The following is a 144179-nucleotide window of genomic DNA, read 5'->3' as shown; positions in this document are numbered from 1 at the left end:
GACTCGTATTTATGGCTTTATTCATGTCCATTGTGAAATGACGGCGAATTGTATTGCCAGTTCTTTAGTCTTGGTTGTAAACAATGAGCCAACGTCCAAAGAATTACCTGACACGAATGTTTGTAGTAACAACGATATGATGGGAGGCACAAAACTCGCAGTTGACGAAACATTTCGTATTTCCAAGCTTTCAGTAAATCAAACCATCTCTTGTGTACCAGTAATGAAAAATATCGAACTTGCTGCTAACCTGACATCTACAACTACTGTTCCTTTCTGTGAGGGGGATGGTATGTATTAGTTTTATAATATCAACATCAGCCCTTCAATTGTTTACAATCAATATTACTAATTAAAACACATTCTTCAGACACCACGTATTGTTCAGTTTGATTTTAATTCGTTATTCTCAATCGCACAGTTAAATTAGTAGTAACTTATCATACAAACTATCAATAAAAAACATATATAACATATCGAAGAATATTTTACACGGAACTATATAACCTATACCAAAAAGCTTTGGAATAATTTTAATTACTAGTAGTCACAGAGATCATTCGAATTAAAACGAGATTATTTTAAACCTCTATTAAAAATCTGATTTTAACAAAAACATATTTTTAGATTATTCTAATCATGTAGCCAATGGAAAAGAAACGAAGTCTTTAAATTAATTTTCTACATAGGAAATGCCTTTAACAAACCGGAATATGACAGACTTTTCCATTCGTTCGATGTGTTTGGGCTTTTTATTTTGCCATTCGATAAGCGACTTTTAAATAATCCTTGGAGTTAGATATTGTATATCTTTTTACATTTATTTTATTACAGATTGTGTATTTGGATGCAAGGAAGAATCTCAAAGTATATCATATTATTCAAATATAGATTTCTGTGATAGATTTTACCAATGTTCAAATGGAATATTGGTGTCTCATTCTTGCGGTAATGGCACATATTGGTCACCTAGCGAGTGCAATTGTGATCATTTCGATGGTGCAATTTGTGATCAGAAAACAAAACGATTTTCTAAACCTGTTACCTCTAAAAAGTGCTCACCCTAATCACATGACTGTGAAACTTATGATCAACATCATGTCAATGTTCGTATTGATAATTCATGAATTAGAAACAAAAGTAAACATGTAATTGAAGAAATATAAAACAAATTTAATATACTCAGAGAAATTGTTTAAAACACCAATAATAAATCAGTCTTGTTATAAACTCTATTGTTGTGTTCTTAATGAACGTTTAACACACAAACTCGATGACATCAAATTCTTGCATGATGGGTAAAACGACTTTATAAAAGGTAGAAATAAATTTGACCATAAAAGTATTTTTGATTAACAAACATTATTTAACACAATAACTCCAAACACTGTCAACTCATATTGCATTTATTGACCTTAAAAAGCCGTATGATTGGATTAATAAGGATTTATGGTTTGGATAACTATTCATTAGAAATTAGTTCGAAAATGATACAGGTAATACATTCATTGTGTCGAAATGTTTTGTGTTCAGATAAACGGTTATTTTCTTGATTTGTTTAACTTGAAACCTGAAAAGAAGAGTGTATTATTTCCATTATTCATCATACTATTTATTAATGATTAACTAAATTGTATCAACAGGTTAAATATTGGTAATAATATTGATAATGATGAAGTTTACATATCATTGTATGCAGATGGAGTTTTTATAAAGTTTGTATATTATAGAATGTAGATGGTGTTTATTTATCTGAAAATGAAAATGATTTACAAAAGCTGTACACTCAATACATGGTGAAATAAAAAGTATATGACAGTTAATTTAGATAAGTCAAACATTGTATATTTTTAAACACAGTCTGTTCCTAGAACTACTTTTCCATTTTAATCAAATGTTAACAAACTGGATACTGTATCTCATTATAATGACCTTGGTTTGCTTTTTACTGAATTTTGAGTTATTCTAATATTCCAAAAGCGGTGGTAAAATCTGCTAGCTGATCATTAGGGTTGTTAATATCCAAGTGTCAAACAAATGGAGGTTTCAAGTACTTAACATTTACAAACTTTTTGATTCATTAGTTTGGTCTGTAATTGGATATAGTGCTGTCATATGGGGTATAAGGGAGTAATCATGTATATATAGTGTGAGGTACAAAGAGCCATGCACTTTAGTAAGGGTGTCGGAAAATACACACATTATCTGTCATTATATGCTAATATGGACTGGATGCTGTGTAGAATTAAACAATGATCGTGTGTTTTAAGAAATTGGATGACGATTTACAAAAAATGTGTGAATAAAAAAGTGTTTTATTAATTCCGAACTAACAGAGAGTTTAATATATATATATGGTGTTGGGAACTATTTGATTAAAAATATGCTTAAGTAAATACAGAAGTACAATGTCTCGGTATGACATCGCACCTATTAGAATATAAATATGAAGATACGAGAAAATATGTTAAGAAAAAAGGTTGTGTTCTAATTGTAATGATATTGAAAATTAAAAAAAAACATGTTTTATTACAATGTCCAATATATGCAGATTTACGTGATAGCCTTTTTAATCGTGATAGCCTTTTTAATCGTGATAGTCACTTTGTATTTTTTGAATATGCTTGATGATGAAAAACATATATTTATGTTTAATAATGATATGCAATTTTACACTGTCAATATCTGTCATGATATACTATATCTGGTGGTAAGCCTCGCCCGGAAACCAAGCTTGAAACTTTGACAAGCATTTCTGGTCATTTGAATTCGTGACCAGCAAACATTAAACATCTTTTTTTTATAAAGCTTATTCTAATTTTAGGTGAGTCAAGTTAAATATTTTTTGGTATATTTCTTTAAGATTTTATAACAAAGTTTTAAGACAGAATAAGTAGCACTATTGTTTTTATTCATGTATTTTGCATTTATACTTTCCAGTTCATAAATTACATTATTTTATAGATATTGTTAAGGTCTTAAAAGTTTATTTAAATTTGGTTAGTTTGCGCACTCGAAAGGGAATTCTTTATACAAAATATATTCAATAATAGTTACAAGAGTACATTATTTTATTTCAAGTATTTTCTATAGTTTCAAGAGTTCAGAATAAGTATTCAATTCGTTTTTGTAAAAAATAAATTTGTTATTTTTAATATGCGTGTTTTAATTCGCTTTTTTAATGTGCGTGTTTCTATACGCTTTATTCAACTTCGTTCAATCCATTTTCCTTAGATAATTAATAACATTAACAGTACCAATTTTTCTGCACCAGATGCGCATTTCGACTATACATGTCTCTCCAGTGATGCTCGTGGCCAATAACGACGCGATATTTTCAGGCATTTAACTATTTGAGTGCGTTTAAGTATTTATAAATAATATTGTATATAGTTAGTTAAGGTTTCCCCTAAGTACTTTAAGTTCTTTTATTTTTGGGTCACTGCTCATATCACTGAGAGCCGTGGTGTATTGGTTAGTGCATCGGACTACTTATACAAAGGTTCCTGGTTCGATTCCCGTTTAGGATGAAAATTTCAGGAACTCAACTTTCGGCTCTCCTATGACATCATTTGCAAGTATAGTCTTGAGGAAACGATAATAGTCCGTCGGAAGGGGACAATAAATGGCTGACCCGTGTAAAGAGCCATATCTCTTGCACGTTAAAGACATCTTTGTAGATTACGAAAAAGAGTAGGCTAATACCGCTGCAAGGCAGCACGCGCACCCGCAAAGTGGAAAGGGATTAATATAAGTTACAAAACTTGTTTCCCAATTCACTATAAAGTAATATGTGTTTCAAATAAACATAACACTGCAGATTTACTCCCCTAATTGAAGTAGCGTTATTTCGACAAAACTAAAAATTACGTATTCTTCATTCCTTCGACTATTCAAAGTGTTTAATAATGTTAAAATTATTCATATTATTATGCGTAACGTTTAATTCTTCATGCACATACGTTATAAACATTTTCGCATGGCAATTATTCATTCAAACTTCCAATGCATAGAAAAGGGGGGTGCTCTTGCATTCATGTTTTATTCGTGTTTGTCAGTTATATTTATCTGGCAAATTGTACATAGATGTTTGTTAACTGTTTTATATTACTTAATTAGAATTACATTAATGTTTTATTCAGAAACAGGTTTAAATGAGATAAACTTACGTTTATCTCCCTTTATTTATATTTCATGTTCATATTCATATTTCAATTTCCGCAGTTTGAATTATATATGTTTCAATAATAAACATATCATAGATACCAGGACTAAATTTTGTATATACACCAGACGCGCGTTTCGTCTACAAAAGACTCATCAAGTGAGCTTATCTTACCCCTGTTCATTTAAAGTGAACCATACTTTCGGGTGGGTTAAATTATTCTTATTCGCATTATTCAAATACCATAGTTACTGATATATTTCATTGTTTCTATATATATATATATGTTTTTATTGTGTATGTTCATTTCAATGTATTATTATTATTACTTGCATTCGTGACCAGCAAACAATAAACATCCATTTTAATACAATCTTGTTATTATTCCAGTATTCTAAGTTCCAGTTCAGTGCAGTTCCAGCACCACTTCATGCAAGCTTAACACGGTCACCCACGTTACACATACAAACTTGAGCAAGTCAAGTAACTCTGTTCAACACAACCCAAACAAAGTGCACACCTATTCAAAATTTGGAAACGACCAATCACGTTCTGCTCTGTGGTAGAATTTTTACTCTCTTTTTTTTAAATTGCAAACACTCATATAGTTATCCCCATCAAGTTCCAATGGAGACTGATTTATGAAGAATAGCTGTTGAGAATTCCTTAAATTTTGTCCAATCTGGGACTAAATTTTTGATTTAACGTTTTTGTAAGTCGATAAGATTTGTCCCTAGGTCTAACTAAAAAAAGAAATCTTTGAGTATATGTTTCCATGATATGCAGAATTTTTTGGTTAATAAGACCATTTATATTATTAATATTTTTTCAAAATATTCATTTCAATTTTTTCTTTGTGACTACAGGTTTGCTTATGAATAATCGCCACTATAACAGTAATTAACTTCTTTTGTATAGCAGTGGACAAAATTTCTCAATAAGTGATGGACAGTGGTGGCCAGTAATGGATTCAAAGGAAGGGTATAAGGTGTACCCCCCATTATTTTAACTTGAATATTTTTAAAATGAGACCGTAAAATCATTAATCAGACTAGTTTACTTTGCGTTCCTGTAGCTTTTATGCGACTATTCGTTACTTATAAAGACATTATTTGCTCGTAATAACGTGTAATATTTTATTGATTATGTCAGAGTTACGTGATTCGTTACCGTGGAGTAGACCCGTTCGTTGAAAACAAATACCGACACAAAGTCATTTTGAAATTCAAATAACAATAACCTAGATTGCGTAGACTTAGGATGACAAGCATGGCGTCTTCAAAGCTACAAAGTGTCGAGCAGAGACGTATTGGCTCCTATTTCACAATTCCAACCAAAAGAAGGTTATATTTTAATTACTAAACATAATTAAAAAGATTTCTATGTATATAATATCTAGAAAACTATAATAACGAGGTCCAATTTGTTAGCCGTCATGGGGTAAAAACGACAAATCAAAGAATTCATATTTTATATATAGCTAATATAGGACAACGGTGTAGATTAAAAATTACATCACTCCAGACCCTTTTGCTTTCCACATAATTGATATTGTCAATAATCAACAAGTTCCAGGTCGAATCCGATACCTGTTACCTATTACCTTATCTGTACGTTCCGCATCTGACTGGCGCACTACCAATAATAAAAATCTGGACTTAAAATAAATCGAATATGTACAGTTTTCAATTTGTTAGCGGGCATGACGTAAAACAGCGAATAAAATAATTCATCATTATTTATAACTAATATAGGACAATACTCCATTCCAGGATCTTTTGTTTTCCAAATATTATTATTACCAATAATTAATAAGTTTCAGGTCGACGGGTTCAAATTGAAATAGATAGATTTGAAAGTAGAGAAAACTGTGTATCTTATAATGACATAACTTTATCAGATGACAGTACCAATACTAAAATAAGGCTTACGCATAATTATATACTTTAATTCAGTCATAGACCAGCGATATCACGGGTGTGTTCTAGTTTGGTATATTAAAACCTTCTCGTGCTGTACAATGGTAGAAAAATGCTCTGATTCCCCGTTACATTTGTATGTCCATAAAATACTGCATGCATGCAATTCACATTCGTTTTTCTCGACGAAATCCGAGGAAGATGCTTTTAGTAAACCATATGGCTTAGACGAAAAAGTTGTACAGTAGTCATCACTACAAATTCTCAAGAAATTGGAGTTTTTTTATTAACGAGTGAGTAATATAAAGACAATTACTGTTCAATGTGATTTTTTAACCAAGCCTGGAATGACTCAAACATTTTTTTATCCATTTTCTCATGGTAGTCCAAGGGCATTTAATATTTACACATTTACTCCATAAATTGCCTCAATTTTGAGTTTAACTGTTTGATGTACGAGGCTAAGAAACAGGTGTAACGCGAGATTTAGCGATCTGTTATTCTTGTTTCGAGCCGAGTACAAATACAGCTGATATTTAAAGACAGTTATTGTCTTTATCCAGGGACTAATTCTGTATATTGATTGTATTTTGAAAGAGACAAAAACTCACATTTTTGCTTAGCATCACAATGCGGAACTATTAGTTTCAGTCGAAATACATAGCATCTAGAATACATTACTTATCGCGTTATATCTGATTGGTTGCATTATAATGCAGCTGAGATACAGCAACAGGTATTTGTTTAAATGAGATAAAGAATTACAGACCTTTATCGTCCAGGATAAGACAACAAATGCCGGAAAATTAACTATATGTTTTTCAGTTCCGATCAACGGTCATGTTCATATATGTCGTGTACAAGTTGCGATTTTGTACAGGTTATAACATGTACAAAAATGTTGTACATGTTATAACTTGTATAATGCAAAAATACAAGTTATAACATGTACAAAAGTACCTCATACATGTTATAACCTGTACAAAATATTGCTTAAAAATGGTTTTAACTTGTACAAAATTTAAGATAAATCTAAATGAAGTAAAATATACATTTAAATTCACCAATGCATAAAGAACAACAATAAAAAGGCCAGAACGTGTCTTTTACCGTAGAGGAGAATAATCACAAAGTTTCAGGAATAATTGTTTCATGACTTATATTGGCAAAATGTGTTGTCATGTAATTGTATGTTTTATGCAGTCCATCATGGCTTAAATAAGTGTGACACTATTTACTATAAGCTTGCATTTCCTAAATGACAATTACATTAAATACTAGTTCTAGTAACTAAATTCTTCCAAAAAATTTAAGAACAATGCCTAATAATTTTGGGAAATATTCTTCCCTCTCGTTGTATAGCATGCAAAGACTTAAACAATGTCTTATATGCTTACCCTGTAAAAGCAAGAGAAAGCTGAAATAGTTTTCATTGGACCACGCTTCATTATCAATGTCTTTAAGATCTACTCTTCAACATTTTTGGCCTTCAGCATGTCACTTATGTAAATTTATAACTCATTTTGTTTTATAAACTATAAGATCATTGCATGAGCCGAATGTCATTTTGATGTTTTAAATATATATCCTCTACTTTGAAAACATGTTTTGTGGCCTTTGGATGTTGTCTGCTCCATGGGCGGGTTGTTATCTTTTAGACACATACCCCATTTCCATTCCCAATTTTATTTGTAGACATATCTGTCCTGGCTATCCTCTTATGTCTTTAAGTGTCAACTAGAATGAAAGTATTTTACTATTGCCCTCAAAGTGGACACTCATAATTATAATTCATCAAATAAAGATATGACCATAGATAGACATAACAGTGATCATAAGACATGTTCTAAGATATATCATAAGATATGTCCTAAGATATATTTTATGACAGGTCTTAGCCTGAATGCTTCGTAAGACCGACCCCTGGCCATTAACTATATCAAAAAAGGACAAAACACACGAACATGAAGGAATAATAAAAAAAGTTATGAAAATATTATTGAGGTTAATAACGTCTGTTACGATAATAGAAACATATCCTTATTTTTCGATTTTGTACAAGTTAAAACCATTTTTAAGCAATATTTTGTAGAGGTTATAACATGTACGAGGTACTTTTGTACATGTTATAACTTGTATTTTTGCATTATACAAGTTATAACATGTACAATATTTTTGTACACGTTATAACCTGTACAAAATCGCAACTTGTATACGACATATATTTAACAGATAAATTCAATATTGAAATCTCAATAATTACTACGTGTTTAATTGCTTTGTTACTCTTTAATTTGCACGATTTGCTTTGCTAAACAATGTTCCTAAATAATGTTTACAAAGATGCATTCTCTGTATATATAACTGCTGACAACATAGGCTGTTCTAATCGTAGAAAGAACTTCTGTCCGTGTGTGTATCTTATAAGAAAATTGGTGTAGTTTTTATTGCTCTGAAGAAATGTTTGAAAACAAACCTAATTTTATAAAAGTGGTCGTTAATTGTCAACGATACGTCATTGGTATGCGACTGCAACACATATTATGAGGTAGGTCACGCAGTTTCATAGACTACTCGGTTCGGCAGTGGACGGAGCTTTAAAGCGATATCTGTTTGGTATACAGATACAGCATACCGATATATGTAGGGCTTCATGTATCTGTAAAGCAGGACACCCAATTGCAGGATAAATTATAATGTGTATGATCAGATGCATCTGCGAATTTTTCATATGCTAGTTGTGACTGATTTGGCTAGGGAGAAATTTTCCATGACCATTTTTACTCACAAATCCCATTTCCAATATATTGGTATATAGCTTTGGATCTATAATAATTTTATAATCGACAATTATAATGGGGAGATTACTACATCAAAAATGTCCACCCTTTCACTGTAACTATAGAATATACATACCCTAGACAGGAATCGATAAATAAGTGCATTTTATACTTTTACTCGGCTTATCTCAGCTTGAGCCATTTTCAGGCAATTACATTGTTAACAGTTAAATTTGTGTTCCTCCCTACAAATGCTGAAAAATGTGCCATTGATATTAGCTGGCAGGATAATATGTTACTTGATCTTTTTTCATTCTTTTAATTCTGGATAACAGACAATGACCAGAATACATCCCAAATGGGAGTATTTGTGCATATCATGAAGAAATGAACTTTCAATCAGTTTAATTGATGTCTGGAGCTGACATGTCAGTAACTGCTAGAATTTCTCAGCAACTGCGGGAGTTTCTCGCTGCATTGAAAACTTATGTTGACCTTCTGTTGTTGTCTGTCCCGTGGTCGGGTTGTTGTCTCTTTAACACATTTCCCATTTCCATTCAATTTCATAGTAGTCCTTTGTTAATTATACCCCACGCAACGGGTTGCGGAGGGTATAATGTTTTTGACCCGTCCGTCCGTCCGTCCGTCCGTCAGTCCTGTTTCTTGTCATCGCAAGAGTTACGCCCCTTTGAACTTATTTACTTTTAATGTACTACTGCAACAGATTGTCATCGCAACTTCTCTCAAACCACATCACAGAATTCACGAAACCTTTTCAGATAATAAGGACATACTATGTAGTTGTGCATATCGACGGGAAATTGCGATTCAATTTTTTTTCTAGGAGTTACGCCCCTTTGAACTTATTTACTTCAATGTACTTCTGCAACAGTTTGTCATCGCAACTCCTCTCAAACCACACAACAGAATTTCATGAAACCTTTTCAGATAATAGGACATACTATGTAGTTGTGCATATCGACTGGAAATTGCGATTCAATTTTTTTTCTAGGAGTTACGCCCCTTTGAACTTATTTACTTTTAATGAACTACTGCAACAGTTTGTCATTGCAACTCCTCTCAAACCACATCACAGAATTTCACGAAATTTTTTCAGATAATAAGGACATACTATGTAGTTGTGCATATCGACGGGAAATTGCGATTCAATTTTTTTTCTAGGAGTTACGCTCCTTTGAACTTATTTACTTTAATGTACTACTGCAACAGTTTGTAATCGCAACTCCTCTCAAACCACACAACAGAATTTCACGAAACCTTTTCAGATAATAATTAACATGCTGCCATTCAAATTAGGATACATACGTGAAGGTAAGCATTTGATTGTGTTCATTTTACTTGCGATGTGAGATTTTGTTTCTCCAGTGACAATATGAAGACGTGGGATATATGAGCGTGCTCACAAAGGTTCTTTAATTTATGTATTATTATCATTTTGCTACGTTCTTTTAGTAACTTTATCTGACATCGGACTTCTTTTAAACTGAGTTTAACAGTGCGTATTATTGTGTGTTTCGTATTCTACATTGACTAGAGGTATAGGGAGAGGGTTGAAATCTCAAAAAAAACATCTTTAACCACGCTGTATTTTTTATCCTGTCCCAGGTCAGGAGCTTCTGACCTTTTTTTGTCTTTTGTGTTTTTCCCCCGTTATAGCTAATCTGGCTCAAAGGGCCAAGTGAGCTTTTCTCATCACTTGGCGTCCGGCGTCCGTCGTCGTCGTCGTCGTTCGCCGTCGTTAACATTTACAAAAATCTTCTCTGAAACTACTGGGCCAAATTTAACCAAACTTGGCCACAATCATCATTAGTTTAAAAATTGTGTTTGGTAATCCGCCAAACCAACCAAGATGGCCGCCATGGCTAAAAAAAGAGCATAGGGGTCGAACGATATGTTGGCTTATAACTCTGAAACCAAAGCTTTTAGATCAAATCTGATATGGAGAAAAATTGTTTATAAAATTAAGATCTATCTGCCCTGAAATTTTCAGATGAATCGGACAATGGGTTGTTGGGTTGCTGTCCCTGAATTAGTAATATCAAGGAAATTTTGTCCGTTTTTTGTTATTATCTTGAAAATTATTATAGATAGAGATAAACTGTAAAGAGCAGTGATGTTCAGCAAAGTAAGATCTACAAATAAGACAGCATGATCAAAATGGTCAGTTGATTCCTTAAGGAGTTATTGCCCTTAATAGTAATTTTTTACCAATTTGTCGTAAATTTTGGTAAATTTTTACAATAATCTTCTCCTCTGAAACTACTGGACTGAATTAAACCAAACTTACCTACAATTATAACTAGGGTATTCAGTTTAAAAAATGTGTGGGGTGACCTGGCCAACAAACCAAGATTGCTGCCATAGCTAAAAATAGAACATAGGGTTAAAATGTAGATTTTGGCTTATAACTCTGAAACCAAAGCATTTAAAGCAAATCTTACAAAAAAATAACTTGTGTATCTAGTAAATATCTATCTGCCCTGTAACTTTCAGATGAATTGTACATTTGGTTGTTAGGTTGACCTCTTAAGGAGTTATTGTCCTTTATAGTCGATTTTTAACAATTTGGTAAAATTTGGTTAGTTTTTAAAAAACATGTTTTCCTCTGTAACTAAAGGGCCAATCATTACAAATAGAGAAAATTGTAAGTAGCAAGAAAGATCAATAAAGTATGATCTACAAACACATTACCATCCCCAAAACACATTTTTGTCATGAATCCATCTATTTCCTTTGTTTAATATGCACATACACCAAGGTGAGCGACAAAGGCCCTTACAACGATGTACCTGACATGAATGTTTGTAGTAACAAATATGTGACGAGTGGAACAAAAGTCTCAGTTGAGGCAATAATTCCTATTTAAAAGTTTTCTGAGAGTCAAACCGTCTCTTCTGTTCGACTTATGGACAATATCGAACTTGCTGCTAGTCTGACATCTACGATCCGTATACCTTTCTGAGAGGGGGATGGTAAGTATTAGTTTTATGATTTCAACATCAGCCTTTTAATGTTTTATAATCAATATTACTAATTAAAACACATTCTTCGGAAACTCGTATTGTTTAGTTTGATTCAAATTCATTGTTCTCAATCGGACAATTAAATTAGTAGTAACTTATCATACAAACTATCAATAAAAAACATATATAACATACCGAAGAATATTTTACACCAAACTGTATAACCTATACCAAAAAGCTTTGGAATAATTTCAATTACTAGTAGTCACAGAGATCATTCGAATTAAAACGAGATTCTAAAAAAATCTAATTTTAACGAACAGATATTTTTAGATTATTCTAATCATGTAGCCAGTGGATAAGAAACGCAGTCTTTAAAACCATTTTCTACATAAGAAATGCCTTTAACAAATCGGAATATGAAAGACTTTTTCCATTCGTTCGATGTGTTTGGACTTTTAAATTTTAAATTTAGTTCGGTATTGTGTATCTTTTTACATTTATTATATTACAGATTGTGTATCTGGATGCAAAAAAAAAAAAAAAAAATAATTTCAATTAGACATATGCGCGTTTTACTCATCTATATATAATCTGATTTTAACGAACATATATTTTGCATTATTATGTAGCCAGCGGATACGAATCGGAGGCTTGAAATGCCTTTACTCAATCGGAGTATGACAGATTTTTTTCCAATTCGTTTGATGGGTTTGAGTTTTTGATTTTGACATTTGATACGCAACTTTCCAATTATCCGAAGGTTTGGTATTTATATATTTTTTTATATTTTTTTACAGAATGAATACCTTGATGCAGGAAGGATCCGCAAAGTATAGCATATATTTCTATAAAAGATTTTACCAATATTCGAATGGAAAAATGGTGTTTCATACTTGCCCTGATACTACATTTTGGTCACCTACCATTTGCAATTGTGATCATTTGATGGTACAATTTGTGATAAAAAAACAAAAATATATTCCAAACCAAGTATGTCTATTGAAAAGTGCTCATCTTAAACATATCTGTAACTAATGATCAACATAAATTTACACAAGAAAACCGAATGATCGTATTGTTAAATCATAAATTAGAGACAAAAGTAAACATGTAATTGAAGAAATATAAAACAAATTGAATAAACGCAGAAAAATTGTGTAAACCATCAATAATAAGTCAGTCTAAATTAGTTTAATGGTTGTTGTATTTTGCTGTGTATCATATTTCGTATTTCGTTTATTGTTTTTTTTTATTCTTCAAACAGGTCGTAAAACTCTCCCACAAATTGCACGAAAGTGAATCTGGACAAATACAACATCTGATTTGAGTCCATGTCAATTCAATTGAGTGCAATTTTTTTGGAATAATTATACAGTGGTAACAATTCAGAATATTTCAAAGGTGTTAGCTAAAATAAAAAAAAAAATTAAAACTAATGTAATGAATAGTCAACTATGAAAAATGTTAAAAACAAATATCACCAAAAACAAATCAAAGGGAAAATGCAAAAAAAAGCGATAACATGTATTATATGTTACTACAGTGACATATATACTATAGATATAAAATGACTGTATGAATATTCAATGATAAATCTTACGGGGCGATGGATCATTTATAATTATGATACAGTAGTACACTACAAAATATAATATATAACAAGTTTAAAAGGGTACAACATCACCAAAAATAACAATTAAACGAACAATATATTAGATATTTCGGATAACAGGTATCCTTCATTAGTTGATCACAATGTAAAATGAATCGTCTCAATCTATTATAATTATAAAACTATCAAAATCTTGAAATATATACAACAAAATCACCAGTTAAGGTGGTATGGGAGTCTAAAATAAAAATGATAGAATTTGTTTATAATTTGCCAAAACGTAGTTACTGTATCTATTGATATATGTTCAAAAATATAATAAAAATGATAGGTCACCTCGCATTATATCATTATTTTTTTCAAATTTTGAAAGGAAACGACTTGTGTCTTGTGACAATTATAGGAGTGAGTGAAACATGTGTAATTAGCTTTTTTTTTGTAAAACACAGAAGATTCAGATTTGTGATTGAATTTGATTTCCGTTTTGAATTTTCCGCGGAGTTTTTGTTTTTGTGATTTCACTGTTCATCATGTTATGTAGTAAAGAACAAAACAATATTATAGTTGAGTTCTTTGTATTTTGTTTACACGAGCAGTTTTTAACAGATTTTTATATTTTCTCATTTATAACAGATTCCAAGCTTGAACAACGTGTTACCCGCATCAATAATACTATTCATGTTTATTGTGGAAAAATGAAAAACTTGCATGGCCAGCTCCTCCTAAACGATGGGGGTCGTCACGTATGATACCTAACATACATGTATGTAGCAACAATGATGAGAAAAGTGGCACAACAGTCTCAGCTGACGCGAAAATTCCTGTATCGAGGTTTTCTGGAAATCAGACTATATCTTGTGTTCCACTAATGACGTCGACGGATCGCTATGTCGTCGAGCAAAAGTGTTTGTTAGGGAATGACTGTTATCAAGAAGGAGAGGGTTATTATCTCTCTAATTCAAAAGTCTTATTTTTTTAACCGATATTGTGTGCTCAATATTATGCCATTTGTTGAATGGATACATTTTTCTAAAATCCGTACTTTTATTGAAAAAATAGAAAGGTTAAGCTGAAATAAGTTTCTGTTGTTCCTATGACAACTATCAAATCAGTTCTTAGTGTTTTGTTTGTTCTTTCGTTTTATCGTATATATAATGTCATTATCAAAACTGAATGCTTATTTTTGTAACTTAATAGGTTAACGAGTGTACTACCATTTGTGATTCAGATAACATTTTCTGCCGTCAACACCTTTCATAAATTGGAGTTCTGTATTTTTGCAATTTCATGTTCACACCCTAATGAATTACCCCTTAAAAACAAATAATTCTTTGAATACTTAACGCTCGGGCATTCTACATTTTTTACTTCTCTTGATTGTAATCATTTGTTGTTTTGCTATATGATTCCCCAATATATTTTTCAAACTGGTTCTAATACATTTTTAGCTCACCTGGCCCAAATGGCCAAGTGAGCTTTTCTTATCACTTGTCGTCCGTCGTCCGTCGATCGTCGTCGTCGTCGTCGTCGTCGTTAACTTTTACAAAATCTTTATCTCTGAAACTACTGGGCTAAATTTAACTTAACGGCCACAATCATCATTAGGGTATCTAGATATAGGAAGATGTGGTGTGAGTGCCAATGAGACAACTCTCCATCCAAATAACAATTTAAAAATTAAACCATTATAGGTTAAAGTACGGCCTTCCACACGGAGCCTTGGCTCACACCGAACAACAAGCTATAAAGGGCCCCAAAATTACTAGTGTAAAACCATTCAAACGGGAAAACCAACGGTCTAATCTATATAAACAAAACGAGAAACGAGAAACACGTATATATTACATAAACAAACGACAACTACTGTACATCAGATTCCTAGTTTAAAAAAATGTGTGGCGTGACCCGCCAAACCAACTAAGATGGCCGCCATGGCTAAAAATAGAACATAGGGATAAAATCAGTTGTTGGCTTATAACTAAAAAAACAAAGCATTTAGAGCAAATCTGACATAGGGGTTAAGTTGTTAATCAGGTTAAGTTCTATCTGCCCTAAAATTTTCGGATGATTCAGACAACCCGTTGTTGGGTTGCTGCCCCTGAATAGGTAATTGTAGGGAAATTTTTCTGTTTTTGGTTATTATCTTGAATATTATCATAGATAGAAATAATCTATAAACAGCAATAATGTTCAGCAAAGTAAGATTTACAAATAAGTCAACATGACCAAAATGGTCAGTTGACCCCTTTAGGAGTTATCGCCCTTTAAATTAATCCAAACCTGGCAACAATCATCTTTGGGGTATTAAGTTTTAAAAATGTGTGGCGTGACCCGGCCAACCAACCAAGATGGCTGCCACAGCTGAAATAGAACATAGGGGTAAAATGTAGTAGTTGGCTTATAACTCAAAACCCAAAGCATTTGGAGCAAATCTGACTGATTTGTAACTTGTTTATAAGCTGAAGGTGTATCTGCCCTGAAATTTTCAGATGGATCAGCCAACCTGTTTTTAGGTTGCTGCCCCAGAATTGGTTATTTCAAGGAAATTTTGCCGGTTTTTGTTATCATCTTGAATATGATTATAGATAGAGATAAACTGTAAACAGCAATAATGTACAGCAAAGTAAGACCTAAAAAAAAGTCAACATGACCAAAATGGTCAATTGACCCCTAAGGAGTTATTGTCCTTTATAGTCAATTTTAAACAATTCTCATAAAATTTGTAAATTTTTACTAACATTTTCCACTCAAATTACTGGGCCAAGTTAATTATCGATAGAAATAATTGTAAGCAGCAAGAATGTTCAGTAAAGTAAGATGTACAAACACATCACCATCACCAAATTTTTTTTTGTCATGAATCCATCTGTGTCCATTGTTTGATATTCGCATAGACCAAGGTGAGCGACACAGGCTCTTTAGAGCCTCTAGTTTTTATCTCAACCTAAAATATTTTTGCTAATTTGATTTCTATTCGTATTATCTCTAAACTTTCTCAAACGTTCTTAGTATCGCTGCTATGTATCAAATTCCGTTTATACAGCACCACTGTTTTAACTACACCAAAACATTTATTGTCAGAAAAATGTAATGTGTATTTCATTATAAAAAAAGCGTAATTTGAATCATGCATTAAAATACAACCTTTATCAAAAACACCATATCTAACAAAATTGTCATGGAAAATATAAAAGTACACTCGAACGTGTTTGGTTTTTTTTTTCGTTGCAACAAAGCTGTATTTATGTTTTTTCTATAGTTTAAGTTAAGACAACAGAAGTTTTGCTTTGTCCGTATCGGATATAATACCCTAGAGGCATCGATTCTCGGTGCATCGCGACACGTTAAGTTGGCAATGGAAAATTTGAAATCATCGGGTTTCCCGTGGATTCTAGTTTTGTAGTCGTTCATTTGTATCAATGTGGAAGGACAAATCAACATAATTATGAAACAGACCGTCTAGTTTAGCGGTATTCTTGATTGTAAGTTCATTGGGATGTATGAAATTCAAGCACATGTGGGTTTTATAATGACTGGTTATTATCAATTTAACGTGATAATACAATTCCAGATCTTTACTAGATTATTTTCCCCTTTTACATTAAGATTGTCATGAATGAATTCTGATTCACATGAACACAAAACAAATTCGACCGGTATGACTCGATCACAAATACTGTAATTTAAAAAAAATTTCATGACCCAGCCACAAATTGGTCAGGTCATATAGTTTAAGCCTTGTCTGTTATTCTGTAATTCTTTCAACCTGCAACAAACAGTTATATGGACTTGATTCTACACGCCATCTCATATTGAGCTCTTTTAGTATGACCATTTGGGAGTCTACAATGATGAGTATAATATCGAGTTCACGCTTGGTTTCCCTCATCTTGCTTATATTGAAATTATGGGCGATAAGCTTTAAAAACTATGTGAAAATAACAATTAAACATAAAAAACAAGAATGTGTCCCCAGTACACGGATGCCCCACTCGCACTATCATATTCCATGTTCAGTAGACCGTGACATTGGGGTTAAAACTCTAATTTGGCATTAACATTAGAAAGATCATATCATAGGGAACATGTGTACCAAGTTTGAAGTCGATTGGACTTCAACTTCATCAAAAACTACCTTGACCAAAAACTTTAACCTGAAGCGGGACAGACGGACGGACGGACGGACGAACAGACGAACGGACGAACGGACGCACGGACGTACGGACGCACAGACCAGAAAACATAATGCCTCCCTACTATCGTAGGTGGGGCATAAAAATCTATACGCCTTCACATGTTGATAATGTTTTAAAGGGATTCCACGAAACTTCAGCTGGATCATTACTTTCATTATCTGATTTGTACAAACCAAATACATCATGTTTCATTCTTTGGACCTTTCTGTCTCTGTGAGTTGGTATATAATTTTTGGGGGCATTTATTTAGGATTTTTGCTTTTCGGAGTTTTCTTATGGACTTTCTAAACATTCAGCTAGATATGATGATATTTTACTGCTGTCCAGTATTTTCAGAGTTATTTTTAACCCTGCTATATTTTCCCTCTGTTTTTTTCTATCGATCTACACCTAATTTCTTGTCTCATAATTGGGACATTTAACATTGATGTTAAATGCAATTGTTGTCTTTCTGTTGATACTTTTAAATGTTTACTTGCTAGGTCACGAGCTTCCCTTAGTGTTTGTTCAAGTTCTTTAACATAATAATAGACATGCACATTTTGGCTCTTGCATGATTTTGACTATTGGTTTCGTACTTATATAAATTTGAAAACCCGTTTCTTGATTGTAAACCATTTTATACGGACTAATTCCTGTACTACCGTGCGAAGTCGAATGTAGGCCATCATTATACAATCTATACATTGATCCCAATCCTTTTGATGGGATTTTATATGTTTCAAAAACGTGTTCTTTATACTTATGTTCATATATCCGATGATATCATATGATCTAACATGGTACAAAAAGTACACATATTTTTTCTATTGCACTGTATATTCTTTACTTTGATTGGAATGGATTTCCATAGGGCACCGTTCCATTTCAATCATCCTTAAACATATTTGTCTTAGCTTGAATATTAGCGAGCTTTCAAAAATAGTCGTCTACCATCAATATATATAAATTTGTATCGGCAGCGGTAAAAGAAAAAGTAGGGGGAACTTCATTCATTTATTGGTTTTAATTTCCTTTAAACTCGATTAAATTGAAATAGCGTATCTTTGATCAGACCATTGTGTCTTGAAAGTCTTTCTGTTTCCATGTCTCTTTTTTTTTCTTTTTTTTTATGGAACTATAATGTAATACATCCGGTCTTTTTAACAGTTTAGTTAAAGTTTCTGCTGATCATGTGTATCTATATAGATACTAGGGAAAGGATTGGACGCCCGCAAACATTATACTATCGAACATGTATGTTAATTGTCCAATTAAATCCTCTCTAGCTTCCCGTTAGTAATTATTATCTACGTCATGTAGTATTTGAAAAATATTTGTCTCATAAGGAATCAGACCTCATCTTCTTACTAGTACATGCACTGTCATTCAGTGAATACGTACACAAAAATAATCTATCATATATTTTTATGTGTATTTCAACAACAAAAAAATGTCCGACTTTGGTATGCGTTTAAAATATCATTGCAAGATTAATATGAAACTCAAAATATACCTCTGGGTTTGTATTTATTGAAATGATAACTGTAAGCCTGTGATACATGGATGGATTATATGTTCAACAGATTTAATGGTTAGTAAACACTGTAGGAGTGAAATCAATCTTTTACCATTTGACATGGCTCTGCATCCCGTCATTGTGCTGTTTGTCTTATTTTAAATGTTATATAGCTGTGCTTTTTCCGTCAGAATTTTGTGTTTCTTTGCAATATTTGACGTGGCTTTGTATTTACTCATTCCGTTATTGCTCCATAATAATTTTTGTATTCCGGTCTTTCATATTTGCTATACGCCCTTTTGTGTTTCGTTGATACCTAATGACGGGGCTCTGTAAGTCACAATAAACACAAGACAAACGACAAAAAGTACAAGGTAAACTTGCAATTTACAGTTTGCAAAGGATATGCCTAAATGAGCTCTAGACTTTATTCTTTTCATGATTTGACCGACAAAATTATTTGATCTCTACCTATGAGACGTTTACAGCTTGAGCAACTGATGTACGTCAAGCGAGCAATTCTACGTCAGAGTTAAGGTAAATCTCTAATCATTCCAGTACTTAAAATATTTCAATACTTCATGGGTAGATTTCTCATACATTAATAAAATACAATCCTTGTCCTATGTGCCAAAAGGCATAACAAGGACTAAATAAATAAAAATAATAAAATACAATAATACAAAATCAATGAATGAAGTTGTTTAATTTGATATATGCCTTTTGATGCTACTTTGATAAATATTTGTTTGATTTTATTGTGATAAAGATTATAACACAATGTTGACTGCTGTATCCCCATTATTGTTTTTTTTCTGCTATTAAATCTGTTTTTTTTTGTTCTTGCATCATTGTCAATATAATGTAAATTGACATATAAACTGACCTTTCTAGAGGTGGCATGAATCAGATATGGATGCTAAAAAATTACAAAGATCGTTTAGAGTAGATACAATCGAAGACTCTTTTGTCTTTCAATAGTATTAATACATTTGACTTCTCTACACTTTACAAAAGTATTAACCATTCCAACATCAAAGACAAAATGAAAGAGTTGGTATTGTTTGTTTTCTAAAAAAAAATATAGAATCACTCAGATTCACACAAAAAAGTCTCTGAAACTGACATTATCAAGATGCTTCATTTCTTGATTGACAAAATATTTGTTTCGATTAGAGGACGTGTTTTTCAACAAACTTTTTTGCTGACTTGATTATTTATTATTATGAGATGACTTCATACAGGAAATCCTTAAGAAGAAAGTTCAGAAGTAAGCAATATTCTTTAACTTTTATTTCCGCTATATAGAGGGTGTTCTCTCACTAAATAATTTTAAAAATTTTAAACGCATTTATCCAATCGAACCAGAGATAAAAGATACAACAGATACAGTTAATTTGGCCTCGTATATTGACTTACATCTTAATATTAACAATTAAGGTCGGTTGAAAACAAACTTTTATTACAAAAGAGATGATTTCAGCTTCCCAATTGTCAACTTTTGTAGCGACATTCCAGCAGCATTTTGTTCTTTTGGTCCTCGATGCTGTTCAACTTTGTACTTTTTTCGGCTTTCAAACTTTTGTATATGGGCGTCACTAGTAGGAATTGTGTGGACAAAATGCACTTCTAGCGTAATAAAATTTTAACCGTGTTGCCTTTTGTAAGCAAATTTTCGTGTGTTTCCATGTCAATTGTGTTCTCCTATGTATTTACATTGTAGTCCTGTAATGTTGTGTTTTCGTCTGTTTTCATCTTAATGCTATATTTCACATGGTCATAAAAGAGGGAGGTGTGGCATGCCACAAAACCAGGTTCAACCCACCATTTTTTCCTTTAAAGATGTCCTGTACCAAGTCAGGAATATGGCCATTTTTATATTATAGGTCGTTTCTGTGTGTGTTACATTTTAACGTTGTTTCGTTTGTTTTCTCTGTTTTAGTGTGAATTCACATTACTATAAGACGTGTCACGGTACTTATCTATTCAAATTCATGTATTTTATTTTGATGTTATATTTGTTATTCTAATATGATTTTGGCGTAATGCTTAGTCCGTTTCTGTGTGTGTTACAGTTTTATGTTGCGTCGTTGTTCTCCTTTCATAGTTAATGCGTTTCCCTCGGTTTTGGTTAGTCGTCCCGATTTTGTTTTTTGTCTATGGATTTATTAGTATTGAACAGCGGTATGCTACTGTTGCCTTTAATTTTAAAGTGGTGCAGTTGAAGTCATTCCTTCGTAAATGTTACGGACACCATCACGAGTTTGTTGACCGTTTCATTTACGATATCGGATATGTTCCTTATTTCATTACTACAATCTCCTACCCGTTTCACAAATATGACGTACCGAATAAGAAGTCTTACTGGGTTTGTAATAACATGACCAACACGACGGGTGCCGAATATCTAGTAGGGTTAGCTTACCCTTTCCGGAGCACCTGAAATCATCATCAGTTTTTGGTGGGTTTCGTGTTGCTAAGTCTTTAGTTTTCTTTGTGTTCTATTATTTGTATGTTTGTGTTTTTCTTTTTTTAGCCATGGCGTTGTCAGTTTATTTTCAATCTATCTATGGTTCTCCCCTCTTTCATGCATGTGAGGGGTTAAGCGTGCAATAAATCCTCGGTCAATCCACCTTTTTCTACATTAGAAAATGCCAGTACCGAGTCAGGAATATGACAGTAGTTATGCATTCGTTTAATGTATTTGAGCTTATGATTTTGCCATTTGAATAGGGACTTTCCGTTTTAAATTATCCACGGAGTTTAGTATTTTTTGTGATTTTACTTTTTTGTGTTTTGAATTACAAAACGTAACCCGTACGTAAATAAGTGTGTGGGTTTTGTTTAGTTATATGATTTTCATCAAACACCAAGTCTTCCTGGTTTGACATCATTATAACGTTTTGATTAGTCGAAAACGCTATTCAATATGAAAACATAATAATATATATTACAAAAATACAACTTATTCCGATTACATAACATTTAGAAATATAGTTTGGAGTTGTTTAAAGTATTCCTCGGTGTTATTCAGTCGTTTAAGCTCTACTGCGTTGCTTTGTATTTACTGTTTAAAAATGTTAACAGTTAACTTATATCATCTAACGTTCACTATAATTATCGTAATTAACAATAAGAAGGTTTTAATAGAAGAATAACGAATATTGTTAAAAGGTACGATTCATTTATAGTACAAAACTAGTTATTCGATTATTAAAACCTTTGCTATTTGTCTCGTTTTTATTTGAATTTTATGTTTGCTACTTTTTTTCGATTAACCTTTAATTATAGACAGGTTTTGGAAAAAAGGTAGTATAAGAATATAAATGTTGAGATGGGTTTGTTTTGGTGGGTCTAGTATTTAAAGAACTTGTTGAAACAATCATGTCCTTAACTTCTCTCAACTAATGAGTATTTTCTTTGATATCTTCCACATATTTTATATAAATGTTGAAAAATTCCTATATATTCAAATGATGCTTTGCAAAAAGAAGTACTACGAATTTTAGGATGTACTTAGGTGATGTAAGGTAAAATTTAATAAATCAAGAATTCAAAATTAATACTTTAAGCTGGAAGAGTATTAGTTAAGTATCAAAATAAACTAACAATATTGATTGGTCATGGAGCTCCTTTTCGAGATATTTGAGATATGAAATATGGCGGGAAACGGCTGACTCGGACTTTTACTCTATATTTGCTTTGATATTATTTGTGTCTCGAGTAATAGAAGGAAAATTAAGAACTTCCTTATTTTTTTCCAATGACCTTTTATGAGGTATTATGTCTTATGTTAAAAGATAAATAGATGTCATGGGGCAAAATATTTTACCTTGTATCGTATGGGAGCACACCAAGGAGTCCGAATATTTAACACTTAATCCAAAATCTCACCTAAGTACATCCTTAAGTAAAATAAAGAATTATATATTTGCATACGAAACTCTTTTTTCGTTTCAAATGAAGTGTTTTTACAAGTGTCTCAATGAAACTATAATTCAAAATTAAACTCAATCTAGATATATAGTAGTTCATGATGGTGTGTAAAACAAAACTATTATGCCGCATCATCAAAGTACTAACACTGACATGACTGACATGTCTGAATTCATTTGTACTATTTACAATGATTTAATAAAAAAAAAAACAAAGTATATGAGTTTCTCTTCTGGGAATAGTATACTGTTTATCTATTTTGTCGGTTGATTGATTTTATTTATAGTTAAACGTCAAGTGACAACTATTTCACTAAATTAAGTGCGCATTGAGTATAGTATAGATAGTTTTACCACACCGTATGCTAACGGACACTGTACAATTTCTGTAAGAATATTCTGCGAAAAATAGAATAGTAAATCCAATGCAAACAAGTTGAATAACAATAAAATAGCCATGCATGTATAAATTTTGTATAAAAACTTTAGGAAGGGACAGGTAAAAAACGGGGAACGAAGCAACGTCGACAATGTTGTTGATATCCCGTGATATAAGAAAATTGTTCCGATTGGATAACCTTTCTATCCGCCTTCTAATAAAAACAAAACTCTCTGTGTGATTGTATAGCCATTTTTTTTTATATAAGAATATCAAATAAAAAAAGAGAATTTGTAAAATAGACTAGTAGAATCTAGCGAGTACTAAATGATAACAACGATATCTGTAGAAAAACAATGCGAAAGTTGTTCACATATTTTAATTAAAGCTCTGATATAAAAACTCTTAAACACGATAATTTGTCATAAGCAGACCTGTCATTAGGTCTGGTCAATAGCAGACTTGTCCACAGGTCTGGTCTGGAGCAGACCTGTCCACAGGTCTAGTCAGAGGCAGACCTGTCCGCAGGACTGGTCAAAAGTAGACTTGTCCACAGGTCTGGTCTGGGACAGACCTGTCTTAAGAACTGGATAAAGGCATACTTGTCCACAGGTCTGGTCTGGAGCATATCGACCTGTCGATAGGTCTGCAGCAGTCCTAAAAAAGCAGACAGTAGGTCTGGTCCACAAACGACGAAGTCAACTTGCTTGACTGCTTAAAAAGTCTCAAGTGAACTTAGAAAGCAGTCAATAAGTTAACTCCAAGTAAAACTTTTGTCCAGGTTTGGACAGCACCCATCTGTAGATATCTAAAACAGGGGCAAAAGACACCAGAGAGACAATCGAACTCATAGATAGAAATAAACCGACAACGCCATGGTTAAAAAAGAAAAAAAATCAAACAGATAGACAGACACACAGACAGACAGACAAATAATAGTACACAAGATACACAATTTAACATTACAAATTAAATAAAACCAACAGTAGTATACCGCTGTTCGAAATTCATTCATCGATGAGATAAATTCAAATCCGGGTTACAATCTAAAACTAAGAAAAACACATCAAATATAAGAGGAGAACTACGACAAAACAGAAACAAAACATTAATTGTAACACACACACATAAACGAACTATAATATATTAATGGCCATTTTTCTGACTTGGTACAGGACATTTGAATAAAAACATGGTGGGTTTAACCTGGTTTTGAAGCATGCCAAACCTCCTATTATTTTTATGGCAATGTTAAACATCAATATGACAACATTACTTGATAGGACTACAATACAAATAAAAGCAAACAAATGGTGTCAGATTTGAAGTTTTATACGCCAGACTCGAGTGTTGTCCACACAAGACTAACCAGAGACGCTCTGTTGAGCACTTCGAAAGCAAAAACAAAAAGAAACAAAGCTAAAGAGCATTGAGGACCAAAAGTTCCAAAATGTTGTGCCCAATACGGCTAGGGTTTTCTGCCTGAGAAAAAAAAAAAAAAAAAAAAAAAAAAACACGAACCCTATCGAAAACTGGGGTAATCTCAGGTGTTCCTGAAGGGTAGGGAGATCCCGTTCCAAATGTGGTCACTGTAGTGTTGCTCGCGAAATTTAAAACCCGGAAGTTGATGTGTTTTCCTCGGTTTAAGTTTGTAACCCGAATTTGTTTTCTCTTAATCGATTTATGACTTTCGAACAGCGGTATAATACTGTTGCCTTTATTTACCTGTCAAAATTTGACTTACTAATATAGATGATCTTTGAAACACCAGGCTTTATATCATTTTTTATTTTTATTTTGTTTACCTTTTTTAAGGAGAAATACATGTATCTCAGATGTATGTCATTACGTAATAGGACAAGTGTTCAAATCTTTTAATAAAACTGTATTATGAACTTAGCAATTGTTGGTTACTCTTTAAATAGAACAATTAATGGGCTAAGAAAAGAATATTCTATTTAAACAATTACAATTGTATCATGTATAGAATTGAAATAGTTAACGACCAATTACATAACGTTGAAAAACACTTCCTGGAAATTTAGATTCCTGTTGTTTCAAGGAGAGAATTTCGTTAAGGGTAAGTACATATACTCTTCATCATTTTTACTGTATTTTAAATGTTTTGTTTTAAATGATACATTAAACGAAATTTTAATTATTTTACTATTTGTTCTCGTGGAATTATTCGTATTACTATAAGACGTGGTACAGTACTTATCTATCCCAAATTCGTGTATTTAGTTTTATGTTATATTTGTAGTTCTCCCCTAAATGTTGTAAAAAGTAAGAACACAAAAAACTAAACTGCGAAAAAAATTCAAAACGGAAAGACACTAATATTTTAAAAATGACAAAAAGATTTCAATTAGCACACTTCATATCAGGTATCTGTTTAGAACTAAATCACTATGAATGAAAGTTAGACAAAATGTAAAATCACAACAACAAAAAAGCAGAAAGGTTGATAAAAACTATGACTCTTAAGTTTTGAAATTTTTTGAAATTTTATTTCAACAAAGTGTTTACTTAAAGATATAAATATATAAACTTTCCTGTAAATCAGGAAATAGTATGCAATGCATACCTGTTCAGATGTGAGAGAAATCCGTTTACAAAGAAACCGGTAATTTTGGCAAATACCAGTATAATTGTTTAATTCCACCGAATGTTCTTTGTATTAATATTGACCTCAGGATTTTTATTGTAATCATTGTCTGCTTGACTGAGTAGTTTTTGTATATACTACAGCTGTGCTATTTTCACAGTCAGATTACATTGACCGTATAATCATTTCAAATGTACAGTTACTGACCGTATATATTTCAGGCTTTTCAGTTGTGTTTCATTCAACTCGTCATAAAAAGTAGTACAGATGAGCAATTTGTTAGCGTTTTTCACCCAAATTTAAAAACTAATGTTATCGTAAATGTTTCATTTAGAACAATTGATGGCGTTGCAATATATAAAGAATAACCGTACGTTTACTATTACCATAGCAATATTTCATTAGATTACTTAAATAGATGGCATTCCTAATCTGCCATGAAATTGAGCCAGCAAATACCCCGCACATAAAATTCCCTAATTACAAAAACACTGACAGAGACTAGAAAATCTGAATACATAGAAAATTTGTAAGAAATACCAATTATTCATCCAATCAAAATGCAGTAGTATTACATAAGGTGGAATTATATAATAAAGATGCTATTGAAAACTATATGAACAAATAAGGTATGGGGTAATGGTAATCAGTAACAGTAATCAGCCGTAATCGATTACGTTTTGCAATGCAATCCCATGTAATTAGTACTATACAGTTTCTGAATACTAGTAATCGTAATGTATCGATTACAGAGTGAAACACATATGAAATCATGATTACTTTAAAATAACATTCATATGGGTACTTGCTGTATTCAAAGTTTGTATATGCAAATAGCTTTTGATAGATGTGAATGAAAAAATATCAAACTAGTATTCACTTTAATTGATCAAAGTTTAGTATGAACGATGCAAATTGGACATGTTGAGTGAAAATGTGTGATTTATCTTAAAAACAGGAAAGGAATTTACCTTACCAAATATTTCATTGCAAGATTGAATTCTTGTGATACAAAAATGAGCTTTGAGATCATTTGTGTTCCTTGATAAAAAGAAAATGATGTTAATTTAAATTTATCTAATATTTTGGTATAATTTTATGGATATTCAGTAGCATAAAACATTTAGTTTCAATTTAAGTATGATATTTAAAAAAGATAAAGAGATCTGGTATAGATTGCTAATGATACACCTCTCCAGAAGAGACCAAAATGACACAGAAATTAACAACTGTAGGTCACCGTACACAAATGAGACCACTTAGTGACAATGGAATTTTGAACCACTTTTTATTTTTGTACAATTTGTAGCAATTTTTTTTATCCATAAATATTTTGATATTTGTCTCTGAAATGTTTCAAACAATTTTATACATGATTTAAATGAACTATTTATAACTGTGTTTAATATATTTAATAAAGACAATAACATTTAAATACCAAAAGCTCACCTTTTGTTTGGCATACAATGGACGTAGTATTTACCATTTGTAAAAAAATATAGATGTGTCAATTATAGCCCAATAATCAATAAAACTTTATTTATGGATTTTCCATTATTTGTTTCTTTTTTAACGCTAAATTTTACACAGAGAAAGACACTTGTATGCTATCAAATTTTACACAAATAACACTGATCCTAGCCTTCTACATAATTAATTATTAAGATGAATAAATTAAGGATATAAAAAAATATCACCAAAAACTAGCTCTTTCGTTGGGATAAAAAGATAATGTTAATATTACAATACACAATGTTATAATGAATAATCCAAAATTATCATGATTACTTTGATGACAGGTAATCTAATGTAATCGATTATAGTTGAATGTGTGTGTAATTGTAATCAATTACATTAAATTAGCAACGTAATTGTTTTTTGATCGATAACATTTGCCATTTTAGCATGCAGAATTCTTTTCAAAAAATAAAGCAAAGCCATGTAAAATATTAACTAGCCGCTCTGAAGTTCACAATGAGAAAGCTTTCAAAGAAAATTGAATACCAATAAATTTGTATATCTCTTATCTATGAAATACATGAAATATGAGCACTGGACTGTCATTGCATTCAGTATTTAAAAATTGTAATAATACTTTTGTACTGTACTTATGCTTATCACATGAGAACAAATAATATGCACCAAGACGGTGAAGATAAGATTATTAAAACGTTTACTAATATAACAATAGCTAAACCAATTTTTACCAAAACAAATGCACCCAGAGGTCACTCATTGTATGATACTTCCTGAAATGTAGATGTAAATTATTTTAAAATGTAACGTTATATGTGTTTACTCCGTTTCCAACAAGTTTTTTAATATTGTATGTTTACATTGGCAATAAATATCAATTAGTTATTGTTATTTGAGAGCGCGATATCTTATTAAATAGCAATGACATATTTAGGTGTCCGAAGCATTTCTGCGTTATATTATGCCATTGTAATACAATTTACAAAATTTTCGATTGAGGACAAGTCTATGCTTGCATGAAACTAAATGGCAATACTTTCCTGAAAAAATATAGAAAAGGTACAACAACCACACCAGTCAAACTGCATTTGCAACAATCAAAACGTGTATTGACAGCGGCAATTATTCAATTACGCAATGGCATTCCTTAACTTTTTTATCTCATGGTTTACTTCCATTTTTTTTTAAATGTTTTCATTAAAGATACACAGAGCATAATAGAATACAAACCAAATTCAATTAAAATTTAAGATGTTAATTGTCTTTTAGAATTTGGGACCGTTCACTTGAGGTTTGAGTGTAAAGACGTGATTTGGTTGAAACTTTGATCCGTTTTGACTTAGTGTCAACTGTTGAAATCATAAAGGGAGACGAGAAAAAATGTTAATATGAGTATACCTATGGAAAAGATTTTTGTTCTATGATACATAAGGTACTAGTATTTATGTAGAAGTATACGAAATTTCAATTTGATCTACTTTTAACACATGTTTTCACCAACAACAGATACTGTATTATTTTGCATTTACATTTGTCTGAAGTGCACACGCTTATATTAAGGACAAATGTAAATCATTTAAATGAATCTTTTAGAACACATTTTAGACTCGTGTATCTGTTCATTCTCACTTAACCTATATTTCTTTATAAGTTTTTATCAGTATTTATATAAAACACAGTTTTAAATCCTTTCAATTTTTTCTTTATATGTGCAAAATAAATAACAGTTAATATTTTGTGATCATTCAAAGTCAAGCAATTATGGGATCTTTAAATTGTATAATATATAAATAATATATCATAAAGAAAAAAATCGGAAAAGATAATTACTTCGTCGAACTTTTAACAATACTCGAAATTGCAATGCAATATAAATAGAAATATGCAATCAATGGTTTCCCCAAAAAATCTTTTATGTGGTCGTTATTTAAATTCAAGTTTTGAATTAAAAAACAAAAACCAGGAAAAGTAGCTCATGTACGTTATTATGTTAACAAAAATCAATTGATTACATGTTAAAAAGTATCAGATGTTACCAATGTACTACCATTAATAGAATTTAACTTGTTTTTAACACTATTTTTCACATTCAATATCGCAAATGTATGTTTCAATTTGTGTCACAGATCTCTTTTCATTGGGAACCAACATCATATATGCATTTCTATTTTTATAACTTCTGCCAGTAAAGGATCACCTCCTAAAGGTAGGAGTACATTGCAAGCTTAAATCCGTTATCTACACAGTAGTTGTCCATTGTATTGACAATTATTCTCTCCGCAAAGGTAGGATCTTCAGATAGATTGCGAAACAGTTTCAATTATGTTAACCATTTGTAGATTCTTAGAACTAAAGCATAATTCTAAACGCGCGTTTGGCGTACTAAATCATAATCCTGGTACCTTTGATAACTTCAAATCGGGATTATTCTTGCGACGTTATGTTCTGAAATTTTAAATTATGATTTTTTTTCCTAAACCACAGTTCTGATTCCTTGTACAGATTTGGCTAAACATACGGGTACGTTTTCGTTTTATCATTTCTTTAGCGTTTGTGTAAGGTTTTAATTTGAACATCAGACGTTGATTGTCGAAATGCACCTCTGGTGCATTGCAATAAGTAGCTTTAATGGTAATTCTAAATGTAGATTTATGTTGAAATATTATTGTTTATATATTCCTTTTCATTACATATTTAATAGTTGTTTCCTATCTGATAATAATCTTAATGAGATTTAAAAAAGTAGGTTTTGTGCTTCATACCGATCTTTTGTGTTAAACTTATAGCGACTTATTTTTATGGTTTTAGCGACCTCTTTTCATGAATTTTTTTTTATTGAGCCGTCAGGTTTTTTTAAAAACGTGTCACACTTGACATATCGGAAACTTTTATAGCCGATTAAACGGTATATGGTTTCGTCAATGTCATCGCTACATATAATTTCTGATATTTACTTCATTTAAACTGTTTTGGTAAGTTGTCTCCTTGGCAATTATACTACCTTATTTGTATATTCTTTATAGTAATAAAAAATGATTACTGTCATTTAAATCGCATAAAACAAAAACACGCAATCATGTACAAAGCAAGTGTCATATTAATATCAAGATCAAATCGACATGTCCTCGCTATTATATGCATGCTGTATTTGCAAATAAATATTTACCTCCAATCAAACTTTTTATCCATTTCAGTCTAAAAGAAAGGAGGCTTAATGTCAAAAGTCAATGTTCGCATGTAAACCTGCTTCTAAGGTGAAACCATTATATCATTTGAGTAGAATTAAGATGTAAAATAGAATTGTGATATGCATTTCAGTGGGCTTAAGCGTCTGGGCTTAAATAAAAAGGTGTACAATAAAAGCTATACATTAAATCTTATCTTATTGTTTATAAAACAATAGGAGATGACCTATTAATATAGATGACTTTTGAAACACTAGTTTTAAATAGATTGGTTTAATTTTTTTTCAAACAAAACAAATGTTTTTTTGATTAAATCTTAGTATGAAAATATAAAATTTTCAAAAAATATGTTCTAAAAATTGTATATATCACTTATTTTTACACAAAAAGGATGATCTGAAACAAAAGAAGAATATTTTGTTTAAACATTTACTACTGTTTCAAGCATATCAAATATCGCATTGAAATAGTTAAAAATACTATTGCATACTGTTTTTACAGTAAAATACTTCCTTGTATTTCATTTCAAGAAAATTCATGGACCGAATTTGATTCAGGGTAGGCTTATATTTTTCTTTGATAGAACTGAAAAAAACATATACCTTTCTTTATTATTATTATAAAGAATTGCTTTTCAAGGGAAACTTATAATTTCAATTTTTCTTTAGAAAAGGTCATGTTTTAGAGCTAACTATTTATTAATGATGACATGATTGAGTATTAGTTTTATTCTATATCACAATGGCGGTTTTGGCTGTTTTATTTATGATATTTTAAGGCTATCATTTTTCTTATCATAACTTTTCAAACGTTTAATCTTAGTGTAGTGATTTTTCATGATATTGACGTATAATAACTTTGTTATCGTACTTCCTATTTTCAGACCTCATATCTTGAAAAATTAAACGAACTAATTAATAGTCTTCGACACAATACATGTAAAGATTTACCACATTGAGAAAAAGTATGGTCTTTTCCAATTAAATAAAGCCGGAAGAATATTTAATATCTTACATGAAAACTATACAAAATTTTAAAAAAAGAAGCAAATCGAAAGAATTTTTTAATTCTGTTGTACTACATATTTCTAGAAAATATACCACTTATGTACGTGAGCTACTATTCCATTGTTTTTTTATATATTTAAAAATGAAAGATTTATTAAAACATCAAATGAAAATTAGAGTACTGATGAAACCACTGATTGCATATCTCTATTTATATAGCTTTGTAATTTAAAGTATAAAGTTTCAAAGACGCTATAAAATTCCCCATTCTTATCTATATGTTATATTTTTTTCCGAACAATACAATTTAAAGTTCATACAACTGTATTTTTTGGAATGAGCACAAACTATATATATATATATATATATATATCAGACATGCATGTGACATGTGACATGTGGGATGTGCAGGCAATCATAATTTTTAAAAAAATATTGTGGAAACATTCGTGAAAAGGGAGAACTAAAGAGGATGGGGGTGGGGTTGAGGAAGTTATCAACTTGTTGTTTTCTTTCATGTAAATATCACCAAGTATTCTACAAAATTAAAGATACATTTTTTATCATATTAAAAACTATTCAAAGTGATTAAGTTCTATAAAAAATGTAGGTTCTAAATAAATACTGAACACAATGTTGAATTATAAAGCTGAATGATAAGAAAACATTTAACTGTTACCGACTTGCTAGGGAATACGTTAAATATGAATTTACTGCCAGTGACTCCTCTTTATAGAAATCGTACGTTAGGTCCGCCGAAAAAAATAGACAACAACGAGATGCAATTATTATAAAAAATGTGTTGTCTGTTTATTCTAAACCAGTATATAAATAACACGTAGCTGGGAAAATGATAGAGAAGATTATTACACATCGCAAAAACCTGGTCAACCGCGGCGAAGCAATGGTTGACAATGTTTTTTCAAGGGGTAATAATCTTCTCTTTCATACGCATCCTCTCAGCTATGTTTTATCTTATTTATTATACTAAATGTCTTATCATTATATTCATTTAAACTTTAGTTAAAATTATAGTGATCTATGAAGTCGTTGAAGAAACAATGTTTTAGTTATACAAAAATAAAATGAGGCAAAAAGATTTTTTTTATTAAGAGTGACCATCGATGAAGAAAACATAAAATTTGAGCTTTGCCTCATTGCATCATTGATGTAAATACAAAGTATTGTCTTTTGAATTATCGATGTTTCATGGGTCTGCACGCAAATGTAAATTTCAAAAAAATTATGTACAGCAGAGTCATGGGATAGTGTTAATTGTCTCATGAGTATGAATCAATCAACACCTGTCATTTAAAGGGTTTTAAGCATAATACTTTTCGTCTCCTACTGAGTGATAGATTAAAAAAAAATAGTTCCACCAATAGATTCATGGATACCAGGAATAATATCTTATACGACAGACACACATATTTACGTATATATTCATTACCAAATAGGAAATTGTGGAACTTGAAAAAACACCTTAAAATAACGATTGACAAAGTTGAAAAAATGGTAATAATAGTAATAACAGTCCTTCAACCCATTGGAATTGTTTGGCATTGCCTCACAATATCCCGTGAAAACAATATTTTTTATACTATGTATTTTCATGTATCTATTTCGGAAATGTCGCTCTAAAAGAAGTTTGTGTTATGGACTTTATTAGTGCAATTGTATACCTTTTGCTATTTCCCCAATAAAATCAATTGAATGCATGACTGCATGGTCGTGCGTAATAATTTACCATACAGACAAAACAGTAAATGTGTGTTATGACTTGTCATTCAATAGCTTCTGCCAGTAAAGGCGCAGCTAAAGTTGTGTATATTAAAATATATTAAAACAAATAATTTTCAATATTGTTTTCACAGTAAATCATAAAAAATACTCAGTCTTCTTCTTCTTCTTCTTCTTTTGATATACAGTTACAGCTTCATTAATATTGAAGATTATGAACTGTTGCATGCGCGGAGTATATGATTACAAAAATATGATAAAAAATGTATCTTTAATTTTGTAGAATACTTGGTGATATTTACATGAAAGAAAACAACAAGTAATTAAAAAATATGTACATTGTTATCTATAGAATTAAATTATGTTTTGGAGAACAGTTGGTGTCAACTGATCTCTTTAAATTCCAATGGTTTGACTTGCTACCACAACTTGTGGCAATAGTTCCATTGGATGAATGTTTGCGGAAAGAATGACCATTTGTAGCTGTCTTTAGAGGTGGATACTTGCCGAAATGTTTGAGAATATAATTTTCTTGTTCTAGTATCTGATGGTATGAGGACTAGTGATGGGATTGCAATGAGTCCATGGATGACCTTGTCTGGTTTTGAGGCGGCGCTCAGTGAGTGAGGGCAATTGTAGTTCGTTTAAAATGGATGTGACACTACTGGTGTTGTGGTAATTGTTACATACATATCGGGCCGCACGCCTCTGACCATTTCTAACTTTTTTTTATAATCTGCTGTGTGTGGATCCAATAGACTACAGGCATATTCAAGTTTTGGTCTCGCTATTGATTGGTACATGTAAGCACCGGATTTGATACTGGTGTTAGAAATTTTTAAGTTTCGCCTCAGAAAGCCAAGAGATTTATTTGCATTTGATATAATGTTTGTGTAGTGATTGTTCCATTTTTAGTAAGACTGTAGGGTTACGCCGAGATATTTTGCAGATGTTACTAGTTCTAAAGTATGGTTATGAAGGATGTAATCGTGTTTATATGGTTTTTTTTGTGTAATGGTTAAGATAGTGCATTCTCCTGGATGGAAGGCCATGAGCCAATCAGCCTCCCATTTAGCTGCTGCATTAAGATCTTTTTGTAAATTTGTGCAGTCTTGTTGACATGTAATTTCTCGGTATATAATACTATCGTCAGCGAAGAGTCGTAATTTGCTGTGTTCGAGGTATTCTGGAAAATCATTAATGTAAATTAAAAAGAGTATAGGCCCAAGGACAGTTCCTTTGGGGACGCCTGATGTTACTGGTGCTGTATTTGATGTTATTCCGTCTATTACCACTGTTTGCGTACGGTCTGATAAGAAAACCTGAATCTATTTTAGAGTGTTACCTTGAATGCCATAGTATTTTAGTTTGTAGAGTAGACGTTTGTGTGGAACCTTATCGAAGGCCTTGGCAAAATCCATAATATTGAGGTCTGTTTGTATATTGTGTTGTTGTTGTGAAATTCTTGTATGAATTGAAGTAGTGGCGATTCGCATGATCTAGATTTTCGGAAACCATGTTGGAGGTCGTAGAGTGTGTTATTTGCCTCTAGATAGTTCATGATGTTACTTGTAACTATATGTTCCATCAATTTACAACAAATACAAGAGAGTGAAATTGGTCTATAATTTTCAGCCTTGTATCGTTCACCCTTTTTAAATGCTGGTGCAACAATTGCATGTTTCCAGTCTTTTGGTGTTTTCCCTATTCCAGAAATTTTGTAAATATGGTGGTAAGGATAGGTGCTATTTGTGCTTTTAATTCTTTTAATACACGTCCACTGATGTTATCTGGACCACTTGCTTTGTGTGGATTTAGTTTATGTAACAATTTTTCGACACCTGGTGTAGTGATGTTTATTTCTGGCATTTTTGTGTATGGGCTTGGACCCTTATCAGGAATATTAGATGGTGGTTCCTTAGTAAATACTGACTGAAATTGTTGTTTAAGAATGTCTGCTTTTTCAGAAGTGTCTGTAACAAGTATACCTTCTTTTTCAGAGGTGCAATTCCTGTACTATCATTTCTAGTGCTTTTGATGAACTGAAATAGCTTTTTTGGTTTTGTGTTTGTGGACTGATGTTGGTCCGGTTCATTGATTGGTAAATCACAAATAATGTGTTCTATGTAGTTCCAGTATGCCTTCCTTTGTTCTTTTTATACTGATTGTTTTAGTTTCTTGTAATTAGAAGGATTTTTATTTCTGTTTTTATAACACTTATTTTTCTTGTTAATGAGTTTCCTAAGGTTGGTACTCTATGCTTGTATGTGAGCATTTTGTGAGGTACATTTGACTCTATTGATTTGAGAAGATCGTTTTTGAAGGTGTTCTATAGTGAATCTGCATCACTCGAGTCATACAATTTATTGATGGTATTTAGTGTTGTAGTAAAGTCATTTTTATGTTGTTCCAGTTTGCCTCTTTATATTAAAGTATTTTTCTTGGTGTCTCTCTTACTTTTTTAAGCCAGGTCTAATACTCCACAAATAAAATATCATACTAAGTCTTTTAAGCCAAGTCTAATACTCCACAAATAACATCTCAAAATGTATTTCATATAATTGGGATACTTTTAGTTACATAATATGCTAATGACCTAATACGGTATATATGGGGTCAGTAAATTCCATATGGGGTGAGAGCGACGCTCGAATCACCATATGAAATTTACTGACCGCATATATACCGTATTACATCACTAGCACACTATGTACCGAATTTATCTTACCGACTGTCTTAACGTGTAAAATTTAGACTCTTGTGATCTATCAAAATGAGCAAGCCAGTCTTCAATTCTGTTAGCATTAAAGAAACTAATTCCATTGATCCTACAAGAACAATAGCCAACGATAACAACTTGTTTGGTTTAAATGTGTTGATGCATTTATTTCAATCTTAATCATCAATTTCTTCGTCTGTTGAAACCTTTTCTCAGTTCCGTTTTGTTATTATAAAGGGACGTAACATCACCCCTAATCGTGTATGAAATAATTCCCGCCTCCCTACTTCCTAATATGGAATATAAAGGGACGTAACTCCAATACTAACCGTGTATGAAATAAGCCCCTCATCCCTACTAACCTAATATCAAATATACACGGTCCTCACGCGGACGCTTTTAACCAATCGCATTCCTAGAATTGTTTAGGAGGTAAGATAAAGTACAATAGATGTATACGTTTATACAAAATATAAGATATAAAAAGTCTAAAAGGGTACAACATCACCAAAACATTAGAAAACCATGAATAGATGTTAGATATCTTTTATCAGTTAGATGTACAAATTCACTGGTTTGATAATAAGATAATCATTATCCTTCTTGTGCACTTAAATGTCTTAGGTGTTATTGTTGAGTTTGAAAGCTACGATATGTGGATCTGGTAATATTTGCTTTTATCTATTATATTGATTGAGATTGTTTTATCTTCTAAGAATTGAATATATATAGTTTCGGTTTAAAATATCGAGTTATTTAGATTGAACTTCAGTGGACAAGTTATTGTATCCCTGGTTTTTTTCAGGTACGTTTTTTATTTTCTTCTAATTTTGTAATGTTCTTCTGTTAATCAAATTCTTTTCGCGTTTATAAAATAGGTAAAACGCGACGTGGTATTTTCAAAATCTTTAAATCCCGTAAAACATAATGACGGTTGCGGACACATAGCTTCATCCAGGGCCTATAGTTGTCACTATTGATTAGTCAAATAGTTCTACGATTGCAATTTAAAAAAATAGTTAAAACATTTATTAATATAGAAAATTAAAACTTAAGAATAATAAAGATTTGTATTTCATATTTAAACATTTGTTGTCATAATCTATGCCAGGTATTGAGAAATAAGATCGCATATATCAATGTATATCATTTTATTATTATTTGTGGGGGGTTTTTCAGATTTTACCACTTACGTGTTGAGAAGACATGTGGTGGGAGTGTACTTGACCAATTGATTCAAAGACCGAATATTGAATATCAAATGACTGATTCAGGTATGTTTAATGTCAAACTAATAATTGGTTCACGAATACAGATATGTCGATATTAATGTTAATGTTCCAGACCGTATGAGTATTTGGACCGTGTGCGTACGGTCCGGACCGTATACGTATACGCGTACGGTCCGACCATACGCGTACGTTCGGACCGTATGAGTATACGCGAACGATCCAGCTGAACATACATGTTTTGGTTTCATATGGGTTAAATTTAAACAAACATTTATCAAAATCTTTATTTGTAGTTTTATAAATTGTTATTATTACAAAATAGATGGATAAAGTGAATAAGCTATCAATTGACATTAAATATTTGTTTAATTGTATATCTGTGAATTCTATGTTGTTACTCTGGCCGAAGGTGACTCTTGCTTCTAATAAGACCGTCGTATTTTTTACATTTACATGTTTTGTTAATGCATGTTCCTTTGCGTATGCATTTTTTTTGTTAAGTTCATAAATATCCTAAAGCAAATGTCCTCCCACATTATGTTTACCTCCGATAACTTCAATTTCAATGAGCACACTGAGCTGCAACTAATAAATTACTGACCTGTAAAATACATGAGATTAACAGATTAAAGAAGCGTGATCTTTTTAAATAGTTAAAATATTAAGTTTTTATGTCAAATGCTGTTGAACTTTTCATATTAATGGAGATATAAGTTATGTTGATCCTGTTATATACATTTGTATCTAATAAACTTGACAAACTTCTTAATATCAGTCAGACGTACGGTCTTACTGATATTAAGAAGTCCGACCGTATGAGTATTTTGAAAAAGTACGCATACGGTCCAGACCGTACGCGTACGGTCCAAATACTCATACGGTCTGGAACATTTACACGAAGTTACGATTTACGTGTGAAATACAAACATGACAAATGAAGACAAGTAACCTTCAGCAACTGTGCTATATATTAGAGATAAAATTTAACAAACCATGACAAGAAGACTGAAGTAATGTTAGAGGTTACAATCACATCAAGATAACATTTTCTGCCAACTACAGTACTACCTGTGACTTTATCTTATTAATGGTAGCCATACAAAATATGTTCACCATGGTTGCCCTATATGTCCATCATCATACCCCCTGTTGCTTTTTTAATACACAAGGTTAATCAAAAACAAGTCAAGGATAAAGGGAAATCTTGAATGCATTGAATTGTTAAATTATATAACTTACAGTTGTCTCAGGTAAAATATACCTGTATGTGTTTGTCAAATTTTAAAACTGTGATTATGACAAGAAATTCTAAAATAAAATGAATAATAAAACTAGTTAAACAAACAGCTTAAATAAAAAATATTTTTTGATAAATTTAAGTTATTTTTTGTATTAAGTCTATTTTTTGGTAGTGAAGAATAAATGAATATCATTTTCAAATATACTGCAAACATTTACAATGCCTGCCTTTTTCTATTGACAAGGTGTTTCTCAAATTAATTTTCTAAAATCAAAATGGTTTATTATTGTAGATAGACTAATCTGCATTCAACATTGTTTAACATATGATTAAGATTGTCTTTAGGACTTACCTAATTAAATTTAGGCAATTCATTATTTCTTTATTGAATAATATATTTATAAGTATTAGAAATATTCAATACAGCAAAATTTGAACATAAATTTATTGTCATATGATATTTTAAACATGATCCATGTTTTAGAGGCTAAGCATTTCTTTTACTTTTTGTTCTTGGGTTAGAGACAGTTTAATGAGAAGGTAAATAATTTTCAAATGGATTATCTCAAAGTTGTTTTGTTAATTTTACAATCAAGGAATAGGTGTTCTTCATTGACCTACAAGAGGCACAGTTTACACACTCTATCCTTTCTAGGAATTTTATATTGTCCACTATTTTCTATTTCTAAATTATGACCAAAAGTTCTCTACCTATTGACACAATCAAGTTTACAGTTTTTATCATAAGTTTTTATTTTTAAATTTTTCTTTAAATTAATTTTTTTTTAAGGACTTTAGAAGTCATAATTCATTCAAGTTCCTGCAATTATTAACTTTATCTAAAAGGCCTAGGTTGATTGAAATATTCTTTGTAAATGTATACCAAGAATATGTATCATGCCAGTCCAGCACTATCGACAATATTATACACTGAAAAAAAGAAATTAACCAAACTGAAGATAACATATATAATAAGTTTCAAGACAATTTCTTTAAATAATTTCTTTTCATAAGATTCACTTGATTTAGATATATAAGAACATTTTTCATTATGATTAGCATTTTTAATGACCATTTATCAGAATTTGATGATAACTAGGTGGGCATTTGGAAAATATGTCTTTTCGGTGATTGTTTGTGCACAACTCTTGTTTTAAGATTTGACGAAAATTAAGATAAACCAAATTAGTCTTTTTCTAAACCATATAATGGTAGTACTTGTAGTTTTCCTGATTAATATTAGATGTTATCAAAATTTATTGAAAAAGGATTGATATTGATCATCTTATTTTGTCAAGAAACCAAATTATTTAATTACTTTCTTTTTTTTATTTAAATATCACTTGTGTGATTATTAGTTATTATTAATAGTAATAACTCATTTAATAATGTTAACAAACAATTGAATACAATGTACATCATGTACATTTATATAAACCTTTTACTTAAAAAAACAATTATTAAAAGTCTGTTTATTTCAAATGCTAGTCAATAGCTTTATCTTTGACTTTTTGCCATTTCTATTCAAGATTCTTACTAAGAAGAAATTGAAAGAATAAGAAACAAAACATAGAAAAATGATTAAAAAAATGAAAAAAAATAAAAAATTAAAGACAAAAAAATAAAAATAAATTAACAGACTAAAACAATATTTTATTCTACATTTTCAAAAAAAGATGAAATTTCAATTCTAAAAGATGTACAGGTAACTTTTATTGAAACATACCAGCTGAAAATTTCAACCCTGATTGATTTTAACAGGTAAAATAATTAGATAAACAATCTGCCTATGATTTATGACCCCCAATAAATGGCCAACATCTCAAGATTGAATACCAATACATGGCCAACATCTCAAGATTGAATACCCCAATAAATGTCCACCATTGGATGTTGACCATGCAAGAGGGTGGACATAAATAAGAGGAAGTCACAGTCTGTACTGTAGTATCTAGAAATTATTAATGCAACATAGATGATAAATAACGCTTCAAATTCCAATAACACATGCAACTCTTATCATTGACATTATATTCACACGGCATTTCAAAAGTAGATTATCAGGCTTTTTAAATTAGTATTTAAGACATACTTTGTCCAAAACAAGACACTTGCTATTCTTGTAATCAAAACTCTGTTGGATGATTGAGACTGTTCAAATATCATAATGAGTATTAAGTTCATATTTTGCAAAAAGATCACTGTATACTTCCAGCATAAATGACATTCGTAGTTTTCATTACGGTTCACACCAGCATAAATTGACTAAGCGTTCCATAATTGTTTTCGGTTGGATCGGTATTAATATACTTATATTGTTGAATACATCATGTTGCAACTATTACATACATTATGCACGCAATCTTCAAATTTAAACATATGAGACCGGTTCTATTTGGTTGCTATATAATGTGGGGGGAGCTTTTATTGGCTAGAGTGATACAAATTGTTCAGAAAATTACACTTGTTGTTCTCTTGTATTGCATATGGAATGAAATCAAGCATTATCTAAATGAGCATAAATGTTTACAATTTTGATTTATATTTGATTCATAGTTCGGATCGGAGATCGATTCTTGGTTCGTTTCATTTAGAATATTTGAATCATTTACGTAAGAGGTTAACGTTGAGTCTCTGGTGGAGGGTTGTCTCATTGGCAATCATACAAAATGTATTTTATATCAAGTCAAAGTTAAGCTTCAAATTCCGATGTGTTGTATGAGTTTGTCTTTATTCATGCGTATAGTTCATTTGTAAAGTGAATTTTAAAAAACTATATGAATAATACTTTCAACGTGTTTGTTTTAAATCACGTAACACTTACACAATTTACAAATTGAATATCAAATTTATCATCTTCATTTCACACAAATTAGCAAAAACAAACAAAAAAGGCCGACAGTATATACTACCGAATAAAGCCTTTCAATACTTTTAAATGAAGCCAACTTTGCCTTTGCTATAGACCCACCGGTAGTAAAAGGCATATTGGAGGATAATAGTGTTCTTTATTAGGAACTCAGAGACTGTACGATTGGAAAGCATAATCTATAAATTTGGAATTGAAAAAAATGTGTGTTTTCTCTATAATCTTTGATGTTATTTGTAGGGGTGTCTACTAACGGGTGAGTCATGATATAGTTATGAAAACGAGTAATAATTACAAAACCAAAAGGTTTATTCACAACTTAATGCTCATTACGATCACACAATTTTAACAGCGACAAGAGCAAAAACAGACCGTTTATGAATATTCAATATAAATACTTTTAATGTTTTAAATATTTATATGATAATAGAATAATTAATTCTCTCAACAGACCATGACCATATACTTGTGTGTATATGACTGCTATACCCATAATGTGACTATTTTACCTATTAAGTCTGTTTTTTTCACACATCGTTGAATGGAGAGAGAATTTGATGCGACTGCCATACAAGTAAGAGGTTTAGCGCAATAAAACCAGGTTCATTCCACCATTTTCAAAATTTGAATATGCATGTACCGTGTCAGGAATATGTAAGTTGTTGTCCATTTTTTTATGTGTTTTATCATTTGGTTTTGCCATTTGAGTAGGCACTTCCCGTTTTGAATTTCTCTCGGAGGTTAGTATTGTTCTCATCTGTTTTTTAGATGTGTATATATATATATATATTCTGAGCTGATCTGTAACAATAACCCCTTCATGCCTTATATATCATGTACTGTAGTACGCCGCTATATTAAAACTGACGAGGAAAGGTAACACACGGCCACTACAAGCTTTATTTTGTAGAGCCCAGGTGGTCGTGTGGTCTAGCGGGACGGCGACAATGCAGGCGATTTGGTGTCACGATATCACACTAGCATGGGTTCGAATCCCGGCGAGGGAAAAACAAAATTTGCGAAAGCAAATTTACAGATCTAACTTTGTTGAGTTGATATTAAGACGATTTGTATATATATATATTTACGATATCACAGTAGCATGGGTTCGAATCCCGGCGAGGGAAGAACCAAAAATTTGCGAAAGCAAATTTACAGATCTAACATTGTTGGGTTGATGTTTAGACGAGTTGTATATACATTATGTACACAGCCATGTATCACCATCATTGATGGCGATCCGATGGATACATCTGTTGTAGAGTTTTAACTGATTCAGACGTACTTATGAATATAATTATTTTCTGTGATTGTATCTTACATTAATTTGTAGGATCCTTTACTATAGATAATTTAGTTGATATGTAAAAATAACATCTCCATGCCTTATATATCATGTACTGTAGTACGCCGCTAGATTAAAACTGACGTGGAAAGGTAACACATGGCCAGCGAAAGCTCTTTTTTTGAGAGCCCAGGTGGTCGTGTGGTCTAGCGGGACGGCTGCAGTGCAGGCGATTTGGTGTCACGATATCACAGTAGCATGGGTTCGAATCCCGGCGAGGGAAGAACCAAAAATTTGCGAAAGCAAATTTACAGATCTAACATTGTTGGGTTGATGTTTAGACGAGTTGTATATATATTATGTACACAGCCATTTATCACCATCATTGATGGCGATCCGATGGATACATCTGTTGTAGAGTTGTCACTGATTCAGACGTACTTATGAATATAATTATTTTCTGTGATTGTATCTTACATTAATTTGTAGGATCCTTTACTATAGATAATTTAGCTGATCTATAAAAATAACATCTCCATGCCTTATATATCATGTACTGTAGTACGCCGCTAGATTAAAACTGACGTGGAAAGGTAACACATGGCCAGCGAAAGCTCTTTTTTTGAGAGCCCAGGTGGTCGTGAGGTCTAGCGGGACGGCTGCAGTGCAGGCGATTTGGTGTCACGATATCACAGTAGCATGGGTTCGAATCCCGGCGAGGGCAGAACCAAAAATTTGCGAAAGCAAATTTACAGATCTAACATTGTTGGGTTGATGTTTAGACGAGTTGTATATATATATATATATATATATATATATATACATAAGTACGTCTGAGTCAGTGACAACCCTACAACAGATGTATTCATCGGATCGCCATCCATGATGGTGATACATGGCTGTGTACATAATGTATATACAACTCGTCTAAACATCAACCCAACAAAGCTTTAGGTGTCATTATTCACCTCCGAAAATAACAAAAACTTTCAATTGACTTATTAAGAAGGGATGCAGTTACGATACTGTTGTCAGGTCATTAAAGATTGCATATTTTGGCGTTAATATTGATTCACTTTTAGGGTCTTCGCATCGAAACTAAACACATTTATTCAAAACACAGTTGTTGGCATGACACGGGTTATGTTCTTTTCATATATGTTATGATGGTATGATACTAAACCCCTAACTGGACGGATTGTGTCTGATGTTCATATGATGAAATCATAATCTTTCAGTTTTATTGAAGTCTGGAGCTGGCATGTCAGTTAACTGCTAGTAGTCTGTTGTTATTTATGTATTATTGTCATTTTGTTTATTTTTTTTGGTTACATCTTCTGACATCAGACTCAGACTTCTCTTGAACTGAATTTTAATGTGCGTATTGTTATGCGTTTACTTTTCTACATTGGCTAAAGGTATAGGGGGAGGGTTGAGATCTCACAAACATGTTTAATCCCGCCGCATTTTTGCGCCTGTCCCAAGTCAGGAGCTTCTGGCCTTTGTTAGTCTTGTATTATTTTAATTCTGGTTTTTTGTGTACAATTTGGAAATTAGTATGGCGTTCTTTTTCACTGAACTAGTATATATTTGTTTATGGGCCAGCTGCAGATATTGAAGACCTCTTGGTGACCTTCTGCTGTTGTTTTTTATTTGGTCGGGTTGTTGTCTCTTTGACACATTCCCCATTTCCATTCTCAATTTTATGTTAGACTAATATTCACAATGAACAAGGCGAAACATTATTTAATCTAATATATCATATCAGGACTGGAAAAGGAAATAAATCATAAAAAGGGGAGGCTTATTATAAATGTTTATATTTGAAAAAGAATATGCTTATTCAAATTCAAAACATAATTTAATTACTGACTGAATTTTATACTTTTAACATATTCAACTGTTTTATGCAATACGTTGCAGAAATAATGGTAGTAACAATGCAAATGACACAACCAGCAATACGTCTATTTACACAGATGTATTTAGTGATAATGGGTTAAGCTCAAGTGATGGTAGTGAAAGATATGATACTATCCAAGTAAGTATTTGTAACACGTATAAGTGTGCTTTCTTATATTCATGTTTCTTTCATTTTTTATACATCGATGGCTTTCAAATACGTAGGTTTGAGGGTCAAGTAATGTTGCAAATCCACAATGAAGCGGACAGTTAGGCCACAAGGGTATATGTTAATCTAGAATAGCGATTCGGACGCACGAAATTGAAATATTGTTATTTTGTTTATTTTATTATTTTAAACAATCGTTAGTTTTCTCGTTTGAATTGTTTTACATTTGTAGACATTCAAAGCAGACTATGTTTTGAAATTTCCTCATTGTTGAGGCCATACGGTGACTAAAGTGTTAAATGACTTTGTCATTTTGGCAATCACAACACATCCTTTTTTTATATTTATACCTAATGCATCGGTGCTTTTATCTGTATCAAAATCGACAAAAATAAGGACATGTGTTAGGTGTGACATAGCGTTTAGACATTTCGCACCTGTTACATGTAGCTCATATTCACTTATATACACTTGTATACACTTACTGTAATAAGTGAAAGAAAAGTTAAAAGGTTCTGTCGAAAATCTGTTCTTGAATTTTCTTAAAAGTGTAAACAAAAAACAAAAAAACGTCAAAAGCTTGTTACGGCAAGTGATACAAGTATCTTACGACGTCTTAATATTTACTGTGAGGGCTCTAAATGAATTGCAATTGATAATTTCATAATTTCATAAACAGGCAAATAAGTATTTATAGTCGTTTTAGTCATCATAAAATAACATATATTTAAAGTGAACAGTTTTTATTAAAAGTTATTTCTTTAATGTTTCATATTCGAAATCTTAAATAAAATATCCTTACATTCGAAAAAGGAGGAATACTGTAATCAAGGTTTTGTTGGAGATGAGGAGGATCCCCGCTCACAGGTAAGCTTTGGCTTAATTATATTTCTATACTTGACGAAATTAGAAATTTGGTTTAAGGCTCTACTTGGGTGAGGTTTTAGAATGTGTGTCAGATATTCAGACGCCTCGGGTTTACCCTACAATACATGGTAAAATGTTTTGCCCCATTACGTTTTTTTTTCTTTTCATCCAATACTTCAAAAGCTCTAAAAAACCAAAATGTAAGCCGTTTCCAGATCTCCTTTCTTTCGATTTGAGACCAAAATGATATCAATGCAATTATAAATAAAAGTCCGAGTCATCGTTTTCACGCCATTTTAAAAAAAAACATCAAATATCTCGAAAAGGATCTCTATAACCTATCAATATTTTAAGTTAATTAAATATTCGAAAGAAACCAACAGAGGTCAATTTAGGAATACAATATACTAGATAAAAGATAACTCAAATTCGTTAAAATCCCTCGTAATATTTCCAACGCCTCCAGATTACCTTCGTTTTGAAAATGTGAACAAATTGTAAGACAAACTAATATATGATCATAATAAAAAACAACAAAAAGTAAGCTTGAATTTTGGCCTTTTTTTTTGTCATGGATTTATTAGGACAGTTCAGCTATGTATCAACCGGCCAACGAATTTGCATTCATCGGCAATTTCTTATTAATGTCCAAGTTAAAAACATTGAAGTGCAACCATTATATGCTTTCTCCAAATGGCAACTGGGCTACCAGACGCCAACTGTTATAAATTCAGCCCTTCAGTAAAACTATGTATTCAGTAAACATTCTGTCCAATCCATGACGCTTCTTTTTGGCAATATCTGAAAATATACAACAAACAGCAGAACAAATATTCTAATGGGTGGGATAGGGTGGGTTTTTGTGTTCCTTCAGAGTTCAAATCACGCAATTAACAAATCACGAAAAGTATGCAATTTTATACCAAATAAAAGTGGGAAAATCGCTTATGAAAAATGTAGGTTAACAAAAACGCTTAAGTCCGTCAAAATTAAAGAAAAGTTAACTCTAGTTTAGCAGACGATACTATCACTTTATTTAATTGATTTAATTCTGAATGATTAAATCTTATTATTGTATTCCATAACTAATGCTGTTCTAACTTGTAGTATCAATCTTAAATCCTTGATTTTTTTATAATATCAGGTAAGAACATCCTTGAGATAACAGAAGTTGATCAAATGATATGGTAGATCATATTTTGAAAGCTCATCATATTCGAAAATCTTGTATAAATAAAAGAATTTTACAAAAAATGCATGTACCAAGTCAAAATATGAAAGTTGTTTTTCACTTGTTCAATTGATTGTTACTTTTTGATTTTGTCAGGTTTTTTTACTTTAACATTTTCATATTGCATAGGAGTTCGGTATTTTTCTTTGGCTACATAAACGAATAGGGCAATGAAACGATTTTCTTCAGATACTATATTTAGCAAAATAAAAATAGTAGCTTTTCCTTAATATATCAAAAAATAAAATCACAAAAATACTGAACTTAGAGCAATATCAATTCGAGAAGTCAATAATCACATGGCAAAATCAAATAACAAAACGCATCAAAAACGAATGGACAAGAACTGTCATATTCCTTACTTGGTACAGGCATTTTTAAATGTAGGAAATGGTGTATTAAACATGATTCTATAGCGCTACATGTAACCCTCTCACTTTAATGACAGTCTAATCAAATTCCGTTATTTTTCTAATTGATGCGTAAAATAAACAGACACAATAAATAAAATAGTCAAAATATGGTACATCAGTCATCATCGTATAACAATTTTAAAAGAAACAATTTAACAGAACACAAAAACATCTACTATCTACGAACACATTCATATCAACATACATTTAACAGTGATGGCATATCGTCTTCTTTTCAGCAACTGCATGATCAATTATCTTATCGTACATAATATTATATTGACCCTTTTTAATTCATTTGTAATACGGTCAAAGCTTGTTAAGAAAATGAATATATTGGTTTTAGACATACATGGGCATTCGCAGGGAGATACATGCAATTAACAAAGTACGATTATTATTTTTTGCAATATTTAGTGAAAGGGAAACAGTTAACTTAAACAGCCAATTTTGTTCAACTTTATCAAAATAGATTAAGAAAGATTACGGATGAAATATAAGTATTCACTTGCAAGTGAATTATTCGACATTATTAAATCCGTATGCATGTGACCTTCAATTAAACCCCTTAGCTTAAACATGTTAAAACATACTTTAAATCATATTTATAAAATTCATATTGCAAGGTTATATTTTTTTAATTGGCAGATCGGATTGTATCTCTATAATAAATTACATTCCGTCTAGACAAGCAACACATGCAATGTTGATACATATTATCCATTTTCTAACTCTCAAGAAATGTAAACAAATAGTTTCACAATTGCATATGTTTTTTTTTTCTTTTTACAAAATAGTGTAAAAATTTCCAGTGATATCATGGTATCAATTTCATGAATTGAACGAGTTTGTGCAAAAGTTTTCCACTCGGGCAGAATTGGAGATTTATTTAATTAGTTAAAACTGTAGCATATGTCGTCAAAATATCTAAACGAATAAATGAATTGTGTAGGAAAACATTATCGAAAATTCATTTGATACACATATGATGGTAAATTAATATATAAAAACACACACGCAAATCCATTATTAAATGCCGAATTTATGGTCATTTTATCAGTATCTGTATACCTCTCTATATATCAAACAGTTTGAACGTTGAATATCTGTTCACTTTAAAATTAAGTGTAAAGCACATTTGGATAAATCATTAAAGAAATATTTTTGATTTTCCTCAGAAAGTCATTAGTGGAGCTCCAAGCAATTGTAAGATAATCTTTGTTGTTTTACTTTCTGGTATAGGTCACATCTACAGGTTCGGAAAATCCAGGGAATAACATCATTGAAAATGAACAGACAATTTATTGCAGATTGGTAATATATATCACCTTTTTCAAAGCACTTTGGTCAAGAATGCCTTAACTTGTTCCTTTAAATAATATATTACGATCTTAAATACTAGTGTTTCTATGTATATAAAATATAATCTTTTCTGTTTGCCATTTATTTAAACCTTGTTGAAAACTGTAAAAGAATGTCACCGCACGTGATATAACTACTATTTATGTATTTGTAATGCGGCGATCACACATTGCCGATTATGATTCCCGTTTGAGACCAGACAGCGATAAGACAAGATACTCAAGTAAGTGAAGTAGTCGGATTACTATCTTAAATTAACTAGAATGTCCTATAATTGTCTGAACGCAGTCGTATAAGTTCGTAACAGAATCCTAAGCATCGTGAATGTCCCGGAAAGTTTTTCCAAACACCCCGACAGTAAGGTGCGTCTAAAAACATTTGGGGAAAACTCAGCCGATACTATTAAGTTTGATTACAATCGTGAGTTTGTCCTGACTCTGCTTTAACGGATCAAAATCCCAACAATGTTTTGTGTTTACTGTACGGTGTTCTATGGAACGGGAATGATCCGGGAAAAAGTGTCATTGCTGTTTTTCCATGAAGATCTTGTCGAATGCGAATGTGTCCGAAACAGTTTCGTTGCTAATGTGGGGTTCACACATTGCCGATTATTGCTCCCGTTTGAGATCAGACAGCAATACGACACGAAAAGTGAAAAAGTCGGATTAGTATCATCAATTATCTGGAATGTCCTATCATTGTCTGAACACAGTCGTTTTAGTTCGTAACAGATTCTTACGGGTCGGGAAGGGTCCGAATAGTTCGGCAAAGCACCCCGACAGTTAGGTGCGTCCCGTAACATTCGGACAACTCAGCCGATTTTGTCTAGTCGGATTACAATCGTGGCTATGTCATGACAGATTCTGCTGTATCGGATCGAATTCCGAACAATGTCTTGTGTATTCTGGACGGTGTCTTGTGGAACGGGAATGATCTGGAGTAATTTTTCATAGTTGTTTTTCTGCCGATTGAGTCCAGATTGCATCCAGATCTTGTCGATTGCGAACCGTTTTTTGCCGAAACCGTTCCGAAACAGTCCCGTTATTAATACGAAATTAATCAATGATACCCACGTCAGAGTCCCGATAATTACAGAAAACAATACGACTGAGACCAGACAAAGCCGTTTGCAATGCGATAGAGCGGACCGTGATAGGATTACGTTCCGACAGTACCTGATCATCCCGAATATGCCGACAGTTTTCTAACGGATATCTTCCGTCAGCGTCAGTTCACTGTCTGGTCACTGTCTGATCTCTGTCGGATTACGTTCGGTAGAGTCGGGACGAAGTCGTGACATACTCGGTCGAATTTTACCTGGCGAAAATACAAATCGGGTTAGAAGCGGCTTCAGAAGAGTATTATCGGTACTAATTCGCTTAGAAACGGTTGAATATCGTCGCTTCCTGAACACTATCTGATTGTTGTCGTGATCAAATTATTTTTTTTTACAAATTTTTATTTAAGTTTGAATTTCCATCCACGATTCACAGGATCTTGATCAGACTTTTAATAAATTTGAATGGGGAATGGTCCTGTCGAGGACGGTAGTAAAAATTGTGAATGTGTGACCCCAGCTTAATGCAAAAGCCGTTTGCAATGCGGTAAAGCAGACCGTGATATGATTACGTTCCGAAAGTATTTTATCAACCGGAATATGTTGACAGTTTTCTAATGCGGCGTTCACACTGTGCCGATTAAGGCCCCCGTTTCAGATCAGACAGCGCGAAGACACGAAAAGTTTCAAAGTCGGAATTCTATCTTAATTGATCTGGAATGTCCTAACATTACCCTAAAGAAATCGTATACATTCGTAACAGATTCCTTGTGGAACGGGAAAGATATTGATAAATTTGTCATTGTCTGCCGATTGATTCAAGATTTCTTACAGATCTTGTCGAATGCGAAACCGTCTGAAGTACTCCTCCGTGTGCGGAATTTTCTCGCTTCATTGAAAACCTGTTGGTGATCTTCTGCTGATGTTTTTTCTACGGTCGGGTTGTTGTCTCTTTGACACAATCCCCATTTCCATTCACAATTTTTTTAGCCGAAACCGTTATGGTGCAGTCCCGTTATTAATACGACATTCGGCAATGATTACCACGCAAGAGTCCCGAAAATTATAGAACACAATTCGACTGAGTCCAGACAAAGCCGTTTGTAATATGGTACAGTGGACCTAGATAGAGTTACGTTCCGACAGTATCTACTCACCCCGAATATGCCAACAGTTTTCAAACGGATATCTTCCGTTAGAGTCGGTTCACTGTCTTGTTATTGTCTGATCTCAGTCGAATTACATTTGGAAGAATCGGGACGCTGTCGGATAGATTAAGTCGTTATTAACCATGCAAAAAATACAAAATCAGTTTAGAATCGGATAGAGAACAGGGTAACCGGGACAGATTCACTTCCTGAACACCATCTTATTGTTGTCGTGATTACACATTTTTCTTAAAGTTTGAATTTCAATCCACGATTCACAGGATGTTGATCAGACTTTTGACAAATTTTGATTGGGAATGGTCCTATTAAGGGCCGCCGTAAAAAAAAAAAAAGGGAACGTGTGACCCCAGCATAACGGATACCTTCCGTCATTGACGGTTTACTGTCTGATCTCCGTCGGATTACATTTTGTAGAATCTGGACGCTCTCGGGGCAGATTCGGACCTTAATTGCCATGCGAAAAATACAAATCGGATTATGATTCAATTGAGAACTGGATTTGCTTGGAAACGGTTGAATATCGACGCTTCTTGGACAATATTTGATTGTGGTCGTGTTTAAATATATTCGTTAGCATATTGTTTTTAATTTCCATCCACGACTAACAGGATTTTGATCAGACTTTTGACAAATTCTAATCGAAGATGGCACTAAAAATCGTAAATGTGTGACCCCACCTCTAGGTTTATATCGTTATAAAATGCATTGACAATACAGCTTGACCATATTAACAAAGCATGTTGTGGTCAATGCATTTCATCACTATCGTTTGAAACAAATCATTAATACTTTTTGTTAAAAGATTACTGTATTGTATTCAGTTGTACCTTCTCCGTTTCCTATGTCTATTTCATGATAGAGTCAAATCAACATCCCTGTTTAAAATTCCAGGTCTGGAGTATACAATTTTAAACTTTGTACCTTTTGTTGCCTATTTTTTGTGTCTTTCTCTGTCCTTTATATTCTCCCATTTATTTGTATTGCAATCCTGTCATGTAATGTTGTCATTTTAATGTAATAATTTACATTGCTATTAAAGCGAGAGGTTTTGCATGCTTCAAAATCAGGTTGAACCTACCATTTTTGTCTTAAAATGCCCTGTACCAATTCAGGAAAATGATCATTGTTATATTATAGTTAGTGTCTGTGTGAGTTACATTTTAATGTTGTGTTTCTGTTGTGTCGTAGATTCCTTATATTTTATGCATTTCCCTCAGTTTTAGTTTGTAACCCGGATTTGTGTTTTTTCTATCAATTTATGAATTTCGAATAGCGGTTTACTACTTATCAATAGTTATTACTTGCATATTTGTTTTATATCTATTTGAGACGTCTTTTATATTACACTAAAAAAAAAACTCAAAATATTCTGAAGTTAAATTGTTATTACTTGTATTCACAATACAATTTTTCATGATTTGATCGAAATATTCGAATGCAGTTATGTATTCTATGACTTTGTCTCGATATTCAAAATTTTTGGTCGTGACACAGAATTTAGGTTAATTTGTAAATGTTTAGGTCAACAAATAGATTGTCTCAGTAGTTTTGTTTCATTTTAGAAAAGATCTTTAAAAACATGGACCACCCTTGGTATAACCGGATTGTGTATAATTGGTGTAGCGATATGGATATTCCAGAACAACTATTATTCGGGTATGTATACCAATTGAAGATCTCTGGGAAACTCAATGCAAAATCAATACACACTTGGGAAAAAACCAAAACAGCATTTCAACACTCACATGAGATAAATATGTGTTTCGGCTATGAACAGCAACTTACATATGTTTAAGCCCTAAATAACAAAACTTTATCACGCAGAATTATAAAATTAGTTTGTGAAATTGTTATCATAGGTTTCAATGTGTATGTTGTCTCTTCATTTGTGACAGCCCAGGCATGTAATTGTCATTATTTTCAAGCATTGCTCTTATATTTCAAAATAATTGAGATGAAGAATTTATTCAGACTTAATATTAGTTTTATCTCAGCATCGACAGTTCGTTAATTGACTGGAATTGATTGGAAAGTTTTAATTTTACGTCTTCTATAGTCACGGTCTCTTCTGTTAATCTTAAATAAGTATATTTTTAAAATTCAAAATGTTTCTCTTATAAACATTGGTTTAGCCATTTCCAGTGTATCACATGGTCGTATGATTTTAAATTTTCCTTTTTCCAACTTGAGTTGTCAGTCTAAGGAAAGATTCTGATTCTGCTCAAATTAAAATAGAATACTTCGTCGTTATCCCACAAGCTAAATAGTGCTTTACAATCAGACCAAATATGTCTGAAAGCTGATAACCATAAAAACTTTTCTGTGGCTTTATAAGCTTTTTCTGATATTTGTGCTTTTTAATACCAGTAACCAGGATGTGTAGATGGAAGTCACGTACTAGACAAACATTTTTAAGGAGGTAAAAATGTTCTAGGAGATTATTTCATTCATTGCTTGGTTTGTAAAGGCTTTCGGTGGTCACGTCTTTATTAATGTTTTCTGAATATATCAAATAAATATGTAGGATTCGCATCTATGACAGGTTGCAGATCAATAGCATAGTCTCAATATGTGGTAAATATTACGTCATGTCATTCCAAATCTATGACAGATTATTACTGACTTAATCTATGGCTGATTTCCTAATTTTCAAATGGCATGGTATGAATGCGACACACAAAAGAGCCGACATTTATATAAAAGTCAGTATTACAAAACCGTATTAGGAGTACGACACTTGGAGCATATTTCGCACCATCTGAATTGGACGAAATCGTGTTGACGATCATGATATTTTCTGTGTGAAGAAGTGATATTCACTGAAACAACTATTGAAAGTGAGATGAAATCTTTAGGATGGTAAAGATTTCGTATTCTGTACTCTGTACATCGTAAATGATACTTTCCGAAAATGGCAGTCCAGTAATAAACCAAAATACAGATTGAATAAAAGAAGTAAACAATTTACATGTTAACATAAAACAAATTGTGGTGTTTATAAATCTGTTATAACTGATAACAATTAAAGTCAAAGTGGTATCAACTTATTTCCTCCTGTCAGCTTAGTTTGCCAGCCGTTGATTATTTTTAAATATACAATTGAATATGATTTCTTTTCTGGCTTCTGAAAGTTTACTCGTCCACTGACAATTACGCAATTACCTAATCTGTAATAGGTTTCGAGAAAACAAATAAATTGCAATAGATTTCGCTTTTTTTACGTCATATTTTCATATATTTGAAATCTCCTGTAGATTTGGAACCCACCATAGAGTTAAACGTATATATATATATTTCCTCCTAAAAGTGTTGTGTGATATTTTTGCTGCTTGATACTTAATACCTTGTACATTTATTATCATTATACTGGCGTTCTGTAAAAATATTGTTTAATGCGTTCTGCTAAATTGATGTTTTGATGTTTATTGAGAAAATATACTCATGCAAAAATGTTATTTATGTTATAGATCTTTGAATTCAATGAATCTGTTATTCGCTTTTAAGGTTTGGATAATGCGAATGATCCTGCTTCTGCTATTAAATATACACCCATTCCTGGTAAGTGATTTCATTTTATATAACATATATTTTTTGTACTTAACCACATACAATGTATGAGTTATTTATCAAATATTGTTACATCCAAGTAAACAAAAATATGATGAATTCGTTTTAGAACTTTTAAATTAAAATAACATGAATCGGACGCATTTGTGATGGACGATAGACCATGGTATATCATTATAATAAATACTTCAGTATAAAATATTTCATTAGATTGTTTTCATTTTTAAGTTCAAAGAAACATGAATAGATAGTTGGATTTGTATTCACAACCAACATTAGCTACATCAAAACCATTTTCATATGAACAATTGAGAAGGAGAAGGATTGATAAAACCTTATTCGTTTTGCTGTTTAAATTTTAAAAACAATATATTATCTACTAATTGGCAATAATCAAAGATTTAAACTTTACATAACTTAGATTAGATTAATAAGTTTAGAAATTTGCTTCAGATATTTGAATATACTTTTAATTTAATGCAAAACTGCGAAAACTGTCAAAATTTTACCTTTTGTAGTGTTATAATCAATTTTCATATATCATAAAATGCTGTACATAAAAATATGTATGGCAACAAAGAATACTTCTATGTTAATGCGTGTAAAATATATAGATGGTATTGAGTTCTACATGTAGAAATTGTATAGCATTCTAGTTTACCCAAGTGCCCATTTTCCCTTTAAGTCTTAATTTCATATTTCCAATGGTTGTATTACTTTTGACGTTATTCTGTATGTATCCATCCCATCGTCGAGATTTTTACTTTGTAACTTTGGGCATTACTGGTGGGGTCAGTTCTGAAGTCATTTTAGACACAAAGTATATTTTCAAATTCGCTATTATTTTGAGTACCTCTTGTATTTATATTTACGTTTTCCGGCTTCAATCGAAAGAAACTAAAAGAGGATTTTCACATGCACTTGTTTGAGTAAGAAAATGAAAAGAAAAACCAAAAAGGAAACCGTGAAATGCTAACTTAATCAGAATTAAAAATTTGTATCATAAAAGATGTACATTTGCACAAGGTTTATCATGAATGAAAAACATAAACTTAAAAAACATAATTTACCGAGAAAGTGTAAGCTATATGTAGTTTTCGTTATAAACGACAACACAATATTCATTGCAATTTATTTTTTTGCATATTTAATAGATGGATAATTGTATGATTGTTTGCATATTTTGTCATTTGTATTGTATTTCTTTGTGGTATGTTCATATAAAAAAGACGATGTGGTATGCTTGCCAATGTGACAACTCTCCACAAGAGACCAAACTGTAACCGAATTCGAAATGCTGGTTAATTTTAAACCTTGTACGTGTGCTGTGTTTCCTCCCAATATGTGTCAATATAACGGAAATATGAACAAATTTCATTATAAAAAGAAAGGTTTACATAACTTTTTAACCAGGTTAAATCCACCGATTTCTTTGGGAAATGCCTGTAGCAAGTCAGGAATATGGCTTGGAAAATATTCTACCTGTACCTTTTACTATTCATTTGTATTCGCATGCAATGATGTGCACATTCAAAATTATAAGCCAATTTATTGGCCTATAGTTATTTTTTTGTGTGTTTGTGACATGACTTTTATGTATGGGGTTCGTGTTGCTTATTCTTTAGTTTTCTATGTTGTGTCATGTGTACTATTATTTGTCTGTTTGTCGTTTTTATTTTTATCCATGGCGTTGTCAGTTTATTTACGATTTATGAGTTTGACTGTCCCTTTGGTATCTTTTGTCCCTCTTTTATACATTGACATATGTTTATGGTAGTCGGTACGTGGTTGTATCATCTAAAGAATATGTTGAACCTTCGATTTAACGCTTTTAAATATTTTAATTATGTTATTATCCACCAGAAATTCATACATATTCTTGTTTGCCATGGCAAGACATATCACTACACAAACACAAAGCTCTGTGGATTGATCCTGGTGTCTTTTTTACGCTTATCTTCTGGCTTAGTTTTATGTTGTTGTCTTTTCAGGTCAGTGCGACAATAAGATGTCTACTGCAAAGATTGGAGAACCAATATGTATTTCTTATACAAGTCCACAGAGGGCTACTAGTAGTCCGTCAAGTATACAAGTCCAGCATATGACATCACAATATTTCAATGCACTCGAAGTGTTTAAAATCAATGTGTCATCTAATAACTTTGTTCAACAAAATGGAGATTGGAAAGTCTACTACAACTTTTCTGACCAACAATTTAGCTTGTTTAAGGAAAAGGCTAAATGTGACAATATGGGAAATTACACCATCACAATAAAATATGATGATGGAAATACTACATTCCACGAATTTGAAATACATCTAAAAGGTACGTGCACATTGATACTTAAAATAATAAAACAAAATCATGACAATATGTATAGACCATGAAAAAGGGTACTTGCCAAATTTAAAATGGAAACAAGTAATTTGTCAAAGAGACAACAAGCCGAACAAAGAGCAAAAACAGCTGAAAGCACAAATTGGTTTTCAACAAAGCGGTAAAACTATCATCCTTGAGGCAGGCTTCAGATAGCCTCTTAAAAGTGTATACTAGTTACGAAAAAAATAGATCAGGTTACACTTACCTATGAAACATATAAACAATCATAAGTAAATAAGCATGCAAGACTAACGAAGATCAGAGGTTCATGGCTTGGGACAGTGATATGTTTATTTGTTTAACACAAAAACTGTGATAAAGCTTTAATCGCAGCCAATGTTTTGTTTAAACACGAATTATGCTTTCGAATATAAAATACTCAAATAAAGATACAATAAGAATAGTCAAACAAAAGAGGAATAATACTGTAGGAGTTCTTGAAAAAATGCAGGTACTGTTGGTGATGGTTAATTCAGTGAACTATTTTAAAGCAGACACATTCTGTAATTCATTCTTTCATAAGTGCATATGATTCCTTTTGTTAGATTACCTTACCAAGCTCGGTATTGCCCAACTAAGTCTCATTTTTATTTGTTATTGTTATCAGCTGTTATTGACTTTACCATGACAAAACTATACGTAAGGGCATTTTAAAGTTGTTTTCATCAATTCCTCAATTCCTCAGAAATACTTTTACGAAAGCTCTATTTATTCGGAGTATTGTTAAAAAATATGCAATAGAATTATTAGTATTTTAATTTGTTTGTTAACGCTATCTTTTATGATCAGGTATTAATTTGATTATTTTTTAATCGTAGATCCAAAGTTACAACAACGTGTTACTCGCATTAATGACAGTATTTATGTTCATTGTGAAATGACGAACACTTGTAAGGCGAGATATTTAGACTTGATTGTCAACAGTGGGGAATCGTCCCGTTTGATACCTGCTAAGAATGAATGTAGTAATAACGATAAGAAAAATAGCTCAACAATCACAGCTGATGCGATAATTCCTGTGTCATGGTTCACAGGAAATCAAACCATCTCATGTGTTCCACTCATGACAGATCATAAACTTGCTGCTAACCTTACATCTACAATAAATATACCTGTCTGTGAAGGAGACGGTATGTATTGTTTTAATGTTTTATTTTTTTCATTTTTAACATCTTTTAATTCTGTATTCGACCTCTTAGAAAGTGACTGTCTCATAACGGAGACATACAAACGTATATACAATACTTTAAATGAGTTCGCACAGGTAATGTTTTTTTTTTCTTTATGACTTATTCGTGTATACAAGGTTTAGCTGAAAAAATATCAGAATGCATGAATTCAGATTAAATTCATTGTATGGTGTCTCGAAATAAATCTGATTTGAAGTTTAATTAGTTTGGAATAAAATGATTTATCTCTGGGATACTTTATTTTACATTCGTTTGTAATCATGTTTTTTTAACAGTTGACGTATAATGTTAGAAAATAATTTTGTTCATCTATCTAAAATGACATTTATGAGAGACAAAGCTCATCGCATGTTCCTCTTTTTCAGGTTGTGTGCCTAATTGCAAGGATGATCCACAAGGTGCAGCATACTTTCAAGACAAAGATATATGTAACATATTTTACCAGTGTTCAAATGGAGACATGATTTTACAGAACTGCTCAAACGAAACATCTTGGTCACATAGCGAGTGCACCTGTGTTCATTTTAATTATGACATTTGTAATAAGAAAACATTCAGATTTTTTCAACCCGCTATGTCTTTTGCAAAATGCACAAAAATGACATGAGTTTTGCATTGATTCATATTTGTCTTTAACAATCAAGAGTCATCTTATTTTATTACGGTTATTCAACCAAAGGTACTGATTGTACTTAGATCAAATATTATCAGCATAAGTGTCCTGCTTTCGGTGTCACATTCCAAGTCAACACAACAGAGGGAATCGCATTAACAATAAATGAGCTAGATTTGATTGGTCGACAGTGTGAGAGTCTCTTGCAGAAAAGCATAGATTACCTAACTTTGATTTCTATCATGTTGCTGCTATATTTAGGATTCGATCAATATAGATATACCCTCAACTTCCTCTGGTTGCTTACTCATATTACAAAGATAGGGATAAAAACGCACATCTGCATCCCAGTTTCATATCAATGTTGTTTTCACATTTAGTTCATTTATAACCGGATTTTCTTTGAAGAAATCTTTTCTCACTTATAAAGTGCATCCGAATTTCATCTGGTAGAATGAATGTCGTTTGTAAAAAACATAATGAGGAGCGCTTGTTCTCCATATACCCGAATAATAAGGTTTAATTTGTCAATCAACCATCTTTTACTGCCATTTTAGAATCAGTTTCAAAGATAAATGATGTTTGTGAATTTATTACTCTATACAAAAAAATAGTATAATAAGGCATTTAGTCACAAAAAATGTCATTGTAAATCTGTCATGTGTTATGGATATTTATAATTTTGTGCCGTTTTGTCAATAATTTATTATTGAATGTTAATTGTTTCAAAATATTTCAAATGTTTTGATTGTTAACCAATTAAATCTCATCTAATCAATTGTTTCAATTTGTAAGCCATCTAGATTATAACACTCAGTTCTTAGATAAATGAAGATGTGATGTGAGTGCCAATGAGACAACTCTCCATCCAAATAACCATTTAAAAAAAAAGTAAACCATTATAGGTCAATGTACGGCCTTCAACACGGAGCCTTGGCTCACACCAAACAACAAGTTATAAAGGGCCCCAAAATCACTAGTGTAAAACCATTCAAACGGGAAGACTTACGGTCTATTCTATATAATAAAAAAAAGAGAAACGAGATACACGTATATTTTACATAAACAAACGACAACTACTGTACATCAGATTCCTGACTTAGGACAGGTGCAAACATTTGCAGCGGGATTAAACGTTTTAATGAATCCAAACCTTCTCCCTTTTTTCTGAAACAATAGCATAGCATTACAACATAGAAAAAACACACGATAAAATATCAATTGGCAGACTTAACTCAATCAAAAAACGTTAATTAATATACTGAGAAATGTTTATGATAATATTTTGATATGAGCGTCACTGATGAGTCTTAGGTAGACGAAACGCGCGTCAATTATAATCCAGAAACAAGACAGGTTTACCTAGCAATCAAGCCAGGTGTAATACATCATTTTCTGTATTAGAAAATACTTGTTCCAAGTCAGGAATATGACAGCTGCTGTTAACCATTTATTTGATGTGTTTGAGCTTTTAATTTTGACATTTGATTTGGAACTTTTCGTTTTACATTTACCAGGGAGTTCGGTATCTTTGCTCTTGTCCTGTCAATTAAGTATTTGTTGTATTCTAATTTTCTATTGAGAACAGCTGATGGGAAAACAAAACAGAAAATATATAAAACTTGTAAACATAAATCATATGTATCTTACGAAAATATGGCAAATGTGTGTTAGTGGTCTAAGTTATATTATCTTAATCAGTTCAATAACAAATCCCTTAATCGTTTATCGAAAACCCTCTCATAGGTGTGAATGTAGTGTTTCTCAGAAGATGCCATCAATCTTGCCTTACTTAGGCATACATATTAACAAACACTCAAACTCTGGCGAATTAACTCCAAAACCCGCTTGCAAAGAATGTAATAAAAACACAGTTCTATTAATTTAAGATTTATACGATACAGATAAAGGATTGACATAGAAATTTTATCAGATGCGTTAAATTTACTCAATGATATGTTAGAAAATGACCAACCAACAACATTTAAAATTATTGGTTGGTCTAGACTAGATGATGCTGTAAACATAGAAAATATTATATACAAATGTCAATAATTGATCAATAATACTAACAAAAGATCCTATATACGAAAAAGACATTTTGAAAACCAATAGCCTATTGACAACAGTTTAGCCAATGGCGGTACCGTCTCATTGAGTTGATATAAAATGTTTTTCTCGGTATTTTTCTTTTTTGTAAGTGAAATTTATAACGTTGTAATTGTGTTTTCTTACTAATCATTCCACCAAATAAGACCAAGTGTAAATTGTATATTGATATGGGTATTTAGTTGACAAAATATTTGCAATCGCTCAGTAAATAAGTCGATTTGGTTCTATATCTTTTTTATTGGTTAATACGAAGATCAATTTGAAAACTACGTTATAAACAAAATAAAAAGAAGGTAAAAACCAATTAATCTAAGACTGTTGGTGGTCTTTCCATACAGATCAATTTTAATATATTACGATATATATGAAAAATCAGTTTGAAATATCATATCCAGCGTCAAATGATAGCTTATCTTACACTGATTCCAAAAATATATGTTTCTATACATTTTTCTTTTAAAAAAGGGAGATAAATTGTTACTTTCGGTTTGAAATATGTCACTTCAAGTTAGAAATATATCTCTCCCGATTTTATTTGATAGTTTACTTGATACTGATTCTAAAACATTATTGTTCAATATACTTTTATATTAAATAAGTACAAAAAAATAGCTACTTACGGTTTACACAAGATCACTTCCAGATATTTTTTCCATGGTTAAGTTCTTGCAACGTAGTGCAAAAACTCCCATGGCTTTATCATTTATACATATGAGGTAAAAGCAAAGGTCAGAATCTAAAACGTCAATTTTACCTATGACCTAGAATTTAATTTTAAGTTCATAAATCAAAGCCTTCAAAACAAAAAGACCATAGGTCTTAATTATATATGGTTAATGAGTTATATCACTCTATGCCTACATTTTAATTATATTTAATTAGATTTTAATATAAGAGGGGAAAAAACGCCAAGAACCTCCAATCAAAGATTCTAGGTCTCTATCACTTATGCTTTACAAGATAGAAATGCATATCACTTATATCACTGGCATAAGGCGAGTTAACTCTCAAATGGAGTGTTCATATCGCTTCAAATCATAGGACGGATATAACAAGCAATTTAATAAAATAAATGTGTCGTTTTCTTTTGTGGTTACGGAGGAAATGCAGTCAAAAGGAAAACAGTGTTCGGACTCTTACTCTTAATCTTACAAAGAAACTTGTTCGGCTAAGAATGGTTGAAAATAAAAAAGTGCATAAATTGTATAAAACTATATAAACTAAGTATTTTTCTTCATTATCTTGCATTTGACTAGACTTTAATTAGCTCATTTTGTGTCATCAGAATCGACTGTACTAAACTGAAGTCAAAAAAAGTTCAAGATCAATTTTAGTCGTAATATTTTGGTAAAAAAGCCCAGATCACCTTAAAACTGATATTTGTTCTGCATTTATAGAATGGTTTTGCTTCAACTGTGCCTGGTCTATAATCAAATTGTGTTAAATTACTTTGAGGTTAACTTCTAAATTTCAATATGGTTGGGAAATATTGAGTTGGAATTGTCAATTGTCAACCAAATTAACTAGAAAAAAAGTCAAACTACCAAATGTCGATTTGAACCCTCAAAAATGCCAGCAAGTTTTTTTTTTTAAATATTAGATTAAAATTTAGATATTTAAAAGGTTTCATGGTAGTGAATAACACTATAAAGTAGACTACTGACTACTCATTAAAAGTATATTAAATGATAATTTTACGGTTGGTTATATAGAACTTTTTCATTAAATAACTTTTCATTTTTTCAACGCATTTTTTGTGATATTCTAACTTCTTTTTCTATCTAGGTCCAAGGAGTTATAAGAATATTTCAGTCACGAACATACATTTTGACAACATATTCTTTGTATTGAAATTTAAGATTGATATAAATAAGATACTGGAAGGGTACTGTTTTATTGTGATATTGAGAAGTTTCAATAAAGGGCTGTAACTGAACCAATTCGAAAAATCATTAATTAAATACATTAATGCTGCAGTGGTCTTTCTAAAATATACCGTCTATCATAAAATGTATTTATCGAAGTTATCTTTCACTGTAATGATATTTATTTTTCAAAACTATCGAGCCCAAACATTGTTTCTCGGGTAGTTTATGTACAGTGATAATTGAAAAAGCCCTTATATAAATAAAAAGAAAAAGAAATAAATACCTCCTAGATATTTTCTAAACGAAATACTCGGAATCAAATGACAAAATAAAAAGGCAAAATAAAAATCTCAAACACATCCAATAATTATCAAAGGTACATTGAACCAGGCTTATAATTTAATAAGCAAGACTCGCGTTTCGTCTACATAAGACTCATCAGTGACCCTCAGATCGTTATAAAGCCAAACAAGTACAAAATTGAAGAACATTGATGACCCACGATTCCAAAAAAATTGTGCCAAATACAGCTACGGTTACATTGCCGTGAATAACTAAATCCGTAGTATTTCGAAAAGATTCGCAATTTAAATACTTGTTAGACTTTAACTTTATAACTGTCAAGTATGTAAAACGATCAATTGAAATACGCTAAACAATTTTTTGAGAACACAATAGGACAATTGTATCCGTTGACTTTACTGGAACCGAATCTTTTAATTGTTTTGAATACGCCAGATATTTATATTTCGATGGTTGTGATTGGTTTAAAATGTTCATTAATTGTTTCACTACACTTCCTGATCCAAGTGATACGTCATCATATTCTTTAGAAAACGTTTTTTGCATTACGAAGCATAATAATACACATTACAACAATATTTCAAGGTCATTTAAACTTCAGAAATTGGTTTAAAGTTTTGTATTGTTCTGAACTGCTGAACAATTTTCCTTGGGTTGGTTCAATTACACTTAGATCTTTTCACATCAATTGCTTCACGTAACTACGTAGATCAAAAAGCCTCACACAAATTACTGTTATTTAATGTATATCAATCAATATTTATATGTACATGTATTTATAATGTCAACGAACTTAGTTAATTCATATAGACTGTAAAATTAGTACAAATAATTTCGCTCGTTTGGTTTTGATGAGTTGCTTTTTATTGAAACTTGTAAAAACGTAATAGCATTTCTTTTGTATTTAATTGATCTTTTTTGTATTTCAAGTAGCAAGGCATTTTTTTTTAATATAAGAAATCAAAGTCAACAAAAAAAGAAAATAATAGTAACTTATATCAGAACCTCAACATTTAAATGTGCCTATATCATATTGAGACATAAAAGTGTTGATGAGCTTACATCAATATTCAACAATGCCTGTATCTGAATATTCCAGGATTCTTTTATGTACATAAACACCTAATAATGCAGTGAATGTGTTAAAAGTTGAAAATAACAGAATTCCCTATGTCCAAGAACTCCCTTGGAGTTGATTAGGGATTGTCCTTGTGAAAAGTGTTGTAACTTCGTAAATGACACATTTCCATTTATTCCGATAGGGAGTATACACTGAGGTGCTACGATAATGGAGGAATCTACCACTTATCCCAATGATTGCTACAATTCTTATACATATAAATATTCAAAATCTTAACATATAGCAGATTTTACAGACGCTAACATATAATCGAAGAATACCTAAATACACCTACATCGTGTAGTAAAACATTGGTTTGATTATTTTGTGTGCTTTACGCCACTTTTAGTTTTCTTGGCTATATCGTGTCACTTTTTTCAGGAAGCCGGATAAGTCGGAGAGAAATAACTGATCTTTCGCAAAGTCAAACAAACAATAGCCCTTCGTTTGTCCTATATCACCATTGGTGTTTAGATGTATAGCACTCTGAATATTTGGTACAATATTACCTGACTAGGCTTTCCTGTTTTCTGACGTAGGTCAGTGGTTCTCTCCTGATACTTTCGCTTCCTACGCCGATAAAACTGGACGCCATACTATAGCCAACAGTGTTGAAATTGGAATAAAACACAAATGATCTATCAATCACACAGCTGATGTAGCATATGAAGTCTACACTCGGGCTCATGTATATGTGTGAAAGTTTAGTGTTATCACTGATCTAGTACACATTTTGTAAGGGGCCAGCTGCCCCTCCCTTATTGTGTAATTTCATGCTCTGTCAAATATCCATTAGTGACCGAAGACTATTTTCTGCACTTTGGTCGGGTTGTTGTTGTTTGACATATTCCCCTTTTCGATTCTCAATTTCAAGTATTTTAAATGAGGCTGTTTGTTTCCTTGTTTCAATTGTTTTACATTGTCATTTTGGGGACTTTTATAGCTGACTATGCGGTATTAGCTTGGCTCATTGTTGAAGGCCGTACGGTGACCTATAGTTGTTAATTTTAGTGTCATTTTGGTCAATTGTAGACAGTGACGTCAGTGTTCTCATTGACAATCATACCACATCTTCTTTTTTATATTCGGTGTAAAAGAAACTACCATCGGAAAAGAAATTTCAAAACATATATTACAATTGGTGTGCTTAGGGGAACAAAATAGTTTTAAATTATACGTTTACATAAAATAATGCTTTTTTCTATCATTTTAATGTGTATATTAATTTCGAATATCTTTTTCCTTTTTTATTTTATAAAATTATTTATTATATAAATTAAGTATTTTGCTATTAATTTCAAAATTGCATTTGAATGAACCATTTAATTCTCTGAAATGCATAAAGTAAGGATCCCTTGAATGATTTTATCTGGCCAAGAACAAATGATGTGTTTCAAATTTAAAGAATAGATTATTTAAAACAGTAAATGATATTTCGAACTTTACTAAGAATATATTCAGACTAACTGCAGCGAATGATTATGATTTTTAATTACTTCCTGGACTAAGAATACTTGGTAATTTTAAGAGCTGGGATTCAGTAAGGTAGGATTATTTTTTGTCTCAACAAAGAATACAAACATCACTTTAAGTATCATTTAAGTTTGTTTTTTAAGATTAAGGGTTTTCGATTTTTTAATCCTGCAAATTTTATTTTTATTTCCTACAGAAAAGTCTTTCTCAACATGTATTTTACAGCTAATATTTATTTAAATAAATTTGTGAATAAGAGTTTAAACGTTTAAAAACATTTTCGTTAATAGATTAATATGTAATTTAGAAAATAAAGTAAGGTCAATATTACAGGAATTCGTCAATAATGACATACTCACCTATTTAAAAAAAACGTACTACTAAACAAATATGTAGCATGGTGCATTTTTTGGTTACGAAAGTTTAAATTGTTCAAAATACTGTAGGGTGTTCTTGTCCTAGGCATAGATGACGTTAGACGTATTTGGCACAACGTTTTTGGAATGTTAGGTCCTCAATGCTCTTCAACTTTAATTTGTACTTGTTTTTTGCTTTCAAACTATTTTCATCTGAGCCTCATTGATAAGTCTCGTTTGGCGTATAAAATTTAAAGCTTTTGATAACTTTTTTCAACCAATTGATAGAATCGAGATTCATAATTTAGTAACAAACTGATCAGGTCAATTTAAACAAGTTGACAATATTTACTAAGTAAGATTGAGAGACTATTTATATTGAAGAATTAAATTAATCACTTCATGATGATGACGAACGAAATAATCTTATTTGCTGCTAAATGTGATTTTTTTTGTATTTCTTAGAAGGAATTACAAAATCCACCGAAAAATAATGCTAAATACACATAATATTTTTAATGTTGTATTTGGTAATATTACCAGCATAAGATGCATTGATATCACATATCAAGCAATAAGTGTCAACGAAAATCTTTTGTAAATCATTATGTCAATTTATACTAAAGATGTCTTTTTGCAAGTTAATGTGTCGCAAATAAAGTTTAGCTAGCGACCCAAACATATTTATGTAATGTTTTTACTTTAAAATTTTCTGAATGAAGGCTAAGTATCTATAGACGAAACGACACAGCCCTTTATTTTTATCACTACAACTGTATGGATACACACGAATATTTTCTGAAGAAACTTCCCATTTGTTTCGAAACACAAAAGTGCGATTAGTTTTTAAAAAGTAGAATCACAAAAATACTGAACAACACGGAAAATTCAAAACGAAAAGTCCTTAATCAAATTGCAAAATCGAAATCTCAAACACATTAAACGAATGAACAAAACATGTGACATAATACATTTAAATGATACGTTTAATAGGTCAACAAGTTCATAAATTATCTTCTCATTTTTCTCTTTTTGCTTTAAAGACGTATCTAATAAAGACTATCGTAATACTGTTCTATCATTTCATCTTGGAATTTGTGGGATGATCAATTCGCTTATTTTTAGTTATGAGCAATACTTAGATAATCCTTTGTTCTTGCAGTGACACTTTGCACAATACAATGTATCGGAATACTTTATGTAAATAGCTAACAGTCCACCATAGTTCAAAGATCTCCATAGAACAAAGATGCAAAACAGAAAACTAAATTCTGGAAATTACGCTGTGTGAATCTATTCCGAGGTAAATCCACTTACATTAAAGTGCAAGCATACTCATATATCATGAAGTAATTGATATTGAACTTGTAGTTGGTAAATTTGATATTATTACTGTATGGTCCTTTTGTAAAAGAGTAACGAAAGATACAAGAGGGACAATCATACTCATAGAATTAGACTGAATTAATTTCCAAATATTGCTATTCATTGATGGATATATGATAAAGGTTAATTTGTTCACTAAAGAAGTTTAAACCCACATCATCCCCTTATTTGAAGATGTGTTTTAATAGAGACCGAAATATTTCTAATTCTAGTTGTTAAATTCTATGAACGATATTGAGGATGGGAGTGGTGTTGTGTTCTTTGAAATATTTGTATCTTTAGAAACTGTAGTGTCGTATAATGTTATATTTTGTGAAATATCATCACAAGCTACATACGCTTTCACTTACTTTGAAATTAATTGGGTAACCTTAATGTGTTTACCTTACGTGTATTTTATTTCAGTAAGTTGTTTGCCAGCCGTTTCGTTGGTTAATACAGCCGACCGTTTGATTTGCCCGGCTTTAAAGACTTCTTCTCTTATTTAAAATATCTTTAAGTTCGTTTTTTTTTGTAAATAAAATGTTTTTCCATGGACTTTTATTTATTTCTCAATATCGAGAGTTCAATATCATAGTTGGTGTACCTATAGTCTAAATTGATATAAGTCGATTTTTGTTACCGTTGTTGATTTTATTCTTGCTTCTCCTTTGATTGTCCTTGTTCTGTACGTATATTATGAACATTCCTGTCCCTGTTTGCCATGCCTGTGTCTGTAGTGACATGTTGATTCTAAAAAATGCTAATATATGTCTTGCTGTGTTGCAGTCCCATTGGTGGAATTCGGCTGTTCCTGTCCTTAGGGCATATAGTTGTGTCTTTGACACATTCCCAATTTCCATTTTGAATTTGATTATAAGATATTGCAATATGATTTAAGATGAAATAACTCCATACAACAAAGGCAATGTTATGCATTTGTTGTTATTCATTAAGTGTTGATTCAATTTAACATATTGTGAATTAATAAAGAAATGTATAACATTTCCGTTTGCAGAAAGAATGCGTATTCTTATTGATAAATCTGGTTTATTGAATTTTGAAAAATTTGGTCTTTGTTCTGTTTTAAGTATATATTTGTTGAGACAGAAAAAGTTCTTATACGTTTCTAAAAAGAAAATTTTAAAAAATAAAAAAAATGGGTCACCGTGCTATTTTTCAAGTTATAACTCGTTGAAGATTGCCTAAATTTTGTAACTTTGTTCATAGAAAAAAACAAATTCGTGCCCAAAAAAAAATCCATGAGATAGAATATTGAAACAAATTATGAGAAGTTAGTTTTTTTTTAAATACTTAAAGAAAAGAAAAGTAAAAATGGTGTCACCGAACTTTTTTTCTCTCTATAAGTTAAAATAAATAATTTCTCTATGATTCCAGTTTATTTTCTTTACTTAAAGTGATATTTCCTCTTAAATTGCTCTCTATGGGGAGAAATGATGCTAAACACAACAAAAATGATATTTGTTTAAATATTTTGAATAATCGTATTAGACTTTATACCACATAGCTTTACATTTGATAGTTTTAAAATGATTGGTTTTAAGTGAAATATTCATTTTTGCACCTTGTAGTGTTTCTCTACTGAATAAGTTCGAAAGATTTAGATTGCACAGTTATATAGCACAATGAGTAAGGGCATACATTTTCCATTAATTTAAGTTGGTCGTAACTGGTGTTTTATCTTGAAAAGAAAGCATATTTTTTCCGGATATAAAGATATTTCATACTCGAATTTTTACAGAGACACTTAATACAAAATAAAAAATAAGGTTGTCAAGTCTTTTCATAATATTCTTTCTTTCCCTCAATTAATAGTTACTCTTGATTAGCAAGTTATTGGAGCCGAATTCTCACAATATGAAAATGAAAATAGAAATTGTATTTCATGAAAAAAGTTAATAAACAGAATTAATACGAAAACATATTTTAATATATCTTTTTCTGTGGCAAGAAGATTACATTTTCAATTCTTTATTAGTGTGTTTCAGTACATATTGGTGCAATAAGAAAAGGGAAAATTCAATTTATCATTTATCATTTATCGCACAATTTATATAAATAAATTGTTTGGTTGTCTTTAAATAAATACTGCATTATATGTGAAAAGAACAATAAGATATATGTTACAAAGATTCACCGTCGGACATATTCAGCTATTTAAATTTCTGAAACCGAACCTTTTAATTGTTTTAAATTACAACTATTATTCAATGCTTCAATAACTGTGAAGAGTTTTGTATTGTTATAAATTGTCAATAGAACACTTCCTGGTATGACAAACAAAACATTTAATGCGTTGCAGATCTTATTCATTATGACTATTCTTTATAATACACCTAAGACAAAAATGTTATGTTCAGTCAGATCAAAATCTATTTAAACCTTGCAACTTATTTTAAGTATTTGTCGATTCGACCATCCTAAGGGTTGTTAGTTGTTAAATTTTAGGATAGTTGCTTGCTATTAGATTTTTTTTTACTTCTGAGTTTATTGACTTCGGACAGGCGCAACAATGCGGCAGGTTAAACACGTTTTGTGAGATCTCAACTTTCCTCCCATACCTTAAGCCATTGTTTAATAAATAAAAACAAGGAATATACCCTGGTTACTAAGATAATAAAAAGTCCGAGTCAAATTTGAACTAGGTAGCAGAAGAAACGAACTAAATTACCATGGTCAACAAACATTAAATAATGGCTCCTCGCAGCTCACACGGCTTCTCCAAAATTCTAATTAATCAATTGAATTGATCTGAAAGTTTACATTTTCGTCATATAAAGTTAAGCATTATCCCTGTATATGACAGATCTTTAAATTCGTAAGGGGTTGGATTCGACATTAAATATGTAGGACTCAAATCTATGGTGAGTTCAAAATCTATGGCGGGTTCCAAATCTATGGCAGATTCCTAATCTATGGCAAATATGACGTAAGAAATGTCAAATAAATTAAATCTAAGGCAGATTTCAGTTTTCTCCAAATATATGGCAAATTTTAGTTTTCTCCAAATCTATAGCAGATTTTAATTTTCTCCAAATCTATGCCAGATCTTTAAATTACGTCACAACACTAGCCATAGACTGATTTGGAAACAACAAAAACCCGCCATAGATTAGGAAATTACAAATCTTGCCATAGATCAGGATTGTAAAACAATCTGCCTTGATTTGGGATGGCAAGACGTCAGATTAACCATAGACTAGGAATCTGCCATTGATTATGAACCCACCATATATTTGAGTCTTACAGATATACCATTATACATGTCCACTTGATTAAGACAAGTCATTGATCGTAGGTGTACTGCATTGTTTTCTATATGTTCAACATTAGCCATAGACTGATCTGGAAACAACAAAAACCCGCCATAGATTAGGAAATTACTAATCTTGCCATAGATTATGATTGTAAAACAATCTGCCTTGATTTGGGATGGCAAGACGTCAGATTTACCATAGACTAGGAATCTGCCATTGATTATGAACCCACCATATATTTGAGTCTTACAGATATACCATATCGTTGAACATAAACCTTTTCGTGCAAATGATTTTTGAACAAATATGTTTATTTCCGACGCGAAAAAATGTGTTGAGTGAATCAATATCAGATCAAACTTATGTCAGCTAAATGGAACCTTCCCAACATATTAAAAGAGGTATAGAGAAAAATATGTATGCTTAAATGTTTTGGTAACTTTTGGGGTGGATGACGACATTAGTGTCCTGTGTATAGAATATTACCATAAAACAGATGGTATTTGAAATATCTGAACGTATACGTATATGCGTTGTCTGCACTGTGATTTATACAAACAAATAATGTCCTTGTTAAGATGAAAATAAAATCAGAAAATGTTTTGTTCCTGGTGTAATAATTTTGGAATAATAAAAAGATTGCTTTCGTTAAAATCAGATACGTTGTTCAATACATGAACAAATCAAATGTTTAGAGTTTTATAAACATCATGCAATGGTGTTAATGGAATTACACGATCTAAAAACATATAATTATAAATAGTGAATGCAAAGTTATCTGTTCTATAGAAAAAGTGTAGTGTTTAGCTTCTTGTTAGAAGACAGATATCAATGATCAATATGAAGGAAAAGGTAGTGTTCATTTTGACTAGTAGCTTCCTTTGAATATGTTCAATATTATTTATCTATTTAGTCAACGTACGGAAATCGTGATTATTATATCAAAGTAACATTTCTAGTAATGTTATTTAACTCTTGTATTAGATGTTATTTCAATTGTTTTTGCTGCTTTTCGACATATATTGTGACTCGGAATTATTCGAACGCAATTTCCATAGCAAACGAAAATATTTTGTTATAAAAATTCAAGTGCAATTTCATATCAAAGCATCGTTCTTTTTTGTTTGCTGATAAAAGGTTGATCGAAACGAATTTGAACATATATAAAATTGAGAATGGGGAATGTGTCAAAGAGACAACTACTTGCCCATAGAAAAGACAACAACCAACAGGTCTTCAATGTAGCGAGAAATTCCCGCACCTGGACGCGTCCGTCAGCTGGCCTCTAAACAAATATAAACTAGTTCAGTGATAATGAACGCCATACTAAACTCCAAATTGTACACAAGAAACTAAAATTAAAAATAATACAAGACTAAAATAGGCCAGAGGCTCCTGACTTGGGAAGGGCGCCATTATGCGGCGGGGCTAAACTTGATTATGAGATCTCAATCCTCCCCTATACACCTCTAGCCAATGTAGAAAAGTAAACGCATAATAATACACACATTAAAATTCAGTTCAAGAGAAGTCCGAGTCTGATGTCAGAAGATATAACCAAAGAAAATAAACAAAATGACAATAATACATAAATAACATCAGACTACTAGCAGTTACCTGACATGCCAGCTCCTGACTTCAATTAAACTGATTGAAAAATTATGTCTTCATCATATGAATATCAGGTACAATCCTCCCCGTTAGGGTTTTAGTATCATACCATAAAATATATATGAGAAGAACATAACCCGAGTCATGCCAACAACTGGTTTTTGAATACATGTGTTTAGTTCCGATGCAAAGACCCTATAAGTGAATCAATATTAACACCAAAATATGCAATCTTTTATGACCTGACAACAGTATCGTAGCTATATCCCTTCCAAATAAGTCTATCATGTTAACTTAATATTGGAGGTTATCTGTTCAACAGTGTGGAAAGATCCTTTGAAAGATATCGAAGATACTATGGGGACACATCATATTAATGTTTTATAAGAATAAACAGCAATATTTAATAACGTTCCTAAGCTTGAAGTACATTATAAGAATCATCTACACTGACAGTCTTACCAGTACACATAAATAACAAGATTTTCTGATGATTTACAATAGACTTTGTCTTATCGAAGTTTTCATTAAGACAACCTCACATATTAATCAGTTGAAAAGCGATCTTAAACTCTTTAATCAGTACTTTTTGTATTTCTTCTCTTTGAGGTTTTGCCATTTTAGTAAGGACCCTTTTTCTTGTGTTTTTCATTTTTTGCTGTTATACACTCATGTAACACTCTGTCCAACATGTTAAACAAACATATTATCAAACATGTTAAACCTTGCCGTATTTTTCCAACTTTCGGCAAAAATATTGTGCACCCTATGATCGTTTACATGAAATTTAGTTACTTTCCGACAGTGTTATATTTTCATTATCTAATGTGCATACATTGCCAATGAAAGCTTTTTAAAACAGTGTATCTCATTTTATTTTAGTTTTAATACTTTTTGATGAATTTTATTCTAAAGTCGTGTATCGTTTCTTTTGTTGACTAGTATAAATGAAATGTATTATGCTTATCCAAAACAAACAGGCGTATTACATTTCGGTTGAAAATATTTAAATTTTCCATTTGTTAAGAATAGACACCGAGTTGGGAATTTTCAATGTTTTTGAACCCTAACATTTAAATTCATAAAAGGCTTGTATTGTATGAATATCAGCATTTGTATGACACAAGTGTTTTTTTTCAAAAAATATGTAAACCAATTATGAACAACTGATAGCTTAATTGCATGTCACTCTTAAATATTTGAAAGTAAAGAGATATAAAGAAGAATGCATATGCATGAAAGTCACGCCTTCCTTATAAATTGTAACTGGATTTTTTTATATAGAATTAATTACGACATAGAATATTTACGTAATACAACTATTAACAGAACAAGTAAAGTACTTAACGAAATGTTTATCTTCGTAGAACCGATAACTGATTCTTATTCGTTTGTAAGTGTTATTTTAAAGAGAATTCTGAACTAGTGATAAATTTGATTTTGGAAAATTAAAGGAAATTTTGTTCAATCGCTTTTGTGTATTATTTACTGAACAGGTATCTAAAACCAATAAACATATATTTTTTTTCATTTCGCTTTAAACTATGTACTTAAACATCAAACAAAAAATGAAGGAACTTGTTACAATTATATTCTGTTTAAAAATACATAATGTTTTTTGTCTTTCATTTTATATTTTTCAGATTTCGAAGAGCCTCGTTTTGAATAGATTATGAGATATATAATGCAATTGCTAGTGAATTGTTGACCAAGTGGTACTTAAAGAATAATTGCAATGAGTTCTCCAGGTAATGCTTTATATTATTTACTGAAATAAGAATCATGAAATACTAAAACAAATTTTTATATAGATAATACCATTGATTTTCCCGTCTTAATGGTTTTACACTAGTAATTTTGAAACTCTTTATAGCTTTTCAATGTAAGCCAACGCTACGTTTTGAAGGCTGTACATTTGTACTTTGGCCTATAATGGTGTTCTTTTACAAATTGTGAGTTGGATGGAGAGCTGTTTAAATGGCACACATGCCACATCTTTTGTTAGTATAGCTGTATTGTGTTTATTTTTGTATACGCTGAAAACATTAATTGATAACACTGCCAAGAAATGAATATTATTTTGTTTTGAATATAAGATAAAATGATGAATATAAATAAACATGAAAAAGAAAATAGTAGAAAGAAACATCAACTTATTAGAATATTAAAAAAGAAATTAGAACACTAAAGTAAGGAAGGAAGGCAGGAAAGAAGAAAGAAAGAAATCAGCTAATTAATTGAATCCAATTAGGTGTAAAAACTGTCCTGCAGTTCTTGACTTTCTTGAGAAGTAAAGAAAGATACCGAAGAGATATTCAAACGATTTAGACGAAAAAAACTGAAAACTCCATGCCAAAAAAAAACAACTCAACAGACAAACAATGGAAAACAAAACACAACTTAGAAACGCTAAAGACTGACCAACATGAACCCCATGAAAAACCTTGATAATTGCAGGTGCCCCAGAATGGTACGGACATCGTTATCCAGAGGAGACACTTCTACGGTAGAAATGACTGATTGTCTTCTAAGATAATGTAGTTCTTAGTTGTTTTAGAGAAGAAAAAGATATTTAAGCGATCCTTTTTATAATCTCCCTTCTGTATTTCAGTTTATAAACCTGCTGTCGGGTGAGTTATGCTAAAGTTGAAGCATTTTGTTTTAATTGTTGTTATAAAGAAGATTGAAATGCTTGTAAACACACTCTTCGTGAATTTATAGTTTTATGCGAATCAAACATCAGTCTAAAGAGTCACATGAATATAAGAATTTGTCATTTGGATGGAGAGTTGTCTCATTGGCACTTACACCACATCTTCCTATATCTATGTAACAGATTCCCGGGTTTCAAAAACAAATATGACATAAAAGTACAAGGGGTAAAACACAATGACTGTTACATTGTTCACATAACTTGTCCAATCAGTTGTTTTTTACTTACCTGCTTTTTAAGCAATAGGGAAAAGTTGCATCCAATTCAAGATAAATTTATATATGATAATTAATCAATTAGTTGCTTTACTGCAAACATCAAATTCTACAGAGAAACAAATAGCTATGATGAACTCGTTATTGATAATTATGCTGGCTGACTGTGAAACATCCATGGAAAAGTAATTTGCATATTATATGGCCTTGCTTGTATAGCCATTCAACTTAAGACCAGTAGCAAAATGCTGTTGTTAAAATTTTCTCACTTTAAAGTTGACATATCTCAGTTTTAAGATGATATTTCTCAGTCCCAGATGGAAATGTGTAAGTTCGAACTTGACGGTAAGGATAGTAATCTTAAAACTGGATAATTTTAGTTTCGCAGGTGGACTTTTCATTTTGGATCTGGAAAATGCTTTAAATAATCAAATAGAAAAACTTATCTTCTTTTTTTTAACCTTCCAAAGTAAAAATGGTGAACATTATAACGCTGCATATGAGGGAGAAGAAACAAATACTAATCTAAGCTCAAGTGACACCAGTAATACCAGCAGCGAGCCTTATGCATCTTTCTCGGTGAGTTAAAAGTATTTCAAATTTGATTTCTTTGATACATGAATATATTATATACCTATTCAATTTTAAAGAAGTTAACTCTTTTGTAATTTTGTGTGCGTGTTTTTTTATACCATTAATTGAATTCTTAATGTAGATAATATACTTATGCATTAGAACAAGATATGTTTTAGTATGTTCTAACCTCAGACCTTTCTACATTTCTCAGTATTACATGGGTATGGAATATGTTACAACCTATGTATAGTCAGCTATAAAAGGCCCCGATATGTTTGTTTTTTTTAACATGTGTTGAAAACATGTTTGATACTCTGAAGATAGTATATGAAAATAGAACTTGATATTTTTCAAACAGTTATAATATAAAAAGCATGAATCAATATCAGTATTTAGGACCCTCATACGTCATACAAATGACACAATTAATGAGCATTACAATATGTAAAGAAAAGGAAATAAAACTAACACTTATATCTAATTTTGTTAAAACTTTGGAATGTTGAATAACAAGACACACTTTTTTGTCAATGATTGTAGTTTTTATAGTTATTTGATTAACGTGTAGTGGTAAATCTTCTTCTTGGAAAATTTTAGTTAAACACAAAATATAGAAATTAATTATCGGATCGTTGCATATAATTTCATTTCGTTAAAACTGCTTTTACAGTTTTTGGGGTTACTTAATCTTATGTGAAAAGCATGATCAATCTAGCGTTTATCTTCAATGCTTTCAACAATTTAAAAAAAATGAAATTTCGATTTATTTCTTATTACTATGATTGAATGATTGATTATTGTTTGTGATTTCGAGTTGCATATATTCCTATTTGGTAGATTTTATTTTTCGTAAAATTATGAACAGTGATAATTGGATTGTTTTATACACTTGCATATAGTGTTTTGAAAAATGTGCTTGTTCGGTTTTAATTTTATCTTCAATAGAATGTAAAACCATGATCAAATGTATATATTTTAATATATAACAGAAATAACTTTAATTGTAGGCTGACCAACTTGCTTATATCAGACGTCATGGATCAAATCAGGAGATAAATTCCCCGACAAGCAGCATAAATTTGGTAGTTATCATTATACTTGTGAAATCGGGGAGGTCTAAAACTTATTGGAGTTCTTCAATGAAATTGACGGTGCCAATGTTCTTGCACCAGATGCGCATTTCGACAATACATGTCTCTTCAGTGATGCTCGTGGCCAAAATCCAAAGCTTATATAAAAGATGAAGAGCTATCATCCAAAAGGTCCAAAAAGTATAGCCAAATCTGTGAAAGGAATCAGAGCTTTGCACGAGGGAGCTACATTCCTTAATTGATAATAATTTATAATATTTTGTAACAGCAAAAATAACACAAAAAAACGTATTTTCATGCCAGTACCGAAGTACTGGCTACTGGGCTGGTGATAATCTCGGGGACTAATAGTCCACCAGCAGAGAAATCGACCTAGTGGTAGTAATAAAATTAACGGTACCAAATGTCTTGCACCAGATACGAATTTCGACAATACATGTCTCTTCAGTGATGCTCGTGGCCAAAATATTTGAAATTGATACATTAGATTAAGAAAATCGCTTTCCTCCTTTTTCTTATTCATAAATGAGTAAACGAATTCATACTGCCGTATACTTCACGTTGAACCTTCGCCTTTTTATTTTTTTAATGAATAACATTTTCATTCACCATGGTTGTTGTTGGTTGTACTTTTATATGAGGAGTATTTTTTTTCAAAAGTTTGGCAAACTATTCATTCTCGATTTTTTCAAAATCTTTCAGAATCCCGATAAAAATGATGTGACAAAAGAGAAGTGTATGACAAAACCTGGTATTCATGTCCCTTCAAACGAAAACGTGAGTAGAAATTTATCAATCTAAGAGATATTTTTTACTAACTTGGATTAGAATAAATAATCATTCATATAAAGTCATTGTAAAAAAATCTACAGTATAAGATATTTTTAAGAATGTCTTCTATTTCTAATTCTTCGATTCATCTCTTATTAAATAGTTTAACCTAGTTAAATTTGGCATTGCTCAGTTTCGACTGATCATCGCAACATTATATAGAATTCTGCAGATCGATGTAGCAGAACTTGATGGAAATAGTCGATTGAAAGGCAAAAAAAGTGCAAACAGATTTTACTAAATTCTTATTGGTTTTGTTTTTCGGATTATATATTCAATAATATATATACATCATTTGTTTCTTTGTTCTATTTGTCAATACGATTGTATTTTATCTTGTTTGTATGTTGTTAGTCTTAATTTTAGTATCATTGAACAGATCTGTTAACGTTCATGTTTTTATGCTTTATTTGTCATTTAATCGTATTGAATCTAGTAGTCATATGCAATACATTCAACAAATTTGAAAAATAATCAAAATTTTGGTGGTGTCCTGTGGCATATGTTCCTTTTTGGAAGATTGCATTCTTTGCAAAATTATAAAAAAATGATAATTGACAAATATGTTGTTGTCCTTCGTTTTTGTGTGTAAATATTATAACATAAACTGAAAATGAATTAGGTATTGAAAATTAACATGGAAACTAAACATATAGCCTCACGACACTTACCAAATAATGTTGTTAGAATACATGCAATCTAAGACTCTCTCAACTTCCAATAGTATTAAAACTTTTGATTTTTCTCCACCACACACACATATTCCCCAGTCCAAACTAAAAGACAAATTGAAAGAGTTGGTATTACTTTGTTTCATTAAATAGAATGGCGAACGAATATATAAGTATCTTGTCTAGAGGATGGGAAAAATCCTACTTTTTAAAAATTTGCTCTGATTCAAACAACAAAAATACTAAAACTAACATCCCCAGTGTTTGATAGGGTTCTTGTTGCTCAGTCTTCAGTTTTCTATGTTTTATCTTCTGTACTATTATTTGTCTGTTTGTCTTTTTTTTTTAACTATGGAGTTGTCAGTTTATTTTCAATCTATTAGTTTGAATATCCCTCTAGCATTTTGTTCTGTTGAAAAATAGTTAAGTATGTATTTTTAACAGCAAATACCTTTTATTGTAGGTAGACGATCCTACTTATATCCGAGATAGTGGATCATATCAGGATATAAATTCCCCGACAAGCAGCATAAATTCGGTAGTTATTTCTAGTCTGATTGAAATCGGGTTAAGATTTTAAACTAATTGTAATTCTTCAAATGTTACAGCAGATGCATTGCTTTACTTCTTTTATCTTTATCATAAATGAATAAACGAGTGTAAACTACCGTATAATGTAAATTGAACCTTTGTTTATTAAAAGGCACATACATTCACCCTGTTTCTTATTGGTTCCAGGGATAAACATTAATAAACGATGATGGTGGTCTCTTCTGGTTATATGTACTCAAGTTACTTAAACATAAAGACATTGGTTGCAGAGAAAAGTAGATACATGAAATTAATCAAATAAGAAATAAAGGGTGTTTTAATTGGTTTAAAATTGGTTTGTTTATAGTTCATATTGGTTGTACCAAATCGTCTTTTGTTTGATTGTAAATATTGTAATAGCAACTGAAATTTCACAGATATATTTATTTCTTAATTAAAACAAAGCTTTTCATCACATTGATTAGTGACTTGAATCCCATCATAGGCATTCTAGCATGTTGAATTGTACAGAATAAACTATATATTCTGTGGCTATATACCAACAATTTTTAATGTATGCTTTTAAAATTAACTAAATGCCGTCATTACCAGCAGCCATTTATTTATTTTTGTTTTCATTCCAACGCAAAAAAGAAAAGTAATGCATAAAAGACTGAAAATGCAAATCGGCATTTCTCAAAGTGCACAGTTTCAGAACACAAATTAACGAGGAATGGTTTCGTAATTTTTTTTATTTTTTTTTGTAAAATGTAAAATTTAAAGCTTTACAAAAGACTCGTACTTTATTACAGTATTTAAAGTCCAATAGATCATCAAAGTTAATCTACTTCACAGTGTTTGAAACAACTCAGAATGAGCTTGTTGTTTTCATCTTTAAGTTGATGTGCTTCCCCCGGTTTAATTTTTTTAACCTGATTTGTTTTCACTCCATCGATTCATGACCTTTGAACAGTGGTATACATGTACTACTGTTGCCTTTATTGAACAGTTATATTGTAATCGTTCCTGTTAATGAATATATAAGTCGAAGAATGCATCATCAATATTTGAAAACTGTTAACAATTCCATGAAATTTTGCGTTCCTTATAACCTGTGAGGAGTATGTTTAAAAACGTTGGGCAAACAATCAAATCTAGGTTATTAATATCTTTTAGAATCCCGGTAAAATTGACGTTACAACAGAGAAGTTTATGACAAAGCCTGGTATACATGTCCCTATCAACAAAAACGTGAGTAGAAATTAATCAATATAAGGGATATTTTGGGTTGCATTGTCGTTTTGTTTTTTTGTTGCAATTCAGTGTATCTGTTGTTTCGTTTTTTCCTCTTATACTTGATGTTTCCCTTGGTTTTAGTTTGTAACCCGGATTTGTTTTCACTCAATTTAATTATGAAATTCGAACAGCGGTATACTACTGTTGACTTTATTTGGACCTACTTAAATTTGAGAAAAATAATAATACACTTAAAGCTACTGTAAAAAAAAGATTAAGATATTCTATTTCTATTCTAATACGATGTATACCAGATCAGTGAATTATTATTGGGTTAAAGCAATTTATTTTACGAAACAAAACTTTCCTCATGTTAGGTCTAATATAAATAAAACTTTATATGCATGTACCAATATTTTCAAAAAAGTAATGAAGTTATTGAAGGTCTTCTCGTTTTCATTTCAGGATTTTCCTGATTTCAACAACAGAAATTTAAAAGCGGATTTCTATCGACGGCAAAAGGTATGTGTATAGCCAAAAAAAAAAACTTTAACAATAGTTCGTGTATGTTCACTTTTTTTAAATTGTTATTTGGAAGGAGAGTTGTCTCATTGGCACTCACACCACATCTTCCTTTATCTATTTGGAGAAAAAAATATCACGCAGTTGTATTAACCACATGTTGATACTAAAAAACTTTAAGAACTTCTGGGTACTTTTAAATTTCGGTCTTTCTCTGAAATCATTTCTTTCAAACTTTCTTTTCAATACAACCCTATATACCACAGGTCTCCATATAAAATTCGTCTTAAAGAAATAATCCACAGTGCTTTTCAATACAAAAATAGCAGCATACGCTATAATTGTTTGCTTTAAGATACTATACGGCATATTTTGTTAAAAGTATACAAAGTCGTAGAACATGTTACTCAGATATAATTATGCTTGAGTTTCTTTTGACAACATAATGGTTGAATTGGAGGTACTTAATTTCAACAAGTTATCAATCGAACTGTACGCTTTCCATTGCAGAACTTTTTTTTTTGGTTTATATTAGTCGTAGTTTCATCAAACAAAACATGAAGACCAAACATTCGGTATTGAAGTAATCTTAATTACGTATTATGATTTTATTTGTCTTTGTATAATTTCATTTTTTCTGTTTACTTTATAATTTTATAATTTATTATTGACGTGGCTCGTTATTCAAACATCCTGCCATTTTGTATTATAGTCAGAATTGTATTATTTGGTTTTTTGTTTGTTTCTGATAGTATATATTACCACCAGGTGAAAGGTGAAAATGACCTAATATATGGTAGTCAGGAGATAACAATACCCCTAAAAACTGAAAAACAAAGTGCTCCAATCTCCCCCTCCCTCCAACCCCTACCCCCCTTACTCACACATTCTTTTTTTATATAATGATGCGTTATTTGATTGAAGAAAATAGCAAAGCAAATACATTGTTAACTTCCCTCAGAAAATAAAATGGAAAAAAAATGTAACGCCAGAAATAATGAAATGAAAAAAAAAGGATGGCATTCATACTTTACCAAATGCTTGTTCTCGTTTAATAACTTGTGAATCGCCACCTCTTCTTGGGTTATACTGATTGTCATCTTGTGGTGTGACCATACACCGAAGTAAGGCTTTCCTATAGAACCGTTATTTTAGCGTTAAATTGCGTTTTACAAATTTCTTGTTAACAAAACTTTAAATTTTTCGAGATAACTAAGCTTTTTTTTATCCCAGGCATAGATTACCTTAACCGTATTTGAAACAACTTTTTGGAATTTTGGATCCTCAGTGCTCTTCAACATTTTACTTGTTTGTCTTTATAAATATTTTGATATGATCGTCACTGATGAGTCTTATGAAGACGAAAAGCGCATCTGGCGTACTTAATTTTAATCCTGGTACATTTGATATATTCGTCCAGAACATTCAAGTACTAATAGCCACTGGACGTTGAGTGCATGCATGACCACTATGCGTCTATCTTCAAAGCATTTTTCTGTTTTACATTATTAATTCCATAATAATATAAAATATAAAGATTGTAGATTTATTTTTTTTAATTATATGTGGGTGTTTAATTGTGTATATAAATTAACAAAACGATCTACATGTTTATTATTATAGTTAATATATAATTGAAACTCAAGAAATATTAAGGAATGAGGCGCATCAGAGTATCTTAATTCAACAGACACATTCACATTCCTAGCTTCCAATTATAGATTTTTGCTTGAATCTGTTATAAAAATTTATGTCATATCATAGAGAGAGACAGAGATGGTTTAATTTCCAAACACTTAAGTTTCGTGTTTGCTTTGTGTTTTAAACAAAATCTGATTCTAAATTTGACGAGATAAAACTACTGTGGTCAAGCGGATACCTCTGTCTCAGACAAAAAACCGTATCCCCTCCACCTTTTGAGTTAAATGGTTGCTCCTATAACTTGTATGTTTTTCTAACTCTTTTTTTTAACCATTTAATGCTTGTTTAACAGATAACGATCATATTAAACTGGATTTACAAATAAATTTATAGTTTTACATTTGTTGCATGAGAGTCACATTACTTTTTTTCACATCTAACATACATTAATAGAAAAAAACTTGATCACAAAATCTGGTTTATATAGATTTATTGTCACATTTTCAAACCATTGTATAGCAGCAACCTTGCTTTCTGAGAGTGTCTTTATATCAAAATACTTCAAAAATGCAATTACAATTATTTATAATAATCGTGAAATTCGTTATAAAACTAAAACTGAAGGGAAACACATCAAATATAAGAGGAGAACTACGACACAAGAGAAACACAAAAACTAAAATGTAACACACAAATAAACGAACTATAATATAACAATGACCATTTTCCTGACTTGTCCCTAATAGTGGTTTACATAAGTAACGTATTGGACGTATGTGTATTTGACACTTTTTTCTTTTTTTTCTCTTATATTAAAAGCATGTTAAATTTGCGATATGCTTATTTTTTTAAGATACATTTGATTTAGAAAAGAATGCTGTTTTACCGGATAAAACAAAGACTATAATAGTAATTAAGACTAAAATACACTATCTACATAAGGAAATGTCTGTACTTGGCCAGGAATATTATAAGTGTGTTAGTGATCTAGTACGGTACGTTAATTTCATATGGAATCTACTGACCCCATACATTTGTATCTACGTATTACGTCACTAGCACACTATGTAACGAATTTATCTTACCGACTATCTTAACGTGTAAAGTTTAGACTAGTGACCTATCAAAATGAGCAAGTCTTTAATTCAGTCAGCATTTACATGATTTAGAAACTACTTGCTTTGAACCTAGAAAAACATATGCCAACAATGACAACTTGTTATATTTGAATGTGTTTTATTAATTTATTTCACTTTATCATCACTTTCGTCGTCGGTCGAAATCTTTTAAGATTTTTCTCAGTACTGTTTTGTTTTGTAAAGGGACGTAACACCACTACTATCCGTGTATGAAATAAGCCCCGCCTCCTTATTACCTGATATGGAATATAAAGGGATGTGACTCCACTACTAACCGTGTATGAAATAAGCCCCGCCTCTTAACTAACAATAAATATACACAGTTTCCACGAGGACGCTTTTAACAAATCATATTCCAAGAAATGTATAGGAGGTAAGATAAATTTGCTGCTTTCTCTTAGTTTGATGTGTTTGAGCTGTTGATTTTGCTATGTGATAGAATTTCGGTTTTGAGTTTCCCTTTGAGTTCGGTATTTTTTATTTTTGTTATCTTATTTTTAACATGAAATTAATTTTGTGAAATCAGATCTTCGGTTTTTAAATTTCAAGTCGAAAACAACTTTATAAATACTATTTATCGAAATGAACATTTTACTCAGTATCATTAGTACCATCATTTCAATTTCAGATATGAGAAAAGAAAAGTGTGTTTGTGTTTATGCTCGTTTAGAATTTGATATCAAACATTTTCATTGAAACCATATAATAAACAACTGTGAAGTTCAACGGATGTCACATGTGAAGCAGGATTTCTTACCTTTAGATCATACCCTTTTTTTGGTGGGATTCATGTTAATTAGTCTTTTGTTTTTCTCTGTTGTGTAATGTGTACTATTTGTTGTTTAATGTATTTTTCTTCTTGCTTAACCATTAAGTTTTCAGATTATTTTCGACTTATGTCCCTCTTGTATCTTTCGTCTCTCTTTTGAAGGAACATTTATTGCATTTAGATTAGACGATGCAAATGTTTCCGTTTAAATGTACATCATGATCACGGTATCTATTTTAAACTAGAGCACAGATGTTAAATTGCATGTGTTATGGTTTGACCTAAAAATTACAGGAATTGGAGTAAATAAGTAAAGATACAAAATAATCAATCGGTCAATGTTTATCAATTTATACTAACATATATATACAACTCGTCTAAACATCAGCCCAACAATGTAAGAACTGTATATTTGCTTTTGCAAATTGTTTGTTTTTCCTTCGCCGGGATTCGGACTCATTCTATTGAGATATCGTGACATCAAATCGCCTGCACTGTATCCGACGTGCTAGACCACTCGACCAACTTGGCTTCACAAAAATAAAGCTCTCGGTGGGCGGGTGTTACCTTTCCTACTCAGTTTTAAACTAGCGTCGTAACACAGTACAACCATGATATATAAGGCATAAAGATTGAATTTTTACAGATCAGCTGAAATATTTATTGTAAAGGATCATACAAATAAATGCTAGATACAGTCATAGAAATAATTATTATTATATGTACGCCTAACAAATACCAACTCTACAACAGATTTATTCATCGGATTACCAGCAGTGATGGTGAAACATGGCTGTGTAAATTCTGTATATACAACTCGTCTAGACATCAGTTCAACGATGTTATATCTGTAAATTTGCTTTCGCAAATTTGTATTCTTCCCTCCCCGACATATATATACTTATATGCATATATACATTAACAATTTTCAGAAAAGTCTAATAACCTTTTTTAGTTATTATTATTGCCTAATGTATTTATGCAAGAAATTTCGCAATTTTCGGTTATCATCTATATATAGATAAATAAAACTTTGATTACCAAGAAATTATCTATAAATAAATTAGAGAGAAAAATGGTGAGTGTGTCAAACTAAAAACAAATGACCAAAAAGTTGAAAACAGATTTAGGCCACTAATGGATCTTAAACACAGCGAGAAAATACCGCAATGCAATATTCTCAAAAGTAAAATTATGAAATTAATAACTATAGCATAGAGACATATCAACAGCAATGAAAATCAAATAAGAAATATCTATCAAAAATTAAACAGAGCTGAAATAAAATTGAGAATGAAAATGGGGAAAGCATCGCACAGAAATTAATAAGAGTGACTGCTGTAAATGGCAAGTTGTAGCCATACATATACATTTATAGACAATAACTGTTAGTGTCTTTAAATATCAGCTGTATTTGCACGAGGCTAGGAAACAAGGTGTATGCGAGCGTTTAGCGAGCTACTACACCTGTTTCGAGCCGAGTACAAATACAGCTGATATTTAAAGACACTAAAAAGTTATTGGCTTTATCCTGTAATTAATTCTGTATATTGTTTGTGTTCTGTAAAACAGTTTTGAAAGACACAATATCCAAAATATTTAGCATTTATTTTCGATTTGAGAACCCTTGAGACCCGCGTAGTAATATCAAAATCACATATTACGCTGAAGACGGGTTCGCTAAAAAAGAATCTCGAATGGTCAACAATAATACATCGCTCAAGGTGAATAATTATCTAGTTTAACATAACAACTAATTTCAATAGTAAAAACAAATAACAAAACATTGTCCAATTTGAAACAGAAGTGTGCGAGTTGTCCTACGCTTCACAATCATACACATTCAAGTTTTGAAATCGACAATTGTCATCGTCATTGAAATGCAACAGGAATACACATTTTGAGGTCAATCAGGTTCAAACAATACTCAGTCCGGCAGTGGGTGGAGCTTTAAAGCGATATCTGTATAGTACACAGATACAGCATAGCGATATCTGTAGGGCTGTATCTGTATAGTAGGACACCAAATTACAAAATAAAAGCAATTATCTATACAGTGAGAAATTTGTTAAGGCTCGACATGACCTAGACGAAATAACGGAAATCAACACTTTTTATGGTTATTGTCCTTTAAAGGCTATATTGCCACTATTACTGATAATATTAATTTTAATTTAATGTTCAGGTGAGATTTTCAAGCTTCGTGATGTCTTTAGTTTATCAATTCATATATAGATCTAAGTATATGTGTCATTTCCTTTGTCGCACAAACGTAATTGTACCGCTAAGGTTTTGAAATAACAATTTACATTTTTTGCAGACCGAAGATATTTCATGGCGAGATAGTTTGACGTGGCCAGATGTTGTCCGCCCCCCGCTTGGCGCAGTGAGTATATTTGTGTAGCTTTTTCTTCCATCTCGTTATCAATTTTCGTCATTATGTCATTAAATGTTTCAAATTTTAATTTTGAATGATCTACAAAAAACGACTGTTTGCCTAAAGTAAAGATTCTTTTGAATTCGCGTCGAACTTTGGCTCTCGTTGACTTTGATCTTTGTTTTCATTTGAGGTCAGTGTTGCGTTTTGAAAGTAAAAAAATAAGATAACTAAACAACGAAGTCTGAGGCAATTTAAAAGGGAAAGTCAATAATCGAATGTGAAAATCGAAAGCTAAAAAAATTAAACGAATGGATAACATCAATAATATTCCTGACTGAGTACAGATATGTTCTTAAGTAAACAATGGTGGAATGACCATGATTTTATAGATAGCGAATCCCCTCACTTGTATGACAGGTGCACAAGATTCTATTTATGTGGACATCAATGTCAGGTAAAAAAATTATATTCTCTGTTTTAGGTCCCAAGTTCTCACTTTCAGGGCAACAATAACACAGGCAGATTTGGAACCAATGGAGAAATAGAAGAAGAAAGAGATCCCCTTCCGGTAAAATCATATAGTTTAATTTTTTTCTCTATCTAAATAAATTGTTTAAATATTTTTTTTAGTTACCGTTTAGCTGCAGTTCTCTTATATAACTATTGGAGTGGTTGTTTCCATCATATAGTTAACTATTTGTGTATAATCAATATAGTAATTGATAATATGCCGTACCGCTTCGGCACTATCCTAAAATTCCAGTTCCCTGGAATGTAAGAACTTTAAGAACTCTTTATGTTTACCTTTTAAAATGAATTATGCTTCATTTGAGTTCGGAGTTCGTAGCGAGCAGCAATTGGTACCTGTTTTTCATTATCGTCTGTCTGTAATATCATAAAATCAATATTGTTGTTGTCGGTCACAATGTCCAGCGTTATAATGATATTTTCAGAGTTTTCGTTCAAAAGAAGAATTTTGCTTTACTTAACACAAGGCAATTGTATTTTTTATTCTTATTTGTATAGAAAAGGGACAATGAGAATGGGTAGACAATTGATCGAAAATAGAGAATAGTAGTATAAAGAGTAGATAGATAACTATTGAATGACTTATTGCAGAAATCAAGAGAAAAATATTCAACATTCAATGACCGAACAACACTGTAAAACACGAAGTAGCGCAGGATATCGGTGTTGTTCAGACACTAGTTGAATATTGATCGATATTTTAATTCTTTGATTAAATATTGACAATGACATTTTTTTCAAAATTGAAGTATAAAATCTTTTTACCGCATTCACAGTTAATTTCATGCGAAGTAAATAATCCATAACGTCTAAACAACACCTTTTTGTGTAAGACGCCGAGAACTGAAATAGTGCCGTTTTATTTCAAATGTGAAATTATCGGAATCTATTCCACTTGGAAAACAATGTTATACAGGATGTGATTGAAGGTTATGAATTATATCTCTAGAAATGTCAGGAGAGTAACATTATTTATAAAGGCCACGTTTATCTGTCAGTTGTGCTAATTTTTACCAGTTTACATTCTCGTTTTAGATTACACATTCTCCATTTACATACAATAATCCCGTTAACAGAAAAACACTCGATTACGAAAAAGAGGAGGAAAGTCAATCTCACGAGGTAAAACCATATCTATTCATTTTTAATTAAGTTGTTTGAATCTTTCTATTTAGTTACCCTCTAGAAAAAGCTATGTGGTATTAATAATAGGGGTTGTTGTATTCATTAAATGGTACAATATAATCAGATTATTGCAAGGCAATTTTCTTATTAAAAGTATTATGAGCCAAAAACAATGGCTCGTGGGCTGATGATACATCTGATATGGAAATGATGTGTTATGATCTTTTTCTTAGATACTTCAATGAAAGGAAAAAATATTGATGTAAATTCGATATTCAATATTCCTTTACAATGAAATTTAAGAATTAAATGACTTATTTTGATAACTATTTACACCAATGGGTCGATGCCACTGCTGGTGGACATTTCGTCCCCGAGGGTATCACCCGCCCAGTAGTCAACACTTCGGTGTTGACATGAATATCAATAATGTGGTCATTTTAATAAATTTATTGTTACAAAACTTTGATTGTTTTCGAAAAACTAAGGATTTTCTTATCCCAGACATAGATTACCTAAGCCGTATTTGGCACAACTTTTTGGAATTTTGGATCCTCAATGCTCTTCAACTTTGTACTTGTTTGGCTTTATAAATATTTTATTATGAGCGTCAGTGATGAGTCTTATGTAGACGAAACTCGCGTCTGGCGTACTTAATTATAATTCTGGTACCTTCGATAACCATTGCCAACACATTGCATAAGATGGATCTATAAAATGCAACTAAACACCATGACGATGGTTTGTAATTTTATAAATAAAGGCAACAGTAGTATACCGCTGTTCAAAACTCATAAATCCATGGATAAGATTATAAGATTGTGCAATTTTTGTTTCCCTTGTATACATCATGCTTTCTTGTATTGTTTTATTTACCAAATATGATAAGGAAAGCAGATAAATATGACACAAATCGGACACATATTGTTCCTGTAAATAATTCTCAGTTTTTGTTTTTGTTTTTTTTTAACAACTGCTTAAGATCTCCATTAGCAGACTCATAAATTAAAATGTTGTTTTTCGAAAAGCTAAGAACGTAAGGAATAAATTACCTTAGCTGATTTGACTATAGCCAAGATGATGGTAAGAATTTCAGATAATAAGTTGAAAATTTCGTAATTTTTTTCTTTTCGTGTTTCTTAAAAGGAAACAATAAAGGAAACGAAACAAGAAAATACTGATATTTTTATTGTTTACAATTGTCTATCACATTATTCTATCAAATGTTATTTGAGTATATAAAATACATTTTTGGTCATAATTTCCAAATATGAATATTTTTAGCAGGAAAGCCATTGAACAAAGGGTTTCAAAGTGGTTACGTTGGAGTCATTACTCCGAAAGTTTCACTGACACATGACACATTACGAGCTGGTTGAACGTAATGTAATATCTGCTATAGTTCAATTGTTCCAGTCCTTATCCCTAATTGTAGCATCACCGAATGAAACATATCAAAAGATTAGCACATGGATAAGTAACACAATGGATGACATATAGGACATCAGCCAGGCAATCTAAGAGACTACACACCTACCTACATTGTAGGAATTGTTTACCCTTCCTTGTCGAATGAGTTTAACACCAAGTTTTCGAGTTGTAAGTTTGTTTTTCGCTCCTGCATTTGAAATGTCACCTTGGTATCTGCCACATTTTTTTAAGAGCGCAATACTTGGGATTCATTATTATTCGTTGAATATCAATATTTGTGGATATCTTTGATACAAATGAATCTCGAAATTAAATGTCCAACGCCTGACACATTTTCTGGAGGCTTGTATTGCAGAATTCGACAAAATCACGACATTTAAATGTTCACGAACATGTAAAAAAAAATCACAAAAATACTGACCCTTAATGCAAAGTCCCTGTTCAAATTACAAAAATCAAAAGCGCAAACACATCAAATGAATGGCAACAACTGTCATATTCCTTAATTGGTACAAACATTTTCTTATTAAAAGAATGGTGTATTAAACCTTGTTTTGATAGCTATCTAAACCTGTTACGTTTAAGTTTATAATACTTCACGAGAATCGTTACCCACGAAATTAAATTAATCTACAGTGTTTATTTTGTCAAACATTTCCCCAAAGTGAAATATAATACTGTGGATACATTTATTTTTCGTGGTTACCAATTTTCATTATGTATGAAAACTTGCATTTTCGAGGATTCAATTTCGTGGTTTAGGCGAGTTCTGCATACATTTCTCTAAAAAATATATTATTCGATGAACATTTAAATTGGTGATTTCATTTCCCTGCAAAATCCACGAAAATGAATCCACAATAGCTACTAATTTCCTAAGTTTTTGATTTATTATTAAGGTATTCGACTTTCACGACCCTGTGTATTTTCCTTCATTTCCGGATAATATATCTTTGGGGAGCCACTATGTAAGTATTTTAGCCTTCTGAACATGTCATGCACTTGACATTTAAAACACTTGAAGTTCTGGCAGTTGGTTGCACTCTGTAAATACAGCTGTTTCACAAACAACACTTCTTTTGGTGATGGCTCCAATTTGTTATATTAGCAGTTTCGTACAGGTTTTATGCATCGTATCTCAGAACGCATGTACATAGGGTAGGATGACTATCATGAAGTCTTTTGTGGGGAGAAATAAATATATTGTTAAAGAAAGGTAAAAGTGCAGGCAGCCATTTTTTTCTAGGTTAAAAGTCTGATACAAAGTCTTGCTGTGAGAAAGGGGATTTTTTTTTCCTTTTGAATAAATGTCAGTGCAGTGTTAACGTTGTTTCTTTTTTATTATTATTTTAACGTTAGCAGCACATTGCAATTGTATTTTTAACTTCACAGACCTTTATTCCGGTGTATCGGTTATTCATATATTTTTCAATTGAATTACAATTGTGACTAGAATAGAATTCCTAATTTAAAACAAATAGTTGTTTAAACCGACAAGATTGATATAATTAGATTTGGTTAGTTTTTTCCTATGTCCAGTTTTGATAGAAAAGTAGAAGTATAAATCTTAAATCTGTGTTGAATGATCTATCTCGCTATATAATAACAAATGTATATAAATCTGAAATGCGGCGACGGACACTCTTATTGACAATATATCTGTTGAACTTGGAGAATTTTCAACAAATTGTCGGCATTTCTATAAGAACAAACTGTGCGTCTCGCCTTATCGACCTAATCTTATCTTGATATGAATCGGAGTTTCCTCAGACACTGGTCAAATCAAAAAGATAGTAGAAGCTAAATTATTCAATTGTACATTCAGATATATTGAATATGTTCTCCAGGTCCATTATTTATTCAAACTTTTCGGATTGGGTTCTATTAATATATCATTGAGAACTAGAAATTAAGGAAACAATAGACACGGCTTCCGCAGCTTCATTTTAGACTCATACCTCGAATTTGACATAAGCGGTCATCTCAGTACCCACATTTGTGACAAATGACGATTTTAAATTTGAAATTATCAATCTCTTCTACTATATAATTAATATACCAAAGTCGCCTGCATATAAGATCAACATTTCCGAGCTTATTCGTTATTGAAAAGCTTGCAGCTGCTACTCAGACTTTACAAGAAGTCACCAGTGTCTGATTAGAAATTTTATGAACCAAAGCTATGTTGAAGACCGTCTCCTTCTTTTTCTCTTAAACAAATTTCATCGGAAGATACCAAGACCTTATTGATAAATATTCCTAACTTCAGAAATTTTACAAAATGGTCTTGAAAGAGGAGCGAAAGATACCAGAGGGACAGTCAAAAGAAAGATCTTATGTAATGGCGTTGTTTATCATCTTAATAACGTTATATAGTATTTTTGTGTTTGCTTTTGTGAATTTTACTTTTTCTTTTAGTCTATTTTTTTAATGTCCATTTGTCAATACACAATACAAGCTACGGCATATCGTATAATGCCTTACTTTACAAGTCACATAATTGACTTTATTGTATCATTATACAATTACCACACACAATATACAGCTTTTAACGCTGAATATACATTTATGCTTATACGTTGCATATTACTTTACATACTTATGGAGATGCATACATCATAACTTTTACACCTCGTCATTATGTTGTTATGATATGATGAATTTATGTATACTTGTGTTTCGTTTTTGCTGGTTTGATGTGTCTGTATGTCTTTATATGTTTTATAATGATTCTGATTATAACACAATGTGGACTGCTGTACCCCTTTTTGACATTTGTCAGTTTGTTTTAGTCACATATCGTTGTCAATATAGTGGCATGCTATGCGACTGTCATACAAGTGAGAGGAAAAGCTAGCTATAAAACCAGGTTTAATCCACCATCATGTTTACCTGTACTAAGTCAGGTATATGACAGTTGTTAGTAAATCGTTTTATGTGTTTGAGCTTTTGATTTTGACATTTGATTAGGTAGTTACCGTTCGTTTATGTTATTTTAGTTTTTAATGAAAACCTTTTTATCCATAGATCTAAAATATTAGTACTATCTGTAGAATAATCCCCATCATTGTTGAAATATAGATCATACTACTCTCCTTATATTGCAAGTATTGAAATATTAGATATAACTCTGACGCCTTGCAAGCTCCTTTAACTCATAGCATAGTACATAATCCGAGCAAGACGACAATGGTTTTCAAAACATATACATCTGCTTAGAATATTCTTACATGTTTGGCATCTCTTAATTAAAAAAAAAACTTAAGGTACAAACACACAAGGTTAGGGGAGGGTATCGCCTTCAAAACTAGTTTAATCATGCCATATTATATATGTAACGGTAACAGTAGTTTACAAAGTATGGATCATGTACGTAAGTGGTTGTCGTTTATTGTTATATCTTTTTTGTTGTTTCGTTCATTATTTTGTACATAAATCAGGCAGTTAGTTGTCTCGTTTGAATCTTGAAGGTTTATCATTTCGAATCTTATTAAAGCTGACTAATATAGTTTATAGGGTTTTGTTCATTTTTCAAAGGCCTAACGGTGACATAAATAAAACTCATCATAGATACCAGGACTAAATTTAGTATGCGCCAGACGCGCGTTTCGTCTACAAAAGACTCATCAGTGACGTTCGAATCCAAAAAAGTTATAAAGGCCAAATAAAGTACGAAGTTGAAGAGCATTGAAGACCAAAATTCCTAAAAGTTTTTCCAAATACAGCTAAGGTAATAAAGGTGTTGATTTCTATGTCATTTTGGTCTCTTGGGGGTAATTGTCTCATTGGCATTCATATCACATCATTTATATATATACATGGCCATGAATACGGTGGTGAATGCAAGATGACACAGAATCTTCAAACAAAGAAACGTCGCACTTAGTGTTATATCAGTCATCTTATTTAAAAGAATTCGGTACACAGCCATGTATCACCATCATTGATGGCGATCCGATGGATACATCTGTTGTAGGGTTGTCACTGACTCAGACGTACTTATGAATATAATTATTTTCTGTGACTGTATCTTACATTAATTTGTAGGATCCTTTACTATAGATAATTTAGCTGATCTGTAACAATAACATCTTCATGCCTTATATAGCATGTACTGTAGTACGCCGCTAGATAAAAACTGACGTGGAAAGGTAACACATGCCCACCAAAAGCTCTTTTTATGAGAGCCCAGGTGGTCGTGTGGTCTAGCGGAACGGCTGCAGTGCAAGGCGATTTGGTGTCACGATATCACAGTAGCATGGGTTCGAATCCCGGCGAGGGAAGAACCAAAAATTTGCGAAAGCAAATTTACAGATCTAACATTGTTGGGTTGATGTTTAGACGAGTTGTATATACATTATGTACACAGCCATGTATCACCATCATTGATGGCGATCCGATGGATACATCTGTTGTAGGGTTGTCACTGACTCAGACGTACTTATGAATATAATTATTTTCTGTGACTGTATCTTACATTTATTTGTAGGATCCTTTACTATAGATAATTTAGCTGATCTGTAACAATAACATCTTCATGCCTTATATATCATGTACTGTAGTACGCCGCTAGATTAAAACTGACGTGGAAAGGTAACACATGCCTACCGAAAGCTCTTTTATGAGAGCCCAGGTGGTCGTGTGGTCTAGCGGGACGGCTGCAGTGCAGGCGATTTGGTGTCACGATATCACAGTAGCATGGGTTCGAATCCCGGCGAGGGAAGAACCATCAATTTGCGAAAGCAAATTAACAGATCTAACATTGTTGGGTTGATGTTTAGACGAGTTGTATATACATTATGTACACAGCCATGTATCACCATCATTGATGGCGATCCGATGGATACATCTGTTGTAGGGTTGTCACTGACTCAGACGTACTTATATATATATATATATATATATATATATAAACCAGTCTAAATTGAAAACTACGTTCAAACCTATGATTGTGTTGGATAAAAACCGCAATTTTTATACGCGTGCATGTCAAACAAATTTCGTTGTAGAAGGGTCTAAAAACAGCACAAACAACATTTTCCAAAAGACCAACAAAGTGAAAAAGTATTTGACTAACAGGTCGAACAACTGATGTTCTTTAACCCTGCTGACTGCCATTGGCGACTGCCAAGTAAAATTGATCACAAGATGTAACAAACTGGATCTTAATATAAATTTAATACGTCACAGAAAAAAATGTTTGTTAACTTGTGGCCACGATGTTGCACCACAAACATTCGGTGTCAATATTTCTTTAGTACACCAGATCTAGATTTCGACAATATATGTCTCTTCAGTGATGTTAGGGATCGAAACGGTATATGGAAGGCCATATAATTTACTCTCAATTTAAGATTGACTCTTGAATTTAAGAGTCAATATAGGATGAACAGATCATATAAACCGGAGGGAAAATATGAAACATGCCCAAACAAAAAATATATATAAACGAGTCTAAATTGAAAACTACGTTCAAACCTATGATTGTGTTGGATAAAAACCGCAATTTTTATACGCGTGCATGTCAAACAAATTTCGTTGTAGAAGGGTCTAAAAACAGCACAAACAACATTTTCCAAAAGACCAACAAAGTGAAAAAGTATATTTCAACAAAACGCATTTGACTAACAGGTCGAACAACTGATGTTCTTTAACCCTGCTGACTGCCATTGGCGACTGCCAAATAAAATTGATCACAAGATGTAACAAACTGGATCTTAATATAAATTTAATACGTCACAGAAAAAAAAAATTGTTAACTTGTGGCCACGATGTTGCACCACAAACATTCGGTGTCAATATTTCTTTAGTACACCAGAACTAGATTTCGACAATATATGTCTCTTCAGTGATGTTAGGGATCGAAACGGTATTTGGAAGGCCATATAATTTACTCTCAATTTAAGATTGACTCTTGAATTTAAGAGTCAATATAGGATGAACGGATCATATAAACCGGAGGGAAAATATGATACATAGATATAGGAAGATGTGGTGTGAGTGCCAATGCCCATATATAAACTTTTATAGAAAATAGCCTCATTTTGTAAAAATGACACCTGAAGCAAAACTTGTTTCTAGAATACTTTAATATTGCCGTTCGTTTTGAATAAGACAAAAATTAATAAAACTTATTGGAGAAAATGAATAATAGTATAATAGTATATTTCATATATTTTTCAGGATCTAAAAAGCAAAAAGGTATATTATTAGTTTCAATTCATAGATAAACAAAACCTAAGTAGATGTAAATTTGAAATTTTGAAAACGCTATTTTTTCTTAATGAACAATTTATAGTATGCTCACACTATTGTTTGTTTCGTTGTATGTTGTTATTAGAAGTATATGTAGTAATAGTTCTTTATAAATTGAACAATACTCTTAACAAACAAAAACATCTCAAAAATTAGTGCACTGTATTCTGAAACTCTTTAACTCACCATCTTTCTAAGAAAGAGTACGCCGGCTAATTGTTTTGCATAATTTGTCATATAAATGTCTGCATTTATTTCACGGTGTACAAATGTATTAAAAAAAAGGAAAACGTATAAACAGAACACTACTCATTTAAGTTATAAATTTATAGAAATCAGTATCACCCGCTCAATTAACCAGCATAAAGCGAACAGAAGAAGACTAATTTTATGTGAAAAGTATTAAAATCATATCAACTTCATTTACTGAGTACATGATTCTTTATTTCAAACTTCAGATAGACGTACATCATTCCCTGAAACATTGGTATTATTAAAAAAAGAAATAAAATAATGTTAACTTATGTTTTTGATGAGTATCAACAATACATTAGTAAGTACCGAAGAACAGTTAGATAGCATTGAAATACAATGATATAATACATCCGTCATGCACTTAGGTTCGTTATGCCATAAGTTCAATTTTGAACCGATAAGACAACCCATAAAAACGTTATTACCACGTTCATGGAATGCAGTACAAACGTAATTTATTCTAAGATTTGGTTTTCGCATGAACGTTTTTTTGTTTAGTATTTTCACTGCTTATATTTTATATTTAAGAACTGCCATTGGAGGAAATGGTTTGTCTTTGTTTTTATATGTGTGTGTGCCTCTGGTGTAGCAGCATGGATTGTTCAAAAAGAATATGGTATGCACATTATAATAAAGTTAACATTAGTATAACTTGTCTTCCTGTCAATACACATTATTTGTTTTTTTATTTTGTTTAAGAATGATTAAGTATAAAGTGGCCAGAAAAAAGTAAATATTCCAAGCATAACATCATATTGCATGTCTTGCGCTATCCTTTTTCAACACTGTAAAAATAACATGAGTGCATTCAAACAAATATACTGCTGCAAAGTCTTCTAGCTTCTTTTATTAATTTGTAAATGTACAAATGGATACCAGGATTAAAATTAAAACCAAATTGGGAGACTTTATTCAACTGTTCACCCTCTTTGAAACCTTAAGTATTCAATATAGGATTTATCGCCAAATATTCAATTTGTGAAACTTCTAGTACATGTTTTTTTTTCACGACACCTGATTCGAAAGGCATATAGTTTTAAGTCATTGCGTTCCTCCGTCCTGTGGTAAATCTGTCACTTTTTTTTTGTTATACTTAAGGGAATTGATTGTATCTGTCTTATGTTCTACAAATGACATACAGACAATGATTGTGTCCTAAGTGGTATTCCTTATGCGGCTTTATCACGACTCTTTCAACAAAATTGTTTGGTATTCGTGTCCTTAGACATATTCTTCTTTTAACTTCATATGTTAGTGATCTATTTAAAATTTCTCAAATGTTATTTCTTTAAAATTATTTGTTCCCGTCACAGGTTCGAATAAGGAGACTCCAGATGATCCACCTACTCCATCTCTGGTTGTGGGTAAGTTTTGTTTATCATTTATCACAGAAAACTAACTTCATGCTCCTTTTAAAAATAGTTACAAGGTGGGTTTTTTTCTGTTTGTATATATAAAAGGAAGTAACTCATATTTAGATAAAAAAATTGTTGAATCTCATACATAACCAACACAAAAAGTATAAGAAAATTAAAACATGATTATTACTCTTCAAAAAATCATGAAATTAAAAGCATTTCAGGTAATGCGGGGTTCACACATTGCCGATTATTGCTCCCGTTTGAGATCAGACAGCGATACGACACGAAAAGTGAAAAAGTCGGATTAGTATCCTCAATTATCTGGAATGTCCTATTATTGTCTGAACGCAGTCGTTTTAGTTCGTAACAGATTCCTACTGGTCGGGAAGGGTCCGAATAGTTCGGCAAAGCACCCCGACAGTTAGGTGCGTCCCGTAACATTCGGGGAAACTCAGCCGATTTTGTCTAGTCGGATTACAATCGTGCCTATGTCGTGACAGATTCTGCTCTATCGGATCGAATTCCTAACAATGTTCTGTGTATTCGGGACGGTGTCCTGTGGAACGGGAATGATCTGGAGAAGTCCCGACAATAACAGAACACAATACGACTGAGACCAGACAAAGCCGTTTGCAATGCGATAGAGCGGACCGTGATAGGATTACGTTCCGACAGTAACTGATCATCCCGATTATGTCGACAGTTTTCGAACGGATAACTTCCGTCAGTGTCGGTTCACTGTCTTGTCACTATCTGATCTCTGTCGGATTACATTCGGTAGAATCGGGACGCAGTCGTGACAGACTCGGTCGAATTTTACCTGGCGAAAGATACAAATCGAATTTCCATCCACGATTCACAGGACCTTGATCAGACTTTTGACAAATTTTAATCGGGAATGGTCTTGTCAAGGACGGCAGTAAAAATCGTGAATGTGTGACCCCAGCTTAAAGCATTGATTAATTGCTGTTTTGTACCAGAGGCAAATGTGTCATTTATATTCAGTATCAGAACAAATTCACCCATCAGTGTATAGTGTAGGTTTTTTTTCGACCAATACGTAAAAAAAACCGTGAAACTGCCACTGAAAAACAAGGATAGATTAATTAGGGACAGATATTTTACTTCGTTGTTACCTGCATACTAGTTTAAAGGTTTTTTCAAGAGTTCTTTCATTTTTTAAACAAGTGATACTACCAAATATGAAATATTTAATGAAAAGTCCTACAGAAATGTGTCTTTAGATTTGGTTTTTTTTAACTGATCAAAGATTGTTTGTGTTCAATTCATTTATGATCTAGTCTCACTTATATTTTGAGTTGTCCCATGATAAAAATGACAAAGGTGTGGCATGCTGGCTAATTCTCGTTTGAATTGTTTTACATTGAGTTATCTGGACCTTTTATGGCTGACTTTGCGATATGGGCTTTGCTCATTGTTGAAGGCCGTATGGTGACCTATAGTTGTTAATGTCTGTGTCATTTTGGTTTTTTGTGGATAGTTGTCTCATTGGCAATCATACCACATCTTCTTTTTTATACATCGTCAGACATTTAAATCAATGAGCAAACCCCATACCGTATAATGGTCAAAAATAAGTTTTCAATGGCCAAAATATATAGTTCAAATTATAATAAAATACAGCTTGATTTATATCCCAAGAATAAACAACATAAAAATTGAATAAAGCATGGTCTTGTTTTAGATAAGTGTGAAAATGATATATCTACTGCAACGGTCGGAGAACAAATATGTATTCCATATACACAGCAGTTTACGAGCAACCCGTCAGGTATACAGGTGATACAAGTGTCATCGCAATACTTTAGTGCACTTCCAAGTTTTTTCATCAATATCTCATCCGATACCGTTTCCAAAAAAAAGGCAGATTGGATAGTTAACTTCAACATTTCAAGACCTGACCAACAATTGCGTTTCATAAAGGAAAATGCAACATGTGACAGTATTGGAATTTACGAAATTACTATAGAATATGACGATGGAAATGTAACATCCTTCAAATTTGAAATCACTTTTAAAGGTATGCATACAATTAGTAATTACCATATAGCGGGTTATTTCGTGACTGTAAATTTTCCCGAATAAAGGTCAGCAAAGTATTCGAAAAGTTTTGGCGGATTTTTATTTTGGTGGATTCTTTTAAATCTCAGTTAAATCTTTTAGTGGATAATGACATTGTTTTAGTAAAAAGGTTGTGAAACTTGACAAACAAGTGTCTAAAGTAATGGCAATTTAAATTGATTTTTCGGAATAACCGCATATTTTTTTATTAGATTCTGCTACAATGCATTATAAGATTTCGCTAACTAGATATCAGTTACAGGTATTCAAACGTTTTGTAAATTTTACGATTAATTAGTCACGAAATTTACCGGACATTGCTGTACTAAAAATATTACGTTTTAAAAAACATCTTCATAGTGGTAATGATGACATAACACGAATCATGATAAATTATAATGATCGAGAACAGAAAACACCTGAAATCCGTTTGTTTACTTTTAACTGTAAATTAGCTCCCAGTCCCATTTGAAGAAGATGCTACAGTCGCACGATTGTCTCACGAATACCAAATTTCGTACGATTCTTGCACACATTAACTGAATACAATTCGGTGATAATGAATGTTTGGAAAAAATAAACCATATGTTGTTTAAAAAGAATGACTTTTCCACCAGAACGATTACTCTTATTCCTGCTAAATTAGCGCCTTTAGGGACTGTTAGCGTTAATTCGATCCGTGAACAGTAAAGGAGCCAGCGAAACAACCGACGGTGGTGGGTTGGGCAATGGATCGAACGATGCCTGATATTTGGACAGTATAGTAAACACTTATGCAAGAGCTGGAGCGAAAATATGCCGGTGATATCGTTGGATTCATTAGGATGGAGCCTGGTTTGTTTTAAGAGAGTGACTCGGCAGTCGTACGACAGTGCCACGACAGTTACATCCGCATTTAATGTCATAAAAACGTTAAAGATAGACACAAACCACTCACTAGTGTCGTACGACTGTCGCAAGACCGACTTGCGACTTACCTACGACAGCATAATTACAATTCTTTTTGCTCTGTTTTATACCCATCGTGGATATGTCGAAGTTGATTTAACCATTCGAAATATTACTTTGACATGTTGCACGACAACTATTTTATAGATCTTCCACGAAAAAAAAAGTCGTACGATCTGTTGTGGCCGGGGCTTTAAATATGAAATAAAACAGAACTAGTATTGTTATTCTGTTAACGCAATACATTATGAATTATCTTTATATTTTCTTTGTTACTATAGATCCACAGCTTGAGCAAAGCGTAACTCGACTTAATGACAAAGTTTTTATCCATTGTGAAATGAAAAAAACGTGCATGGCCAGTTCTTTAGCATTGTTTGTAAACGATGGGGGATCGTCACGTTTGATACCTGACATAGATGTATGTAGCTTTACTGATAAGAACAGTGGTACCACAGTGTCAGCTGACGCAATCATTCATGTTTCGCAGTTATCAGAAAATCATACGATATCCTGTGTTCCACTAATGACGAATATGGAACTTTCTGCAAACCTGACATCAACTTCCGGTATACCTGTATGTGAAGGTGGTATGTATTACATTAATCATTTTCAACATCTTCTAATCAGGGACCTGCAATTACCTTGCACAAATATATGTAAATGGAGTAGATGCTAGCTAATTAGTTTTCAAGTTTGGTTGTTGACATCGATCACGCTCAGGACTATAAATTTGGCGAAAATAATGTAGTTTTTCAGACATAAAATGAAGAGTAGGGACGAACCAATCTCTTTCGGTCTTATTCTTGCATTTTCTTCGCTAAACTGACAAAATGTCAGAAAATACAAGTCAAAAAACTTGTGGATTCATGTACTCATTTGTTACTCAGAGCAATATAAGATTAAAGTAAATAATCAAAACCATTTTGGTTTGAAGTATGAATGATTCGGGAAAAGTATTTTTGTGTTCGTCTAGTTGAATTTTACAATATTAATGTAATCCTTTATGTCCGATGTAGTAATACACTTGTACTAGTATGTAAACATGTTTTAGTGTTCGACAGTTAGAGAGACAGAGAGTCAATTACATCAACATTCTTTGTTTTATAGATTGTGTACCTGATTGCAAGGATGATCCACAAGGTGAAGCATACTTTCCAGACAAAAATGACTGTACTCAGTTTTTCCAATGTTCAAATGGACAACTTGTTTCTCAATCCTGCTCACCATCAACATACTGGTCAACTAGAAAGTGCACGTGTCTTCATTTTGATAATGAAATTTGTAATAGAGACACTAACAGATTCTTAAGTCCTCTTTTGTCCATCGAAAAATGCACCAATGCATCGCTTGTGTAGTGAATTTTTGGAAAAAAAAGGGGTGACTAGGGAAATGGGTCTTCTACCGACCGGCAGTAAAACGCTTGCCTAAGTGGGGTGTGCACTTAGTTGTGCGGGATATATCAAGTTCGCAGTCACGTCCGGTCGGAATGGGGATGTTAAATCTGATATCTCGTGTTTAATGAGTGCCGCCCTTTGCACATTAAGACCCTTGCAGCAACTCTTTGAGGGGTTCGTAGGTGGCATATTGCACGGCAAAATTTCTGACCCTATCCAATATAACCTCATTTTCCAGTGGAAGTCCAAATTTTTCCAGAACATCATCTCGAAATGCTTCTATTATGACTAGACCTACCTATTGTATTTATTGTTAATTTGTTCTCGTCCTTAATATGCATAAAATATTTGCCACTGGACGTTAAACAACTAACAATCACTCAATCAATTAGAAACAAATATATCAAATAATATAGGTTTATTTCTTCGTTATTATCAATTGTCTTAGGTTACCATAATGATTATTTTCGAGTCTCTGGACACGGCGAGATAAGTGAAAGTATTTAAGTCCACGGTCCTAGGGCATCGGTTTTCTATGCATGTTGCACCTTAAAATTTAAATGCACTTTTTTCAAACAAATAGAATATTTAACAAAATGTGTACATGTACAATTCCGAATGAAGACGATTATATTCACTACATTTCCAAATTTACAAGTATTATACAAAAATTACTTAGAAGTAAATATATTCTAGAATGTGATAAATGAACTTATTAATGTATTTGATTTATTACATAAATGGTATCTGTATAGTAATACTGTGAAAGATACGATTTGTTTTGATGTGTGACCGCTGACTGTATAGTAATTATGTTTTTGTTATATGAATGATGTGTGTATAGTAGTACTGATAAAGATACTATTTGTTTTGATGTGTGACCGCTGACTGTATAGTAATTCTGTTTTTGTTATATGAATGATGTGTGTATAGTAGTACTGATAAAGATACTATTTGTTTTGATGAATGACTGCTGACTGTATAGTAATTATGTTTTTGAGATACTATTTGTTTTGATGAATGACTGCTGAATGTATAGTAATTCTGTTTTTGTTATATGAATGGTGTCTGTTTGGTAGTAATGGATATGAAACTTTCTGTTTTGTCTTATGAATAGTTTATGTATAGTAATACTTTGAATGATATGATTGGATTAATGTATTTGCCCCTTGATGACATATTCGTATATAAGATGATAATTTGATGCTTCATATAACTTTGTAGTTGTAAAGATATATTACACAAGAGATAAACTACCATTTACTTTTAAAGTATACTACTTTCAAATTGGATGCCGGTTCATAAATATTCATTATTGCATTATTTTCTACATTTGAAAATGCCTGTACCAAGTCAGGAATATGACAGTTCTTGTCCATTCGTTTTTGAAGCGTTTTGTTATTTGATTTTGCCATGTATTATGGACTTTCCTTATTGATTTTCCTTTGAGTTCAGTATTTTTGTGATTTTTCTTTTTATATGACAAACTGAATTTCGATATTGAAATCTCATCATTCAAATCATTTATAGTAATAACATAAAACAATGCACTTTGTCTTACTTTTATGTTTTGATGCTAGGCATTTATGTCTGCTAGAACCCTTTCCTATAACTAAGGCAGATAGCACATAAATAAGGGTTTATCTGAATGATGGAAGTTAAGTTGTGTATGAACGCTGACTTTATATATTCTATTTGGATTATGGCATTCATTTTATTTAGAATTTTACATCCCTTTCCAACAAACCTATTTAGGTGGAACTCACTCAGTTGACTGAATGATGTATGGGATATTAACTTACTTTTTTTCCTTATGTTTCACTTAGTCCAGTCATTTAATGTGTGTATTGTTTGGGTACAATCCCTGCAATATTGATTATGTAAGTTTGGGATTTAAAAACATACCTCATATATTTCATGTTTATTTTCTTTTTTATAAATTTGTTTATCACTGTTATTTTGATCTGATTTGTGTTATTTGTACATTTTAATCACAAAGAGCCATATTTTAACAAGACAAAACTAAAAAATATGTTACTCGATTTAAAGCCTTAAAATTAAGAATGACAATGAGTACTCGTTCAGAAGGCCAGGTAATCGAGTACAATTCTAGTACTCGAAAACTCGTCTGTTCCTATAAATCATGATATTTTTTCACCTTTCCATTTCCAGTCACTTTAGTTCCCTTTGCAAACTTCTTCGTTAAACTAATAAAAAAATATGTATATTCACAACGCAAAGACGTTTATTCTCATACATCTATGTGTTAAATCTTAATCTAAGGTTTATGTTAAATAGCAAAACGTGTGTTATAGCAGTACCAGCATGTTCCTTCCGACAGGACTTGTTCATGTTCAAGACCTATTGTAACACAATTTAAAAACATATTCTAACCTGAAGGTGTGGGTCATATTATATTTTTGAATAAGAAAAAAATCAAAATGCCCTGAGGCGAACCTTCCGCAAACTATTAGAGACACTCTCATTAATTTATTATTTACAAGCTGTACACTAATTAAATATCATTTCGTATCAGTATTTGAAGTTCAATATTTTGTTGACAAATAATGACATTGGTCCAAATATAACTCCACAAGAACTCCACAAGAACAGATGATAAATATTCTCTATCAGGTTGGACTATATCAACATAGTGATGGCTTAATTAGTATCCTGGGTTACTGATTGGGTTTCTGAATACACAAAAAATAATGCCATTAGGTAAGATGATCTTAATTTAACAGTGGTCTGTTATCCATTGTTCTATTGAAAGAGGACTAGCGATATACATCACTAAATTATGGTCTGCAATGATACATGATTGAGTTCTGCAACCATACGTTTTTCTTTCGTTAAGATTTGAAGTGATGCCATCATATTATAATTAAGTTTATAAAAGATAATAACAAAATCCAATTAACAAAATTTCAACTAGACTTTAAAGATCTTTTGACATCTTTTGCCATCCCTACCAAATAGATATTTAACGATTTGGTATGAGTGCCAATGAGACAACTCTCCATCCAAGTTACAATTGATAAAAGTAAGTGTTAGTTAGGTCAAGTTACAGCCTTCAACACGGAGCCTTGGTTTACACCGAACAGCAAGCTATAAAGGGTCCAAACCATTACTGATGTAAAACCATTGAAACAAGCAAACCCACGGTCTAATCCATATAAAAACGAGAAACGAGAAACACGTATGAACTGCTTAAACAGACGACAACTACTGTTCATCAGATTCCTATATATGTTTTGTGCGACCAAGTTGAACAGAGATCACCCCTAGTTTTTGGTGGGGTTCGTGTTGTTTATTCTTTAGTTTTCTATGTTGTGTCATGTGTACTATTGTTTTTCTGTTTGTCTTTTTCATTTTTAGCCATGGCGTTGTCAGTTTGTTTTAGATTTACGAGTTTGACTGTCCCTTTGGTATCTTTCGTCCCTCTTTTGAACAAAATATTTCTAAAGGGAGACATGGAAATATATTTAAAAAAAAACGACAGTCATCGTTTGTTTTACGTCATTAATAACATTTCCGTGCTGTTATGTAGAATGATTTAGAAATATATTAAGTTATCTGATAATTGCGCCTAGCATTGACTGTCAACGTTTTACTTGGACACGTTTACGTACATATCAGTCATAATGACCAAAACAGTGAAATTGATGATAAGGGTATTTTAGAATCTCTAAGGCATTCGTAATTGCTAGTAATATAGTTATCAAAGGTACATGTACCAGGCTTATAATTTATTACCTTACATTTCGTCTACATTAGACTCATCAGTGACGCTCATATCAAAATAGTTAAAACGCCAAACAATTCAGGTTTAATCCACCATTTTCTACATTTGAAAATGTCTGTACCAAGTCAGGAATATGACAGTTCTTGTTCATTCGTTTGTGATGCGTTTTGTTATTTGATTTTGCCATGTGATTATGGACTTTCCGAATTGATTTTCCTCTGAGTTCAGTCTTTTTGTGATTTTACTTTTTATTCAATTGAAGATCATTGATGACCAAAAACTCCAAAAAGTTGTGCCAAATACGGCTAAGGTAATTCATGCTTGGGATAAGACAATCCTTAGTATTTCGAATAATTCAAACTTTTGCAAACAGTAAATTAAAAAACAAGACAATACAATGCATGTCAACACCGACGTGCTGACTACTAGGTGGGTGATACCATCCTGAACGAAACGTCCACCAACAGTAGCATCGATCCAGTAATGATAAAAGTTATCAAAGGTACCTCGCTTCTAAAATGTGAAAAGAAAGGAGCGACAATTTAAAAGTATTTTAAAACCAAATCACAGCGTTGCCTTTTTGTCTCAATTTTCATATTTTGGATAATTCGAAAACAGTGATCACTCTACTTTACCAACCAAATTTTGTAATACAAACCAGGTTTATAAATCAAAAATACAACGTAAACAGGATTATATGAATCACCAATAAAAATCTTGACAGTTCAAAGACACAAAGAACACAAAAAAAACTCGTCCCCTGCAAAAAGTAAGTCGTACAAACCTTAATTAAGAACAAAAATAGGCTGGTTCAATACAGGCAAAACTGTAGTGGGGTGTAAATAGATGTACGTGCGCGGACGCCTCCCCATGTTTACATATTAAGCATTTATGTCCTATAATACATTATAATTGAAAAGCATAGTGCATATGGATAATGATAGTTAATTTAAACAAGCGATCCGTGATAAAATGCCACATCATTTAGAAAAGCAGGATCAAACTGATTCCCTATTACATAAAGCTAGCTTTGTTTAAGAAAGTAAATTCATTTTGTAGTCTGTTAATCGGTGAAATGAAATAGTGTTGCAAATGTTGGAAGAAAGATCGCTACATTGGCAAACAATAAAGAAACAAGTGTAAATGTTCTACTGTTCAAACACCGTACTTAGTCAAACTTAACAGGTTAGAATTTTAAAAAAAATCCAATTACCAAGTTTGCTTTCATGAGTAACTGATCATTTTTCTTATCAATCGTTTCCTTAATATTCGATTTGATTCAGTTGCGATTTACATATGCAAGATCAAATATTTAAACGCATTAAATTTGCATCTTCGGTTGGCATGAGGATATAACGGAATTTGATAAGACTGTTGTAAAGTGAGAGGTTAAGCGCTATAACACCAGGTTGAATCTCTTGAAAATGTCTGAAACAAGTAAGGAATATGACATACTGTATAGCGGGTTATTTTCGCGGGTGTAAAATTTCGCGATTTTCATTGAATAAGGTATACGAAAAATTTTGGCGGTTATTATTTTGGCGGATTCAACATTTGAACATTACCTTTGCATGTACACTTTTAAATGGGCAGAATTAATTTTGGCGATTTTGTTCTATCCGCGAAAATAAGCGAAAATTTACACCCCGCGAAAATAACCCGCTATACGGTATTTTGCCATGTCATTAAGGTTTCCGATTGAATTTTTCTCGAAGTTGAAAATTCAATACATCATCAAAAACAAACACACAAATACGCATTAATAGTACTGGAAACAAATAGTTATTTTGTTATCAGCCCATAGACATAATTAAGTCATGTGACCTTGACGTCATCAATATTTTTTCATGGTTTTCTACGGTTTAAAATGAAATTTAGAATTAAATTATAAGAAATGACTGTAATATTTTTTCTGTCTATTCAAAATAACATAAAAATGTGGTGCTCACTGTTAAATAACCTGCTACGCGCGTTATTCAGTGTATTTATGTTATTTCTTCATAGACAGAAAACATATTACAGTCATTCCTTAATTGTTTTGGTAAAAACGACTATTTGTTACAAATTTAATACATGTTAGAATTTACTCATCACATTTTATATTTACGCTAGACGCGCGTTATGTCTTCCAAAGATTCGTCAGCGACGTTCGAATCCAAAATAGATTATATAAGTAATGAGTGATATTGCAAAAACTTATTATAGACAATTAAAGACCAATAGCACATAGTGATCATGATACTAATAAACTTCCTGGAATAAGATTGCTTCCTGTGTTTTATATTAAAATATAATCCTGGTACCTTTAACAACTATTTTATATAAGGTAGGTGTATATCTATATTAATATATCAGTTCATTTGTCTAATGTTGACACAATTTCAATTATGATTCATAAATAATAATAGTGACGGACAGATGAATCATCATACAGACCGATATACATGTATACAGCCCGTACACCAAATTCAGTAGTTCTGATGATAACAGAACCTTACAAACTGACAAAGCTTAAATAATTTTGGAACATCAATTCAAAGTTTATGAGCCATGACCGACAGCCAGACAAAGACATCTTACTATCATTCATATATCAAATACAATTGAACTATTGTTTTAAGTAGCAGATAAACTGACAAAACAATGTAAACTTAACAAAGACCAATGAACCATGAAAATGAAGTCATCTTCATATTTGAAACACTCAGACAGACATGTACAACATACACCAAATACAGTGGCTCTATACCATACATGTATGTAAGCAAAAGACAAAACAACATAAAACAAAATAGTATGGCGTTCATTATCACTGAACTAGTATATATTTGTTTAGGGGCAAGCTGAAGGACGCCTACGGGTGCGGGAATTTCTCGCTACATTGAAGACCTGTTGGTGACCTTCTGCTGTTGTTTTTTCTATGGTCGGGTTGTTGTCTCTTTGACACATTCCACATTTCCATCCTCAATTTTATAAAATAAACATTGTCCAGTGATGCATAATAATGAGGTCAAGGTTAGTTAAAATATCGCCTTTTTCGGTGTTTTGTTGCCCATTGTCTTTTTTATTTCCGTAGTAATAATTTCTTTTTTTTTTTCATTTTCTAAAACAAATAATACTTTGAAATGCTTAAATTTATCGAGGATTTTCGTTTTATCGATGTAATGGGCATATAATTAAGCAATGCAAATTATTTATATAAAATAAAACAGTCTAAAAAATGTATATAAAAAAATAAAACTTATGAAGGAGGACAAATAGACTGACATTGCTATAATTCACCTAGTCTGTGTAGTATTATAAGATAACAAGATCCAATGGCATAACACGATTATAGCCCGATTCACCAACAAAGAAACATGGGTCAGCCATGCAATTTTTTTTCTATACCTTTCACAAATATTGAATATAATAGCTCTCTCTCTCTCTCTCTCTCTCTCTCTCTCTCTCTCTCTCTCTCTCTCTCTCTCTCTCTCTCTCTCTCTCTCTCTCTCTCTCTCTCTCTCTCTCTATCTCTCTCTCTCTCTCTCTCTCTCTCTCTTTGAAATAAATAAATGCATAAAGAACTGCTGTATTTAAATTATGGACTTTGTTTTGGTAAAGTCAACCATGTGTTACAAATGTAATACATAGTAGATTATAAAAGCAATGAATGATATTGCAAAAACTTATTATAGACAGTAAAGACCAATAGCACATAGTGATCGTGATATCAATATACTTCCTTGAATAAGATTATTTATGTAATTGCATTTAAGGTATGTTTATATCTATATCAATACATTATATATTTAGTTTTATTATCATTTTTTGTAATGTTGAAATATTTCCAATTATCTTTCTTCAGAGGCTTTGATTTATTATGTATTTTCAGCTTTTGTTAATCAAGGTTCTCATTTCTTTGTGTTCACGAACAATAAAGTTCCTAAATTGTCCATTCATAAGGAAGAAAGTTTTTGTTAACACTCTTTTAGGCCAAGTTGACTTTAATAGCTGACTGTGCAGTAAGGGCCTTGCTGATTGCTGATAGCCGTACGATGACCTATTGTAAATTTCTGTGACATTTGGTCTTTGGCACCCATAGTACATCTTCTTTTTTATATGACATGCTGATTTAACCTTTGATAGCTATTTTTCTCAAGAAGATTCAATTAAGTGTTTAAATTCAGGTTTTTTTTTCCATAGATTGAAAATTAATGATTATGTTTCTTATATGGGTATTTTACTTGGGTTTTCGGTTTGTGTGTGTAATATTATAATCGGTTTTGTCTTTTTTTCGTTATGATAGATGTGAAATTTGGTGAACTAATGTTTTCAACACATTTTGTCTTATTGCGTATGTCTAAATATTAAATACTGTTTGATGTCTAAATAGTGGTGTTGAAAAATGTTTTTAAAAAAATTCGCATGTTACATTGTCTGACGTTTGATAAAATGTTACTTTGTCCATATTCTTCGTGCATTGAGTGATTTATTTATTTGTTTGTCGTTGATGTGATACCACTGTCCTACGCTGTCACACCAAACAGTTTCAGTTTTCCTTGTGACTGACTGCATGTTTACATATTCCTCAATGGTATATTTGTTAACGTGACCCAGCATTTTATTATGATGAATAGGAGTTTTTAAGTAGGAGACTTCACAAGTTCATAAGTATCTTATTCTTATATTTTATAGTTCAAAACTTTTGAAAAAAATGTAAATGAAAAATATTAATCATCAAGTCTCGTTTATTACCTATACTACACCTCATTCACTTTTTTTTAAATAGACTGAATCACATATGCAAGGATGTGTAGATTATGGATATAAGATGTCGAGTCATTTGCAGACAAAATTTTAACTTCATTAAATGTCTCATATATATACTGTGCTATTTAGTGTAAACATTTTCAACGGTATTTAATTGTAAATTGTGTATGGGATAACAACATATATTGTAATGGGATCCTTTGTATGAACTAAAGTTGGTAATTTTATAACTTCTTGAACTAAATGCTTTTAAATTTAAATTTTTATTGTATTATTTGAATATAAATTCTATTATGCAATCCATTATGTCTGTTAAAATGTTTAACCTTCTCCTCACCTGTATTTTTGACGTTATAATATCAGTAGTTTGAATTTTTTTACGTCTGTAATTAAACTTAAAAATATATACATGTATCTTTCAATCAATCCAATTATGTGCACCATTTATTTCGTTTTTTTTCTTTTGTAACCACTTAGTTTCTCCAAAAAGGCATATCTTAAATTACACTTTGACATATTTTAGAACATAATAATTATTGTTTGAAGGTTTCAATTGGTTTACAATTGTAATTGACCTATATGACCTGTACCAAGTTAAGATAAGTAAAATCACAAAAATAATGAACTCAGAGGAAAATTTTAATAGGAAAATTCTTAATCAAATGGCAAAATCAAAAGCTCAAACACATCCAACGATTGAATAACAACTGTCATATACCTGACTTGGTACAGACATGTTCTTATTAAGAAAAGGTGGGTTGAACCTGGTTTTTAAGCTTGCTAAACCTGTCACTTGTATGACTAAAAAATGTGTCTGTAATTTGGGGGCTAGTGGTTCTATAACACAGAAAAAGTGTCATTTCACCGAGAAAAATTGACAAAAACAAAAGAAACTTACAATGTATTTCCAAATAATTATTTTTGGATGTAACGCGTCTTCTGATTGGCTGACGTCGTTTTATTTATCAGCCCATAGACATTATTTTGTCATGTGACCTGGACGTCATCATTTTTTTCATTACTTAATTCGGTTCAAAATGGAATTAATAATTAAATTATAAGAAACGATTGTAATATTTTTTCTGTCTATTCAAAATAACATATTTTATGTTATTTCTTCATAGACCGAAAAAATGTTACAGTCATTCCTTGACCGGTGATTCGAAATGCAACGAATTGCTTCATAGCTGAGATGTTTGTGTCATACATGCGAAATTATAGCGGCCTGGTTTTTGGTGACTGTGGTTTATTTCTGAGTCGACAAGACTTCTAACAAACTGAAATTAAACCAGAAGACTGACTGTTATCTATTAAGATATTTTTCAATAGTAATTGTTTAATCGTTTAAACTGCTATTATTTGACCGTTAACCTATGACCTCCTGACGAGAAACGGAAAGTTTTCTTTTACATATTTAGGATTTAAGTTTGATAATTAAGTGAAGAAGGATATGATTTCATTGATGTTTTGCCATCAAAAAGTGTCTTATTTCATCAACAAAGATATACTTCAAAAAAATTTATAAACCTTTTTGTTTTCTATTACAAATCAACTTAGGGACGACATCAAAAGATCGATGTAGGATAAAAAAAAAAAACTTAAATCAAATAGTTTGGGGGTGGGGGTTCAACATTGCTGCAAGGTTTGTTAATCCAAAATCGATTTTACATATATTCATAAAGGTAAGTCAATGTTTCCCAAATTAAGTTGAGAAAGGGGGTTCAGTGAAAAAACTATGTGAATTAAGTTTTTTATCCTTCATTGAACTTTTTATGTCGTCCCTTAGTTCAAATATTCAAAACCTTTCATCCAAGGAATAAATTAGTTATTGTCTTTTTCATAATTTGACTTGCTTAAATTCTAGTAAATATTAATCATACCTAATGAGTATACATATTTTTAGTTGCATTTAGATCGGGGACTTGATTTATAAGATGTAAGCAAATAAAACCCATGTACGTTGACATGTGAAGAAACACTCTTTCATTTTTATAAAGTATAGCCGAAATTATAGCCACTGTCTATATCAATCTGTTCAGCTTTTAATAGAATTGCGTATCACGGCTCTGTGACGGCAATAACGTTGGCCTTAACAACTTGACCAGGATTTATCAGCGACGTCATAATGTTTGAACCGACGCGTTTTTTTAACCCAATTTTTAATTGGTACGGGTTTATTCTTCAGTTGATTTGTTCTATTTATAATAACATTAACGGTACGAATTTTTCTGCATCAGATGCGCATTTCGACAATACATGTCTCTTCAGTGATGCTAAGTATACAAAGTATCCACGTGTAAGCTTTAAAGCAATGATACATAGATGGTAAGATAGACTTGTAGTGCATTCGTCATTTCTTACGCTACCTAAGATTTTAAAAGGAGGCAAAATGCCAACCGATAAATATTGGGGCAGTAAAATAGATAAAAATTTAATAATCAATTGCTACTGTGATATTTCTGCTCTAAATATACCCATGGGAACTCACTTATTTATAGCAATAATATCTAGTATAGGTTGCCTTTCTGTAAATGAAGACATTGCAATTCCCCAAAGGTATTCCCTTTACGGCTTTACTATACCACTTTTACTATGACGTTTGGTGATTATATTATATCCTAGATTCTAATATGACGTCTTTGTTACGCTTTGTAAACAAAGCCGAGTTCTAATGAGCACAAAATATGTTTGACACATGCGCATGAACTTCCTGTGTATATTAACGTTATTATCATCGTTATCCTTTTAAATATATACATTCAACAGCTAAAATAAACTTTTATCATATATTTTTATAAAACAACATATCGTCGCTGGGCTTCTAAAATGTTGTATATGACTTTTTTGGCTAAAAATACTTTTTGACACCAATGGTCTGGGCGGGGGGAGATCTTTAATATTACAAAATAGCATACAGTAGGACTAAACAAAATGTGTGAAATAAGACATATTACAAAATCGCCAATGTCAGTTGTTTGTAAAGTTTGCTTCCAAAATGTTGTATGAAAACTTGAAAATCGTTGTAGAATGGCTTTGGGAAAAAAATAATTGTACATTTCTTTATTTCTGTGAAAATAATTTAAGTTCTTGGATAATCCAGAAATATCAAAGTTTTTATTTCAATGCTATTTACAAAAATGTTCACATACGGCATTTTGGAAGCATGCATTTGGCCAAAATTTTCAAAGCCTGTTTGTGAGATATTTTTTCTTGAAAAATTTGTAACGTACAACATTTTAGAAGCCCAGCGACGATATATTCACCCTGCTCGTAGCGTTAAAACTTATCAAATATGAAATATAATGCACATACTCCTCAGGAAGGAAACGGGGAAGCCAAATATTTTTCCAAATTTTCGTACTCTTCGACCTATAAAAATGATGAGTTTGTCCTATTAGAATCAAAATAATTTCTTTATGTCATGCTCTATGCTCATTTTAACATCGGTAGGCATTATATTTGACCACATTTTACACCTCGCTAACGCTCAGTGTAAAATATCGACAAATATAATGCCTACCATTGTTAAAATAAGCATAGAGCATGGCATGAAGGAAATATTTCTAAAATAGAAAGTTGATATGCACTATAAATCAAAGGTCAGCACTTAGGGATGTGTGGCATATTTTCACCATGTTTATGCCCGACCTCCTATGATTTTAATCTTATGCATAAATTCTAGCAACCTCTTCCTTTACTTTAGGTATATCTCAGAATAAAAAAATAACCGCATCATTTGAATATATACTGGTTTGTTACACTCCGAAGTTATGTATCTATGAGATGAAACTTAGAAATCATAGCTGGGAACCAGTACGTAATCATAACAAAATATCTGCAAAAATTATATATCTCCCTATGGGCAGGCGTGGTTTGTTGAATAGTTGAATTTACAAAGTGCAACCTTCAAGATAATAATATTTCAATTTCACATGACATTTGAAAGATTTATTTAAAGAAGTTCATTGGAGGCATGCTCAATATTTTATATACTGAAGGTAGAATACGGAAAAAGAAAATATCAAATGGAAACTGCATTATGTCAAACTGGCAACATAGAAACCCTTAAACACTTACTTTTTAGAAGTATATCATGGCTAATTCTTAATAAGCTAAAAGTCATACTTATACAATGAACCATAGGAACAAATAATATTATTGGAAAAAAGTACAAGATGTAAGGTATGAGCGGAGAAATATTCAAAATTATTTAAACACAATTATTATATGTCCTGAATGAACTCTATGTTTAATTGGGAATTCAAAATGAAATACAACAAAACGTCTTAATCAACAGGAAGCATTAGTACCATCTGGCAATATAACTTAAAGACATTTTTTTCTTATTTTTTTTATTAAAAATCAAATTGACATCATTGGTATGTTAACATTTAAGTCATAGATCAGGAAAATTTAGGAATAAATAAATATTACTTCAAACAGAATTATATGACGGAAATCTAAAAGCCTTGTAGGCATTCAAACATCGTAACCGTAATTTGGATCGAAAGTATTCAACAATTCATTTGTAGAATTATGTCCCTGAAATTTGACCGATGTCGGTTAGCCACTTAAACTCAGTAAGGGTATATCGTCGCGAACTAGGATTTTCACACATGATCATCAACTCATGTGGCATTTTCAAGGTAAAATGTTAAAATTCTTTTATACCTTTTCTATGCATTCCAGTCTTATCAAAACATTTGTTTTACGTAAAAAAGTTTGGAAATACTTCTTCATTATTTATGAACAATTGGCATTTTCCTTACTTACTATATTTCATATTACACACCTCATCAGTAGGCTAATGAGAAATGTCAATAAGGATAAAAGAAAATGGGGGTAAAACAGTATCTTCTTCGTGGAGCGTGTATTTGCTTTTTTCATATTGTGACTTTGATGGAGTGTTGTCTTATTGGCAGACATACAACATTTGTTATTTTTATCAACTCAAAAAATACTTTATATTTTATGCTAGATACACTTTATTTTGTTGATGTTTTGGAAGCCTGAAAATGTTAATGTGATATTGTCAGGATGTTTTAGTACTTGTTTTTGAACGAACTCCCAACACAGTAATCGTAATAGGTAGAATATTAAAAGAGTGTGATTTGTGTAGGACCAGACCATGGTTCTTCGTTTTATTTATATAAAAAAAGGTTAGTGGTAAGGTTATGCCACGTTAAAAATCAACCGATGTCGATTGTCAATCCAAAACTCAAAAACCTTTCGTTGCAGTCTTCTAGGATCTTCGCCAGTGCTTAGCAATTCATCTGACCTGGAAAAGGTCAAATGTTTACGTTGAAATTTGAGCGTTGGGAAAATCTTCTGTATAAACGTAATATATCTAAATATCCTCCAAAAGGGGTTGTTCAGGTAAAACAATGTTCTAGAAAATTAACAATGTAAATAAAGGCAACAGTAGTATACCGTTGTTCGAAATTCATCAATTGATTTAGAAACAAATCCGGGCTGCAAACTTTAACTGATGGAAACATATAAAATGTAATAGGAAAACTACGACACAACAGAAAAACAACATTAAAATGTAACGGACACATAAACGAACTAAAATCTAACACAGAAATATAAAGATTTTCGCAATGAACAATAAAAAATCACTATTTGCATGTTTAAAAATATAACACCTTGACCTTTATGAGTAACTTTGAGAACTAGTGAGATGACCTCATCTAGGTCCGCTTTGGATTACAAAAGTCGTACATTTTCATAAAAGAATCGGAATAATTCGTTCATGCCACATGTGGATCAGGATAATATGCTTACCCTTCTGTAGGAGCTACTGTCATCCCCAGGTTGGTTTCGTGTTTCAAAATCTCTTTTGTATCTTTCACCTCTCTCTGGTAAGATCGATAAGCTGAATATATCAACTGGTAATTTTTCATATTTCCAGACGCGATGATAAATTAAAAACGGCGAAGTCATTTCAGAAGAAATTCTTTTTTAACCAATTTAAATTTAACTGTACACTTTCATAAAGTGGTCAGGAAAACAAAATGCAAGTTGTAAAACAGATGCATTCACAAAGTCTATGACTTTGAACTTTTTATTTAAATCTACAATAATTTTCGGTAGGTTCAAAACGTATTTTGTGGTAATGAATTGAGTGTAACCCAGATCAAAAATCAAGGATAAAGGGAAAAATAAATAGCTCATGGGTCTGTTAAAAAATCACTGGATGTACGACTAACACTATGTTCAAAAGATATGGATGATGTAAAGTATTAATTCACATGTGTCTGCTTTATTTTTAAATTAGTTTTCAACAAATAACAGTATATTACTACACTATCGATGTCCGGTTCGGTTTTCATTTTGGCAACTGATAAGCATGGTTGGCCTACAAAATTTAATTTTACGAAAAATAAGGAGATTTGTTTTCATTGTCAATGCGACGACTCTCTCCTCTAAATTTTTTACGATGTGTATGTAAAGCATAGTATCATTCGTTGTTTTTTTCACATTTTAGAGTGATGTTTTGTCATTGTAATTTGATAAATGCTACACGAGAAAATGCTTAACATGTTAAAACAAAATGCACATAAAACGCTATCTAGACAATGCTAAGATAATGAATAAATCTGGTCAGGCTTGTGATTTTTTACAGGATGGCTTTGATCACAAAGAAATAATGATATAAGATGAAATATTGTTTTACTCGGGTGGATTTGGTATGGACCAAAAGTTAATTGATGTAGTTAACTGTAGTTAGCAGAAACCTGTTTGCAAAAATGGCACCCCTTTCTGACGAAGAAAATAACTACATACGATTAGCCTTATTGTTAAAAGGAGTGTCCCCGAGAGCAGTACGTACTTTCTTCGACAAAGAATTTCAACCTTCCAACTTGCATTCAACATTCAGTAAGAACTCCAAAATTCTGCGTGACTTGAAATCACAGAAAATCTTGAACAAAAATCAATGGAATCTTTTGTTTCCAAAATATGGTATGTATTATTCTTTTACTACAGAACGTTTCTTGTTTTGTTTTCAGACTAACAATATGAGAAGACATAAGATATAACATTATATATGTATATATATATATATATTTATATATTTATACAACTCGTCTAAACATCAACCCAACAATGTTAGATCTGTAAATTTGCTTTCGCAAATTTTTGGTTCTTTCCTCGCCGGGATTCGAACCCATGCTACTGTGATATCGTGACACCAAATCGCCTGCACTGCAGCTTCCCGCTAGACCACACGACCACCTGGGCTTCACAAAAGTAAAGCTTTCGGTGGGCATGTGTCACCTTTCCACGTCAGTTTTAATCTAGCGGCGTACTAAAGTACATGATATATAAGGCATGGAGATGTTATTGTTACAGATCAGATAAATTATCTATAGTAAAGGATCCTACAAATTCATGTAAGATACAGTCACAGAAAATAATTATATTCATAAGTACGTCTGAGTCAGTGACAACTCTACAACAGATTTATCCATCGGATCGCCATCAATGATGGTGATACATGGCTGTGTACATAATGTATATACAACTCGTCTAAACATCAATCCAACAATGTTAGATCTGTAAATTTGCTTTCGCAAATTTTTGGTTCTTCCCTCGCCGGGATTCGAACCCATGCTACTGTGATATCGTGACACCAAAAAGCCTGCACTGCAGCCGTCCCGCTAGACCACACGACCACCAGGGCTTCACAAAAGTAAAGTTTTCGATGGGCTTGTGTTACCTTTCCACGTCAGTTTTAATCTAGCGGCGTACTACAGTACATTATATATAAGGCATGGAGATGTTATTGTTACAGATCAGCTGAATTATCTATAGTAAAGGATCCTACAAATTCATGTAAGATACAATCACAGAAAATAATTATATTCATAAGTACGTCTGAGTCAGTGACAACTCTACAACAGATTTATCCATCGGATCGCCATCAATGATGGTGATACATGGCTGTGTACATAATGTATATACAACTCGCCTAAACATCAACCCAACAATGTTAGATCTGTAAATTTGCTTTCGCAAATTTTTGGTTCTTCCCTCGCCGGGATTCGAACCCATGCTACTGTGATATCGTGATACCAAATCGCCTGCACTGCAGCCGTCCCTCTAGACCACACGACCACCTGGGCTTCACAAAAGTAAAGTTTACGGTGGGCATGTGTTACCTTTCCACGTCAGTTTTAATCTAGCGGCGTACTACAGTATAATTATGATATATAAGGCATGGAGATGTTATTGTTACAGATCAGCTGAATTATCTATAGTAAAGGATCCTACAAATTCATGTAATATACAGTCACAGAAAATAATTATATTCATAAGTACGTCTGAGTCAGTGACAACTCTACAACAGATTTATCCATCGGATCGCCATCAATGATGGTGATACATGGCTGTGTACATAATGTATATACAACTCGTCTAAACATCAACCCAACAATGTTAGATCTGTAAATTTGCTTTCGCAAATTTTTGGTTCTTCCCTCGCCGGGATTCGAACCCATGCTACTGTGATATCGTGACACCAAATCGCCTGCACTGCAGCCGTCCCGCTAGACCACAAGACCACCTGGGCTTCACACAAGTAAAGTTTTCGGTGGGCATGTGTCACCTTACCACGTCAGTTTTAATCTAGCGGCGTACTACAGTACATGATATATAAGGCATGGAGATGTTATTGTTACAGATCAGCTAAATTATCTATAGTAAAGGATCCTACAAATTCATGTAAGATACAGTCACAGAAAATAATTATATTCATAAGTACGTCTGAGTCAGTGACAACTCTACAACAGATTGATCAATCGGATCGCCATCAATGATGGTGATACATGGCTGTGTACATAATGTATATACAACTCGTCTAAACATCAATCCAACAATGTTAGATCTGTAAATTTGCTTTCGCAAATTTTTGGTTCTTCCCTCGCCGGGATTCGAACCCATGCTACTGTGATTTCGTGACACCAAATCGCCTGCACTGCAGCCGTCCCGCTAGACCACACGACCACCTGGGCTTCACAAAAGTAAAGTTTTCGATGGGCTTGTGTTACCTTTCCACGTCAGTTTTAATCTAGCGGCGTACTACAGTACATGATATATAAGGCATGGAGATGTTATTGTTACAGATCAGCTGAATTATCTATAGTAAAGGATCCTACAAATTCATGTAATATACAGTCACAGAAAATATTTATATTCATAAGTACGTCTGAGTCAGTGACAACTCTACAACAGATTTATCCATCGGATCGCCATCAATGATGGTGATACATGGCTGTGTACATAATGTATATACAACTCGTCTAAACATCAACCCAACAATGTTAGATCTGTAAATTTGCTTTCGCAAATTTTTGGTTCTTCCCTCGCCGGGATTCGAACCCATGCTACTGTGATATCGTGACACCAAATCGCCTGCACTGCAGCCGTCCCGCTAGACCACACGTCCACCTGGGCTTCACAAAAGTAAAGTTTACGGTGGGCATGTGTTACCTTTCCACGTCAGTTTTAATCTAGCGGCGTACTACAGTACATGATATATAAGGCATGGAGATTTTATTGTTACAGATCAGCTAAATTATCTATAGTTAAGGATCCTACAAATCCTTGTAAGATACAGTCACAGAAAATAATTATATTCATAAGTACGTCTCAGTCAGTGACAACTTTACAACAGATTTATCCATCGGATCGCCATCAATGATGGTGATACATGGCTGTGTACATAACGATATACAACTCGTCTAAACATCAACCCAACAATGTTAGATCTGTAAATTTGCTTTCGCAAATTTTTGGTTCTTCCCTCGCCGGGATTCGAACCCATGCTACTGTGATATCGTGACACCAAATCGCCTGCACTGCAGCCGTCCCGCTAGACCACACGACCACCTGGGCTTCACAAAAGTAAAGTTTACGGTGGGCATGTGTTACCTTTCCACGTCAGTTTTAATCTAGCGGCGTACTACAGTACATGATATATAAGGCATGGAGATGTTATTGTTACAGATCAGCTAAATTATCTATAGTAAAGGATCCTACAAATTCATGTAAGATACAGTCACAGAAAATAATTATATTCATAAGTACGTCTCAGTCAGTGACAACTCTACAACAGATTTATCCATCGGATCGTCATCAATGATGGTGATACATGGCTGTGTACATAATGTATATACAACTCGTCTAAACATCAACCCACCAATGTTAGATCTGTAAATTTGCTTTCGCATCTTCCATCTATCTGAAAATAACTGCGAATACACTTGGAGCAATCCTGTGTATTTTTATCTCTGTTTAAACGGTATGCAAGATACAACACGAGAATTGACTGATTCGATCCAAGAAAAAATCATTCTTATACAGGTAAAAATGACGATTAACATATAGTTTTATCTATAACTCGAATTTTGAAATAAAACAGACATATAAAAATCAAATTGCACGATTTCGCAGTCTTATTTATATCTATATTTATGTTTATATCCCTTCTATGCCAACCGGAAAATACTCACGCAACATACATTTTATCGAGCCCATGCCCTGTACGTTGTTTATTTTAGACTTTTTATAATTTTTATGAATGCTTGACATAATTATTAATCAAATATGAGATTCTGTGTAAAATCGGTGAAAAATTTGACAGCTGGTGCCTCTTTAATGGTTTCGATACAGAAAGTTTACATCTAAAGTTAGGGAATTGTTGGCCTATTGGTAAAATGGTTTTTGAATGGCGAAAAAAAAACTTACTTATTTGTTATTTTATATTAATATGGATCTTGTCTGTATACCAGCTTTGATTATTCTGAATACCTACTAATTTTTACTTCTTTTTACTACATTTGTATGAACATCAAGATTATTCTCCTTAAATCTGAACAGGGAAGTTTTAGCTGGCTCTAATTGTATATTTGTTTTGTTGATATTCACCTCAATATTTATCTAGTGTTAAATGAGGTATTTATTTGACAGAACAGTCTTGGTATTCCTAATTATTTGAAGATTTTATATACATATATAACTAAAACGACAAAGTTATTATTTATTTATCTGTATATATTATGAAACCCGGTTTTTTTTTTCAAAAGTGAGTATTTTCTAAGGGTTGTTAAATATGTCGCGGTGGTGTCTTGCCATGGCTTTATTTGCACTTGTGTTTTTGCTTTTTGACCTCTTATGTTTGTCCCTAATATTTTATTAACTATGCATTTGCATTCAGGTATCGCATATCAAATTTATTCGTTTAAAGTGTGTTAATTCTCGTTATTTGATTGAATTAAGCCTTCCAATTGATAGTGTATTGGGTGTTTTTCTATGTTGTGATGTTTTACTATTGTTTAAGAAAAGGGGAGAAGGTTTGGTACCATTAAAACGTTTAATCCCGCTGCAAATGTTTGCACCTGTCCTAATTATATAAGTCAGAAATCTGATGTACAGTTTCTCTCCTTCATTGTTTGTTGATCTAAAGTTTTATATAATAATTATCGTTTGATGTTTCAGGTTTGACTAATTCAAGCAATTTTGATGTAACTTTGATGATCTGTTTGATCAGAAACTTGACAACCGTTACTCCTCCATTAACTGGATTTGACGCTTTACCAACACAGATGGAGACAACCCCAGGATCTGATTTGGCCAGAATAAAATGGTACCGGAACAGATTAGCACATCGAGAAAGTGATACAATAGACACTGTTTATTTCAATACCGCCTGGGGACATATATCAGAGGTAAGTTTTCCTTTACCTATAAAACAAATCAGTGTATGTATATTACTGACTTGATATGGGTCTCTTTGCAAGTCTGATATATCCTTAGCTAATACAATTTTAATGATTTGAGTAGGATATAGCAAATAAAAGAAAAAATGCATATCCAACGCTTTAAAATGCAAGTTTATACTCGGAAGGTTGCAAACCAGAGATCAATTATTTTGATACATTTATAGATTTTTTTCCTGCCTTCTAACCAAGATGCTTTTACATTTTCAAAATCCATTATGTGTATGTATAATACTTACACATTCCACATGTTACATCACTCTAATGGAAGTCAGTTGCACTCATTTTTTATTTTAAAAACTCTGGATCATCCCGTACCCGGGGTTGGGGTTCAGTATAGATTCTGGGTACTGAAGTTGTTTATCATCTAAATAACTTGTTATAATATTTAAGCCTGTGTAGTTATAAATGGCCTGGCTCTGTACTCATACACCCCTTCATTGTGTCAATAGAATGAAATTCAAAACAGAGTTACTGTGGCTATTGATTAACAGATTAAATTCATCCATTGACTGGGACAATTAACGTGAACGTTTGTCTGTAACGACCACTGTTCACGACGTACGTACGATAGACATTTGAACTGTGGGGTCACCAAGGGTTTCTAAACGCCTTTAATTATAAAATAATTCGAAAAATTAATCAGGAATAATCCTTATGTTTTGATATATACTATTGATATAAATCAAAACATAGTGTTATTTCTGATTAATTTTTCGAATTACTTTATTAAGGTGTTGAGAACCTTTAGTGACCCCATAGTTTAAGAGTCTTTTAAAAGTGCATAGTGAGCAGTGGTCGTTACATACAAACGTTCACCTAAATTGTCCTAGTCAATGGATGAATTTAATGTGTCAATCAATGGCCACAGCCACACTGTTTTGAATTTCATTCTATGTCTTAGCAATTTTCTGTATTTTTCCCTTAATTTTTACAAATGCTTTTTGTTTATATGTATTTTTTGAGTGTCTTTGTTAATTACTTGTTTGTTTTATATTGATTTATAAAAGGACGAAAGATACCAGAGGCACAGTAAAAATAAACTGACAATACCGTGGCTAAATAGAAAAAGACACACAGACAAAAAAATAGTACACAAGACACAAATTAGAAAACTAAAGACTAAGCAATACGACCCCACAAAAAAACTGGGGTGATCTCAGATGACCGTAGAAGATTAAGATTATAACACAATGGTAACTGTTGTGCCCTTATTATAACATTTTTACACATTACCGTGGATTCATTATAAATGTATAAAGGCTTGCAAAAATCGGCATAACCACGAAATTATATATCCATAACCACCTTCAAATGTGAAAGACAAAAATTGATACCCGTGAAAGAAAATGAATATCTGTTGGTTTTGTCAATTTAATGAAATTTTATGCGATTATAATACAAGTGAGAAATAGCGATAAAACCCGATGAAAACTACAATGTTGTACATTAGTCAGGAATATAATATTTGTTGTCCATTCGTTTTTGCTTCGCCATTTGAAAACGGACTTTCCGTTTTGAACTTTCCTCGTAGTTCGGAGTTTTTGTAATTTTCCTTTTTTCCGCTGGCCCCTATACAAAAATGTGCACCTGTTCAATATAAACGGACGTCATACTAAAGTCTAAAACATATAAATGAATTGAAATTGGAAAAAAAACATAGATGACAAGTAAAGGCCAGGGGCTCATTCCTTAGGATAGCCGCAAACATGCGAGGGAGTAAAACATGTTTTGTGAAATTTCAAACCTCTCCATATACCTCTAGCCAATGTTAAAAAAACAAATCCATAGCAATACGCCCAGTTAATTTCTTTCATTTTTAAATGCACAAATACGTACTTATCTATTTTTAAAATGCCATTAATATGTTTTTGCATTCGAAATTACTGTTTTAGGTTGCACATTGTAAATACAGCTGATTGACAAACCACGCCTCATTTGGGGAGATATTCTTTGGTTGTTAATACAAACTAACTGGGATAATAGATATTTTAAAATAAATAGAACATAGCTGAAAGATCGATAAAGCAGATTGGATCCCAGAGAAAGCATTGTCAAATGATGCCAAGCCTGGGTTAAGATGACTTTTTCGAGGGGTTCCAATCTACTTTATTCTAATCTACTGAATATTTGTTGTGTCTAGAACTGTAAAAGGTTTTATTGAAAGTACTTAATGTTAACGCCACATATCCAATAACGGTACAGGTGATCTATGAGTTTGCCTGTTCCTTTGGTATCTTTCGACACTCTTTTTATCAGAAAAACAGAAGAGAAGCAAGATATTTTTCCTTTCGTTTAAAAACTTAGACATTGAGCATTATCTTTATGTAAATTAAATTTATTGACCTTTAAATTAACGATTATTATATTGGTCATCATGAGCGATTGACATTAAGAAGTTGTCACCCGCTGAGACATGTGATATTATTATACCTTATATATATTACAAACAATTATATTTGGCTATACGTTATCACGTGGCATGAAATAATTCTTTTAATTTTCATTCAATTGCAAACAAGGACGAATAACCCTTAAAATTTGCATCAGCATTAAATAACTCTATTATTCACCGGCGAATAACATTTTCAGTTCCTTGATTTGTACACGAGTGATTACCAATGAAAATGACATCACAGATGTTCACGTTCACGTTACATAAAGCCCATCGAAAGACGAGTAAATTATATTTTTTACATGCATCATTGCAAATCGTAACTCTCATTAACGGTCCTCTTCAGGGCCATCGACTTAAAAAAAAAGAGTCAACCTTGTCCTTTTGTGTACATACAAGAACTTACACGCCTGTAACTGTGACACAAATGTATTTTCGAACGTCATTTTGTGTTCGTTACTAAAACATTTGATAAGGTTAGTGCTTTTTCTATAATTCAAACATTTCAAAAGCCCATTCCACTATTAGTTCGGTATGATAAAACAATTGTGGTCCCTTAGAAGCGACGAATATCCAAAGTTGTCAACCTTTTAACGATGCGCCCTCAAAGAAATAACCCTCTCGTGTTGACGCGTGCGGGATTCTATTCAAACAGGTTAAAGAAACAGTCGTTCAACTACTTAGACCAGTTGTTCAATGAATTCCTCCAATACTTTATCGTCGTGATCATTGAAGTATTTAGAATAATGTGCCTTTTTTATTTTAGTTTGTGAAAAAAAGCCATTGTGATTAAAATATATAAAATCTTATGAATTCTTTCATTTTCGTAGGTCCCAATTTTCGTTGAGTAAGAAAAAATAGCTTGTTCGTGGATATTTAAATTCGTGGTATTGCCGAAACCTGTATGTATGCCTACCGAACATTTTTTATTCTTTGAATATTTAATTTCGTGATTTTACCTGTACCCATATGTACCACTGAAACCCACAAAAATTGGTACCCAACGAAACTAATGAATTCAGAATAGCTTGCAAAATATATTAGGTAGAGAAAATCTGACAAGGAACAAAAAGGGTTTTTTTCTCTTGATGGCGTCCTTGACTTTACATAACAATCTGGACATTTTTTTCTAAATATTTGTTTAGCTTTTTTTGTTAGAATCTATTAAACTGTAAACAAATCAGCCAAAACAAATTTTAAAAAATGCCAACCTAACTTTGTCAATTGCATTGGTCTTCACTGGTGAATTTATTTAACTTTTTAGCTTTTTGGAAACATTGGAGTTATCTAAAAATAGGATTGTTTTGTTAGACTATGTTATAAAACTAAACATGCATAAATAGTGAAAGGCTGTTATCGTTTTCTGCGTTAGAATATATTCATTAAAACAAAACATATCATATTTTTGCAGGCTGTATGTAGATTGGGTGGTCAAATGATGAAACACGAATGTCAAGAGTTAAAAGTTAAAATCTTAGATCAGTCAAATCAAGAAATTATGATCGGAATCAAACAATCAATGAGAGAGATAAGAGAAATGCGAGACATAATGGAAAATCGGGACCGACATTGGAAGGAAGTTTTAAAACAGGTACAAACTTCAAACTTCATATAACAACCTACGGAGGTAACAAAAATCATGTATACAATAGAGTTTGATAATATGTACATATAGTAAAGTGATTGTTAAACCTTAGGCATTCAGGATCTGTTTTCCCGTCGGACATCGTTCGTTCCTACCACTCTTGATGAACATTCTGATGTAGTGGATAAATTAGCTCTCATCAGTATGTCTTTAAAACTTTTGAAAGGTTGGTAAGGGTGCCTCCGGGAAGAAATTTGTCAGTTGGGGTGCGTTTCAATTTTTTCCAATTATCACGGATAAGGTTTGATGATTTGTCAAATTTCGGATGATTAGTTAGTACAAATATACCCTGTTGCTTACTTTTTTCTGTATAATTTTTTTTCATTCGGCTGACGTTGTTAACGATAGGAACCTCTTTCAATGTCTTTGCTTCTATAGCCCTCTTTGTGTAGGTCACCCTGCAGTTTTTGTTATCGTGTTTCGCAGTATCATAGGTAGGGCAAAATCCACTGCATTTAAATGACCGGTATGACATGGGTAACAGATGTTTGTCTGTGGGTGTGCAATCTGTAAATATGATTCCTACCTTAACTTTGAATGACCCTCTGGTATCTTTTTCCTCTCTTTTACTTGCGTAGCATTATCGAGAAATGTTGTGTAAGAGTTAGCGTTTGAAATTTCATAGGTGAATTTTATTGAGGATTGGCCGTCATTTGCTTGATGAATGTACACACAGAGTTCTCATTTCAGTTTAATACCACTGTATGTTAATATCGCCGATAAATCAGAGCCAAAACAGAGGTTGATACAGAGAAGAATTGCGAATTTTCTGTTCTAATTTGCCTATAGAAATACTGACATTAACGGAACAATACGTGTTCCGATTATTGTTTCATTAATCTGGAGACGGTGTTAAATGCGACTTATAACACTTACTTGAAGTAAAGATATAATAAACTTTTAGTTAGTTGTTGTGAGTGTTCCAGATTTCCTTACAGGCTTCAATACAATCTGTATTGGGTTTATTTGTATAGAGTGAGATAGCACTTCGGTGTTGACATGAATATCAATTATGTGGTCATTTCTTTTATAAATTTCCTGTTACAAAACTTTGAATTGTTCGAAAAACTAAGGGTTTTCTTATCTTAGGAATAGATTACCTTAGCCGTATTTGGCACAACGTTTTGGAATTTTGGGTCCTCAATGCTTTTCAACTTTGTACTTGTTTGGAACAACTATTTACAACTATTTTGATCTGAGCGTCACTGATGAGTCTTATGTAGACGAAACGCGCGTCTGGCGTATTAAAAAGTAAAAACACAAAAATACTGAACTCAAAATCAAAAGTCGAAACACATCAAACGAATGGATAACAACTGCCATATTCCTGACTTGGTACAGGCATTTTCTAATGTAGAAAATGGTGGATTGAACCTGGTTTTATAGCTAGCTAAACCTCTCACTTGCATGACAGTCGCATCAAATTCCATTACATTGTCAACGATGTATGAACAAAACAAACATACTCAAAGAGTAAAAAAAATCAAAAATAGGGATACGTTTTCTTTTCTTATACGACTTAATTTATCTATGTAAAGTCTACCCGTAAAGGATAGAAGGTTTTCATTACCGGTGTAAAATTGCGCGTTTGAAATTCGCACAGGTAGACATAAAAATAATTTTGTCGCTCAAAGTATGACGGCATTCATACATGCAGTAGATATAACAAAAAACAGACTTAACAGTAAAAGTAATAATAATAAATAAAATAATGTGTGGTTCAAAGTATGACGGGATACATAAGTACAGTTACACGTTACAGTTAAATTATAAACCTGGTACCTTTGATAACTATATAGCATCAAACCACACGAGGATTGTTCTAGATGGGATAGGGTTCAATGATTATACTGTTATCGACATTGCCTGTTTACTATGCCTTTTTTTATTGTGTATATGAACTATTTCTATGTTTGTAAAAAAGATAAATTGTATCAACAGGTGTATTTGAAAGCAACTATTTACTCATCATATCTCTGAAATAGCTTTATTTTGGGAAACAGAGATCGCTTGCCTTCAGGCATAAGCTTCTAATGTCGATTATGAATTATAAGAATTCAGTAACCTAAAGAAATCTGGCATATCAATAATTGGCATTTCTGACGCGAAATTTTTAATTGGCATTTATCCGTTACAGATCCGTTCATCATCCGTTTTATTCATTATATGTCCGGTAAAAGTTCGTTTCTCATTCGTTCAAGATCCGTTTTATCCGTTAAACGTCCGGTAGAAGTCCGTTGGTGAATTTATCTACCAGACCTCCAAATGGTGTATAAGGGACACGTAACGGATACAAAACGGAAACGAAACGGACGAGTACCGTACAAAACGGACGCCTAACGGACGTTCAACGGACATTTTATCCGTTGGACGTCCGTTCAAAGTTTTGAACATGCTCAAAATTTTCCACCGGACAGAACGGAAGTCGACGGATAAAACGTAGGCTTAATGGACATGCAAAGGATATTGACGGACGTCTAACGGATTAAAACGGACGTCTAACGCACATAACGGATTGAAAAGGGTTATCCGTTAGGCGTCCGTTCGAGCTATCAGGTAAGGTGTGACCGAGGCTTTATACTTTTGCTTTAGTTTCAGAGATATATTTGCCCCTTTGTTCTATTTGTCGGCTATTTTGTCACGCAGACAGGGTAGGCAAACACATTTATACTAACCATCCTAATGATGGTTATTTTCAAGTTATGTTTATTTTTTCTCAGTAGTGTCAGAAAAGAAGATTTTTATGAAAGATTAAAAAAAATTACGAAAAATTATTTAAAAATATAGGTACCAGTAGCATACCGCTGTTCAAAACTCATAAACCCATGGACAAAAAACAAAATCGGAGTAACAAACTAAAACCGAGGAAAACGTATTAAATATAAGAGGAGAACAACGACACAACACTGAAATGTAACACACACAGAAACGGACCAAGCATCAGACAAAATCCAACGAAAATAACAAATATAACATCAAAATCAAATACATGAATTCGGGATAGACAAGTACCGTGACACGTCTAATCGGAATGTGAATTTGAAGCCAAAAAAAAGAGAAAACAAACGACACAACGTCAAAATGTATCACACACAGAAACGAACAATAATATAACAATGGCTAAAAAACTTATTAAAGGACAATAATGATTTGTATGAAATTTCATGAACAGATAATCTCATGCTGATGATTATTTCTATCCATGCAGCATTTGCTTTATATGCTGTGATGAAACGCGCGTCTGGCGTTTATACTAAATTAAGTCCTTGTATCTATAATGAGTTTATTGTATCACAAATAAAAGTCAGAAACTGCAAATAACCCTTATTTGCTAATTATAGCCAAGTCGGTTGGTAGGCGAGGTCATCGAACACATTTTTTAAAACGAGATATTCTAATGATAATTGTGGCCACGTTCGGTAATGGGTTAAATTTGTTTAGCTGATTAACTTTTCAGGGGAAATCAATTTTGGAAAAAAATTATAAAATAAACTAGATAATGTTAAAAATTTACTTAAAAGGGCAATAACTCTTTAATGAATTTATTGACAATTTTGGTCATTTAGACTTCTTTGTAGAGTTTACTGTGTTGAACATTATTGCTGTTTACAGTTTATTTCTATCTATAACAATATTCAAGATGATAACAAAAAACTGCAAAATTTCCATAACATTACTAATTTATTGACAGCAATCCAATAATAGGTTGTCTGACTCGTCCAAATATGGCATGACAGAAAGATCTTTAAGATTATAAAAATACAGTTTACCCCTATGTTCTTTTGTAAATCCATAGTGGTCATGTTGGTTGACAGGTTGGGTCATCAGATATATCTTTTAAAAAAGCGGCGAAAGATACTAGAAGGACAGTCAAAAATTAAAACCTAGATAATCAAATAATCAGTTTGGTTAAGTTGGTCAGGTAATTTCGGAAGAGAAGATTTCTGTAAAAAACAAACGACGACGGACGCCAAATGATGACAAAAGCCCACTCGACATTTCAGGCCTTTTAGTCAGTGTTTTCGTTACCATTTATTACTTAAAATTTTCGCTAAATTCTTTCATAAATGTGGTTTTGAAATATGGTTGAACATGTAGAAAAAACTTATTTCAAACGCGATAACACATAATCATTTCTAATTAACGAGCGCAGAAATTTAGAAAAGATCCGGAAAAAAATTGTCGCTCCTTTGAATAAACTTATTTTAAAAGGTACCAGTCCAAAACTGTAATGAGATTTTTAAATATTTTTTATTGGTGTTAACAAGTATTATTGTTAAATACAAGTGCACATTCGTTGATTTACAATCTGTCAATACCAGTAATTTGCTTCACTCATTATTAAAGGTAGTATACCTATAGTTGTTGATTTTGTCATTTGGTCTCTTGTGAACAGTTGTCTCATTAGCAACCACATCACTTCTTCTTTTTTATATTTATAATTATAAGAGGTGAAGTAAAGAAATGTAGAAAATACAGTTATCTACTAAGTCGTGAACATATTACTTATTTAGAGGTATACACCGGTGTATTCATATTTTCTGTTTATCTGATCATCGGCTATCAAGAAATTGATCTTTTCTACGAATAATATGGAAATTAAAATCTATGAACAACATTTTCGATTATAGCGATGCTTTTTGTCATCTAATTGTAATCTCCCTCATTCATATTTCTGGTGTAAATCACGCTCAGACGTAAGTAAGGTTTATTTCTTTTCGCTTGCATTTAAGTATTTTTCTAAAATCGAGTTGTATTTAGATTTTAGGAAAAAAATTAAAAGATGACATAGTAAAATACTAACCTTATGAACAAACGAACCATAACCATTAATTCAAAAAGTGCATCTTGCAATATGAGAATATGAGCAATGAAAGGATTAAAATACAAAATTGGAAATACCAGATATTTAATTCAATTGTTGTTTAATTGAAGAAACAAAAATATTTACACACTATTTACTAATTGTAGATTTCATGCTGCTATTAAAACACTGCAAAAGTATAGTAACTTGTAACACTATTTTTGAAAAATGTAAATACGGATTATCAAAATGAACACAAACATTTAATTCTCAAATAATTCGAGAAACAAGGACTCTTTTTAAATTAAATGACCTTACTTCATACTTGAAAGGTATTAAAAAATCCGTGATTAGAAATTTAAACTTGATATTAGAAATGTGTTTTTTTTTAATACAAACTAATATCAACAAATAAATGATTTTGAAATGATTTGTTTTAGTAAATTATACTGGTCTATTGTACAGTGATTTTTATTTATAGAAATATGAACTGATATAAAGATTTCTGTATCAATTGACTGAATTTTGCATGATACGTTTGCATGATACGTTTGGGTGACATGCAGAAACTCTTACACAATTGCTCTGCTTTTCGACCGAAAAACATATTTCATTGACATCGGTTCTTTCCAGAACATCCCCATTTTAAAAAAATCTGGTCCTTCACAAATAGAAACCTGTTTAACTGCTTGTCGAACAGATATGGAAATCAGTGGATTCAAACTTGTTTCTATTGTATGACCCTCACAAAATATCATGTTTCAATAAAGTCTAATATGTTGTAAATGTCTTCAAGACATGAATAAAGTTTGATATCTTCATCTGATGAAGACTTACCAAACTAAGAGTTTCTCCACGTGTGCCATCCTAGGGTAGAGATAGACATTGCTTCTAAAATGACCCTAGATCTTTACAAGTTTGTCAGCAAAATGTAGGGGAGTACTGTGAAACATCACAAAGTCGAAATTTTTGTTTGCCAGCATGCCAAACTATAAGATTATCCAATTGGATATGATACCAAAGGTAGACGAAGGCACGAGTCGATGACATTAGACCTACATGCCATTTTAAAGGCAATGCCTATCTTGAACTTATGTATATTTGCCAAATTTGAAAATCTGTTGGTTTGTCCAGTCGGCAATGCTTATTTGTGACTATATGATATACAGAGGTACCCCATCCCTATCCGGACAGATTCTGGCATAATTATCTACGTGGATAATCTCTTAGTTAAGCCAGCCAGGAATAGTGAAGTTAAACTATGAATATTTGACATACTCGTACGTGTCCAGGGGCATAACTGCTACATGTAATTTTAGAGGTCCTAACTGCCTATTTCAACCCTCTGGTATAATAACCAACATGGACACTCTCTTAGTTTGGCCAGACATCAATAGTCAATCACATCAAAAATTTCCAATTCTAATTACAACTTTTTTTTGCAATAGAATTCTTAAGTTTTTGAATTTCCAGTTTAAATCAACACATATTGGTTCAGTGAACTGGATATACGATAGTGATTTTATACAGTGATGCTTATCAGGTGAAAATCGATTGTTTTTGTTATTTAAATCTATGTAAGTAAAACTACTGCATGAACTCAATTGATATTTTCCCTGGTCAACTTAGGCTGTTAAAAAGGGCATCTAAGTATGCGACCTGGGCTACTTCGGTATTTATATACCAGGAGATGATTAAAAAAATATTTGTTATCGTTAAAAAAAAACGTTGTGACATATTGGGTACCTTTAACGATCCATAGACCATGTCAGATGCCTGGCCTACATGTGAATCGGATGAATCGATTATGTCGAGATAAAAGTCTCTTGATTCATCTTCGTAGTTTTTAAAAACTGATATATATGTGTCATTGAAATAGTAAATTTATGATAGTTTTAATTTTTGGCATTAACTGCAAAATTCTTAGTATGTATGCTTTATTCAAAATTGAAGGATGTACGATCGGATTGGTGAAATATATCATTTGGAGGATGGGCTTTATTTGAAGATTCCGTCCAGATTCATGAATCCACATATGACAAATAATTCCGTTTTATTTCTTTCAGTATACGTGTAAAAGAGGGACGAAAGATACCAGAGGGACAGTCAAACTCGTAAATCGAAAATAAACTGACAGCTATGGCTAAAAATGAAAAAGACAAACAGACAAACAATAGTACACATGACACAACATAGATAACTAAATAATAAGAAACACGAATCTCACCAAAAACTAGTGGTGATCTCATATGCTCCAGAAGGGCAAGCAGATTCTGCTCCACATGTGGCACCCGTCGTGTTGCTTATGTGATAAAAGATCCGGTAAATAGTCTAATTCTGTGGGTCACATTTATGAAAGGGAAGAGGATTGTAGTTACGACGTAAGGAACATATCCGATGCCATGTGAAACGGTTATTCCATAACGGTCAACCAACTCGTGATGGCGTCCGTAAAATTTACGAAGGGATGATTTCAACTTCACCATTTGGAACTCTTGGTGTAAAAGCTTCGTTGTGAGCAGCAACCCTCTATAAAAATCATGATCGGATATGCAAGCACGGAAATATCTTATCAATTGGGAGATATATACCCCGTATGCAGGTGCTGCTAGAATTTTGCTACTTAGAAATGGTAAATTCACAATTGGAAAAGCTATAATCATCTCTTCTGTCGTAAAGTTTTGTTTTCAACCGACCCTCATTGTCAAATTCTATATGTAGGTCAAGATATGAGGCTAACTTAATTATATCTGTAGTATCCTTTATTTCTAGTTCGATGTGATAAATGTGTTCAACCGTCACCAAATGTCATCGCTTTTGTTCAATTTCGTGGGGTTTTTTTTAGTTTTAAGTGTACTGCGGCATTATTATTTTTCATTTGCTTTTTTTTATTACTCCGAGACTTATATTTCTTATCGGTTGTTTGTATTCAAAATAATATAACATTGACATACTTGAGGAGTTCAGCTACGAATGATTCCGTAAACAAATGTAGAAGTATAACACAACAGTGAAAATAAAAATCAATATATATTTACGACATAAAACGTTTAGGGGGGTAGACAATAGAGAAATCTAAATATAACGGACGTTCGCGGCTGGGAGATTTTTTTTCTTCAAAAATGCGAGTAGGGAACATTGTGTTATATTCAAGTCTATAGGGGGAATCAGGTAATGAGAGAGCGAGATCGAGTGTTCGCACAACAATCTACGATTGAGTGACTGTACATGTTTTCAATGTGGGTTTATGTCTAACGACATACACTAATTCAAAGCCTTATGATGTGCATTTCGACAATTAATGTCGCTTCAGTGATGCTCGAGGCCAACATCTTTGAATATTCGAAATCTTAAAGTATATCACATACCTATGCAGCTCCAGCAGTGTGTTCACCTTGGAAAGAAAAGATGGATCATACAACTTGACTTTCATTTAATACTTGGATCGCTTTAAACAATTAATAAATCACAAGGAATTGAATCTATTCAGTCTCATACATCTAATACAGTCAAGAACATGCAGGCAGCAATAGAGTCATATTAATCAGTTCTTGTTACAAATAAGCACTTATAGCACTATGTTGCATGTTTGGGTCTTGGAAAAAGTTGTTCCATCTCGGCTTGATCACCACATAGAATCGAATAATCTGCACGAAAATCTGCAATCTGCATACCGAGCTCGTCATTCTACAGAAACAGCTCTTCTACGTGTTCACCACGATATAGTTTCTGCACTGGACAAAAACAGTTGTGTTGTATTTCTGATGCTCGATCTATCGGCCGCATTTGATCGACCACAAGATTTTACTAGAACGTCTGAACTATTCTTTCGGGGTCTCTGATAGCGCCTTATCGTGTATCGGTTCTTACTTGAAAGATAGAACTCAGCGAGTTGCCATTGGCACCAAACAATCTGATTATCTACGTCTACAATATTGTGTGCCTCAAGGCTCTGTTCTATGACCAAAGTTATACTGCATGTACTCCAAACCTGTTGGTGAAATATGTAGGCGACATAAAATGCTTTACCACTCGTATGCCGACGACACTCAGGCCTATCAAGTGATTAAACCGGAAAGTGATTGGGACGATCTATCTGACCGTTTGAAAGCGTGTTTGTCAGAGATAAGCGATTGGATGACATCAAATATGCTGAAACTAAATAAAAAAATGAAGGGCTCATAACGAATCCAAGAGATGTCCGCACTTAAACATACGATGCAAGACGATTCGACCGAGCTGAAGCTACATTGTGGAATGACCAATCAATTCATTTACGGGAAGAACAATCGCTTCCTCGTTTTAAAAAAGGTTTGAAGACACATATTTTAGACTGGCGTACTGTGATGTGTAAGACCTGTGATATTTATTTATTATTCTAAAGGTTTAAGTGATAGGACCTTTTTATTTTTATTTTATTTAACTTTTTACTTTTAACGATTTTATTTAAGAGACAGTTTTATTTATTTTTCTCTGTGTTTTACTGGTCAAATTTCTACCTTATATTTTCTCTTAGCTAAGTGAATAAATAAATCCTTTAATGCGAATTTTTATAGATTTTACTTGTGTATATGCAGGGAATGTAAATACTATAATTTTCATCATTATTTTATTTAATTTTTGATTGACTGTTAAATTTAATATGTTTTATAGTATTCATTGTGATAGATATTTCCCCTTTCAATGCTCTTAATTTACATCATTATTCTATTTAATTTCTTTTTTATTCTTATGTTCATATAAATATACATATATATATATATATATATAATTCCTATTAATGTATGCATTGTGGTAAATATGTTCCTTCAATTTTATATGTTAAACGCTTAGGGTATTATGTTTATTAGATAGGCGCTATATAAAAGCTATGTAATAATAATAATGATAGTGAATAGCTTTAAACAATAGATATTCTAGATTATGTTGAGTTTTTTGTATATTTAAAAGTCATCTTCTAGTTAAATTGTTTAAAACATAAATGAATTCAATTTTGCTGTATTTTTAGTAAACAAACGCAAATTTTCCAATAATATTTTATTCGACAATAGTAATACTCGGTATAACAAAAAATAAGTAAGTAAGTAAGTAATTTTTAATGGTTTAAAATCCAAAATTACAGGATTGATACCAAGACAATACAAATTTGTTATACACAAACATACAAACATATATATATCATACCAAATTTATAAACATTATATGAGGAGGTGGTACCACAAAGTTATTTAGTGCTTAATAAAGCATTTCTATAAATGTACATGTCGCTTATGAATTTAACAATAATTCTAATTATATTAGTCTCAACACACGTAAACAAAAATTTAAGTCTTGTTTCTTTAGTCATACTGAAAAAAGAGGGAATTATTTCACTAATTTTGGAAAACAGTTGGTCTCTAATAATATTTATTTTTGTACATTTTAAAGTGAAATGAAATTCATCTTCTATTTCTAAGAGACACAAAGGACAAATTCTTTCTTCTACAGGGGTTTTAGTGTGACGCCCTTGTTCAATTCTAAGAACACTATTACTAATACAAATTTTAGCAAAATGCCCTATTACTTTTCTGTCTGTATTTAACAATAAATAGGTTTCCAATTTATAATTTTCTTTAAGCTGTCTATATGTTCTCAGCTTATTACCATGTACTGATTTATTATCACAAAATATATTTTCTTTCCTATAATTAAGATATCTATCATTAAGTTTGGTATGAATTGCATATAATAAACGCCTTTTTGAAATAGTATCATGATTTTTCCAAACATGTGAAAAATTTTATGTAGCAAGTAACTGTTAAATCTTTTTAGCAAATCCATTGGTTAATTGTAGGTTGGAACAATATACATCTTTTAGTAAACAATTGTTATCAGATTTTATGACATGCAACCAGAAGCCAATTGACAGTTTTAAAACACTTTGAGTTACATTGGAATTACATGTATTATTCGCATCTATTTGTTTGGTTAAATTATCTACATCAGAATTTCTAGTTCCAAAGTTAACTTTCAACACATTGGATTTCTTCTCGTTTAGTATTCCATTTAACTCTTCTAAGAGTTAGCTTAACATTATTATCACATGACTTATTTACTAATTGAGAATGTATAGTTATTGAAATTGGACAGTTATCAGATATTGTTGGTTCACATTGTCCTACACTTAAATTGAAAATATTTGGTTAAAATTCAAATGAACATAAACAATAGTTATTACTTGACACACCATTATGATTATAGAAAGCGATTTTACCTTTTGAATCACGGAGAGTTCTTGCATTAATGATTCTTAATTGAGATTCTGTGCGTAAGTCAAGTATTAATTTTTCATAGTTATTAGTTTTTTGGTGTACTTGAGTATTTCTAACTTTGCATACACTATCTGCTACATAATTAGTGGGAAGAAAGTTGTCCAAACTGTCATCTACTTCATTTGTTATGAAATCTTTACAGTTTATATGTGCATTTAGATCTCCCATAAGGATTACATCCCCTGATATACTATATTTCGCATTATCTGCTTCAAGTTTCTCAAAAATGTGTTTTTAAATTTAAACTTAATGTGTAAGATGAGTTTGAAGGAGGAATATATAAAAACATAAACATACATTTCTATCAAAACTGAAAAATGTCTTGTCTAGTTTAAACCACATTGTATCATCCATTGATTTATCCATAAACTTTACACCTGATAATATTTCCTTCTTAAAAATGTAGCTAAACCACCTCTATCTTTATTTGAATCAGATGATCTACAGTTTACAAAACATTTATAACCATCATAGTTTAAAATCTCATTGGCGGGGATATGTGTTTCTGAAAGACCAACAATGTCTGCAGTCATAATTTGACAAATATTAGCATCATCTAGTTTACAAACTCTGTTACCATTTATTCTTTTAAATAATCCATTAACATTCCAAGAGCTGATAGATAATTGCTTTGAAACTTTTATACACATGATAAAAATTTTGTTTTAATTAACCATTCAAAATGCACAGGGGTCGGTGAACTGTAAAACAGATAGAGAGAGAAATTAAAGTGAAAATAAAATAGAAAATTACTATCACTGTTTAATTATTTTCAAGTCTAAAATCTTACTTACTTGAATTATTTGCCTTTATCCAGCTTTGATTATAATATGTGAAATTAAATAAAAGTGCTTGCCCTCTACTAGCATACAAGCTGGAAAGTTACTTTAAATACATGTATTTTTAAAACTATAATAAAGTGTAAGTATTACAAAACTGTCTTTTGCCATCCTTGGCTAAATTTATCCCTAATCTACATACTAATAGTAAATACTGAGAAATATAACTTCTGCAGAAGCTTATGACAATAATAATAATAATTAGAACCAATAATGAATTATTGATATATATATATACCAAAATACATATTTTAATAAGAAAACAAATAATAAATTCTGTTGTAGTCTACATTTTGTACATTGTGTTTATTTTTCTAAAATTCAGATTCATGATACTGATGAAAAACGCTGGCTACTGCTGATGCAATACTATCCGTTAACTTTCTGTCATGGTACGTGTTGGGTGGCCCTTGATAGGTGTTTCCTGCTGGAATCTCAAAGTTTTGTCCTTGATCACTTCGATTACTGCTCTTTCTGTTAGGTGTTAATATGAACTAAAACTGATTGTTAAATTTTAAAATGAATGTTAAATATTGAACAATAATATTGAATATTGAAAACGAATGATGAATATTGAAAACGAATGCTGAATTTTAAAAATCAAGTTATTGAAACGAATGAGAAAGTGGAAAATTAATATCAAATGTCTAAAAACGAAAAACGAAAAGAAAATATTGAAATCGAATGTTGAATTTGAAATACGAGAGTTGAAAACAAATTTTTAATGTTGAAAATCTGATGTTAAAAACGAATGTTGATTTTTGAAAATTAATGTTGAAAATTGAAGAAGATAAAATGATATTGAAAGTTGAATATTCAACCTATTTAACATTCGTTTTATATTAGTTTTTTTATTCATCATGATTTACAAAGAAAGAAATCCTGAGAAAAATTAAACAAGGCATACTGTAAGAATAGTGGTATTCATGAATAAAAAGGAAGGATCATATAGGAAATCAAATACAGTTCTAAATTGGTTAAGATGCTCTTTTTCATCAATATTCTTGATCAATGGCTTGTTCATGGTCAATCAAATTTCTAACCCATCTGGGGTTTGAGGTTGCAACATTAAGACTGTTAATCGTTTTCTTTTAGACTTTTCTCTATATAGAACAGAGAGAAATAGGTCCCTGGTGACTTTATATCGAATATTGAATGTTAAGTTATTTACATCTTGTAATTCGAACTTCTCGGATAAACAAAAGTTCAGATATAGTTAAAGCATGTCTTCGAATTTATCAAACAGTCTGATCATATAATACTCAATAGATGATTTGCTGTTCATTTACATCATCATCATCATCATTACTAATTTTTCAGTTATCATTTTTTTCTTCGACTTGATTTCAAATAATAAAGTATAGTGTATTTTGGAAATATTGCATATTTATATTACATTGTATAGTGACATGCTGTAATTTGGACTTGCTAATATATCACGTAGATGTAGTATGATTACAATGAGACAACTTTTTAAATTGATCAGATTAAATGACATAAAATTTAACAACTATCAGCCATTGTACCCGAGTACTTGCAGCTTCTGACAGCTTGTTCAAAGAAAACACAACAAATAAAACAATAATGAATCTTAGACTAAAACTAAAACTAGTCATTTATATAAGTTGCAGCTGCATCAGGGATCTTATAATAACATATATCTTTACAGATTAAAAACCAGAGGAAGTTAATTCCAGATAATAAAGTACGTACAGTATTATTCATAATTGAAAACGTTTGTTATATATGTAAATGTATTATATATACATGTTTATTATTGAGCCATATTTATATAACTTATTTAGCTTTCAAAACTTGATTATACTTTTTTTTTTAAATGCGGGAAAATGTGTAATTTCAGAATAGGCAAATCTGACTTAGTTGTTTTACACGATAACACAATTATTGTTTTGCCAAGTGATTGATAATGATGACAAAATCCATTTGCCCCAAATATTACACTGTTGTAAGGTTAGTTCGCAGTTCAGCGAACAATATTACATAAAATACAGAATAATCTTAAACGGAATCCAAAGTGAAAGATTATAAATTGAAAATCAGCCGCTAGACGTTAAAAATTTACCAATAGACGATTATACAATAGAAGCATTGTGATTATATCAATCATTAAATGGCAATAAAACACTTTTGAATGTTAAAAGGGTACTAGCTACGAGATATATAACAATAATAAAATAAGATTTTTTTACCAATCATTAATAAAATCGAAATAGCGGAATATAATTCGCTTTTCGCATCCAGTATTTTTGCAAAAATAAGCTATGCAATATTGATGATGAATTAAATCATTTTCAAAACTCTTATACAAATTTAAAAAAATAAAATAAAGAATATATTCCAATGGGAAGAAGAAATGTTCTCAAGGGATACAGATGTTTGAAAGGGATCAACATGAATTCACTTTGGAACTATTATTACAGTGGAAAATTGAGGATTTCCCATGGGGACACACTATTTATCAATGTTCCCATGGTAAATTTTAGTTGTGATGATAACTTTAAAATTCCAAATGGGAAAATACTTTTTCGTTGGATCTTTAAATTTTCAAATATTCCGATGGGAATTTTCAAATACTTCAAGTGAAGAATAATTTTATTCAGTTTTAGAGAAAACAGTGTTGGAACGTATGAACAAATTATTTTTTTCGCGCAATTATCTATCACATAGACTAATAATTTTTGATATCTTGTTTAACAACACATTCAGATTTCCCAGTTTTGGAGGGTAAATTTGTCCCGAACCGTTTTCTTATTCAAAATTCATATGGGTTACAAAAAGTCTTTTTTTAATTTGAGTAAGACTTTTCCCTTGATCGTGAACATATGTGTAATGTTTATCTTAAATTGTGCTAATGATCGTTTTTTTAGATTGTAGACCTCACTGGTGACGAATGGGTTGGGAGAGGAGACACACAGAGAAATGTTATAGACCTAACTGAATCTGATGATGTGAGTAGAATCCTGTTATTTATTCATTTTGCCATTATTTGCAACTAAAACTAAATACAGTTTTTACTGGATGTATCAAAGTGTACAGAAAAAGAAGAACATACAGAAATGGTATGCTTCAGTTCATTTAAAAATCAAATGAAGGCAATATTTCTGTCTTGATATGATTAATATTGTAACTTTATTTTTTCACAGTCAAAGACAAAGAAGAGGAAACGTTGGGACGAATCAGATGTCATCGTAATTGATGTAAGTTATTATATTCATCGTTTCAAACAGTTTTTACTCGTTAACATTGGAGATACGTAATAATTTTGAAAAACTAAGAAGATAAATGTATGAAAGTGAGATTCTTTTTCAAATCCGATATAATACACAAATCAAAATCAAATATACAGCTACTGTATGTAAACATGTTCTTGTAATTTCGTATGAGTATGTTTCCAGTTTTCTCCTCATACTCGGGAACCAGTTTTTGAACCTTTCATTAGACATTTGAACTCTTTTTTATAGTGTTTTATGTGGATATTTTATCGAGGTAAAACATTTAAAAAGTAACTCATGCAATGTAAAAGTACCATTCGTAAAATGACTGATAGGGAAAAATCTCTTATAAAAAAAAAGATAACAGCAACAGAAAAACTTTAAGGCAAATTCAAATAAGAAAGTCTGAATTCAAACGGCAAAATCAAATCTTAAACACATCAAACGAATGGTTTGATAACAACTGTCATATTCCTGGACAGAAAAATATCGTAACAATATAACTATTACTGTAAATCATCTTCTTGAAACAATTACAAACTGACTGAAAAATAATATAAAAGCAGTTAACAAACAACAGAAATTAATATTAAATGTTTGCAAATCATGCTCCTACATGTAGGTTGAAATTTCAAATATTAAAGGAGTATTTAATAATAGAAAGTGTCAATAATGCAGAACAGGATTTGAAACACCACTAGTAGTTCTTTGTTAACTTATGTATCATTGTCACTTGTATAAGTTTCTTTCGTTAAACTGTTTTACACTGAGTTTTACTGTATGATTACAATGAGACAACTTTTCACAAAAGATTAAATAACACAGAATTTAACGACTATAAGTAATTGTGGCCGGGTACTTGCAGCTAGCTGCTTGTTCAAAGCAAAACACAAACAAAAAAAACATTAATGCATCTTAGACTAAAACTAAAACTAGTAATTTATATAAGTTGCTTCAGGGATATTATAATAACATATATCTTTACAGATTAAAAACCAGAGGAAGTTGACTCAAGATAATAAAGTACGTACAATATTTATTTATAATTGAAAACGTTAGTAAAATATAAAAATATATTATATACATGTCTATTTTTACTTGAGCCATGTTTATATAACTTATTTGACTTTCAGAACATGATTATACTACAATGTATACAAAAAAAGCGGGAGAATGTGTAATTTTAGAATTATTAGGCAAATCTGACTTTGTTGTTTTACACAATTACACAATTATTGTTTGTCAAGTGATAGATAATGATGAAAAAATCCATTTGCCCAAACATGTAACTGTTGTTAGTTTAGTTGGCAGTTCAGCGAACAATATTTCATAAAATGCAGAATTATATTAAACGGAAGCAAAAGTGAAAGATTATAAATTGAAAATCAGCCGCTAGACGTTAAATAGTGACCACAAGACGATGACACAAAAGAAGCATTGTGATTATATCAAGCATTTGATAACAATAAAAGACTTTTGAATGTAAATTTAGCACAAGCTACGAGATATATAAAAATTGCTAAATACGATGATTTTTTTTCAATCATTAATTTAAATGAAATAGCAAATATGATTCGTCTTTCGCATCTAGTATTTTTGCAAAAATAAGCTTAGCAACATTGATGATGAATTATTCACTTTCAAAGCTTTTTTACAAATTTAAAAAAAAAAAATACAGAAAATGTTCCAAATGGAAGAAGAAATGTTCCCAAGGTAAACAGATGTTCTAAAGGGAACAACAGGAATTCACTACGGAACTATTATTACAATGGGAAATTGAGGATTTCCCATGGGGACAAACTATTTATCAATGTTCCTATGGTAAATTTTAGTTTTGATGGGAATTTTAAAATTCCAAATGGGAAAACACTTTTTAGTTGGATCTTTAAATTGTTTTATCATGTTTATAGAAACTTCGAATATTCCCATGAAAATTTTCAAATATTTCAAGTGACGAGTACTTTTATTCAGTTTTAGAGAAATCAGTGACATTTTTGAACATGTGAAAAATTATTTTCTTCGCAATTATCTATCACAAAGACAAATCATTTTTGATATCTTATGTAACAAAAATTCAGATTTCCCAGATTTAGAAGTTAAATATGTCCCGAACCGTTTTCTTATCCAAATATAAAAAAGAAGATTTGGTATGATTGCCAATGAGACAACAATCCACAAAAGACCAAAATGACACAAACATGAACAACTATAGGTCACCGTACGGCCTTCAACAATGAGCAAAGCCCATACCGCATAGTCATATGGGTTACAGAAAAAAAAATTGAGTAAGACTTTTCCTATGATCGTGAAGATATGTTTTATGTTAATCTCAAACTGTGCTAGTGATCGTTTTTTAGATTGTAGACCTCACTGGTGACGAATGCGTTGGGAGAGGAGACACACAGAGAAATGTTATAGACCTAACTGAATCTGATGATGTGAGTAGAATCCTGTTATTTATTCATTTTGCCATTATTGGCAAATAAAAATAAATACGTTTTTACGGGATTTATCATAGTGTACAGAAAAAGAAGCAAATACAAAAATGAATGGAACGCCACAGTTGTCTTATGTGGAACTCTGATATAACTTTATGTTGTTTAATCATTACTTTACAATAGTTTGTCTTTATTTGATATGGTTTTGCCATTACGCAATGATGTTTTAATATAACTCAATATGGAATAGTCATTACTTAATGATATTTCGATATTACACGATATGGTTTCGTATTGA

The 144179-nt window shown here is 31.8% G+C and overlaps 5 protein-coding genes across 5 annotated transcripts in view; all 5 read left to right on the top strand.

The window, feature by feature from the left end:
- Positions 1-1299, top strand: part of LOC134709772 (uncharacterized) — a 4106-nt gene extending 2807 nt beyond the window's left edge. The window contains exons 3-4 of the mRNA XM_063569921.1: positions 1-290; positions 835-1299. The exon at positions 1-290 is cut by the window's left edge and continues 22 nt beyond it. Coding sequence (XP_063425991.1) covers positions 1-290; positions 835-1067 — 523 coding nt within the window. The 3' untranslated portion in view covers positions 1068-1299. The remainder of the gene's footprint in view (positions 291-834) is intronic.
- A 29959-nt stretch (positions 1300-31258) lies between these two features.
- On the top strand, positions 31259-59437 carry LOC134712627 (uncharacterized). Its single transcript, XM_063574360.1, has 11 exons — positions 31259-31298; positions 37386-37480; positions 41788-41803; positions 44756-44873; positions 45717-45770; positions 48657-48728; positions 52565-52658; positions 54507-54560; positions 56561-56896; positions 57769-58080; positions 58506-59437. Exons 2-11 carry the CDS (start codon positions 37468-37470, stop codon positions 58745-58747), a joined length of 1311 nt encoding a protein of 436 aa, XP_063430430.1. The 5' UTR covers positions 31259-31298; positions 37386-37467; the 3' UTR covers positions 58748-59437.
- A 6174-nt stretch (positions 59438-65611) lies between these two features.
- Positions 65612-97206, top strand: LOC134712626 (uncharacterized). Its single transcript, XM_063574359.1, has 16 exons — positions 65612-65701; positions 67148-67288; positions 73883-73987; positions 74851-74869; positions 75638-75746; positions 76751-76825; positions 77537-77611; positions 78800-78874; positions 80044-80118; positions 80569-80625; positions 86495-86560; positions 87036-87122; positions 88118-88204; positions 90538-90606; positions 95822-95839; positions 96677-97206. Exons 3-16 carry the CDS (start codon positions 73975-73977, stop codon positions 96797-96799), a joined length of 948 nt encoding a protein of 315 aa, XP_063430429.1. The 5' UTR covers positions 65612-65701; positions 67148-67288; positions 73883-73974; the 3' UTR covers positions 96800-97206.
- A 254-nt stretch (positions 97207-97460) lies between these two features.
- Positions 97461-102372, top strand: LOC134712624 (uncharacterized). The gene is made up of 4 exons (XM_063574358.1): positions 97461-97512; positions 99215-99550; positions 100821-101129; positions 101650-102372. The coding sequence occupies exons 3-4, from the start codon at positions 100880-100882 to the stop codon at positions 101895-101897; spliced, it is 498 nt and encodes a 165-aa protein (XP_063430428.1). The 5' UTR covers positions 97461-97512; positions 99215-99550; positions 100821-100879; the 3' UTR covers positions 101898-102372.
- Positions 102373-109363: 6991 nt separating this feature from the next.
- LOC134711079 (uncharacterized) lies at positions 109364-143929 on the top strand. Its single transcript, XM_063571512.1, has 7 exons — positions 109364-109439; positions 117062-117399; positions 121936-122165; positions 126023-126202; positions 141099-141179; positions 141375-141428; positions 143801-143929. Exons 2-7 carry the CDS (start codon positions 117186-117188, stop codon positions 143927-143929), a joined length of 888 nt encoding a protein of 295 aa, XP_063427582.1. The 5' UTR covers positions 109364-109439; positions 117062-117185.
- The last annotated feature ends 250 nt before the right edge of the window (positions 143930-144179 follow it).

The sequence above is a fragment of the Mytilus trossulus genome, chromosome 3, assembly GCF_036588685.1.
Source record: "Mytilus trossulus isolate FHL-02 chromosome 3, PNRI_Mtr1.1.1.hap1, whole genome shotgun sequence".
Lineage (NCBI taxonomy): Eukaryota > Metazoa > Mollusca > Bivalvia > Mytilida > Mytilidae > Mytilus > Mytilus trossulus.
This window is presented reverse-complemented; position numbering and strand designations above follow the sequence as displayed.

Bases quoted from the DNA above. Each gene is read 5' to 3' on its own strand.
- LOC134712627 (XM_063574360.1), top strand. The intron at 52,659-54,506 runs GTATGTATACCA...TTCGCTTTTAAG, and splicing joins CCAGAACAACTATTATTCGG to GTTTGGATAATGCGAATGAT. The intron at 56,897-57,768 runs GTACGTGCACAT...TTTTAATCGTAG, and splicing joins ATTTGAAATACATCTAAAAG to ATCCAAAGTTACAACAACGT.
- LOC134712626 (XM_063574359.1), top strand. The intron at 87,123-88,117 runs GTAAAATCATAT...TTCTCGTTTTAG, and splicing joins AAGAAAGAGATCCCCTTCCG to ATTACACATTCTCCATTTAC. The intron at 88,205-90,537 runs GTAAAACCATAT...TTTATTATTAAG, and splicing joins AGGAAAGTCAATCTCACGAG to GTATTCGACTTTCACGACCC.
- LOC134712624 (XM_063574358.1), top strand. From the start codon at position 100,880: ATGAAAAAAACGTGCATGGCCAGTTCTTTAGCATTGTTTGTAAACGAT. The intron at 101,130-101,649 runs GTATGTATTACA...TTTGTTTTATAG, and splicing joins TATACCTGTATGTGAAGGTG to ATTGTGTACCTGATTGCAAG.
- LOC134711079 (XM_063571512.1), top strand. From the start codon at position 117,186: ATGGCACCCCTTTCTGACGAAGAAAATAACTACATACGATTAGCCTTA. The intron at 126,203-141,098 runs GTACAAACTTCA...TCGTTTTTTTAG, and splicing joins GGAAGGAAGTTTTAAAACAG to ATTGTAGACCTCACTGGTGA. The intron at 141,180-141,374 runs GTGAGTAGAATC...ATTTTTTCACAG, and splicing joins ACCTAACTGAATCTGATGAT to TCAAAGACAAAGAAGAGGAA.